Source organism: Ambystoma mexicanum, chromosome 13 (assembly GCF_040938575.1).
Source record: "Ambystoma mexicanum isolate Mex_15411 chromosome 13, UKY_AmexF1_1, whole genome shotgun sequence".
NCBI lineage: Eukaryota > Metazoa > Chordata > Amphibia > Caudata > Ambystomatidae > Ambystoma > Ambystoma mexicanum.
The window spans coordinates 772,463,619-772,607,797 of record NC_090938.1 but is presented as its reverse complement, the minus strand read 5'-3'; the positions used below and the strand labels follow the sequence as shown (position 1 = coordinate 772,607,797).

Here is a 144,179-nt window from a genome sequence, read left to right as displayed (position 1 = left end):
CTGATCTGACCCTTCTCCTTGAGTCACTTCCTAGCGACACCCCCACTGTCATGCTGGGGGACTTTAGCCCCCCAAGCCCTCTGCAGCCACCTGCCTTGAGCTTAAATCCCTTCTATCTGACCACTCCATCTACCCCCTCCACAACCAGCCTATACATTATTGTGGGAACTCTCTTGATCTTGTCTTTCTCTATAATTCACTCTCCTCCTCTGACCTCTCCATTGACCCCTCAGCCCCTAATCACTCCATTGTTCACTTTAATAGCTTGTTCCCTCAATCTTCTACTCCTCATCTCCCCTTTTCAATGACTAAATAGAAATGAAGATAGGACTATCTGCCCCTTACCTTGATGATGTGAGGACCTCTCCCCTGTCTCTTCCCCTATTCATGCCTCTTACATTGACCGTGCTTTCACTGACTTTCACTATGCACTTATGCCTCCATTTGACCAACATTATGCTTCTTACACATTCACACGTTCCATCCCTGTCCTCAGCCTTGGATCAACTCTGAAATTGAGACCCTCAAAACAAACATGCACCATGACCTACGACGCTGGTGCAAATTAGGGACCTCTTCACTAATCCTAGCCTACAAACATTCCCTTGCTGCCCTAACCTTTGCACTGGACTCTGCCAAATCCTCCTACTTCACAAAACTAATCTCCTCCCTTCACAATCACCCCTGCAAACTTGCATCTACCTCCAATCTTTTCTAACACCTCGCAAGCCAATATTCATCGCCTTCTCCCTTTCTGCTGATGACGTTGCTCACTAGCTTTCCTCTAAAATGTTTAATACTTTCCCAGCCCACCTCTCTCCCTTCCCAGCCCTCTGTATGTCCACCACCTCTCCAATAGCTCTTCTACGCTCGACTACTTCTCCCTTATTGAATTAGCACCAGTCCTTCGCAGTGCCAACCTATCTTGCTCTCTTATCGACCCCTTTGATCCCCAAATGGATATCAATTTCGTCTAACTCACTTGCCCTTATCTCTCCAAGCTCTTTATCCTCTCTCTCTCAGTTGGACTCTTCCCTGCCTCATTGAAATCTGCAACTATCTTAACCTTATTGAAGAAAACCCCTGCTGACCCAAACATCCCAGCTAACTATTGCCCAGTTTCTCTTCTTCCCCATTATTGAAAAGCCCTTGAGTGGGTGGCCTTCAACCGGATCATTAAGTACCTACAGGATAATGACCTTAGAGATCCATTTCAAAATGGCTTCCGCAGTAAACACTCCAACGAGACTGCACTCATTTATATCGCCAACCTTCTCTCTAATGCTTACCACTTCAAACTCTCTTTCATACTCATTCTTTTGGACCATTCTGCTGCTTTTAACACAGTCGAAAATTCTTCTCTCCTCATTCTGCAGGATCTTTGATTTTGCAAATCTGCTCTTGCCTGATTTCACTTCTACCTTGATGGTTGATCCTTTGAAATCTCTTGGATCTGGCAAACCTTGGACAGAACTCCTCTCCCTGTCGGTGTCCCCAAGATCAGTCCTTGGACCTCTGCTCTTCACCCTCTATACCTCTGCCCTAGGAAGGCTTATCTCATCCTTTTGCTTTCACTACACCTCTGCCCCAGAAAGGCTTATCTCATCCTTTTGCTTTCACTACACCATACCTCTGCTCTTTTCCCTCTATACCTCTGCCCCAGGAAGGCTTATCTCATCCTTTTGCTTTCACTACACCTTTGCCCCAGGAAGGCGTTTCTCATCCTTTTGCTTTCACTACACCTCTGCCCCAGGAAGGCTTATCTCATCCTTTTGCTTTCACTACACCTCTGCAACAGGAAGGCTTCTCTCATCCTTTTGCTTTCACTACACCTCTGCCCCAGGAAGGCTTATCTCATCCTTTTGCTTTCACTACACCTCTGCCCGAGGAAGGCTTATCACATCCTTTTGCTTTCACTACATCTCTGCCCCAGGAAGGTGTATCTCATCCTTTTGCTTTCACTACACCTCTGCCCCAGGAAGGCTTATCTCATCCTTTTGCTTTCACTACACCTCTGCCCCAGGAAGGCGTATCTCATCCTTTTGCTTTCACTACACCTCTGCCCAGGAAGGCTTATCTCATCCTTATGCTTTCACTACACCTCTGCCGCAGGAAGGCTTATCTCATCCTTTTGCTTTCACTACACCTCCGCCCCAGGAAGGCTTATCTCATCCTTTTGCTTTCACTACACCTCTGCACCAGGAAGGCCTATCTCATCCTTTTGCTTTCACTACACCTCCGCCCCAGGAAGGCTTATCTCATCCTTTTGCTTTCACTACACCTCTGCCCCAGGAAGGCTTATCTCACCCCTTTGCTTTCACTACACCTCTGCCCATAGGAAGGCTTATCTCATCATTTTGCTTTCACTACACCTCTGCCCCAGGAAGGCGTATCTCATCTTTTTGCTTTCACTACACCTCTGCCCCAGGAAGGCTGATCTCATCCTTTTGCTTTCTCTACACAGCTGTCCCCGGAAGGCGTATCTCATCCTTTTGCTTTCACTACACCTCTGCCCCAGGAAGGCTTATCTCATCCTTTTGCTTTCACTACACCTCTGCCCCAGGAAGGCTTATCTCATCATTTTGCTTTCACTACACCTCTGCCCAGGAAGGCTTATCTCATCCTTTTGCTTTCACTACACCTCTGCCCGAGGAAGGCTCATCTCATCCTTTTGCTTTCACTACACCTCTGCCCCAGGAAGGCGTATCTCATCCTTTTGCTTTCACCACACCTCTGCCCCAGGAAGGCTTATCTCATCATTTTGCTTTCACTACAACTCTGCCCCAGGAAGGCTTATCTCATCTTTTTGCTTTCACTACACCTCTGCCCCAGGAAGGCTGATCTCATCATTTTGCTTTCTCTACACCGCTGTCCCAGGAAGGCGTGTCTCATCTTTTTGCTTTCACTACACCTCTGCCCGAGGAAGGCTCATCTCATCCTTTTGCTTTCACTACACCTCTGCCCCAGGAAGGCGTATCTCATCCTTTTGCTTTCACCACACCTCTGCCCCAGGAAGGCTTATCTCATCATTTTGCTTTCACTACAACTCTGCCCCAGGAAGGCTTATCTCATCTTTTTGCTTTCACTACACCTCTGCCCCAGGAAGGCTGATCTCATCCTTTTGCTTTCTCTACACCGCTGTCCCAGGAAGGCGTGTCTCATCTTTTTGCTTTCACTACACCTCTGCCCCAGGAAGGCTTATCTCATCCTTTTGCTTTCACTACACCTCTGCCCCAGGAAGGCTGATCTCATCCTTTTGCTTTCTCTACACCGCTGTCCCAGGAAGGCGTGTCTCATCTTTTTGCTTTCACTACACCTCTGCCCCAGGAAGGCTTATCTCATCCTTTTGCTTTCACTACACCTCTGCCCCAGGAAGGCTTATCTCATCCTTTTGCTTTCACTACACCTCTGCCCCAGGATGGCGTATCTCATCCTTTTGCTTTCACTACACCTCTGCCCCAGGAAGGCTTGTCTCATCCTTTTGCTTTCACTACACCTCTGCCCCAGGAAGGCTTATCTCATCCTTTTGCTTTCACTACACCTTTGTGCTGATGACATTTAAATAATGTTCTCCGTTTTCTCCTTCACCCCAGACATCTCAGAACAAATTATAAACAGTCTCCCTGCAATTCGTCACTGGATGGCTCTCCTCTGCCTCATGCTGAACTCTTCAACAATGGAAGTCATCTTTCTCCCAGCTCCCAATGCCATACTTACCCTCCCCTCTCCTGTCCCCTTCCCACCTGACCTTCCTGCTCTCTCATACAAGGCTCACCATCTTGGGGTCCTCTTTAACAGAGACCTACGACTGCAACAATTCAACACTACCACTGCTTCTGCTGCTCATATTAACCTCCTCAAATCTTAGAAAATATTTCCTTTTCTTACTAACCACTGTACACAAACTCTAATCCCCACTCTTGTGCTCAGTAAACTAGACTACTGCTCAAGCCTATTCCTTGGCCTTCCTCTTTATTCCTTGCTCTCTAGACAAAGTCCTCAACTTTGCTACCCACACTCTCTAGAACCTACCCAGATCCTCCCCCACTTGTTACATTATGTTGATCTCTATGGCACACCAGTACCCCCCTGGGGTAGTCTGCGTGGCTCTGGAAGAATAAGGGGGATGGGGAGGTTAGTGAGGATAGGATGAGAGGATAGGTTCAGAGCCAGGAGGAAGCGGCGTCTGTGAGTGCTGTTTTCCATGTGGGAGTTGGTGCGGAGGTCCCATGCGTTGTAAACCATATGGGTAATAATCAGTGTATCGGGTGTGTGCTAGTGTTTGTGTTGTTGCTAGTGTGTTGTGTTGGGTGGGTTGCAGTTGATTGCTCTGGTTAATTAGTGTCCATAAGGGATCCAGGGTCGCGAGTGGGCGTTGCTGTAAGACTATGTGGTGTCTTGCATTGTTGACGATTTATGGACTATGTGAGGTGGTTCACTTTAGGTGTGCTTCCAGCATCTCAGAGATGGCGGGTGTGAACATACAATTGATTTGTGGTTTGCTTATGTGTATTGTGGCTAGCCCAAAGTCTGGAGTAGTGGTGTTGGTTATGCCAGAGGAGCAGGAAGGGGAAGTTGGTTAGTAATTCTTTCGGTTTGTTGGGCTTCTGGTGTGACTCTTTGGTTGCTGTCTGATGGTATCTACCCAGGTTCTTGGTTGTGGTTGATCAGCCCATCTCGCCTCCTCTCTAGTTGTTTATCTGTAATGTTCCTGCTGCTGGTGTCCCTTTGCGGCTGTTATTGTGTGTTGAATAACCAGGTTCCAAGTTGATTCCTGATGGTGATGTGGTCTTCTGTGGTTCTAGTTTCTTTGGGCATGTTGTTCCAGAGGTTAGCAATTAGACGTGAGAACGCCGTTCCTCCGAATTTACTTTTCTTTCGTAATGTTTTGCCTCTATTTGTAGGTCGTTGCTGGATCTTAGGTCCCTTCTTGGGACCTACCAGCAACATGCTGTTTGGCTCTCCATGCACATCTGCCCTCGTTTCAGATTCCTTCTCCTAGTCTACAAAGCTACCAAAGGTCTTGTTCCTCAGCACCTGTCTGAATGTATCTCAGTTCACTCACCATCTCATTCCCTCTAATCCTATGATGCAGCCAACCTCACCATCCCATACCCTCCTTGTGCCTCCTCTTGCTTCTGCTGTTTCTCCCTATTTGCCCCGCTCCATTGGGACCCACTGCCCACAACAATCAAAGCCCACCAAACTGTGGATCTCTTCGAAGCTTGGATTAAAATTCATTTACTTGCTAAAGAGGGAGTTTGCCCTGCCCTCTGCTCCATCCCCCCTTCCTGCCCCACCACTGCCTCTAGTGATGCATTTATGTACCGTGGCGGGCCACGGCAGGTTGTAACAACAGTGAGGGGGTGATATTAGACTCCAACGGCTGGATATTAGGTCTCTACTATTTTAATGTTTTTTAAAATCGAACTTCTATTACAATTTATGACTCTCACTTGCTTTTAAAGATCTTATTGTGATGTAACTGTGCTGGGGGTGTGAGTGCCTTTGGGGATTCTCCTTTGTTCGGGAAAGGCATTCATTCTGCAGACTGGTCTGCTTTCTATTTTCTTTACCACTCCTCCGACGCATCATCCCTGCCATGGCATTCATGTGTAGGGGAAGCCACCCGCTCAGCAGACGGGCGCAGGGGATGGGTGCAGCGGACGGGCACAGTGGGCATGCTTAAGGGAAGCCCGTCCGTGCCGCGGCAGTGCCGTGGGTTTGGCCTGTCTCAGAAAAGGGCAGGGGCAGCCCTCTATTAAGGGAAGAATCTCGTAATAGCCCACACGTGCTCTTCGATCGGGCTGCTCTGGTGACTTTGGCCCCTAAGGAGACGTGCTTCCCGACAGCGTTTCTAGGGTTCTCTCCCACAGCAACCGAGAGAGTAGAGACTGCTTTGAGATCAGATGAGCAAGTAAACCGTCCTAATGACAGTAACTTAGATAGTATTAGTAATAAACATCCTTCTGCTCTTAGGGGCTTTTCAATGAATGCAAGATCTGCAGTAGCACACAGGGGTGATATAGCTGCACTTTTACAGGGGTCGTCTCCCAATTTACTCTGTACAACAGAGACCTGCTTTACTCCATCAGCTGAGCCTGATATTGTGCAAGTGCTCCCTTTGCATTATGCTATTCTTCATCTTGACAGAGCCCCCCCCCCCCCCCCAGGAATAGGTGGGGGCTTGGCTTTCATTCATTTAGCATCTCTAACCTTTCCGATACTTGCTGTGAGCCATAATCTTCCCTGTGAACTGTTGTTGACTCGGAGTCCGTGGTCATCCAATATATCGATGTATCTACTGGTGGTTTACAGGCCCCCTCCCTATCGTTCGCCAATGGTGCTCTTGATTTCACACAACTGGTTGCTCATCTGGTCTTGACATACCCAGATTTGTCTATTATGGGAGATTTTAATGTTAGACCCAATAATCCCACTGACATATATGCAAAAAATGTGATTAGCACTGGCTGATTTAGGACTTTCTTTGTGTAATCATTTAACGATGCATCAAAAGGGAAATGTACTTAGTTTAATGTTTTCATCTGAGAAAGATCAGGTGGCAGTATTTACTTCATTGCCGGTTCTTTGGTCCGATCATGTTGCTCTTCCCTATACCCTTTTCTGTGCTACCCCTGCTGGCTGCACACCTAATATTTCCTGCCAACGGCGGCATTGGAGGAAGGTATCTCCTACCACTGTTGTTAAACATCTTGTGGGAAGCACTAGTGATTTTATTGCTAAAGAGAATCAGGATCCTTGTGATGCTCTGGTGAGTGCGATGATAGAGGTGGCAAATGCTCTTGCACCAGTCAAAGCTAGTAAATCTCGAGCTAAGCCTTCAGCTCCTTGGTTCAATGGTGAGCTGAAGACCATGAAGCAACTATGCCGCCAATTGGAACGCAAATGGAGACGAGAATATGACTTGGGCTCTGAGCTTATCTGTAAGCAGTCAGTGCTTCAGTATCAGGAAGCCGTCCAAGCCACTAAATCTTAACACTTTGCTGAGCGGATTATATCAGCTTCCTGCTCAGCACGAGAACTCTTCAAAGTAGCAAAAGAGCTCTCATCTGTAACCCCTTCTATTGATCCTCTGCGCTCACAAGCACAGTGTGATCTCATTCATTCTTTTTTTGATGTCATTCTATTGCGGGTAATGAGACAGATGAACGTGAAGATAGGTTTTGGAAGCAGCCGAGAAACAAAATAGTTATTCCTGAGATGGATCAGTTTGAGGTTGTTACAGATGATATGGGCAGGGCGGCCCTTCAGAGGTTGAAGTCGTCCTCACCGGCCGACTTGATTCCTCTCTGGGTGCTTCTAACCCTATCGGCCGAGGTCATCCCACGTTTTACTGCAGCTTTGCAGTCTTCTGTTTCTCTGGGCTTTGTTCCTGAGGCTTTGAAACATGCTCTTGTTTCCCCTCTATTGAAAAAGCCTCCGCTAGATCCAGCCTTGGCCTCTAATTGTCGGCCAATTTCACTGTTACCATGTGTCATGAAATGTATGGAGGCCTTCTTACATCCATTTCAATCTGGCTTCTGACCCATGAGGGCTGCCGAATCGTTAATGATTTCAGTCCTGGATGACTTGGCATGCCTCCAAGACCGCAGGGAGGTTGGAGTTTTGATTTGGCTGGACCTCTCCGCGGCCTTTGATACTATTGACCATGGTATTCTGCTGAAGGGCCTGGATAGGAATTTCCAGGGCACCACTTGCCTGGTTTACGTCTTTTCTTTCAAAGTGCACACAAACAGTGTCATTATTTCCTTTTCAATCCTCTCCAAGGTCTGTGAGCTGTGGTGTCCCCCAGGGGTCTTCCCTGTCCCAGCTGCTTTTTAATGTATATCTACGTCCCTTGGCAGACTTAATTCAGGACAACAAGGAAAGGTTCTAGGCCTACGTCGATGATACACTTTACGCTTACTCTTTCCACTTGATTCTCCAGAAAGAGATCCCCCGTCTTGATTGGGGAATTGCCTTAAGCAGTGGGTGACTGGATGGCAAAGAACTAGTTGAAGTTGAACGGTGCAAAGACTGAGATTATGATAACAGGTGCTGCTGAATCGCAGGCAGCCTGGACCATTGACGTTTGGCCAGACTCTCTTGGCCCTTGTCCGGCCACTATCAATTCTGTCAAAAGTCTTAGTATTAAAGTTCAGGGTTAAAACGGGTAGTGCAGTAGTTGGGGTGGGGTAAGAATCATAGTGAAACGTGGAGTTTCGGGGGGACCCCCCAAATAAAAAAATAAAAAATCTGTCTTTTTTTGTTATTTATTTTTTATTAACATTTTTTGTTATTTCCTATTTCGTTAATAACACATGGAACCAAAGCACTTGCACCCTAAGGCTATTTGTTACGTTTTGTAAGTCATCTGCTCTCTTATTTACATTTTGTTTCTGTTTCTTTTGTTTTGTCCCTCGTATATCTCCTATTCTTTTTGACACCTTCATAAATTGGCTCTTTACTTGTTCTCATCTTAATGCTACTGCACAGGCACCCTTCATGGGAATGCTTGCACCATCTGAAAATGTGTTGCTGTAAATCATTTCTGATCGAAATTGACATCCCGGTTTTTCGAATAAATAAAAAGAAAATACAAATGTGCTTCTATGATATAAATCACAGAGCCCTGCTTGAATCTCAGAGACACATTCACAGTTTCTATGCGCGGCATCCTGCAGGCTCACATAGACATCAGATTAACAGAAACTATTTCCCGACTCTGCAGGATAAGCGAGCAGGGCGCGCCTCCCTATGCTGCTCGGTTTGTAAACCAACAAAAGTAAACAGAAACAAGCCACAGTTTCCATTGACATCTGTGCAGCAAGCCCGCTCACTCAAGGGTCCCCATGCTCGGTTCCCTTCAAAGAAGAGTTGCCGAACATGCATGGGGAACCAGCGCCATGTTCACGATGTTTTTGTTGTTTCTTACCGTTAATGCACCCTCCCGTTGTTCATGAAACTGGTCACCAGAGAGCAGACACACCAAGGAGGTGGGCAGGAGAGTCCTGGGCACTCAGTGTTTGGGGTTGGAATTCAAGATGGCAGTTTAGGCATATACCAATGTCTAGACTTTAAGTTCCCCATTTGACTCGGGTAATTATTTAGCAACGCCCACTGACTAGGCTACAGCCATATACCCTGACAGGCACAGACCACTGTGGGGAGCCCAACAGAGGTTACCCCGGGAAATGAAAATCCAACTGCTCAGTAAAAGGCTGTGGGTGTTTGGAGAAGGAGGTTGTGGGAGGCAGTTGGAGCAAGTTGGCAAGCATTGAAGGAAATGGTACTGAGAATTTGGAAAAACATGAGATGGGAGAGAGGAGTAGGCCGGTGTAAAGACTGGAGGGGGGTTGTCTGTACTCCTGCTCCCTATATGGCAGAGTAGAGGCACAGAACACCCCAGCCAAGATTCTCTATTGTTGGTAGCAATGGACGAGCAATCAAGGCTTAGCTCTCAGCAGGTGATGAGGGCTGGTTCTTAAGTACAGTGTAGCCCCCAAGCACCCACCAAAGGAATGTCCACACACTATGTTAGTCAAAACACAGTTCTTTATATAAGTAATATTCAAGTTATGTACTCAATCACAATAACACACTTTGTGCTCCAGTTAATCTTCAATGGCAAATATATACAGTTTTCTATGTGGTACCACAATTATGCTTTGATTCCATTAAAATGCATTAACTGTACTCAGTTCAAATGTCAAAAAAATCAGTAGCTAAAGTGAACCAACCATAGACATAGGAGGAGCGCAGGTTGGTTAAAACAATAGGCAGAATACTGGCCCCGTTACCTAGACACAGTTCTGTGTGAAGATACCCCCACCTGGGCAACCTGTAAATAAGGATATAATACAAGCCCAGCCCATACATTGTTCACATGAGTCTTATTTCCTTCTATAATAGTTCTACCACCCCAATGTACCTGGAATAGCAGAGTTCAACGTCTAGTCATCGACGGATCCTTCTTGAGCGCCCCCTTTAAGACAGGAGCCACGGATCGTCGATAGTCCTCGAAGAAGGCGACCTTGGTGTTGAGGCTGCAGCTTCGGTCCTGGCAGTGCTCGTTGACGATCGGTCGGGGACGTCCTGCGAAGATGAGGTGTGCGGTGCACCTTGACGACGATAGTTAGTTGCCACAAAGAGTCTATGAAGAACTTTGGCCCAGCAAGTGCGTCAAGTCGTCATCGTCTCTGTAGTCTTTGGGTGGCGGGAAACCCACCAGCGGATGCTCCTCGGCGCGTCGGCGGCCTCGACTTTCTCCAGCGGGACAAAGCGGTCAAAGGTGCAGGCGAGAGCATCCTTGAATTCACAGTGTCTTAATCAATGGAGCGTTGCAGCTCCGGTTGTCGTCGGCATGGTGCTGAGCAGTCCCCGCTTCTGGGCAACTCGCTTTGACGGGCCTCCAGCGGTTATAGCAAACTTGCGAACCCTGGTCGACGATGGTGGACAGCTGTCCAGTGCTTCTCCTCATTCTCTTCGGCGGTCCCCGTCTCCGGTTGACAGTCTTTCGAAGGCTGGCTTCCAGGGTGCTTTGGTGAAGGTTAGCAGTACACAATGGTACCTCGTAGTTCGGGAAGAGGGCGCCTAACCAGGTCCTCTCTTGGATCAGTTCTTGAAGACACAGCAGCTTTCAGATTGTGATGAAGGTAACAGCAGTCAACCTTCTTCTTCCGGCTTGGCTTCGAGATTAAGCATTGTTAGGCAGAATTCTCTGTTAAGGCTAATTTCCCAAACCTAGTGAGTCCCCCAGCAGCTTTGCTGGATTTTTGGGGTTTATTTTTTTCTCCTGCCAAGAGTGAGACTCTTTTCCTCCCACTCTTAGACATGATTTGAGGTGTTCCTTTGACTTTGTATGTGTTTTATGGGCTATGGGGTCCTTTACCCCATAGGGCTTCATGTGTTTTTGGTATGTGGGTTACACAGCACCCTCTGTGCAGTAACCCAGGGGTGTCATAGTGACCGCCAAACATAGACTCCATACCCTGGGACTGACTACTGTCTCCCAGGGCATGTAAAGTCACCATTGGCTTTACTAGTCCCAAATTGTGAACAGAACCAGTACAAACCATCATATTGTGGATGTACTGGTCGGGGCAATTCGATTGCCCCGGGGTCTGCTGTTTGAGGGGGCACGTCTCCGTCCCCCCTGATCGAGTTTTGGCTGGTGGCAGTGGATACTACTTTTTATATTCAACCGCAAATATTTTCCTATGGGATTTTCCCATTGTTCGAGGCTACCACTTTTTAATATAGTCGCGAACATACCGCCGGTTATTAAATTAATATAAAATCACTGGTTGGTATTTTCTGCTGAAACTCGGTTCCAAAATGGCGTTTGTGTTCGCTTCTGTGACTCCAACCCAAGTCGAGCCCTTTGTTCCACTTTTTGGCGGGCTTCTCCACAGAAGCCTCCAAAAGTGGTGCCACTCTGTCTGGGTACCACAGGGAGTGTGGGAGGGGGTGTAGGCACCCTGGACTGAGTTGCCTTGGCAACTCAAGTCACACACTTGTGTGATTGGGCCAAGTGGTGAGCCGCCCGGCTCACCACTTAGCATGTTTGATTGACAGCTAGGCTGAATGAATGGGGGTTTGCTGCATAAAAGCAGGGCTTTGGGGACTTCAGAAGTCGCCACAGGACCTAAAGAATCCGAAGAGGGAGAAGCTGAGCTGACCTGCAACGACGACACCACCGGTGGAGCCCTGCTGAATCGTCTCACCACTTTTTCCCGACGACAGGGGAGATCTCCAGTCCGGAAAGTCTTCTTCCTTTGACTGGTGGGGATAACCAGTTTGGACGTCTTTTCACATTCCCAGATCATCTCGTGGCCGCCTTGCCTGTGCCAAGCACCCCGGCAACCGGGATACCACGGTTTTTCCACCACCGCGAATAAAAGGGTCATACCTTTTAACCTGAGAACTCTGCGTCTGGTTTCTTCCCTGGCAGTGCAACGAACTTCAACTTTCCTCCACGTCGAGACCATCTCTTCCTCTGGACGACGCCGTGACTTGCACCTGCTGCCAGGAACAACTGCCCCCGCTGGAGGATCCTCTCCACTTTGAAGGTACTGTGTCCGCCTGGCCTACCTCGCAACGGTCTGTGTGGGGTGACTCTTAAAGCTTCCACTTACCACTTGGGATGGCCCTAGGCTGGCTAACTGAACTTTTCTGAGCTGACTTAATTCTTTTCTGAACTCCCTGCAAGACTTTTCAAGACTTTTAAACGGTGTGATCTTGGGCGCATTGGTGCTCTGTTCTCTCAAAGAGGGAGCCTGGCCTCTGAACTTTTTGCTCACAAGTAGACTTGACTTTCCTGCCTTGCTGGGTGCTTCTAAAGTATTGTATTGTGTGCTTTTCCCAATTTCTGCCTTTTCCCTCCCTTTTTCTTAACTTATTGGAGTGCCATCTTTAGTTAAACGCTCACCTCTGTCTGGAAATAAGTGGTGTTAACTAAGACTTGTCTAATAAGGAATAAGGGATGTACATCTAGTAATAGTGACTGTGTGTTGAATTTACTACCTCTTTTTGTGCTAGTGTAAATTACAAGTGTGTCTTTAAATAAATAATTATATACTTTTACACCAAAGCTCTGGTCAGTGTTTGCTTGTACTACTGTGTCTCTGTACCTATTGTGTATACTCTGCATACTGCCTAACTCATCTTGAGAGAAGTCTGACTGCTCAGCCACAGCTACCAGGTAAATCTGGGTGGTACAGACTGCTACCAATTGGGTTTACTGCCAACCACCTGTAGTCCTAAATCTTTTGCAGTGGTCCCTAAGGGAACTGCACAGGTTTCTGCCTAACAAGCATCAATTTCGACTTCAGCTTCTGAACGAATTCAAGCAGTGAGAGGCCCCCAGATATACTGTTCTGTCTCTCATTCACTCTGCTGGGTCACACTCAGGCAACCAATCACTCAGAAGGGCATTCAGGCATTCAGGCAGCCAGGCAGCCAATCAGGCTCACAGTGCATTCAGGCCATTCTCCTCCCTCCAGACGCTCACAACAAGGAATGTGTATTGGGACAAGTACTCAGCCATTCAGCACTGCACACTGCATGCATACCCGTTTCAGGGAGGGCTGCCCCATTCATTGTAATACACACCAGAAACCAGACACCCATTACATGAAGTGCATATTGGTCACACACTCCATTCACCCAGGTCCCACCGCAAGGGTGTGCCCACAACATACTGTCACTGGGAAGGCTCCAGCCAGTCTGGCCTGTACTTCCCCCCACAATACCATACATGGAACTTCCACCCAACAGCCAGTCAGGGGGAAGGGACAGAGAAGGGCTTCCCAGGATTTTGGGAAAATAAGGTAACAGGCAATAGAAAGCAAGAGACCACAGGGGCCATCTTGTCCTTTATAAGGAATCAACTGATTCCAATGGCAGGGCCTGGGTATCCTAGAATGGAGGATACTCAGAGGTGGACAGTGGGATGTGGTTGAAGTTGTAGAACATTAGGTGGGTGGGTGGTGGCTGGAGGTGAAGGTTAGGAGGAAGCTCAAGGTTGAACAGAGGGATGTAGTTGGAGGTGGACAGTGGGATGTGGTTGAAGTTGTATAACATTAGGTGGGTGGGTGGGTGGTGGCTGGAGGTGAAGGTTAGGAGGAAGCTGACGGTGAACAGAGGGATGTAGTTGGAGGTGGACAGTGGGATGTGGTTGAAGTTGTATAACATTAGGTGGGTGGGTGTTTGAAGGTGAAGGTTAGCAGGAAGCTGAAGGTGAACAGAGGGATGTAGTTGGAGGTGGACAGTGGGATTTGGTTGAAGTTGTATAACATTAGGTGGGTGGGTGGTGTGTGAAGGTTATGAGGAAACTGAAGGTGAACAGACGGATGTAGTTAAAGGTGAACAGTGGGATGTGGTTGAAGTTGTATAACATTAGGTTGGTGGGTGGTGGCCGGGGGTGAAGGTTAGGAGGAAGCTGAAGGTGAACAGAGGGATGTAGTTGGAGGTGGACAGTGGGATGTGGTTGAAGTTGTATAACATTAGGTGGGTGGGTGGGTGGTGGCTGGAGGTGAAGGTTAGGAGGTAGCTGAAGGTAAACAGAGGGATGTAGTTGGAAGTGGACAGTGGGATGTGGCTGAAGTTGCATGACATTAGGTGGGTGGGTGGTGGCTGGAGGATAGGAGGTAGCTGAAGGTGAACAGAGTGTTTTAATTGGAGGGGTTCCATGTAATAATGTCGCCACAAAAATCTCGCCGACATTATTGCATGGAACATGCGGGGGACACCACTGCAACCACCAAAGTTTTTTTTTCTTCTTTTTACATTTTTTTTTAGGTTTGTGGGTGGTGTTTGAGGGTGAAGGTTAGGAGGATGCTGAAGGTGAACAGAGGGATGTAGTTGGGGTGGACAGTGGGATGTGGCTGAAGTTGTATAACATTAGGTGGGTGGGTGGTGGCTAGAGCTGAAGGTTAGGAGGAAGCTGAAGGTGAACAGAGAGATGGAGTTGGAAGTGGACAGTGGGATGTGGTTGAAGTTGTAGAACATTAGGTTTGAGGGTGGTGTTTGAGGGTGAGGGTTAGGAGGATGCTGATGGTGAACAGAGGGATGTAGTTGGAGGTGGACAGTGGGATGTGGTTGAAGTTGTATAACATTAGGTGGGTGGGTGGTGGCTGGAGGTGAAGGTTAGGAGGAAGCTGAAGGTGAACAGAGAGATGTAGTTGGAGGTGGACAGTGGGATGTGGTTGAAGTTGTATAACATTAGGTGGGTGGGTGGTGGCTGGAGGTGAAGGTTAGGAGGAAGCTGAAGGTGAACAGAGGGATGTAGTTGGAGGCGGACAGTGGGATGTGGTTGAAGTTGTAGAACATTAGGTTGGTGGGTGGTGGTTGGAGGTGAAGGTTAGGAGGATGCTGAAGGTTAACAGAGGGATGTAGTTGGAGGTGGACAGTAGGATGTGGTTGAAGTTGTAGAACATTGGGTGGCAGGGTAGTGGTTGGAGGTGAAGACCAGGAGGTGTTTAGAGGCAAACAACAGAAGGCGGAGGAAGCAGAACTGAAACACCAGGTCTGGGGCAGGTGTGAAGGGATGAAGCTCACAGTAGGAGAAGGGACCAGAACAGTAGTAAAGAGGAGGAACATGAGAATAAGGCATAGCATCAGATATGTGCCCCAAGCCACCATTCATTGACCACATGTGAGTAATGGAGGCCCCGAGAAGAGAAGCTGTAACTATACCCATTATCCCTGGCAGAGGCAGAGCAGCGATTACAGAAGGTGAACCAGAAAACAGAATTACCTACCGACTAGTGGTGCTGCAGGGGCAACCGGGGTGAGACGCTGGACAAGCAGGGTGTGCGATCCCCTAAAATCCAATTGTACGGACTTAAGGATTGGCCCCATGGTAGGTGAAGAAGAGAGCAGGAAACCGGTAAGCCGGAGCTTTGTTCATCAAGAGCCATTGAACTTTTAAATGTTTTGTTTTTCATAACTTGTGTTTGTTTGGTTCAACTCTGTTCCATTCAACCTCTGTGAGCTTTCTCGTTGGAAAATACCTTTGGCATCACTCATCACAAAGAATCAGTGCCAGGGATGACAAATAAAAGCACTCTCTCTGCCACATGAGTTGAGGTCTTAACATCCGTATTGCCACAGACAATCTCAGTGGGACCTTTAACATCATTACCATATCACACTATCTATGTTTAAAATGTAACCTCAGGATCAACACACAAGTCAATGTAGACAAAAGCACAACTGTCCTGAACCACATGCTGTGCAGAAGATGTCGTCTCCATGCTGATTCAGTGAGTGTGGATTACTGACACTTGACTGCTAATCTAGCATACTCGATTATTTGTCGCACTAAATCTTTGTGACAAGTTTAACATCATGATATCGGAAATTACATTTTACCCAAGGATGGGCAAGCCTTAAAGTGCTGGACTCGAATGCCACTTCCAACCGTGCAAAAAACAGTTTGATTTGACTCGAGTCATTCGAGTCGCCATAGAAATGGCTTGTTAGTGAAATTGAGCCAGTAAATATCCAGTGCGACCCCTACGCAGATTGAATCGGCTCTAACCAATTCCAGCCAATTGCTTACTATCATTCAAAATGGGTTAAAGCTTTTCTGAAATACGTACATATATCGATTCAAATTAGTTTAGTATTTTCCAACCACAGGAAAATATTGATTGAAACTATAATGAGTCGGCTCGACCTAGTAAGATTAACTTAAAGCAGAAAAAATACCTGTTATGAACAATATTCTGAAATTAAGCATTTCACCAAAAATTCCAACAACCTCCTAATGAGCCCCAAATATCTGTGCCAGATTTCTGGTTCCCTTCTATAAAATAAAGTAAACCGAAAGTAAACGAAAGTACAGTTTTTCATTAAAGAAAAGCCTGTAACTAGAAACATAAAGTGCAGCTTTTCAGATAGATGTGGATTTTAGGAATGGATTAGTTTAGATGAAGCAGACACATCCTAAGGTCTGTCCCTCTCCTCTCTCTGCAATAGAATTCCTGCCGGCAGGAAATGATGTCTCTATTGCATCATGTCCTTAGCCACCAGTACCCCAGAATTCAATACTACCAAAGAGTATTATTTGAGCCAAATAGAACCATCAAATACTCATATCTATAAGAGCTGCTGGAAATCCTGTTTAAAGTTTTGAACCATCTCGAGCTTCAGCTCCAAATGGTTTCAATCGTCTGAGCCAATGGAAACTCAGTTTATAGGCTAGTACCCGATTGAAGCCTGTTCACACACACCTAGTTTTACCATTTTGAAGCACCGTATTGGCAATGCTTTTGACATTAAAATCGTCACAGTGGGAACGTGATCATCACCACTATCACACATCATCATCACACATCTCTATAAAGACACTCACGTCATTATCACACACAATCTACATGGGGACTTTAACATCATTATTATCACACACCATCTCTGTGGGGATCGTACCATCATCATGTATGCACACACCATCACTGTGGAGATAGTACCATCATCATATATGCACACACCATCTCTGTGGGGATCGTACCATCCTCATACATGCACACACCATCTCTGTGGGGATCGTACCATCCTCATACGTGCACACACCATCTCTGTGGGGATCGTACCATCATCATATATGCACACACCATCTCTGTGGAGATAGTACCATCATACATGCACACACCATCTCTGTGGGGATCGTACCATCATCATATATGCACACACCATCTCTGTGGGGATCGTACCATCATCATATATGCACACACCATCTCTGTGGGGATCGTACCATCATCATATATGCACACACCATCTCTGTGGGGATCGTACCATCATCATACATGCACACACCATCTCTGTGGGGATAGTACCATCATCATACATGCACACACCATCTCTGTGGGGATCGTACCATCCTCATATATGCACACACCATCTCTGTGGGGATCGTACCACCATCATATATGCACACACCATCTCTGTGGGGATCATACCATCATCATATATGCGCACACCATCTCTGTGGATCGTACCATCATCATGTATGCACACACCATCTCTGTGGGGATCGTACCATCATCATGTATGCACACACCATCTCTGTGGGGATCGTACCATCATCATATATGCACACACCATCTCTGTGGGGATCATACCATCATCATATATGCGCACACCATCTCTGTGGATCATACCATCATCATATATGCACACACCAACTCTGTAGAGACGTTATCACACACAGACGCGGCTACTTGGCTTTCAGACAGACAGCAGGGAATACACACGCTGAGCTGACCGGCAATTTCAAACACCTGCATTAGAACGCTGACTTAGGTTTCCATGACAATGCATTTTCAACGTTGACTCGCTCTCACGCTTGCTATTCCATTGCAAGTCTCCTACTCGTCCGTGGGTAGGACCCATATTAGCTAGATCCTGCATCCTGTGTGCCCCGCCTCAGGGAGGCACTGCATGCTTGGCAAAGTTAATGGGCCCAGTGACTTCACCAGAGTGCTTCTGTACTGAGACATTACCTCCCCGGGGAGCTCACGCACAAACAAGCTTCTTCTCCCTCAATCATTAGGGGTCGCTGTACTTTGGTCCCGAGGAAGGTGGCACATGGGTTTTTCTGCCGCCGAAATGTAAAGCCCCCTTTGAAGCATATATGGCACATAGGAATGAGGCTCTACAGTTACTAAACACATAGCTTTAGCTCTACGTAGACCCCTGGTTCATGATTAGGTGGTCGAAGATCTAGCATTGGTCTCTTTTGAAGCTAGTCCGATAGTAAGGACTGTGATAATGATACGCCATTTGTAAATTCCCTGTCACTTGTGTCTACCCATATTTTCTTGTCCTTTCTAATATTTTCCCTGTTTTTCTTCAATTAAGCAATTACAACCATTCATGACCAAATGTTTATATTGTATGTTTTATTGGATGCATGTATTAATTTTCTTGCACTGATATGTCTGTAAATCATTGACTCATTGAAAAGATATGAAAGTGATTTTATTTCTGTAAAATAAAACAAATATCTTACCTGTGAACCACAGGGTTTCAAAAACAAAAAAAGGAATTCATTAATTGTTCATAAAATAATTGGCTTTGAGTGATTAAGCGACATTCTGGAGTCAGTTTGCCGCATGAACTGACCAGGTGGTACTCAGCAGAGTATTGTTATATACTCCCGCCTCCATCACATATGACAAAAATGCAATGAATTAATTTCTCTTAATTTATATTATTCCTGGCGGGGCATTTTCCTTTGTATATCATTGATAGTACCCTGGCCCCGGCCAGAGTTGGGGTTGCCCTGAAGCATTTATCCGGTTATCATTAATATCACACAGTATCTCGATGAGAGACTTTAACATCTATGTTCTCAGACACCCTCTCTGCGAGTACTTTAGCATCATTAATTGTCACACACCATCATACACACCATCTTCGTGGGGACATCAATAGTATCATTTTCAGGCACAATCTTTGTGGGGACTTTCCCGTCACCATAATCATGCGCCCACCCTATTGGGAAATTAACTTCACTGTCATAACACAGACTCAAAGTAAACGCTAACACCTTTATCATCACAAACTCAACGGGCGGCTTTTGAACTAGATGTGGATGTTAAGAGAGGACACCACTGGATGAAAGGTACGAGGCATAGAGGCCTGTCTCCATCCTCTCTCTGCAATGGAATGGCTCCAGCCAGGAAATAATGGCCTCGCTGCATCACTTCCTTACCCACCAGTATCCCAGAATTCCCTAATACAATAAAGTATTATTTGACCTGAGCTGAACCATCAAATACTCGCATCTAGAGGAGCAGCTCAGATTCCTGTTGAAAAGCTCTGAAGCATCTTGAGCTTCAGATCTGAATGCTTTGAATTGCTCGAGCTGAACTGGTCAGGAGAGAAGGCACTTTGCCATCCCTAATTTTACCATCTTTAAACACCATATTTGCAATGACTTTGACCCGACCACCATCACACGCATTTCATGGCATCTGATCGCCATTATCATCACACATCCTCTCTGTGGGGACTTTAACATCACAATTACAGCACATCTTTGTAACTACTCTTATATCCTTATTATCTCAACTTCACCAACTTCTCATGCAATGTGTGCAGGGACTTTAAAATCATCATAATCATGAACCATGTCTGTGGCATCCTTAATGTCATTATCATCACACACCATACCTTTAGGGAATGTACCCTCATTATTATCATACACTCTCTCAGTGACACACTTTATCATTACTGTTATCACACACCATCTCTGTGGGGACTTTAGCATCCTCATAATCACACACCATCGCTGTGAGGACTTTAGCATCCTCATAATCACACACCATCGCTCTGAGGACTTTAGCATCCTCATAATCACACACCCTCTCTGTGAGGACTTTAGCATCATTATAATCACACACCCTCTCTGTGGGGACTTTAGCATCATTATAATCACACACCCTCGCTGTGAGGACTCTAGCATCATTATGATCACACATCCTCTCTGTGGGGACTTTAGCATCATTATAATCACACACCCTCTCTGTGGGGACTTTAGCATCATTATAATCACACACCCTCTCTGTGAGGACTTTAGCATCATTATAATCACACACCCTCGCTGTGAGGACTCTAGCATCATTATAATCACACACCCTCTCTGTGAGGACTTTAGCATCATTATGATCACACACCCTCTCTGTGGGGACTTTAGCATCATTATAATCACACACCCTCTCTGTGGGACTTGAATAACATTATTATCACACACGGCCTTTGTGGGAACTTACCCTTTGAGATAAACATGCAGCATCCGTATTGGGAAATTCATTTCCCTATCAAACCACAGCCTCAAAGTAAACAGTAACATCTTTATCATGGCACCAATCCTGGATAGTGGGCATGGTTCTGTGGGCAAGATGGTGAATGTGAAACAATGAAACATCAATTCTAATCACTGCCTCCCCTCCCCCAGCTGCAGTGTGTGATTATGGGTCATTCATGTCAACCTTCTGTGCCCCAGTCCTCGTTTCTGACACATTTGGAGGCTTTTGTGTGCATATTTTATGGGCAATGGCATACCATTAGCATCCATGCGATGTGCACCCCATGGATGATGGAAGCTACTCATGTAGAGGAATACAATTGCATAATGTGCAAAGATTGCAGTGCATCCCAAGGATGATGGCAGCTACTCATGTAGAGGAATACAATTGCATAATGTGCAAAGATTGCAGTGCATCCCAAGGAGGATGGCAGCTACTCATATACAGGAATACAATTGCATAATGTGCAAAGATTGCTGTGCATCCCAAGGATGATGGCAGCTACTCATGTAGGGGAATACAATTGCATAATGTGCAAAGATTGATGTGCATCCCAAGGATGATGGCAGCTACTCATATACAGGAATACAATTGCATAATGTGCAAAGATTGCTGTGAAAGAAACATGTAACCATGTGCATATGAGTCAATTCAATTCCAAATCGGAATAATGAAATAAGTCCCCACACGAGATGGTACAGCACACACGATTAACAAAAAGCATTTTTGCAAAGATGAAGCTGGATCCTGTATTATGATTTTTTTTCCTGAACATATTTCTGCTATTAGCATTATATATATATATATATATATATATATATATATATATATATATATATATATATATATATATATCTCCCCGGCGTGCCCTCCATTCAGGGGGACATGGAAGAAGTCTGAGAAATGACACCATAGGGGACTAAGGCAATTCTATTAGTGTGAAGGATGGGCAAACATGGGGGAAGAGATTCTGATAATTCCCCGAAAAAAGATGCATAACATATAATGGAAAACTTGCTATGTACAGGTTATCCACCCTTCCCATGATGCAAGGACTTGCAAAACACTGAACTCTAAAGATTATTTGTGAATGGAATTCTGCAGTGCTACCCATTAATCGTTAGGCTGATAAAGTTTGCAGCCAAGTTATACCCTTCGCTGTACCCTAAGAGGCAAAACCAAAAATGCAGATTTATTCTGTAAGTATAAAACATGGTTATGATCGCTGGGTTCTACTGAGGCTGCCGACAGGGTTTGCATGCTCATTGATAACTGTGACTGAAGGTAATGACATCATGGGTGGTTTAGAAGTAGTAGTAGTTTGTCATTTGTATAGCGCCTTTATCCCATTAGTATGGCCTCAACACGCTTGTTACAGGGACCCTAACTCTCCTGTAACAGAATAAATCCACATTATAGTTTTGGCTCTTAGGTGGCGCTTTAAGCAGTGCCTCTAAACCGAACCAATTGTCATGGGAAGTGAAGATAGGAGAGAGGTGGGATGTAGGAGGGACACAAATCCTGTGGATGTTTGACTTTTTATCCACCTATTGAATGGCCAAGGTCATGCTAGTCCCTATAGCCTTTCCCTCCCAATATCTGCCCCGCTGGAACCAAAACACCCCCCCAGGATATTGTTATTTCTAATCAGTCCTCTGAAAGGTAAAGGTAAGGACTTAATTGCAGCTGTAAATCAGTCCTCCTGTAATACAAATGCCCTAACCAAGTGTGCCTTCAGCCACTTGATTTATAAGCAACATGTGCGTCCTAGCCTCTGTTCAATGCACTGAATTTCTGTTCAAACACCATTTGCAAAACCAACAGTTTTAGCTCCTGCATAGGCATTGTTACATAGGCATTTGCCTGGCACTGTGATAATAAACCCTGGCTTTGAGAGGCTTACCCGACACTCACCGGTCCTTTGGCGTCTTCTCCGTCAGCTCCTGCTGCCTTTTTCCTGCTTCACCGGTTGGCAAGTCAGCTTCTGCGAGCCCGGGCTCTCAGTGGCACCCCGGCAAGTCTGCTTCTTCTGCACGGATGCGGACGTCGTTCCTTCTTCTTCCATGCTTGCTCGCAGATGTATCTACTCGCTTCCCAATACGCTCGCTCCCACACCTTTGGTAGCCTAACGGCCCGACTTGCCTGGGGCTCCACAGGTTCTCTGGGCATCGGCTGGCATCCTGACTTTCTTGCAGACCCCACCACGGCTGCCTCCTCATGACACAGGTCCAATACTGGTCGCTCCCATGCAGGCCTCCCTGTTGCTCTCCCTGCTGTTCCACTGCTGTTGCACTGGTCTCCCTTTATACACCTGCAACCACTCAACAGGTTACAGGTGTGGACTTCCAATTCGATTTGCCTGACCATAATTAAAGGGACATGCATGACCCTCACAGTACTCTGCAGGCTTCTTCCTCGTCCCAGTACCAAAGTGCTGAAATAAAGTTTGAGTGTTCATTACTCTGTCGCCTCTTCCTCGTCTCAGTAAGGCCAAAGGTTAAATGTGGAGAAATGAGGGGAGCTGCTTTACAATAGCCTACAAAGGCCAGGGGAGGATTAGGTTGGTTCTCAGCAGGGAAAGGGTGATACCATGCCTGTGGGCACCCCATTCCCAATCCCCAAGGACCCTCCACCCAGGTGATCCTCCCTTGCTTCTCCACCCCCAGGGTCAGGGCCTTTCCCTGGCCACCTCAGAAAAAGATCTAGGGGGAGTAGGAGTGAGGATACCCTCAGGTTTCTCACAGTACACCCTGTAGTTTTGGGGAGACTTGGGAGGTAACACTTAGCATATAACAGAAACGGGTACATACCAGGCTGATCTTTGTGGTGACAGGTAGTCACAGGAACTGTAGGGGCAGGAGAGGGCTGAAAGCAAAGTGACACAGAGAGACAGAGATGGGAGGCAAATATACTGGGTAAGACGGATTGATCATAATAAAGGATGTACTGGAATATGATAAGGGGTCTCCATGAGATTAAGGAAAGCCCTTGGGATGGGTACCAGCAGATTACTCTTAACAATCATGCAGCAGCGTCATGGGTAAGACGTGCTGATGAGATGGGTGTACTCAGTACAAGGGTAAAGCTGGAGACCATATACTGAGAAAGGCAAGACTTGAACAAACCAGCCTAAGGCAACCAAAGTCTTCTCCTTATCTGATCTTAATGGAGACCAATGCAGGGGTCCCACTGTATACGGATACAGAGCTGAGACACAACAGTGGCCCAATTTGGAATCAAGACTGAAAAGCAGAGTGGCTAGAAATAACCAAGTACAGGATAGGCAGAGAAAAGAAGCAAAGAGCAGAACCTGTAGACAGAGGCTGTAGGCGGAAGCTATGCAAGCACTACTTAGAAGGCACACATGAATGCTGGCAGAGAGGAAATCTTGGACCAAGAACCAGAACAGGTATCAGGGACTTGGCCAAAGAAAGTTGCCACACAAATGTGGAAACTTAGCATACTAGCAATATCATGAAACATAAAGCTTTAGTCATAGGAAAGGTAGACGGTTGCTCTACTCATTCACAAGAGAACAAGAGAAAAAGCCGCTGCCAACTCTGCGAATACGTGGTTCATGAAACCCAGTGCACTAGTAACAGCCAAGATAAGACATTGCTGCAAACATGTGGTTCAGAAAACAAAGTACACTAAAAAGCAGGTAAACTATGGACAAGTGAGCTGCTTCCATATGTAATCAGGGGGCGCATTACATAAGTCGCTACTGCCAGGCGGAGGGGGCCCTCCCTATACCCGGTTCGCTCTCGTGCAGGAGGGGACTCGCTTCTTTTAGTAGTTGTGACATATCCTCTGGATTCCTGAGACCTCCTTCTGGAACCTCACAGGCGTTACAGATATTGAGGGTACTAATAGCTTTTCTTTTTATTGAAATACTGCACAGTGGCCATCAGTCAGTGAAATGTCAGTGGCATCTGGATGCTGTGGAGAATCCTGCGGATCCCTCACTAAACCCTGCCTAGAGTCTCCTCCCAGGTGGCCAGGAGAGGGCAGACGCTTCCTGATCCCAATCCTGGGGGTGGTGTACGGCGGGAGGACCACCGTGGTGGAGAACAGGCCCAGGGAAGTGGGGAGATTCCGCAGGGTGAGATGCAGTATTCTTCTTTAACGGGGAATATATGTTCTTCGGACTGAGAAACCGGAGGGTATTCTCCCAGTAAGACCTCGAGACTCTCCTATTCGTGTGGCCAGGACACGGCCATCGTTGTTGGATCCAGTTCCTGGGGTGGACCAGTGGGGAGGATCACCTGGGTAGGGGAACCCGGAGTTATGCTAGGGGGAAACCCAAGGTAAGATGCGGAAGAAGAGGGGGACGAACTACCTGTGGTTTTCTTTGGTTATTCCATTTCTACCTCCCTTCCATCCATAGAAGATCCCTTAGTCAAGTTCTATCGACCCTACTACAACTCTAATAAACCAAATAGAAGTCCAAACCCAGTGGCATCTCAAAACCGCATCTCTCAGAACCCCTGTTTCCCTGTTCCCTACCTGCAAACTCCCAGCCATGCTTTTCCACGCCCCTCTAGTCCGTATATTCCACACGTCCCATTTGCTCAGGTAAAATACTGCGATTCCCACGATTGTTCAGGTCACGATCCCAACTATCAGTTTACCCCGCAAAACCTACCAAGGTCGTCCCTTTGATTATAATTTTCCGAATTCTCACAAACCCTCCTGCTTATTTCACAAACCTTCCCTGTCCTGTAAGATATTCTGACACTTCAACCCTTTAACTTTCTAACACGAAAACTGTCTTGCCTCATGCAAGACAGCAGACTGATGCAACTGTTTATTTAACGTGTCCCAATAGGAGAGTCAGGCAATTAACTTGAATAACCCACACCTGACAACCCTTTCCTTTCCCCATAGGGATAATGGGTGGAGCAGGAGAAAGCAATACGAGCAAGGGGAGCATAGCGGACAACACAATGAGACGGCTAAACCAAGGCGGCAGTTCAGATGAAGGAGAAAGGCGGCGGGAAGAGAGATGGAGGCGAGGACAGAAAGAACCTTGCCCTTTTCGTCCAAGACACGCAGAACCTTCAGTGAGGAGCATCTAAGACCGCAGACAATAGCCTCAGTGTCATGCTGCAGATGTCAATGGTACACAGGGCCAGCCTATGCTGATAAAGCAGAGCAGAGGAAGCTCCCGCACCCCTGGTACCAGCCTTGACTCCACAGTGAAACAGAAAGCCAGGCGATTAAGCACACCCAATGAGTTGAGGGGAGAATCGAAAGAAGCCAGGAGGTGTTGAATGAGAATCGCAAAGTGGCAAGTTTTGAAACTAAAGTAATGAACTTGAAGTGAACTGTGAAGTACGAAGGGGGAATCAGCGACAGAGGGAAATCGACACCACACGTGGGTGTCAATTTAAGAGACTCTGGTTGAACCCCATATTGATAAACTACAGAAACCAGAGGGCCATAGGAAGGCTGCCAAAGGAATGCAAAGTGGTCATACCAGAGGGTTGAGCAAAAGCCCTGTTCGTTCGAAAGACTCTGATCCGTGAATGGGCAACGAAGTGAGGGAAGTGAATACCATGTAGTAAATAAGGAGAAGGGACGTGATTTCCGTTAATATTTGAAATTAAAAGGCACTGAGTCTGGACGAGGGAGATCCGGGGTGACGCTAAACTCAACACCGACAGTCAAGAGAGGTCCGAGCCCGAGTGAGGGAGATCCAGTGGTGAAGCCATCACTCAAGGGCTGGAAGTCAACAGAGATCTGAGTCCGAACTAGGAGATCCGAAGTTAAGATATGGTCCAAAGGTTCTATTGTGCAAAGGTCAGCACCAGAAGAGGGGGGACCTAAAGGTGAGACTGTCACCCTATCTGAGATATTGTGGAGAAATAATATTGAGAAAGGGGTCAGCCCAGAAGAGGGGGACCTAGGGTGGACTCATCACCCAACGAATATTGGGAACACATTTCATTTGTTAAAGGAACTTTTGTATAAATTGTTTGAACACCTCAGACCCGAAGGCAAGAGACTTTCTAAGGAAACGAGACTTGGCCATTGACATCTTGAGAACTACCATTGGAACTGTCTCGGGCTGGTGAAGCCTGAGAGCATACTGTGCTCCAAGCTCCAACCTTACCCTGTGCTTGAAACATGGGGAGGGGAGACCCAAGCCATTGCCTACTGACTTATAATTTACGAACACTTCTTTCTTTCTTGAAAACTATCCCACACCCCCTTTTGTAGTAGTTGTAAGGTTTGGTAATAGGTTTTTTTAGTACAGGCCTTTTTATTTGACTTGACATCACTAGGACTGCCTTATTTTCATTTGATGGTCGACTCCTGTCCCCATCTTAGATTTAGGCTTAGATTTTTTTCCAATCTGCATACTCTCTTTATTGTTCAATAAACACCCCTGAACTGTGATCACTTGTGTCTGTCTTACTTTTGGTCACCATGAGTTTCTCACATATGTTGTCAGCAGTGGGATATGGTCCAATTGATAATAGTTGGAGAACCCACTTTCATGAAGAAACCTGAAATATAAACCTTCATACCCCTCTGCAATCCTCAGACCAACCCTATCAAAATTCTTTTGCCCTCAAGGGTGAGAAACCAATGGAAGCATGACAACTCCCTTTCCACCCTTGGAATAGAAAATAGGAGTTACATTTTCCCCCTTAATATCTCAAGCAATATCCGCAAGACAGCAGACTGATAAAACGGTTTATTTAACATGTCCCAGTAGAAGAGTCAGGCAATTAACCAGAATCACCCACACCTAACAACTCTTTCCTTTCCCCACAGGGATAAAAGGTGGAGCAGGAGAAAGCAATACAAGCAAGGTGAAGAAAGGCGAGTTTAGAGGGGCTCTGTGTCCTGAATACATCCCACTTCATTATTGTGCACTGACCATAAGCAGTAAGGGACCTGGGATAACGATTCAGTGCGATCTAGAGACATACCTTCCTTTGGGTCTGAATCTTGGGACGGGACCCCCTGAAGCGCACCTAACACAGCCTTGGGGATACTGCCAGAGATGTCCAGGAATACTCTGCCTGGAGTGTAATAGATAGCATATTTCAGTTTGCAAAGGAGGTCTATGCCAGAAAAACCAACAGTTGCAGAAGGACTTCGCAAGAAAGCATGCTTGCCCGTGATAGGACCTAAGGTATTTGATACTGGTTCAGTAACATGTTGTGGGACTGGAGTGTTGGAAATACCCACTGCATTAATCATAGCAGATGGCAGAGGGACAACGGGAAAACAATCGGATCATTAGGCAGACTTACTATCCCGTATCTACCATACATGCAATGGTTTGCCCTTCAATAGTACACTTTACATAGGGACTTTCCTGATCTACAGGTATCAATGGATTCATGATGAGGGTTTCTCTTGTGCTGTCCAGGTTCTGAGCCTCATCTGGGGCTGCAGGCCGTACATTGCTCGGGGTAAATCATGGCACATCCAGGTTAGGGAATCGGGTGGATTTATGAGTAGGGGATGGAAAGTTCCTTTGGAACCTGTTAGGGCACTCATTTTTCCAGTGACCCTCCTGCTTACAATAATTACAGGCTCTGAGGCTCACAAATCCGCTACTCTGGGGATCCTGTCCAACACCTTGTCCTCTCCCTCTGATGCTTATTGTCCACACCCTCTGGGCAGCCCATTTCCATTGTTGGGGCCTGGAAAGGGATGGATCCCCTGCTCTACGCACTCCCAGGTAAACAAGCAGCAGGTGCATCACATCTCACTCACCCCTTACCATCCAATCCTACCATGAAAACACTGAGTCCACACCCTGCTCCCATGCATGTACAACTCACAGAAACTCAACCGCAGCCCTCATCACCACCCATATCACCTCCAAAAGACACATGCAACCTCATGCTCATCAATGCTCATTCTGTAGTACCAAATGCAGTAGACATTGCTGACCTCATCACCACCCAATTTAGATGCACTCTTTATCACAGAGACATGGTTCACCCCCACCTCCTCACACATCCTGGATATATACTACTCCCAACAGGCTACAGCATGCAACTCAACACTGCTACAACTGGTGACTAAAAGACTGGTGGTTCAAGACCAACCTGTAAAGTCAAGTTATAACATTTATTGGAATGCAAAATACTATCTTGACTTGTGAGGACATTGCAACCCATGTTTATGTGTGAGATTGTGCATTCATGCTGGCTGGCAGTACTGAAGACCCTGTTGACCTCTCCAGGACGGAGTTTACAAATATAAAGTACTCTCAGGGCGGGGGCAGGGACAGAACACTCAATTCCAGGACAGTCTGACAAAACCTGGACGTCTGGTCACCCTAGGTAAGAGTAATCTTGGGAGGCGGATGAGAGACTAGGGGAGGGACCTCACCTCAGTGGACAGGCTCAAGAGGGATTAGGTGAGAGAGGACTTGAGAGCCAGCGAAAGAGACTCCTACTCAGTGCACAGACTCAAAAGGGAGAAGGGGAGAGAGGAAAGAGACAATACATTGCACACTACAGACAGTGTGGCTCCTGAGAGAGAGTGGGTGGAGAGAAAGAGGGGGTGGAGAGAAAGACAGGGAGTGAGCGTGAGACAGAGGGACAGTCTCAGAAATAAACACAGAGCAGTAAAGAGACACAGACATAGAGAGAGACACAAAAGGAGCGAGACACATACGTAGACAGAGACACAGACATGGCGAGACAGGGACACACACAAGCACACACTCTCTCATAAAAAAACGGCACAAAGCACTGGGGGCAGTTTGGTAACTCTAGAATTTCTTGCCATTAGAAGCTCAAGGGTCATGGAAAGTGCCTTATTTCTCGTTTTATTCCATGGTACTGTGGAAACAGAAAAATTGATATGAGGCCGGGAAACCCAAAGGAAACACACCAACACAGGTTACAAAGGACATACAAAGCGCTTTATTCAAAGTTACAAAATTACCAAAAGTCAATTGACATACGGATAGCTATTCGGCCCTCAGAGTAACAGAACGAACCATCAACGGTAGTTGGCCGTGTTAGTGTGAGAGAGCGAACATCGGGATACTTGGGTTTTTATACCTTTTGTCCGGCATTGGCCAACCCTCTCGCAAGTTAACCATTCTTAGAACCAAACCTAGGGTTCGTAGCCAGGTCAATCCCATAATATATGCAATTTGATCAGTTCCGCTGATACAGTTGTTCATTTACACATGGGTCAGAGAGAGGACAAGGTCTTAGTTCGCGACCCTAACAAGTGGCCTGCGGACATATTATTTATTCACGTGTGCAGAGGTCACAACGGCCAGAATCCCACTCGAAATGTCATTTGGCCTCCATTTTGTTGTTCAGGGTGACTTCCACACTGCAAGAGTACCTAAAATGGCGGCTTAATCCAAGATGGCGATTTGCACAATACATTAAGGTCAGGACCTTGCCGCGGAACCTATGTACACAATGTTTTTTTAGACAGCTTGGCGTAGGCCAACATACATTTAAACAATGCGATTAGAGGTACAATATTATTTCGATTTCCACAGACCCTCCTTTTGGCCTATGCCAAGTGCTAAACATCATCTCTAATACTTTCGAAAACGACTCCAGGTATTATCATCCATAGCACCGCATCATTGTCTGTAATGTCAATAGCCATAAGGTCGTTCATAAAAACCTCTTGCAACATGAACTCTTTAGATGCTGTATCTGGGGTATATATTTTACGCCCTATTGCGCTCACTGCTTGAGCACAACACCCCCCCCATCATTCCACATATACTTGGGAGGCATTGAAAACAACAACAAAGAAATAACAGGATCCCTAAAATAACCAGAATGACGGAAAGCACTTTCCAACCCCAAGATCGCAAAGAATCCCAAAACCAAGTACTAAGGTTCCAGTCTCCTACAGGGATATGGACTTCAGAACTAAGAGTATGTAAGCTCTGAATTGCTTTAAAAATTGTTGGCGAGGAGTCTGGTACGAAAACACAACAAGCGGACCCCACTAATTTGCATACTCCACCTCGTTCTGCCAAGATGACATCTAATGCCATCCGATTTTGAAGTGCTACCAATCTTATCGCCTTTTGCTCTAAGGTCATATTGTAGAGTATGTCTGTGGTCCGGTTGATCGTTCTCTCCAATACCCTCGCTAATCCCCTAATATTTTCTGAGTTTGCTATTTGTCCCCAAAAGGGTACAACTGATTTGGCTATGTCCCCAAATACTTGCCCAGGGGTATCTCCATTGTTGTCTCGTCGTGGGCGAGCCTTAGATACCTCTAGGGTACTAGCTATAAATACCCCGGGTAACAATATTCCTAAATAACAAGTCCCCTGCCAATCCTTGGGCAACCAGGGAAATGCTAAACTACCACAGACAAAATAAACGGGTCCACCTACATACAGAGGCCTATTTTCCCCAGTCAAATTACAATATTTCTACAAGTTTCAAAATCTCCCATTGGCCTAGTGCCATTTCTCTGTACACAGAAGGGAACCGAGTCAGGACTATGATTCACAGAATAAGAAGGAGGCATGGCATCCTTATTGCCTATCGGAGCCATTTTAAAGGAAATCAGAGTTTGAAAAGGGAGAGATAGCTTGTCAGACGGCCTAATAGAAGCAACGTTAGGTTTACTTCTATTTGCGAAAAGCGAGCATCCCAGGGGAGTCAATTCACGTTTCTCGAAAGTGCTCTAAGAGAGGCATAGCAAGAAGTCGTTAAAGGTAGAGGATGTATATACCATCCCAGTCCCTTGTTCCCATGTTGCGGTAAGTGAGTACAAATCCAACAATTGCTCTTATTAAAAATGGCATGAGTAGCATTCATTACTATCATCAGAGTGTTATTATGATACTTTTGTCTATGTTGGAAGTCTCTAGGGGACAGAGTGTGAAGGTGTACAGAGGGAGTCAAAACAGTTGGTACGATCTTGGTCGGTAATAAAGGTTTCAAAGGATAGACTTCTTCGAAATACCAAAGTCCTACAGCAGCAGTTGCAAAAATAACAATAATCAAAATCAAAGCACAACAGTACGTTTTCGGGGCCCAGGCACATTGTTCATTGTTCAATTTGGTCACCCCCTTATCTAAAAGTCCAGTGCGGGGAGCAGCGGTGAAGGCGGCAGGCATCGTAGTTTCTCGATCGACGGCCCCAATGTTCGTTGCTGGCGACACTACGGTCGCGTGATTTCTTAGTGCTTCCCAACCCTAGCCAGCAGAATCCCTTTTTGTTCAACAAAACAATTTTCCGATCACTTCCCTTTCCAGTTGCACATCACTCGTGCCGTAGTTCTATTTCCGTGGTCGAAGGTTGTACCTGATGGTACCCAAATTTGTCTGATCCAAAAGCGAAGTATCGTCACTCCCTGAGGGAAGCGACGTGTCGGTGGCGACGGAAGTCGCGGAGCTCGAAACAGTGTTTTCCGGAAGTGATTGATCAAGAGAGTGCGGAGACGAAATGGACTGTTCCCCGAGCTCCTCAGGCTCAGAGAACTTCTCTGACGCACTCACAGCGCTGTTTGCTACTCCAAGATCAGAGACTGTAGCATCAGCGAGGGGTTCTGCTTCTTCTGTAGCGTGTGGCGTCGGGTGAGGAAGTTTCTTGACGTGCGTCGCATGAATCCAGTTCTTCTTTCCAGCCACCCGCACTGCTGTCCTGGTGACCAATAAAACCTGGTAGGGTCCACGCCAGTGAGGCGCAAGACAGGAAGACCTCTCGTAGGCCTTCACAAGGACCCAACTACCGGGCTGTATATCGTGTCCTGGGCCCGTGAACCGTACAGGTAAGGCAGCATTCACCTTGTGGTAAATGAAATACAGATTTTTAGTTAACTGGTTACAGTAATCTACAAGCAATACATTTTCCACCTCCCTCAGGGCTTTAGGTTTCGGGAGACCCCAAATATTAGCAGGTCTCCCCATTACCACTTCGAATGGAGAGAGCCCAGTTCTAGTCTGAGGTGTGGTACGCATAGCTAATAACACAATAGGCAAAGCATCTGGCCATTTTAGTTTGGTATCAGCACATGTTTTCGCAAGTTTAATCTTTAAAATACCGTTGTGTCTTTCCACCAACCCAGCACTTTGAGGATGTCTAGCTGAATGGAATCGTTTCTCAATACCTAGGGCTACACAAATTTGCAAAATTACTGCTGCGATAAAATAGGGACCATTATCCGACCAAATTATCCTCGGGAGCCCAAATCGAGGAAAGAATTCTTTTACCATAATCTTTGCAGTGGTCATGGCGGTAGCATCTTTGACGGGGAAAGCCTCGACCCATTTACTAAAAGCACAAATAATGACAAGAACATATTTCAAATTATTACATCGCTCCATTTCAATAAAATCGAAGTGAATGACCTCAAAAGGGACAGAGGGGGGCCCAAAACTTCCCCTTGGAGTCACTGTCCCTTTACCCACGTTGTGCTGTAGGCAAATCATGCAGTTCTGGACATGCCTCTTTGCAGTTTCCAGAATTTTGTCATTCACCCAAACCTGTTGTAACATCTTCGTAATCTGCTGGGCACACACATGCGTAGGACCGTGTGCCATCGTAACCATTGCCAATACATAAGAATCAGGAAGCAACCATTTCCCTTCGGATGTATCCACCCAACACCCTTCGTCATCCAACTTCCCCATTCCTTCAGCCCACTTTCTAGATTCTTCCATCGAGGCATCAGTCTGAATATCTCGCACAGACCCAATACCTTCATCCATTATGCAAACATCTCTCACTTCCCTCGAGGTATACATGTCCGTGCTAAGGTCTGTGGCCGTTTGTCTGGCTATCAAATCTGCAAAAGCATTCCCTCTGCCCACATCATCTATGACCTTGCGATGTGCTGCACATTTCATGATTGCTAATCGTTTAGGGAGTGAGAGCGCTGGAAGTAGTTGCACTATCAAAGGGCCATGCTGAATCTTGGTCCCATGTGAGGTCAGGAACCCTCTTTCCGACCAAAGTTTTCCGAAGTTGTGAGCCACCCCAAATGCGTACTGGCTATCGGTATATATATTTACTCTTCGCCCTTGGGAAAGTTCACAAGCACGGCTCAACGCTATAATCTCTGCGGCCTGCGCAGAGTTATGCGAAATTCTCTTAGTTTCAACAATTTTGCTCAATGTAGTAACTGCATAAGCAGCTGTAGATGTACCATTCGCAAGTTTGAAGCAGGAGCCATCACAAAACAGCTCCCCTTCTGCATTATCCAAAGGAGTATCTATGAGATCTATCCTGCCCTTTGTTTCTTGCTCGGTGATATACAGGCAGTCATGTGATCCTTCATCACCGCAAACAATGTTTTGCGGGAAAGGTAAAAGCTCAGCCGGATTAAGAACACAACACCTCTTAATTTGGATATGAGGGGAAAACAGAGTCAGTTCATACCTTGTTAACCGTGCAGAGGTGAGGTGTTGCGTTTGGGTTTTATTCAATTTTACAGACGCGGCAGCAGCAGCGACAGCGCGCAAACATCTTGGCAAAGCGCATGCGACAGGATCAAGGGCGGAGGAGTAGTAGCCGCACGGCCTATTCTTCCCTCCGTGTTCCTGTGTTAACACAGCCAAAGCACATCCATCACATTCATGCACAAACAACACAAAGGCCTTGTCGTAATTTGGAGTACCCAGAAACGGTGCCGAACATAGCGCGGTTTTGAGAAGCTCAAATGATCGTTGATGTTCCGATTCCCATGGCAGTGGCAGAGAAATGCCCTTCTTCGTCAAAGCCAACATCGGTTTTACCACTAGTGCGAAATTCGGGATCCACAACCTACAGTAGGACGCCATCCCTATCAGGGCTCTGACTTGCTTCTGCGTCTTTGGAACAGACATGCCAGAAATGTGTTTCATTCTTTCAGGTGTCAATCTTCTCCCCTCCTTTGACAGGAGGTAGCCTAAATAGGCAACCTCCTGACAACAATATTGAAATTTTTTAAGCGAAGCTTTGTGACCATTTTTAGCTAGGTGGACAAGCAACAATATAGTGCCTTCTTTACAGGCTCTCTCAGAGTCTGCAGCCAAAAGTAAATCGTCAACATGTTGAAGCAGCGTGCAAGTAGGTGGCAATTCAAGGGTGTCGAGCTGCTCTTTTAAAGCTCTACTATAAATACTAGGGCTTTCAGTATACCCTTGAGGTGCCCTTGTAAATGTAAATGAGCGTCCCCCCAAGGTGAACGCAAACAGATATCTGATTTCTTTATGTATAGGGATACTAAAGAAGGCGTTTTTCAGATCCACAACACTAAAGTGCGTAGCCGTAGCAGGGATCATTGTTAATATCGTCGTCACATCGGGCACAATTGGAAATTGTGGGGCGACCACTCGATTAATAGCACGAAGATCAATTATAAACCGGTATGGAATTGCATTGTCGCCTTTCTTATATACTGGTAAGATCGGACTGTTACACAAACTACCTGTAATCTCTTCGATCACCCCACGATGTACAAAATCGGAGACAATGCATTTCAAAGCACGTTCACCCTCAGCTGATATTTTATACTGTGGAATGCGTGGCAGCTTTACCCCATGTTTCAGGACTATTTTAACGGGCTCAATGTGTAATACTCCAACATCATTGTCGTCCACCGCCCACAAACATTCCGGAACAATGCTAAACTCGGGAGGTAAAGGTCGAATCAAAAACTGAGAATTAGAAGGTTGCTGTGGTGAAACCGTTAGCCGTATTCCATCCAAAGAACAATGAATTACTGCGTTCAATTTCTTTAACAAATTCAACCCTAGCAAATTCTCTCCACAGTTTGAAGTGAGGAGAAAAGGGCAATGGTCCGTGAAGGGACCCAAAGAAACAGACACCGGCGCAGAAACCGGACAGACGGTTGGTATACCAGAAAACCCTACGGAAACATTTGTTTGCCCTGACAGTGGGATGTTTGGAACCCTAGAATGATCAATGGAGCACTTCTGTGCTCCAGTGTCAATCAAAAACTGGTGTTTCCTATTCCCCACTAATAGTTCAACGTAGGGGCCTTTTTGATTAACGGGAATAGGCAAAGGTTCCAAACCCTGCTTCGGGCAATCCTAATAAAATAGAGCCTCGTCAGAAGGAAGCTCTTCAGAAAGGTAGGCAGCAGAAGGGTGATCAAATATGTTTCTCAAGTCCATACCCGAGGTCTGTTTTTCCCGTGAAAAAGGTTGCTGGGAATCTTGCAAAAGCTGACCTCTGTCAGGGCCCCCTGCTCCAGGGCGGCCCCAAGGTCGTCTACCCATACCCCCAAACGTACTGCTTGACCTCTGGCGGAGGACAGGGCACTGTGCTCGCCAGTGACCTTCCTGGCGGCAATAAGCACATTGATTAATATTTATAGAACTCAGAGGAGCATTTCTATTTGGGATATACTGACCTCTAGTCTGTGTCGTACCTCCTCTGGGGTTTCTAACAATTTGCTGCAACAATACCTTGGTTTTCAAATCACCCTTTCTCTTTTCGATTTTCTCCTTTTCATTATTAACACGGTTCTCATAGTACTGAGCCATGTGCAAAACCTCAGATTGAGATTTTGCCTGCCAAGCGCTCTCAGAGGACATAATTTGTGACTGGATGTCAGGTAACAATCCACGTACAAATTTGTCCACAAACAACCTCTTCCCCGACTCTGTACCTAAATCCTGTCCACTGAAGTCAGAAAATACCTGCTCGAATCTATTGAAAAATTCGGTGGCACCTTCAGTTTTCCCTTGAACACAGGCCGTAAGCTTGTCCCAAATAATCCTTTTTTCTGGAATTATAGTTTTTAGTTTAACGACAATCCTATCAGGTAAAGTGAGTATTACCTGGGGCGGTTTCTCACCAGCTGGTCTTTCTCCATCAATTCTAATCAGGTTTGCCCATGTATCTCCCAACCCCGGCACATCGTCTATTGTCCGAACCTGTTTCCATACATCTACGGGTAGAAGCACAGGAAATAACAAGTCAATGTCACTCAAGGTGAACACAGAGGACTGTAAAACGGACTCTATTTCTTTGTAAAACCCCGTCGGGTTTTTCCTAATATCGGGAACTGATTGTCTAATCGTGTTCACTTCCTGTCGCGAGAACGGGACATGAACGAACTGCGATACATAATGTGCAGGGATATCCACCGCGGGGGCACCAGTCGCCGCGTTGGCGGGGATCTCAACTTTTGGGACAAAGGTCGGAGGAACCTCTCTCATAGGCAACTGAGATATAGGTACCTCCGGCCGCTTACTAAGCAATAGAGCCAGGTCGAGCGCTAAGGCGGCTGTAGAAGTGTTGGGCGAGAAAGCCCTTTTACAAATCCCCAATAATTCTATGGGGCAACTAACCTTCTTCCTTACACACTCCTCTTGTAAGTGCTGTACCATCACCTGAATTACCTTTCTTTGCATCTCTACTGTGTACTGACTATACGTGTCATACACTTCGTCTGGCGGTATCGATGAATCTGAGATCCATCGAACCGCATCTTTGGTACAAATTCGTACTTCCTCTGTTCTTCGGCACGGAAGGAACCGTTTCTGTACATATATTCTATCGTCCTCATCATCCTCATCTCGTGATTTTTCAAAAGTTTCTCCTAAACTCAAACAATCTTTCAACATGTCCATATACTTTCTGCTCTGTGTCCCTCGAAAGTGCCAAAGCATTCAGATCTCTCACTCCTTGTGGAAGATCCGAATTGATTCCCCAAACCTTCGATAAAAACATTTTTCTCAGGAAAACTATTCAAATTAGATAATGTAGAAAAAACATTAGTTTGATCACCTTTCTCCATGCAATGCTTAGCCCATGCGAACAATTCCTGTTTCCTATCTGCAGAAACAGTACTACGAGTCACAATGTTTGACCCTGCACCTGGATCAACTTCAATCAATACGGAGCCACTCGGGAGCGAAGGTATAGGTAAACTTAACAAAGGTGCAGGTGCAGGGGGAAGGGGAGGTGCGATAGGCGGAGGAACGACAACCAGAGAACTAGGAACAATAGGCTGTGCAGGGGGAACAGGAATAGCAACGGGAACAACAGCAGGAACGGGCAGAGTGCCCAAGACAGGAGCATACGGAGGTGGCGCTGAGGCATCGGGCCTGCGTTCATTTAATAATTTTTCAATAAATTCCTCGGAAACATGAAAATCTTTAGAGGGGTACATTTTCTGGACCCCGAGTGAAAAGGCTCTATCCATATTCTTAACTAATTCTGACTGCTTCTCTTTATCATATAATAATGCTTTTTCAGCGTTTGTTTTATGGCGACGTGCATGTTTATCCCTACTTTTAAGCTGCTGCAATGCTTCCTTCTTCCAATTTTGTAACACATTGAAGGCTGCTGGCCTAGCCTTTTTCTTTAACAAGATTGATTCTAGATATTCAATACAGGGGATCTCAAAACTACCATTGATTGGCCACTGAAATTCGGAGGCATGTCTGGTCTGTCTGTGCCAAATGTCATTAAATACGATACTACCAATGCCATACTTACAGTACATAGTACACGCCAGCGACCCCTCCTGTGGTGCCGGACGGCTAAATTCCAAAGATTGTCGATCGCTGCGGAACAGAGCCCTAAAACAGCTAGACAATTTCCCAGGCATTTCTCAAAAAATTGGTGTTACCTGGTCCAATAATTGTGTCTGCAGATACAATACGCCAAATTCAAATTGTCAGGGTTAAATTAAGAGCCGGGTCATGACTGCACCTGACCAAACCTAAGGAGGACCGTACGGTTTACAAAGGACTTACCTAACAAATTTTACCTTGCGTTTGGTGGTTTCGGCAAATCTGCACGCCTCAAAATTGGACCCTCGTCAAGATGCCGTGTCAGACCACACGACTATCGTCCAAGGATCGGATCGTGCAGCGCTGCCGAGGTATCGCGTCTCGATCGGTCTGGCCCGCAGAATCACACCGTCCGATCCCGGTTCGATAGTCTGCGTCAACCTTCAATGATCCGGCATCAATCTTGAGGGTCCCTATTCGGGCGCCAACTGTGGAAACAGAAAAATTGATATGAGGCCGGGAAACCCAAAGGAAACACACCAACACAGGTTACAAAGGACATACAAAGCGCTTTATTCAAAGTTACAAAATTACCAAAAGTCAATTGACATACGGATAGCTATTCGGCCCTCAGAGTAACAGAACGAACCATCAACGGTAGTTGGCCGTGTTAGTGTGAGAGAGGGAACATCGGGATACTTGGGTTTTTATACCTTTTGTCCGGCATTGGCCAACCCTCTTGCAAGTTAACCATTCTTAGAACCAAACCTAGGGTTCGTAGCCAGGTCAATCCCATAATATATGCAATTTGATCAGTTCCGCTGATACAGTTGTTCATTTACACATGGGTCAGAGAGAGGACAAGGTCTTAGTTCGCGACCCTAACAAGTGGCCTGCGGACATATTATTTATTCACGTGTGCAGAGGTCACAACGGCCAGAATCCCACTCGAAATGTCATTTGGCCTCCATTTTGTTGTTCAGGGTGACTTCCACACTGCAAGAGTACCTAAAATGGCGGCTTAATCCAAGATGGCGATTTGCACAATACATTAAGGTCAGGACCTTGCCGCGGAACCTATGTACACGATGTTTTTTTAGACAGCTTGGCGTAGGCCAACATACATTTAAACAATGCGATTAGAGGTACAATATTATTTCGATTTCCACAGTACTATGATTCATTGTATACACTGCCCGGGATATACTCTAGTCCTGTAAACTTGCGAAAGTGCTACAGAGGCAGGTGTGAGGAAGGTGGTGATGAACCCAAGAGTGTAACCTGTGCGAGATCAAGTAAAAGTGAGCAATCTGTGAGTACCATCTCACCAGCAATAGTGAGAAAGGAGCAGAGATGAGCCAAGCCTTAATCAGCTTTATAATTCCTGAAGAAAATACTGCTTTTGACAAGAAAGAACCCAAAATCATGTCTGTATGTATGTAGTTTAGAGGAGTGCTGATCTGTAAGCACTAGAAATCCGATACACACCCACAAACCTCTCCTTCCTGCACCCATTTCCACAGAGAAATGGCAGGCAATGATAACGTGCACCATGTCTTCAGTTAAGGCGTCAGCTGAAATTATAACAGGTCTATCCGCCCAAGACAGAATTCAGCCCCTAACCGCCCCCACCCTTCTCTGGTGGTTTCACAAATCAAAAGATGGACAAAAAGGTGGTAGAAAAGAGAATTTCCCATGTAGAAATGAATTTGCAACTCAAATTTAACTATGCAACATTGAGATGGCACTGCAGTGACAATACTCACTGTATCATCAGGCTCAGAAAGGTGTCGGCCATTTTAGACATTGCTTCTTTTACCCCATTCAAAATATGCCCCTGTTGCTGCTTATAGCTTTCAATATTGTAAAAAATTGATGAAACCATGTGATTGCTTTCGTCCAATCAAAAGAATATTTATTTATTAGCTCTTTGTTTGAATTTCACATATTGCCATTAAACATCTAACATAGGAAAGCAGGGCAATGTTAATCATTTTTAATAATCGTATATACCAGGATAGAATAATAGTTAGAAGAGGCTGAATTTGTCATCTCCAGCTTCTTTCATACTGCTCTGCAGACTTGTCTCTCTCAATTATTGTGATCTTTTATTCATTTCCCCCAAAATATTCTCTATGAAATTGAAAATCTGGTATCCCTGAAGAGGGTAAATGTCTTGGAAAATCGATTTGATCAGGACAGCATGTTTTCTCTTTGATGGAGAACCTCCTCTCGCAGAATGGTAAGGCATGTTCTCCCGGGATGTGGCACCCACCTCCGTCGCCATGGACGCCAAGTTTCCTCATCATGGAGGCCTTGTTCTCTGTTGAGGAATATTAAAGACAAAATGCACCCATGTTAGGATCAGTGAAGCAGTGGAAAGAACACATCTTTATACTTTATTGCCTACTTTTAGAATATTTCCATTCTAGTTATGCACGTTAAGAAGAGCATTGCCTCAAAAATATAGATGCATGTTTCTTGTGAATGAGGATAGTCGGTGCTCTAATACTTTGCTTATGCCCACTATGGAATTGCATTCCAACCCATTCTAGGCAAAGTGTTGCAAATGCATTTCCTGCAACATCAGTACATCCAAGATTTTATAAGATACTTATACGATAATCACATCTCATTGGCCACCTGGATAACAGAGATGACGTCCCTAGCTTCTTTGGAACGATGAACATAAAGATATCCAAAGCAAGGACTGTATTATAAATCAACATGTGGAAAATGTTTGCAAGCTACTTCCCCTGACGATTCTGCATGATCATTTGCATGGTTTTATAACATAATATGGGAACTTCAGCTAACTGTCTATTGAGACATAGACATAAAAGATGTCTGCGAATATCATGTGACCTCTTCAGCCTATCTGGAATCGAGCTTGCCCGCTCTAGTGTAGCGGCTCAGACATTGAAATTATCACAGGAAACGTTCATTTCATGAGCGTCACAGAAGTGCGCACGGTGGAACGATGGAAAGAGAAAGAGGGAAGTGGATTGACATGAGGAACAGAGATTCAGATATCGTTACTTGTAGCACAGGATGCAATTAGCACATTCACATGAGAATGGGGTGTACACTCAGTGCTTACGCTACAAGGGTGAATTCTATAGTCTTTGGCATTTTTGAACTACAAACATGGCTATGACCAAATTAAGAAATCTTGAAAGTTGGAATGTATCAAAAAACATGTCAATGATGTACATAGATTTTATTTAAGGCACAGGAAGATGGTCAAGGGGACCAAAACATGTACCGATAGTGGCATGATATACTATGGACGCCATTAAGGAGCTTCTTTTTTAATTTAATTGAATGGGCTAAAATTAATGGATCATCAAATCAAAGATGATAAAATGAACAGCTGGATTAATAGGCAGGAACATTTGGCTAAGAGTGTTTATCCCCTATGCATAACTGTGTACCCCATATTTGATTCTTTTTCAGGGAAAGTGCACATAGGTGTGCCAGTCATTGCTGGGTTCTCATGGCATGCACATGTGCAGGCTTTACAGGTAAACTATTTCACCCCCACATGAAAGGTACAAAGGTCCAGATGTTGCTGTTAGGCCGATGATTTAGCCAACATTAAACCTCACAAAAACTCCTCTAAACAACCATAGACACTGGGGACAGACTACATTAAAAAGCAATACAACCCTTCGAGTGTTCTTAGTACCTGGGTATAAACACGAAAAGAGTGGTCTTGATTTGCTACAACATATATGGGATACATTACTCACCGTAATCATATTTCTGATGAGAGTAGCTGCTTAGATTCACATGCTATGCATAGGCCGACATCTAGTGGTAGCCCCAGAGTATTACATTTTTTGTTTTCGTAACTCGAAAAAGGGACATCGACGGGGCGCGACAGTTATACTATCCCTAGTGTGATGTCCACTATACCCATGGTCCTTCATGCGTCGATGTCCCTCAGATTCTTTTGTTTCTAACATGAGGTAGCATGAGGTGTAGCACGAGTACATATGTAATAAAGCAGATAAGAGTAGATAAGCCAGAAAACACCTATGCACCTTCAACTCCATGGGGGAGGAAGGGTGGGCGCATGTGAATCTAAGCAGATACAAGCATCAGAAATACTATTAAGGTGAGTAATGTATCCCTTCTGAGGCTTGTGGATCTGCTTAGATCACATGCTATGCATGGATTAGTGAGCAGTGTCTATAGAAGGTGGTGGGTTGTGAGAAGGTACAGCAGCAAATAGATGTGTTAGCACTGTGCACTAGGACCCCAACCGGCCCATAAAGCTGGGGGTTGCCCAATAGCACTTTAAGATGAGTAGCAGCACCCGTGAGATGGATGGGGATGCAGATTAATACCCTCGCATGGAATCAATAATGACAACTCAATAGTTTGGCAAAGTGAGTCCGTTTAATGACAAATACAAAAAACAGGGAGTTCCTGAACATCAGCAATCGCTCGATCTTTCTTCTCGCTTCACAACTTCAACGAACTTCATAAAAAACACATCTTATATACTGAAAACTCGTCATCACTGACGTGTAACGCTTAAAATGTTGCATGCAATTCTATTGGTTATAGGAAAGTAACTTTAATATAGGTACTATATCTGAATATCGTAATCAAGTGAGGGGATTGGATAAACAGTGTCAGGTGGGGCATCGGAGCCCTTCCTTCAAAATGGCTGCCGTAGACGTCACTAAAAGTACGTCTCATTGGTTCTACTAACTATAGGACCCTAGATTACTTGGTCCACTATGATTGGGTTGGCATCAACCCTACTCATACTTTCCCACCAGCCTAGCAGCATGCTCGTCCGCTCCCCCAGTCTCCTTCCAATTATTGCAACAATCAATCATCACTTCAGTGGTCATGTGTCAATTATTTCTTTGTATCTTGGCATCGAGACTGCTTCTTGGTCTGGAAAAGTGAAGGCACCTGGGCATGGCACAATTCCATGCATAGGTGTGAAAGTTTCATCCCTTTGCTGGCTCGGTCACGTGATTCCGACACTGTGAAAGTCGTCTTCATTTGTGTATTTGATTTAATTTTGCCAGCCATCTGCCTCCTGTGGCTTATCTTGACCTTTCAGAATAGGATACTCTGTTCTTCTCTTCATTAAATGTATCTACTATTGGCCTACTTCAGCTGGTACAACCTTGGCTTCTTGGCATGACTTGTCTTCGTCTGAGTTTCTGTCTGTCCGTAATTCTCAATTTTTCTGCTGCAAAGCTCTCCTCGTGAGACCTTAAGTAACCTTTGGTCAGTTCTGCTCTTGTGCGTAGTGGAAGTATACTTAAATACAGTTCTTTTCTTGAGGTCGATATCTATAGGTGGCTCTTGCTACACTCTATTTAACTATTAAGCTTTAGCAAGCCTCACGATTTTGTTAGCTTCTTGTGGTTCATTGCATACGTACACGTGTAAGCTGGCTGAATATCTACATCACGCTTATGGCATAAGCATCTAACATTTGACATTGTTATTTCGCTTTAAACTCAGGATGTCACTTATCCATGGTGTTTCGTCTCTTTTCATCATTCATAGGTCGTCATATCTTTTATATGTGAGTCAGTCCGGGTTCTTGTGATGTCACTATTCGTCTTCTTTTAACACTTTCTTGGCGTCTTCCGGTATTGCATTTTGACAATCGCCATTCTGTCTCACTTGTCGATATGGTTTTCTCAATGGGTACCTTACTGTCCAAGGTTTCTTAGGTGCAGGTACTTCAATAGGTGCTGTCAGTCTGATAGGTACTGGGCAGAGCCCCGTTGTTGCTCTCTGCTGGTTTATTTTCTCATCATACGTCACATATTTTGGCGTGAACATTCCTGGCACCTCAAAATGGGCGGTGGGGGTGCGAATCGTGTTTGGGACCTCCTCTACAGCACCGCTTGCCCCACCTGCGAATCTGCTTTAGAACGTGTGCCAATGCAGTAGTGCTGAGTAAAAGTATGTATAGAGCTCCATGTAGCTGCTTTGCAAATGGCGTCCAGGGGGATGTTTGCAATAAAGGCCAAGGTAGCTCCTGAACCCCTGATAGTAGAGCTGTATGCATTTCACTATCCAGTTGGAGATGCCATTTTTTGAAGCATGGTCACCTTCCCAGCCAGCTGCGATGGAGACAAATTTTTCGTAGCGGTTTTGTCTTGTTTACATAGTAAAGAACCGCCCTCCTTACATCTAGTGTATGGAGGTTTTTCACAGCTGAGCTTGAAGGGTTTTGAAAGAAAGCTAGTAGTTCGATAGACTGACTGACATGGAAATTAGAAATGAACTTCGGTGAAAACCTAGGGTGCGTTCTTAATACCAATTTGTCTTTGTGGATAACAAAGAAAGGGTTTTGCACTGACAAAGCTTGTAGTTCACTGACTCTCCTTATGGAGGTGATAGCCCCCAGAAAAGCCGTTTTATGTGTGAGGTGTTTAAGGCTGGACTTGTGCGTATGAGCTTTGCAAGTACAACATTTGGGTCCCACCATGGGGGCAGGTTTGAAATGGGAGGGTGGAGTCTTTTTACTCCCTCCATGAATGCCTTGATGACGGGGGATCTTCCACTCGGACACCTTACTCTGAGAAGTGGTGTACGTGGATAGAGCCGCTAGGTGAACCTTGATTGAGTTAAATACTAGCCCTGAGTCTAGTAAGTGGAGCATGTAATGAAGAATTTGTGATGCCGTACATTCGATCTGGTTTACCTTTTTCGACTGGCACCATATTACAAATCCTTTCCATTTGTTAAAATAACAGTGTCTGGTGTTTGGTTTTCGTGCCTCCTTGAGGATTTCCATACACCTTTGAGGTCGTTTTAAATGGCCAAACTCTATGACTTCAGGAGCCTAGCTGCCAAGTTCATGGATTGAGGATGTGGGTGTAACGTTGTCCCCCCGTGTTGGGTGAGCATGTTGGAGGGGCACAAGAGTTTGATTGGATCGCACATCGCCAGTTTGCGCAGATGCAGAAAAAACAAGGTTGTCTCGCCCACATAGGAGCAACCAGGATAAGCATCACTTGTTCCTGGTACATCTTGTTCACTATTCTGCTCAGTAGCAGTGGTGGGGGAAAAGTGTAGGCAAATTTCACTGACCAACTCATCCACAGGGCGTTTCCCTTGGATCTGGTTTGGGGAAACCTGGATGCGAAGTCTGGACATTGAGTGCTGAGGCTTGTGGCGAACAGGTCTAACTGAGGATAGCCCCAGAGGGAAAATATGTCGTCTGAAATGTTTTTGCTGAACTGCCACTTGTGCTCTTCGGGTAGAGGATCTCTGCTGAGTGAGTCTGCCAGAGAATGGAGTTCCCCTGGAGCGTGATGCAACACTAGGAACATGTTCCGCTTGAGTGCCCACTTCAAAGTTATTTGGGCTAGCCTGGACAGACTTGGAGAGTCTGTGCCTCCCTGCTTGTTTATGTAAAACATAGCAGTGGTGCTCTCTGTGAGGACTTGTACTGTTTGGCCTGATAGATGCACCTGAAAAGCTTGCAGGACTTTGAGCAATGCTAGTAGCTCTAAAAGATTTATGTGATTCTGGGCTGTGATATGGGTCCACAGGCCATGCGCTGTGTGGTGAAGGTAATGGGCTCCCCACCCGGTGAGTGATGCGCCTGTTGTGACAATCGCTTGCACTGCATGGTTGTGAAAAGGTTTCCCCTTCAACGGATTTTCCTTCGTCCACCAGCTTAGCGCTTGAACTCGGGTTAGCGAAACAACCACTAGATCGTCCCACTGACCGCTTGCCTGAGACGACTGTTTCGCTAACCGCATTGGGCACATGCGCAACCGGGCGTGCGGGACCAGGTAAATGCATGAAGCCATCATCCAGAACAAGCACATTGCTTTGCGTATGGTTATTTGGCAACCGGTTAGATACTGAGGTATTTGCAGCAGTATGTTCTGCACTCTTTCGTTTGATGGAAAGACTAGACCCTCTTCTGCCTTTATGACAGCTCCTAAGATTTGTTTTGCTTGGAACAAGACTTGAGGTTTTCTCGCTGATTGAGAATCCCAATTGGAACAGAAGATTGATTGTTCTCTGGGTATTTTGCTTGCAAATTTGGGGGAAATTCCCCTGTTATCAGCCGGTCGTCCAGATACGGGTAAGCTGGGATTGATTCTCTACGTAGGTGCGCTGCCACTACCGCTAGTACCTTGGTGAATACCCTTAGAGCGGAGGCTATGCCGGAGGGTAGCACCTTGAATTGGTAGTGTTGGTTCGCCATTTTGAAGCACATGAATCTTCTGTGCACTGGCAACATTGAAATATGAAAGTATGCATCTTTCATGTCCAAGGTTGCCATGTAGTCTCCCTGTTTTAGCAGTGGGATTACTTCTTGTAGCGTTGTCATGCAGAATTTTTGTGGCTTGACATAGGTGTTCGCAGGCCGCAGGTCTAGGACAGAGCACATTGTTAGGTCTTTCCTGGTTTGCCAGGACGATTTCTATGGCGTCCTTTAGTAGCAGTGCTTTGACTTCTTCCAACAGGATGCATTATTTTTCCTGTGTAGTTTGTCTTTGTCTTGGCGGGTGGTTGACTGGTGTTAGTATTAGCTCTATGCAATAGCCCCCCACCATGGTGGAAAGTACCCACTTGTCCGACGTGATCCCTATTAGGCAGAATCCTGTGCAGTGCCCTTAGGGACCACTACACACAATTAAGACCACAGGTGGCAATCCAAGTTTTACCTTTGGTACAAGCCTGTACTACTAAGTTATAGTGGTAGCAGTAGCAGAGCAGCCAGGCTTATCTCAAGAGTATATGAGCAGTAGCCGAGATTACACAAAGGGACCACAATTACTGTGACTCAAGAAAACACTGACTCAAGGTTTCAGGTAAAAAATATAAGTACATTTATTTTTAAACCATCAGTTATAAACACAACACTTCTTTTAAACAAAACCACACGTTAAATATACTACAACTAACCAATTCACTTTGTACAGTATGTCTCAAGGTAAGTACCCTGTGTTTGAATGAACCAGTGTTATGAACAAAACACCAGTTCAGGTTTCTTTCCTTTTATCAGAGAGATTCTTATCTCTACACATGGTTCTAAGAACCTCAGCAGTATAGAGTAAAATACCCTGGGCCTCATTACGACCCTGGCGCTAAATGTTTAACGGCGCCGTAAAAGGCTGCGGCGCCGTTAAACACTGAGCGCCTTACTACGAGGTCCCTTTGCGGGACCCGACCTTAACGGCTTGTCTACACCAGCCGTTAAAGTAGGGACCCGCAAAGGGACCTTGGTGCTAAGTACGGTACCGCAATTTACGGTACCGTACTTAGCGCCTTCCCCATTCCCATAAAGCCCTATGGGGCGAAAATGGGAATGGGGAAGGGCCATGGTTCAATGGGGAATTACCGCCCCGCCAACCTTGGAATGGGGTGTTAAATCCCCATTGAACCATGGCAGACCCGTTACAACACCGGCACCAACCATGGTGCTAATAACGCCATGGTTTAGCGCCGGTGTTGTAATGAGGGCCACTGTGTTTGAATGAACCGTTGTTATGAACAAAACACGATACCATTGATACGGTTGCGATCACTTTTGGACAGTTCGGTCTACTAAAATAAACGCGGATCCGTGACATGAAATGCTACCGGGGCAAAAACACACTTAGCACCTGAGATATCCCGAGGGAGTTGGAGGCAAAAATCACAGGCAATATTTAGGTTAGGCAGACAGCATTGAGAAACACTCAGAAACAGGAGTTCAAATGTCAAAGGGCCGGAGCCAGGGTCAAGTGACACCGTAGACCTGTTGCCGAAGATCACACCATTAGACAGTTCACGATTCAGCGTAGCCCAAAAGTACTTTGATATTGTCAATGTTCGGAAGTAAAAGTTATAAGGAGGGAAGTACAAGGGCAAGCCTTGAAGATGAAGAAAATGGGTTCACCCAGTTTCCTCGAGCAGAACACAGTACCTTATTCCAATGGTGCAGCTGGTGCCCTGGCGGTTGTTCCTGTTGGTTTCCCGCAGACCCACGATTCCTGGAGCTTCGTTGTGAAGGAGGACCTCTGAAGGGGGTCTGCACCACACAGGGATGAAGCCGGCAGCAACGACAACGAATAAAAGGTGCGCTCCTTAAAAACAGGAGAGGCTCGGCAGGTGGCTATCCGGACCACTACAGCAGTGTGCAGCGATTTTGACCACGACGGAGATCTCTGTCTGAAGAAGATGAGCTGGTTATCCCCACCAGGCTCAAGGGAAGAAGACTCCGGACTGGATCTTCTCTTAGTCGTTGAAGGGTAGATAGCTCAGGACTGCAGCAAGGCTTCACCGGGACAGGGTAGTTGCAGCAGCCGTCGTTCTCTCCGCTTCTCTTCGGTTCCTTGCAGTTCCAGAGGCGACTCTGACTTCTAGCCCAAGAGACCTGCCTTTTAAGCGCAAAACCCCGATTCACAAAGCCTGGCTGTCAATCACGCAGCAAGGGGGTTGTCCAACCGGGACAACCACCTCAGCCAATCATGGCAAAGTGCGACTTGGGTTTCCTAGGATACCCTGTGCAGGGGGTGACTACACCCCTTCCCCACATTCAGTCTACCTAGACACCCAGGCGCCAAAAGGAGGGCTTCCCTGCAGAAGCCCGCCAAAAGACGGTGAACAAAGAAGGCGAACCTAGTTTGCCACTCAAAGTAAAACACAAGAAGGACTTTAACAAAAAGAAATAGCGAATAAACCCAACCGGAGCCAAAAGAAAGATGATTAGGTCAAGCGGGTTTATGCTTAAGGCTGCTAAAATAGCCAAAAGCATTACCACGTTTATCTAATATAATCGCGGTAGAAAAGTTAGGGTAGATACCACTGCCACCAGCCACGTCTAAATGTTAAAAGAGCGAAACAATGCTCAGGGAGGTACAGACAGAAAAGGGGTACAGATTAGCCCTTTCCAGTACTCCATGTAAGATGGGGTGTACTGGGTAGGTGGTAAAAGTGACGATGTAAAGTAAATGGCTACTTTACCTTTCTCTGGGGGACAGTAGTCAGCCCCAGCGAAAATGTAGTCAGAGGGCAGTCTTAAAGACAACCCTGGGTTACTACACTGAAGGTGCTGTGTAACCCATACAAGAACAGGGGCACTTGGAGTGGTGTGCTCCAGTGCCCAGGATCACACAATGAGTAAAAACACATAGGCCAAAACACATGTAAGAGTGAAAAAAGGATGTACACTCTTACCAGGTGGAAAAAATAAACTCCAGAAATCCAGCAAAGCTGCTGGGGGACTCACTAGGTGAGGGAAATTAGCCCTATAAGGAGAATTCACCCTAACAATCCCCTCCCACACGTGGGCAAAAGGAGAAATACAACCTCCTATTGGAGAGGCATGGGAGGGAACCTGTAGCGGGTGGTCATTGCGTAGGAGGGGTGGAGCCCCCTCTAGAGGATGATCTGCCCCTACTTCTGGACCTTCTTTGGCCCCTTTGAAAGTACTGTTGGGAGGACTGCCCCTGTGGAGAAGCCCAGGACGAACGTTGCCCACCCTGGTTGTGATTGGAGGACCGCTGGGTGTTTTGTCCTCTAAACCGGCGTGTATTTGAACCTCCTCTCTGCAGGAAGGGCTTGTTATTGAGTTGTCCCAGGGATTTGAGGGTGTCGTACTCCTCTTTTGCACTTTTTAGTGCACCCTCGACCGCTTTCCCAAATAAAGCATTGCGCGTTATGGCATGTTTAAAAGGGTAGCCTGCGTCTCCAATTTGAAACCTGATTGACGTGGCATGATTGGCATGGCATTTGATAAGGGCAGCTTCTGCCATAATTCAGCCCGCATGGTCTGCTGCGTCTAAGTTGTTTTTAAGAATGCAGCTTGCTACTCGTCTCCCTTCAGCAATAGTCTGTAAGAGCTGGGTCTTTAGGGGCTCTGGAACAGAGTCTATTTGTTGTGTGACCTCATCCCACATGTGGCAATTATAGCTGGATAACAGCATAGTGGTGTTAGCTTTTCTGACTTGATAGGCAGCCGAGGAAGCTACTTTCCTGCCCAGGGTGTATGTAGATCTTCTTACTCTCCTTGTCAGGAGGGGCTTCGGCAGAGGCTAAAGGTGTTCGAGTTCTCTTCCTAGTGGTGGGGACTACTAGAGAGTCGGGCTTTAGCTGCCCCGTAATGTATAATGGGTCCGATGGGGCTGGTCTAAACATCTTTTCAATGCGTGGGTTGACCGCCCATGTCAGATTGGGGGTTAGTAGGGAAGGCTGAATACGCCTCTGGACAGATTGAAGCAGTGGGATGACCTGTGCTGCAGATCTCTTATCCCCGAGGATGTCTTCTACAAAGTCTTTATCGACTTGAGCTTCCTGGGTATATAAAGTGTGCTGCAGCCTTTAAGAGCAGGTCATTGTATTGCAGCTGGTTGGCCACTGAGGAATCAGCCACTGGTTCGTCAGTATGGTCTGGGATGATGTATACATCATCATCATCATCATCATCATAGTATTGGTCTAAGTCCCCTGTGTCCCCTTGGTCTTCTGGGTCTGAAAATTAGCCCGGGTCTTGTGAGCCTTGAGTGTCAAAATAATACGTGTCCTGTGCCGCGGCCTGATATGACGAAGTATTAGTATGTGTAGCGTCCAGGCAGGCTCTTTTGTTATCGGGCTGCTTGCTAGCTGCTTCACCTTGAGGGGGCCCTGATCAGGGTGTCGGTCAAAGAAATGTATAAAACTGCACATTCTCCTCATGACCCTATCAAATTGTTCCGGGGTCCAATGGGAGGAGCTTGGCAACACTGAGGGGGCAGGTGTAGGCAGAAGCTCTGGAGCAGGGGGCTGTTTGAGATGCATTGCCCCTGAAAGGGTGTCCTCAGGGGTAGAATAATCCCATCTCTTTGAACCTTGTTATTTCGAGTCACGTGGCGTTGAGTACTTTTTTGATGTTCTTTCTGGCATTCAGTAGGGTGTTATAGATGTGTTTTTTTTTATTAAGTTGCTCATTTTTTAGCTTTTTGCAGTGCCGTTGATGCGTCTTTCGACACACATGCCGCCAGAACCCGAGGACTGCATATTTGGACGCGGTGTCGGAAATGGACTTTGGCGTCTGTTTCGGGGGCCTGTCATGTGGTGATCGCGCCCGCAATGGCTCAGAGGACAGGGAATGTTCTGACCTTCCCTTCAACACTGTGTGTGGCTTATCGGTTGACGACGTGGTCAACTATGGGGGATGTGCTTGGTGTGGCGTGTAATGGAGGTGCTTGAGCCGCCGAGTGTCGTCGCCATATCAGAACCGCCGGCCGGCTTGTCTGTTGGAGTCTGGGGCTTGCACACGGGAAACCATTGGATCTCGAACGCCCTCGGCGTCACTTAGGACGCCGACAGCGCTAGAGGCTTCCTTGCTGTGCATGGAGGTCTCGGCCTGCATGGCGTGGGTCCAGCATTTAGTCTTTTGGTCCTTTAAAGTTTTTGGCCTAAACAGTTTGCAAGACTTGCACTGTTTTTATGGCGTGGTTCCTAGGGAGGCAAAGGTTACACGCTCAGTGTGAATCCTTCCAAGGAAACTTCCTGTTACAGGAAGGACAGAATTTAAAAGGAGTATTTTCCAAAGTGTAAAAAGATGGCAGCCTGGCTGAATACAAGGAAATATAGGGGAATTTTTATTCTCTAAAGTGAGATGGAATATGAACCTCCCCCAGCTCTCCCTACTGTACAGGGCCGAGGCCCGTTGGGGCCTAGATAGGCCGCAGACAAAGTTCGTCGAAACAGGAGTCGTTGTCGTCGATGGATGGTCTTGTCCTCGTAAGCAGTTGCCGGAGATCTTGGGGTGAACGATTGTCGAAAGGACAGAAAAAAAGTCTAACTTTAAACTTTTTCTAAGTAATGGCGACAGCCAAGAAGGAACTCTGCGATATGCATCCGAAAAGGATGGGGGAAAAAAACAATCTGAGGAACCTCGACATATGAAGGACCATGGGAACAGTGGACGTCACACTAGGCATAGTATTACTGGCACGCCCTGTCAACATCCCTTTGTGTTTCGAAAACAAACAATGTAATACTCTGCGGCAACCACTAGATGTCAGCCTATGCATCACATGTGATCTAAGCAGATCCACAAGCCTCAGAAATGTATATATATGACAAATATTACATGCCTGTAATAGTCTTTCTGATGCTTGTATCTGCTTCGATTCACATGATTTGCATAGACCGACATCTAGTGGTTAGTGCGGAGTATTGCATGACTTGTTTTCGAAGTTCGAAAAGGGACATTGACAGCATGAGGTGTGTATGTGAGAACAGGAAGGTAAAGAAAAGTGTAAGATGTCCATGTACCTTCAACTACTAAGAGGGTAGGAAGGGTGGGCGCATGTGAATCTAAGCAGATACAAGCATCAGAAAGACGATTACAGGTTTGTAATATTTGTCTTTTGAGGCTTATGGATCTGCTTAGAATCACATACGTTGCATAGACCGCTTACCCCACCTGAGAATCATTCTTTGTACGAGTATCCACACAGCAGTGTCGCGCAAAAGTGTGAACTTAACTCCAGGTTACTTGTTTGCAAATAGCCTCTAATAGCACATTTTCAATGAAAGCCAGAGTAATACCGGTACCTTGAGTTGAGCGTGCTCTGGGTGTAAACGGCAAAGTGTTATTAGGTGGGAATCATGGATGTGTTCTTAACAGCACTTTGTCTTTATGAATGGTTGCAAATGGATCTTGAACTGAAATAGCTTGCAGTTCACTGACTCTTCTTATTGAAGTGACGGCCATTATAAAATCAGTCTTATAGGTGAGATGCTTAAGACTAGCTTTATGCATAGGTTCAAAAGGGGGACCCAAAAGCTTAGTAAGGATTACATTTAAGCCCCACCCTAGGGCAGGGTTTGCGATTGAGGGGAGCTGGGAGCTATTTAGCTCCTGCTTGTGGCCTAGAAGAGCCTGGCTAGCTTCACTTCAACAGCTACCAGAAGCTACTTTTGACTCCACAGGCCAACTGATGCCAAACAAACACATGTGATGGACCACTCAGGCGAGGTAGTTTAGTTCAACAAAGTTCAGTCTTTATTGACTTAGAAGGAAAAAAAAATGATCAATCAATCAAGATTTCAATTTCTCTTAATAAAGTCAAGTTTTAAGTAGTTGTAGGTTTCCTTGGAGGGTAAGGTAGAAACCTGGGTTTAATCCTCATAAATCTAGCGGTATGGGGCTCCTGTCTCTTCGCATCCAATTCGATTCTGCAAGAAAGAGGAGAATTCACACTCAGTCCCTCTTCTATGTCTGCCTTAAATAGGGGCTGGATACCCCTGGACCAATCAGGGCCCTCCATCCATCTTAGGCTTGAGAAAAAAAAAATCACAAGCCCCACCCCCTTCCTTCTGTAATGCCGGTTGCCATGGTAATCCAGCCATGTGCCGTGAGGTGAAGCCTGGGGTTTCTGCCTTTAGAGCCCTCAACGCTAGGTAAGACACAAAAGCTCCTGATATCCCTACCATTTGTGTCCGGAGTACCCGCGTTCCGTATTGACAACGGCCGTTCGCGAGGCAGCTCATATGGTCTTTTCGCCCTTCCCCGAGACGCGGCCTCACTGCGGCTTCCCGGCCGAACCACACCTGTACATTCTTCGCCCCGCCGGGCAAAGAGCATCCGCTGGCCGCATTCACGTTTCTTCCATGGCCGGGCCGCAGCCACAACCACGTTGTTGCCAGCCTGAATAGCCCTCTCCTCCCCGCGTGGTCCAGTACTCCATGTCGGCATCTGTTCCCGATGAACGTTTAAAACGCCATCGTCAGAGCTCATGTTCAACATGGTACTATCAGTGCCTATGTCTGCATTCCACCACGTGGACTCCATGTTTCCTACGGCCCCCTCCTCAGTACTCACGGCCCCATCCTCAGTATTGGGTTCCATGCTTCCTACGCCCCCCTTCTCTGTACTCACGGCCCCATCCTCAGTATTGGGTTCCATGCTTCCTACGGTCTCCTCCTCAATACTCAGGCTGTCACACACACCTATGCCGATTTAACTCTGTGAGTTTGTGACGATCTATAAATAAGCATTTGGACATATCTATACATCATTTAAACCATAATGGGTCATAAAAAAATTGACAAAGTGAAATGTTTACGGCTTATGTGTAAGTTTGATTTGCAGAATGCTATGCGTTAGCTCCTGGTTCCTCAGTGGTAGCTCCTGGTCAATGCTGGATACCCATGAGCTGCTTTTAGCTATGGCTCATCAAATCCTCAATTTGATCCCTGTAGGGGCGGCGTTGAAATTGTGGGATGTAGTCTTTTGACCTCCTACATGACACCTTTAACCAAGGAAAACCTCCACCAAGATACCTTGCTGTGTGAGGTGGTGTATACTAAGAGTACGGCTAGATGGACTTTAAGAGAGTTAAACACTCACCCTGAATCCAATAAATACAGCAGGTAGTGTATTACATTAGAAGGTGACCAGTCAATGGGGTTGACATTACTTCTTTTGCACCATAACACAAAGTGTTACCATTTGTTGAAATTACAATGCCTTGTGTTCGGTTTACGTGCTTCCTTTAAGATGTCCATGCATCTTTGAGGTAAGTTTAAATGTCCAAGCTCTATGACCTCAGGAGCCAAGCAGCCAAGTACAGTGCTTGAGGCTGTGTATGGAGGTTTGTTCCCTGATGCTGGGACAATATGTTACTTTTACTTTACAACATTTGTTGAGCGCATTGTGGACCCTCGGGCATAAAGGCACTGACAGGTGGACAAACATGTAACATATAAGGTTGAGCAAGAGGGGCCGGTGGAAGACGAGATTATTCAAAAAGATGGGTTTTTAGCGCTTTCTTAAAGGTACGTAAGGTATCAGAAGTCTTTGCTCTTTTGGTAAATTGTTCCAGAGTTGAGGAGCCGATGAAAAGAAAGCCCCCTTCTCGGCTTTGACATTTCTACATCTGGGCTGAGTAAGAAAGTTTTGACCATTTGATCTGAGACCCCTACGCAACGGTTTGTCGATGATGGAATTCTGCAAATAGGCAGGCATGTTGCCTAACCTGCACTTGAAGGTTATTAAGTAGCCTGAAAGCTACATGCGCTTCAACTGGAAGCCAGTGAAGTGAACATCTGGCACTCGTTACATGGTCTCTTCTGAAGAGACCCAAAACTGCTCTAACCGCTCTGTTCTGTATTATTTGGAGCCTATGCAATTGGTGTTTATTGATTCCCGCTAGCAGACTACCACAGTAGTCTATCTTGGCACCAATTATGGCTCTGGCGATGATCTCTGTGCTTTCTTGGGTGATGATTGGTTTGAGATGATGTAAGAGTTTAATGTAGTATGTAGAGGAAGCTGTTATACTCGAGACTTGAGATTCCATGGTTAATGATTGGTCCAGCGTAACTCCCAAGATGTTGAGTTTCGGTACAGGGGCAATAATGTCGGTTCCGAGTCTGAACAAGCCGTAATTACTATCTAGTTTTTTTATTGCTGCTGAGCTCTCCACTATCATGAGCTCTGTTTTGCTTTTGTTAAGTGCTAAGTTATTATTGAGCATCCCATTCTCAATGATACTAAAGATTCTATTCAGTTCTTGTTCATCCTGCGTGTGGGTACCGGAAAGTGGAACAACACATTGTGTGTCGTCAGCATAATTACAAAACATTATGCCCTCCGATTCCAGTTCAGAAAAAAACAGTGTCACAAACATGTTATAGATGCAAGGAGACATACTGGCACCCTGAGGACTCCGAAATGTACTGGTATTGGCGAGGCTTCTGCTATATTAGAGCAAACTCTGCTAACTCTGTTTTCCAAAAAGAGACAATCCAAGAGACAGCCAGGGGAGAAAAGTTGGCAACATCTGTTAGTCTATGCTTCAAAATAGAATGATCGACTAAATGGAACGCAGCCGATTGATCCAACGAGACTAACAGGGATAGCAAGCCTTTGTCCAGTCTCTTGAGCAAGTTGGATTTTATTTCAAGAAGTGAGGTTTGAGTCCCAAAACCAGTTCTGAAGCCTGATTGGTGTTCATTCAAAATGGGATACAGATTTAAGTGGTCTGATATTTGCCCGTAAGCCACTTTGTCTAAAATCTTTAAAAGAAAGGGTGTATTCAAAATAGGGCGATAGTTCAAGGGATTGTTCCTGTCTAGTCCTATTTTCTTTAGAATGGGTGTAACCATAGTTTGTTTCACAATATCGGGAACCATCCCTTTGTCCAGTGATTCGTTAACAAATTTGTGAATTGATTTTGTGAGGATAGAGGCACATGTTTTTATGATCACAGAGGCACAAGCGTTGCCTTTACAGTGAGACGGTTTCAATTTCTCAATGACTTCTTGTAGTGCCTCCTCTGTTATAGGGTGGAAATGAAATTGGGGAATGGTCGGTTGACATTTACAAGGGTTCAGAGATTCACTTGGGGGATTTACTGGGAAATTCTTCTTTCTTTCCCGCATACCGGATATAATTCCCAAGAGTTTGTTGTGCATGCCTTCCTGAATTTTCTGGCACCAGGGAGCATCCCGAATTTCTAATTGGTCAGCTGGTGATGGGACAGACTCTTGGTCTTTTAAGATTTTAAAGATTTCCTTAGTATTTGAGACTACTTTATCTATTCTTTGATTGTAATAGTTTTGTTTTGCCAATAGGATTGCTGATTTGTATGTTTTTGCTAAATTTTAAATGCTGATAACAAGCTTGATGACGGCGCAGATTTCCAAAGGTAAAAAGCCTTAAGAGCTGTGGCCTTAAGCTTCCTGAGGTCAGTCGAGAACCAAGGTTGGCTTTTTTGTTCTAGATGCTTCTGTTTCTTACATTTTAGAGGGGCTAGAATTTCAGAGTTGTAGTCCATATTAGAAGCAAGATTTAATGACATGGTCAATAAAGTCAAATGTAGAGAGAAGTTAGTGTCGAGATCTAATAAAGGCGAAATGCTGTCCGCTGTGAGATGTTTACGGTTGCGTGACAACACGTGTACGTTGGACACATTTTTGAGTTTCGTAGGAAATTGAACTGTAATGGAGAAATAAATAAGTGAATGGTCAGACCAGGGGCATGGAATGATGTTTAAATCATGACACAAGATGTTGGTAGTCGAGATCCAATCAAGTGTGTGCCCTAGAATGTGGGTAGGTTTAGTCACTTGTTGCTCAAAACCTAGTTCTGAAAGAGTCATATGAACCTGTGAGGCGTATGGATCTTCAGGATCGCCTAGCCAGTGATTGCAATCACCCATTATTATAAATTGCGATAGTGGTTTGAGCCTTGCAAGCACCTGGTTGGTAAGAGCCTCTATCCAACTTCCTTTAGTGATGGGGGACGATATAGGAGAATAATATTAACTGTGGCCTCAGGGGGGGCGTGCCTAAATGGCCGTGTGAAAGGACGTGCCCTAGAGGAGCTCCCGCAGATCAGACATCGATCCTGCATAAAAACGTGGCATTCAGGAGATAATGCATGCTGGCAGCGCACCCATGGATATGGGAATGATTTGTGCACATTTCGGGCACCTGAGGGGTCCGATTGATGGCGGAGAAAGGAAGATATATCCATCGAAGTGCAGCGAGGTGCCTGAGACCTGAGGGCAGGCAAGATGGCAGACCAAGGACAAAGGGCCATAAACTGACCACGGGGCCGCGTCCGAAATTGCAAGCTAGTGCGGCCGAGTTCAAGCCCGCTGCGACTTTAGGGGACTTGTGCTGCCCAGCCTGCAAGCAGATCCAGGGACCCAACTGGGGAGTCCTGCCGGATTGAGGAGCGAGAACCCGTGCCCGCGACGAATGCAGGATAGGCAGAAGGACTTTGTCGACACTGGTCGCCGGATACAGTGCAGGACCAGAGGGGGTCGCTCCTGGTAGTGCTGTTGCCAAAGCGCACGGAGCAGCGGGAGGACTGGCGCTGTGCACTCGGGACATCGGGGCTGGAGCCCGTGCACCCGGTTAAACGGAGGCCCCTGCAAGGTCGTGGGCCTGGAAGGGGCCGAGCAGGGCCAGAGACGCTGGCCCTAAGTGACCCGGACCACCGGGGGAGGAGGGTGCCAGAGCGCAGCCCAGCCTGCAAGCAGATCGAAGGACCCAACAGGGGAGCCCTGCCAGATCGAGGAGCGAGTGTCCGAGTCCGCGACGTGTGCAGGTGAGACAGGAGGACTTTGCCGACACTGATAGTTGGACTCAGCACAGGGCCGGGGTGGGGGGGTTGTTCCTGGTGGCGCTGCTGCCACAACGCATGGGGCAGCGGGACGGCCGGCGCTGTGCGATATGGACACTGGGGCTGGAGCTTGGGCACCCGGCAAGCGGAGGTCCCTGCAGGGCTGCGAGCCCGGACGGGCTCTAACAGCACTGGAGAAGCTGGCCTTCGGTGACCCGGACTGCTGGGGAGGGGGTGCCGAAGCCCTTCCTGCGTGGCGAAACAGAGACCTGTGCCGGCTAGACCCAGCGGGCGCTCGGGCTGACCGAGCTGCGACCTGCTCCACCGAGTAACTGAGCCAGGGTACATGAATCAGTATAATCCCCAGGCACTGGGGGACACATTATAAAATCGGAGTGCCTTGGCGGTGGTGCCCTGTGGAGCTTCTGTGAAACACTTATCAAGCACACAGGAGCGGACTCCCAGCCCTGGAACGTGGGTGTGGAGACTGGCCTCCAGTCTAGTCTGGCACCCGTGACAATTGAGTGGTTGCCAATGCAACGCACAGGCTGGGGAGGAGGAACCTGAGAGCCTGGGCCAAATGACACACGAGGAATGCACTAGGGCCGGGAACATTCATCAGAGGCCAGAGTCCCCACGCGAATGTCCACGACAGAAAGAGAGACTAGGTGACAGTCCTGGCAGGGTCCCCGTGTTGTGAAACACTGTTGCCCATAGAAAGGGGCAGACGTGCCCAGTTTGATCCAGGGCATACGCCGCACATGAGAGAGCACGCAGGAGACGGCCTATACTGGCACGGGGCACGGTGGATGCGCTAACGACACCACTGCTGGTCGGGGAGCTATAAGATCCTGCTGATGCCCGGATCAGACGGGTGTGAAACCAGTGGATACGCCTGACCACCGGTGACAGCGGGAGCTACAGCGTACGCCTGTACAAGTGAATGGGGCCAGGACGGATACATGGGAGGACACAGCCCACTCCAGGAGTGTAACTGGCAGTCGGCACATACCCCTGACGCGGCTGAATTGGGCCCAAACACAGGGAACCATCCAACACGGGGTAGGCCTGCAGAGGAGGGGCTGTCGCGTAGGCCCACGTCAAGTTGGGACTGGCCATGAACAAACTCAAAGTGGCACTGGACCTTAAGGTTGGAGCTGTCCAGGAAGAGGTGAACCTCCTCAGACAAGATGTTAGGACATTGGCGGACCGCACCAGAGACCTGGAAAAAGAGATGGCCCCGAACACAGCAGATTGTGCCGCCCACAAATCGGAACTTCACGCCCTGGTGCAGCGAGTGGGCAACCTAGAAAGCAGGGCAGAAGAAGCAGAAGGACTTGCCCGACGGAATAACATCCGCATTATAGGTCTGCCGGAGGGAACTGAAGGGCCCAACCCAACGGAATACGTCAAAACTATGTTATTGCAGGAAATAACCGGAGGGGTGCTCACCCGGGGGTTTGCTGTTGAGAGAGCGCACAGGGCCCTGATGAGGAAGCCGCCGCCGGGGAACCCTCCGAGGCCACTGATCGCAAAGATCCTGAATTACCGGGATCGAGAAAGGATACTTGAATTGTTCCAGAAGGGTGGAACAATTGAAAAGGGGGCAGCGAAGATAACTGCATACCCAGACTACACCCTGCAAGTGCAGCGCAACAGGATGAACTTTGGAGCGGTGAAAAGAAGACTGCCAGAAACAGGCCACAAGTATATGCTGCGTTACCCAGCCAAACTGAAGGTGTTCCACAAGAACAGAACCTTGTTTTTTGATACTCCGGAAGACGCCATGGGGTGGCTGGACATGCAGAGCTGCCCCCAGGAATCGGGCATACAGACAGGAGTTGGAGAGGATAAGTAATCCGAGGCGATGCCACCCAGGGTGACATCGTGCAAGACACTGGGACTGGAATATAGACAGGGAATGGGCTGCTCAGGATGTACATGCATGCAGGATCCGCTTGAACTGAATAATGTCACGCACGTAGGACCTGGGAGCCAACCCTTGTACCCCCAGAGCATTAAGCTTAGTTAGGTCACTGGTAGTCCGGTGACACCCTGCCGGGTTCCTGTCCTCAGGTATTCCGAGGAGGGACCAAACGCGGGTGGGCCTGAGATCCAGGGATGGCGATGGGCATTTGTTGGGGCTGGGCGGGGAGGGGGGAGGGTAAGGGTTGTGTGCAGTGGGTCGTAGTTGGGGAAGGGAGGGAAGGGGAGGTTGTTGGGGTTGGGAGGGAAAAGAGCCAGACTCAGTGTGATCAGAAGAGAAATGGGAACTAAGAAGAGAGGCAGGACACCATGTTAATGGCGTCGGGTAGTCTCAGGATGGTGACCTGGAACGTGCGGGGCCTCAATAGTTACCTAAAACGAATTAAAGTAATGATGTATCTGAGGAGGATGAGGATCGACATAGCTCTATTACAAGAAACCCACCTCACCAAAGAGAAACTGGAGGTGGTCAAAAGAAAATGGAAGGGAAATGTCACAGGAGCCACATACTCAGCGTATGCAAGAGGGGTCATCATATGGGTGGCACCATGTGTGCCGTTTTGGCTGCTCTGGTCGATAATAGATCCAGAAGGTCGAATGGTGGTAGTGGAGGGGCTCCTGGAGAATCGAGAAGTGAACATTATAAACCTACATGCCCCTAACCATGACACCGCGGCTTACTTTAGGTCTTTATACAGTAAAATCAACCCCCTGCTGGGAAGAGCGATTCTGTGGGGAGGCGATTTCAATTGCACCCTGAACCCCAAGATGGACAGGTCAGATAGTAAGCTGGAAAAACCAACCCCGGCAGCCAAAGTGCTGTGGGCACTGCTGACAGACTTTAAACTGGAGGATGTGTGGAGACGGTTGCACCCAACGGATAGGCAGTACTCACACTACGCAGCGCCACATGACCTGCACACTAGGTTGGACTATGTGTTCGCTGCCACTGAAATAGCGGGAAAAATGGTGGGAGCAGAGTATAAGGCCAGGGTGCTCTCGGACCACTTCACTTTGGTCTTGGAGTGGCGATACCATCCCCCTAGGGCGCTTATTCCGACGTGGAGGCTTAAAGCAGAGGCCCTACAGGATTCAGGAGTCCGAGAGGACCTAAGAGAGGCCAATACGGAATACTTCGACATTAACACTGTTAGCGTGCAATCAGTGGGAACAGTATGGGAGGCATTCAAAGTGGTGGTATGAGGGGTAGCTATATCAAAATCCAGGGGGCTCCAAGGGGGTATAGAACGGGAGTTGCAGGAAACGGAAAGGGAGCTACAGTACTTGATGCGCAAGGAGGGGAACACTCGGGAAGACGGTGCAAAGATTGGGGAGCTGCAAGGTGGTAGCGGCGAGCTCTGGGACAGGCTGTGTAAGTTGAATTATAAAATATATGTAGAACGGTAACATGCGGGGGGAGACAAGCCAGGCAGGTTGCTGGCCTAGTTATATAAAAATGAGACACCCCGATCAGTGATTAAAGAAATCAGGGGAGAGGGGGGACAGATCTGCGATAACCAGGAAAGTGCGAATGAGGAGTTCCTCAGGTATTATAAACACCTGTATGAGGACACAGGGGAAGGCATGGGTCAAGAAATTCAGGAAACATTAGAAGACATAGGCCTGCCCACTTTAGATGACCTGGAACGAGCAGACCTAGAGGCCCCAATCACCGCAGACAAACTGGATGCAGTGATCCAACACCTGCCTACGTGTAAAGCGCCTGGGTCAGATGGGTTACCCAGCGAATTCTATAAAGCGTACAGGCAGGAGTTGCTCCAGCCGCTGCTGGCCATGTTCAACGAGGCCTATGAACGGGGGGAGTTGCCACAGACCCTGCGAGAAGCGGTGATCATTCTGCTCCTGAAACCGGGCAAGCCGGACGCAGACTGCGGGTCGTACAGACCCTTATCTATGCTCAACCAGGATAGCAAAATACTCACAGCGGTGCTTGCCAATAGGCTCAAGCGAGTAATTGGCAGACTGATACACCCTGACCAAACAGGCTACGTCCCCGGTAGAAACATCACAGACAATCATAGGAGGCTACACCACATTATTGACCAAACAGAGAAAGACCCGGGTGAAATGGCCATTGTGTCATTGGACGCGGTCAAGGCCTTCGACTCAGTGAGGTGGCCATGGTTGATAGCGACCCTGAAAGGGTTTGGGATGGGACCGTGGTACATGAGATGGGTCAAGATGTTCTACAGCTCCCCGATCACTAGGGTCAAAACAGGCGCCATAATCTCAGATAAGTGGCAACTCAGCAGGGGGACCAGACAGGGATGCCCTTGGTCGCCCATGTTATATATTCTTGCACTGCAGCCGTTGGCAGCATGCCTTAGGCAACAATATGGGGGGGTGGGGATTCATACTGTGGGAGGTACACATTTGATTTCACTGTATGCCGATGACATGCTCCTCTTCCTGCGCTTCCCGGAAGAGAACCTGCAATACGTCCTGGAGGTGATGGAACGTTACGCCACCCTCTCGGGCATATCGGTAAACCCAGGAAAGTCCAGCGTGTTCCCCTTAGGGAGATACAAGGGCATTCCGCCAGATAAGCTGCCTATTCTGCAGATACCCTGGCAGACCGAGATGTTCCGATACCTAGGCATAAATATATACCACAGGATAGAGGCGTAGCATAAATACAACACTGAGAAAGTGATTGAAGGTATCAAAAACAGCATGGTATTCTGGTCCAGGCTGCCCCTAGCCATGTTGGGGAGGGCAGCCTTGCTCAAGATGGTTGTTCTTCCCAGACTGCTACACTTTTTTGTGAATGTCCCGTACTTGATTCCTAAACGCTTTTTTGTCAGACTCAATAGCCTGTGCAGGGGCTTCATATGGCACAACTCTAGGAACAGGGTGGCCTTCTGGAAACTTCAAAATTCGTGTGACAAGGGGGGTATAAACCTGCCAAATTTTGAATCATATTATCTGGCGGGACAGCTATTATATGTAGCTAGATGGTTGTCCGAAGATGACTCGGCGGAGGCCAGGCTTTTGCTGGGTGACTCTGCCCCGTACTTTCTGAAAGAGACAGTGTGGTTGCCTAAGGCGAAAGTGTCGGGAAAGGGGAGGCTGCTGGTGCTGGGCTGGGAGGTCTGGCGTAGAGCATGGCGAACTGTGGGTGACCTGGACCCGCTCTCTCAGCAGGTCCTGCTGGTGGTGTTATGTGGGGGAGACCCCCAACTGATTAAAGGGGTCCGCAGATACTGGGAACCGGTGGGCCTGGCCAACCTTGGTGACATATGGCAGGAGGGGGAGGCATTGGGATTCCAGAGATTAATGGAGGAGACCGGGGTGCACAAAGGCCAACATATTACTTATGCCAGAATCATGAAACGGGTAAGGGAAAGGTGGCCCCAAACAGCACTCGCAGAACAACCTGATGCCACCATAGAAATGATGTACGATGTCTCAGAGGGCGGGCACAAAATATCACGGATATATGAGTTATTGAGCACTAAGGCGGGGATGGAGCTGCTTCAGCTGAGGCATGACTGGGAGGAGGAGGTGGAAGAACCCATGACGGACGGACAATGGGATAGAGCCCAAAAGGTACCATAAGAAGGTGTCCCGAAATGCGAGACTTCAGCAGATCCAGCTATACGTCATCCATAGGGTGTATTTGACCCCTGGCAGAATAGCCAGGTTTGGGGGTTTGGTTGCACAGAAATGCCCCTGGTGCGGGGAGGAGGAGGATGGGCTGCTACACATGTTCTGGGCCTGTCCGGAAGTGAACAGATTCTGGATAGAACTGAAAACAAGATTGGCTAGCAGAGGAGTGGTGCTTGATGTTGGATCTGCTTGGGCATGCATGCTAGGGAGCTTTCCCAGGCCACGTAACCTAAAGCATATTTGCAAGATGAAGGACTTAGCTTATATTTTGGCCAACCGTAGAATTGCGATGTGCTGGAAGGCGGCCCGCCGGCCTAGCTTGGAGATGTGGTGGGTAGACCTCCTGAAATGGGCAGAGGCAGAAACTGCGGCCTGGCATGAAGCTGTAATCAGAGGTGGGGAGGAGGAGGTGGGACCCCTGATAGCCTGGAGGCAAATGTTGACCTCAATGGTCAACTCCCACCAGGCCGATCACAAAGTAGATGACTGGGAGGAGATGATAACAGAGACACATGGAGAGGCTCAAGTGCATGACACGGGTGAAATGGCTCAAGTTAACGGGGGGGGGGAACAGTAAAGTGCATTTTATATTGAAACACTTTATTATTGTTTACGTATGTCCTAATTGGTTGTAATGTTTGGAGCGTTTCTTTAAAAAATTAAAATTGTTAAAAAAGAAAAAAAAAAAAAAAAAAAACTGTGGCCTCTGCGTTCATACCGATCTTGATATATAACAAATCGATTTCTTTGTTAATCTCTAATGGAACCTCCGATATAGAAAGGGACTCTTAAGATGAAGGCTACCCACCCCCACTCTGCCTTCCTGTCTATCTTTACGTTTCATGACGTATCCCTTGGGTATTTTCAGGTTTAAACTAGAGCCCGCAGCATCAGAGCTCCAGGTTTCCGAAACCGCACAGATATCGATATTATTATCTTCAATATGGTTACAAACCTCAGCAGCGTGTTTCACCAAGGATTGTGTATTAAGCAGCACGCATAGTAAAAGTGAGATCGGGCTGATGGGGCGAGTAGGGGAACGGGTCGTGTTAATGGTAGAGCTTGTGCTAATAGTTACAATTGTTTGTTCGGCGGTGGTCTGGTGAGTTAGATGCTCCTCTATATTGGAGAGTTGAGTCTTTGTTGGATAATTAATTGTGTCGCTACAGTCTGGCTGTACCTCTGCAGTAGTCGCACCCTCCAATAATGGAGTCATGAACATGATGTGTGTAAAGAGTGGAATTGCGTAAGACTGGTGACTGTGGCAAATGCTGTACAGGACTCACCTTTGATGGTGGTACTATAGTGGCGGAACGAGCCAATGACTTGGTTCGTTCAGCTTGTATGAGCACCAAGACTTCCGTCAATCCCATGTTAGAAAAAGCTGCTTGTCTGCGTCTGCCAGCGTCCTGACTGCGGACTGCTGCAGACTGCCCCTTACGTCCGCGCCGGCACGTTCTGCACCAGGTTTCTAGTTAATTAGGAATTCAGAACCTACAATCCTGCTGGGGATTGTAGTTCCAAGCTGGCCTAGAGTGCGTGCAGGGGATCTGAGCTCCTCTGTTTCTAATCGCACTTTTCGTTCGTCAAGAGGTAGTAAGCTGGCTCCTAGTAGCCAAACAAATAACTGCAATGACAAGGACTTTAACTTTGTAGCTGCACTAGAAGAAATATTATTAACAACACGAGCAACATAAAATAAGCAAGTTAAAAAAAACGTAGTTCTAAAATAAACGAGTACAATAAAATAATGATTGCAAGGGCTCAGCAGTTTGGCTGGTGGGCAAAGGGACATTTTGAGCAGGTGTGAGAACCATGTTTGACGTGCCCACATTAGAGCCATTAGGATCATTGTGAGATGTTCCTGGTGCATCTTGTGGATTATTTTGTTGAGAAGAGGTGTTAGGGGTTTAGGGGGGGAGGAGTAAAGCGTACTCACATTTCCCTGACCAACTGATCCACAGTGCATTCCCCTTGGACTCCGTCTGGGGAAACCTGAATGCGTAATCGTGTCATTTTACATTCTTTTGTGTTGTGAAGAGATCTATGTCTGGATGCCCCCAGTCTTTGAAGATATTGTGTAGAATGTCTGAGTGTTACTCCCATTCGTGTTCTGTGGGAAGCTGCATGTTTCTGCTTAACACGTCTGCTAGACAGTTGCGTTCCCCTGGAACATGTTGTGATAGGAGGAAGATGCTCTTGAGCGATCAATTCCAAATCTTCTAAGCTAGTTTGGACAGACCTGGAGAGTGTGTTCCGCCCTGTTTGTTTAGGTAAAACATGGCTGTTGTGCTGTCTGTGAGGACTAAAATGGTCTTCCCTGACAGTTGTCGTTGAAATACTTGTAGGTCTTTGAATACCGCTAGCAATTCTAGAAGGTGATATGCTGTATTGACATCAATTGTGTGCACACACCATGCACCGTCTGATGGAGATGATGTGCTCCCCATCCAGAAACTGATGTGTCTGTTGTTAGAGTGGCTTCCACTGCAGGGTTGATAAAAGGTTTAGTCATTTTTCTATGGACCACCACTGAAGTACCTGGACTACAGCTTGCAAAACGACCACTAGATCTTCCCAGTTACCGTTTGCTTGAAACCAATGGTTCGCCAGCCACTCTTGTACTGGACGTATACGCAACCTTGCATGTGGCACTAGAAAGATACAGGAAGCCATTTCGAGACGGAGCATTGCCTATCAAACAGTTATCTGACGGCCGGCTGTATAATGAGGAACTTAAAGCAGCATGTTTTGTACCCTCTCGTTGAAGGGGACGACTAAGGCATCTTCTGTTCGAATTATTGCACCCAGGAATTGTTTTACTTGGCTGGGGATGAGACTGGACTTCTTGTCGTTGATTGAAAACCCCAACTGAAACAGAAGGTTGATTGTGTCTCGAGTGTGCTGCTGAAATATTTGTGGTGTGTCTCCTGTTATGAGCTCGTTGTCTAGATAAGGGTACACTGGGATGTATTGCCTGCCTAAGTGGGTTGCCACCACTGCCAGTACTTTTGTGTATACCTGAGGTGCTGAGGCAATGCCGAAGGGTAGCACTTTGAACTGGTAGTGAGTGGACCCTACCTTGAACCGGAGGTACTGTCTGTGCGCTGGCAACATTGAAATATGAAAGTGTGCATCTTTCATGTCTAATGTCGCCATGTAGTCCCTCTTTTAGGAGAAGGATTGCCTCCTGCAGGGTTGTTATCCTGAATGTATGTGGTTTGCCGGGCGCAGGTCTAACACAGGGCGCGATTCCCTCCCATGCATGGGTGAATTGTGAAATGCGATCTCCTACTGGGGAAACATGGGAGGGAACTTGAATGTATGTGCCATTGCTTAGAAGGGGCTAAAGAGCCTCTAGAGGCTGCACTTCTATCCCAACCTACCCCCCCCCCCATCTACAATCCCTTTGAAAGGAGGGCTGAAAGGGCAGGGTGTGTGCCTGAGAGGAGTACCACTGGGAGGATGTAGATTTCTGCCCAAAATGTGATTGCGATGTTCTTGGATGCGGAATCTAATTGCTCTTGAATAATATCCCATTGGGCTCTATTGTAGCTGGCAATTAACGTTATGTTGTTGGCTATTCTAGTTTGGTATCCCCCCCCCCCCCGAGGTTGCGACTTTTTAACCTGAAGCATAGAGCTATATCCGGGGGAGCTTCCGCTGTTGACAACTGGGTACCAGCTCTCCTCCATGTTGTAGGGACAACCCGGGAGTCTAGTTTCAAATGCCCCATAAGAGTCAGTAGGTGCAGGTTTAAAGCTTTTTTCAATTCTAGGATTGATGGCTCTAGTCAGAGGGTGAGTCATTAAAGATGGTAAACCTGATTTCTTTTATTGATAAGGGATATATTGCCCCACAGCCCCTTTTCATTTTTGCAAATCATCTACCAAGTCTGTATCTTCTTCAGACTCGTGCAAGGTCTGCGGCTTTTTCAGCAGATCATTGAACACGATTTGGTCATGTATGGGGGAGTTTGCAAAGGGTTCATCTGGGACATCGGGTGATTGCAGTAAGTAATCATCTGGGTCATCGTACATTGTGCCTTGATCCTCAATGAAAACATCATCATCATCATCATCATCATCTGCACCCTCATCAATATTAATGACTCTCTCTACCCGGGGTGTCTTTACTGGGGGCTTTCCCGCTCTCATGGAAACAGACTTTTGTGACTTTTAAAATCTTTTGTTCCGTTATTGAACCATTAAAGAATATGCTCACATTACATTATTACACATCAAAACATTCCATACAAGTTCATACATCAAGATGGAATGACATTCAATATTTTCAAATTCTAAAAACAGTCATTTACAAAAATATACAATTAATGTAATCTAATGGCACTATGTTTTAAGTGGGGGGGGGGGGGAGTGATTCTGGTGACATATCATAAACTTCAGATCTTGCAGCCTCCCTCCCAGGCGGCTAATATTAGTCATCTGTAACTAAGACAACAGCTCATAACTTAACCTTGTGATGTCCACGGCATCGTTCCCCATTTCATTATACACCAGCAGATCAACTCTATAACCTAGCATGACTTCAAGGAGAAACAGCGTTCAATTCATTTAAATTCTAAAAACAATCAATACAATCTGATGATTCTATGTTTTTAGGGAAGGGAGATTGTAGTAGCAGATCATAGAATTTTAGAAGTCGCAGCCTCCAAAGCAAAGAAGTTGGAATCATCTGTAACTAAAAGCACTGCTCATATTTGAAACCTGGCAGCGAGGCTGGGAGGGAATGGTAGCCTTACTGCGCATAGCCCCAGAGAGGGTGTCTATGGGGTTAGAAAACTTTTTAGGGCCAAGGGAGTCGACTTTGCTTTAAGTAGTGAAGCACTGACGTGTTTCTTAATTATGGCTTGTATTTACAGCCTTTTCTTTGGAGATTCCGAAATGCCTATCGCCGCCTGTTCTTCAGCGCACGAAAGGAGGGCCTTTTCATATGCGGTGTCAGAATCGACCTTCGTTATCGGTTTTTGGGAACTGCCATGAGGCAAAAGCATGCGCGATGGCCTAAAGGACAGTGAGGAACATGAGGCTGTATCCCCGGTCACTTCATGGGCCTTGACGCTCAACGATGTCGTCGAAAGTCAGCTGGGGGGTATGCCCTTAGTGTGTTTGCGTGTGCCTTGGGCGCTGGGTGTCTTCTGCAGCACAGGACCGCCGGCCTGCTTATCCGAGTCAGGGGCCCACACTTGGGGTTCCGACGGACCCCGTTCGCCCTTGGCCTCACTCATGACCCCGACACTGCCCTCGCTGGAGTATTCTGTTACGTCTATGGAGGCTTCGGCCTAAATGGCGTGAGTGGCTCAGCGTTTCGCCCACCGATCCTTTAGGGTTTTAGACCGGAAAAGCTGACAGGATTTACAATGCTTTTCAGTGTGATCCCTTGGGAGACAGTGATTGCACACTCAGTGCGTGTCCTTCCACGGGAAATTAAAAGGGCAGAAGGCCAAAAATAGAAGAAAGGGAATGATGGAATAAACATTCTCTGAAAGAGATCAGTATAAAGAACCTTCCCCCTCTCTCCCTACTGTAATGGGCCGATGCCTGATGCGGCCCGTAAAGGCTGTGTCTGCTCATCGATCATCACTCGTCATCGATGTGGGTGTTTGTCTGGAGCCATCGAGTGGTTAAGCAGTCGTGCGGCGAGGCGAACAACATAGGAAAGGAAGAAAGTCTACAAGTACAACTTTAGTTAATCAAAGGCATCAGCCTGGAAGAGAACTCTGCATTTGCGACGACTTCGATGGTGGAAAAAAACAATCTGAGGGACCTCGACGCGTGAAGGACCATGGGTGCAGTACACGTCATACTAGGGATAGTATTACTAAACATGCCCTGTCGACGTCCGTTTTCGAGTTTCGAAAACAAATCTTGTAATACTCCGCAACTTCCACTAGATGTCGGACTATGCAGAGCATGTGATCTAAGCAGATCCACAAGCTCCAGAAACATACATACTGCGATGAGTCACTAGGTGTTGTCACTTCGCCCCAAGGGGGACGACCTTTCCCATGAGGCTAGGGATGTGCAGCCGCTACCCAATATAATCCCCTGGGGGCTTAATGCGGGAGGGTCTCATAGGGAGGGACTCCCCTCCTGGGGATATGGAAGGCCAGCTGGGTGATAGTCGGCATAACACCCCTACCCAAACCTTCCCAGGACCTCTACCATCTTCCCTCAGCCCCCTCTGACTAGCACCTCCAGGTGTTATTGTAATATTATAACCACTACACCTACTGAGACGAAGAAGGTTTGTAGCAACATGAAGATTACGCCTGACCCAAGTACTGGCTGAAGAAGATGTGCGAAAGCATCAAGAGTGAGTCATGGACAATAACAAAGGACTTTAAAAGGACCTCAAATATACCAACGGGTATCACAACTGAGAAGGGACTTACATGGTGGGCAAACCAGCCCCGGAGCAGCAGCAGGGGAGGAAGCTGTGGAGCTGAGAGCAGATAAGTGGCAAACACCAGGAAGCCGCGGACGCCAGCGGAAAGCAGAACGTAGGAGGAGGTGGCCCATGCAGCTCGCTAACTGTACCGACATTGCAAGGAGCCACAAGACGCAAAGCCGCCGAGAACGGAGAGAAGAGGCAGACTGTTACGGAAGGGGAAACGAAGACCAGCTCCAGTCCTGAGAAGAGCCACCGCCATATGACAAAGCCGTAGAAGGTAACGGGTGATATGGGCTGGCCGGAAGAGATGTGGGGAATGAAAGGGGGTCTTTGAGAAGTACAGGAATCACTGAGGCCCAGTGAGGGGCCAAGAAGGGTCTGAGACCCTACAGCAAATGAAGAGTGCATCCGAGGAGGACTTCTTCATCCAAGTTGCATACCGAAGACCAATGACATACATAAAAGGGTGTGGGACCCTACAGTATATGAAGAGTGCATCCAAGGAGGAATTCCTCGTCCGAGTGGCATAACCAAGAACACCAACATACAGAAAAGGGTGTGGGACTCTACAGTACATGAAGAGTACATCAGAAGTGTGCATCCTCGTCCCCGTGGTGTCTAGGGGACCATTGAGGCACAAAGAAGGGTCTAGGACCCCATGCATTGTGAAGCAAATACGGAAGGAGAACCAGGGGAAGGGGGTCGTTCCCCCTGGTCTAGAAGTTACCAGAGAAGGGTCTGTAACTCTCTAGAAAATAAAGTACAAAATTGGCAAGATTCAAGAGCCATACAGTTGTTGTATCAGAAACCAGGGGAACCGAGTCATTCCCCCTGGTTTAGAATTGATGAACCTTCTGAACAGTAAATAGCGGCAAGGAGAAGGGAGTCATTCTCCTGGTAGTTGAATTACTGAGAGTATGCCAAAAAGGATGCCAGGAGAAGGGAGTCATTCCTCCGGGCTCACAGAGTGAATATTAACATTCAAGCCAGTCAGGGGAAGGGAGTCATTCTCCTTGTCCACCAGAGTGTGACACTTTGCCTGTGGAAAAACTAAACAGCCAGGGGAAGAGAGTCATTCCTCCTGGCCCAGCCCTTTGGTTTAATAGACTTGCTTTCCAAGGAAGTTTTGATACCATATTTTCAAAGAAACCATGATATCCTCTTTTCTTCACAAGAACCTGAAACATTCACCAGGGGAAGGGAGTCGTTCTCCTGGTGTGAGCACTTTACTACATTTATTAGAACTCTTTGGATGTAGTGTAAGGGATATAGACAGATTCTTGACACAGGACGGTGAACTTTCAGGTGACGGACATTCTGACTTTCCTTTAGTTTTAGGTTGAGGCTGGGAAACCCCCGCAGAGATAGCGATAGATAGGTTTTTGCAAACCTCAATATATGTTTATAGCCCACAATATGTCACCTCCTGGCCAGTCTCCTTATTAAGACACCCTTACCTTAAAGTCCTGTGCCCCCCACCCAACATCACCCCACCTATCTCAGACAGCCAGGCAAAGCTTTTCTATCTTGGTAGCCCTGGAGATGGGAGGAGGGGGTGGGTAGAACTGAGAAGTTTGAACTAGTCCAAGCAAATGATGATACTAGAAATGAGCCAGGAAGTCAAGGGCCCAACATCCTGCACTCACAGCAGAGTCCTGCAAACAGGGAACTACTTCCCCCATTCAGACTCTCCTAAATAGCCTAAGGCTGAACAATGGATTATGATGAAATTCCCACCAACAGCACAGAATGGATGGTCTGAAGTGGAGGCTGACACTGAAGAACAGAAGCCGCCCGAGGACCCCTTCTCTCCCTCCTAATCCTACAGTTCTGTGCAGCTTTAAACCGCACCTGCTCCTCCTTTTATCCAGCTTCACTCAGACCCCATAGTAATCTAGATCATACCTGGGACACAAACTAAACCTGGACAGAGAGCCTTGTGCCTTTTTCTGAATCTCCTAATGAGATATGCTGCACTTTAACAAAAGCCTATAGGATGGCATTCTCCCAGTTGCCACCGGAGGCACTTTAACAAATGAGGTGAGTTTTCTGAAGTCGCCATCCTACTACGTGCAGGAACGAGTCACCAAAGACTGGGCTGACCTGGCTGTTACCTAATGTGCCTCCCAGAGGTTTAATGAGGAGGGATCCTGCCAGCTTGCTGCCCACCCAGAGGCACGGTAATACAACATCAGGGGTTACATTGTGGGATGTAGGCCAGTTGAACTACAAGTACCAAAAAGCCTTGCAATGGGCGCCCACAGCCCGGGGACTGAAGCGACAGCCATGTCATTGAGAAAAGCATGGGTTCCGTGAACCTGTGGTGTTCGGGAGGGATGGAGAACAGTTTATGTACCTTACCTAAAAGAGAGTGAGCCAGGGAAGGCATGGATACTCTGTGCTCCAGCACTCACCCAGGGAAGGCATGGATACTCTGTGCTCCAGCACTCACCCAGGGAAGGCATGGATACTCTGTGCCCCTGCACCCACCCAGGGAAGGCATGGATACCCTGTGCTCCAGCACTCACCCAGGGAAGGCATGGATACCCTGTGCTCCAGCACTCACCCAGGGAAGGCATGGATACTCTGTGCCCCAGCCCTCACCCAGGGAAGGCATGGATACTCTGTGGCCCAGCCCTCACCCAGGGAAGGCATGGATACTCTGTGCTCCAGCACTCACCCAGGGAAGGCATGGATACACTGTGCACCTGTACTCACCCAAGGAAGGCATGGATACCCTGTGCTCCAGCACTCACCCAGGGAAGGCATGGATACACTGTGCACCTGTACTCACCCAAGGAAGGCATGGATACCCTGTGCTCCAGCACTCACCCAGGGAAGGCATGGATACCCTGTGCTCCAGCACTCACCCAGGGAAGGCATGGATACTCTGTGCCCCAGCCCTCACCCAGGGAAGGCATGGATACTCTGTGGCTCAGCCCTCACCCAGGGAAGGCATGGATACTCTGTGCTCCAGCACTCACCCAGGGAAGGCATGGATACACTGTGCACCTGTACTCACCCAAGGAAGGCATGGATACCCTGTGCTCCAGCACTCACCCAGGGAAGGCATGGATACCCTGTGCTCCAGCACTCACCCAGGGAAGGCATGGATACCCTGTGCTCCAGCACTCACCCAGGGAAGGCATGGATACCCTGTGCTCCAGCACTCACCCAGGGAAGGCATGGATACTCTTTGCTCCAGCACTCACCCAGGGAAGGCATGGATACTCTGTGCCCCTGCACTCACCCAGGGAAGGCATGGATACTCTGTGCCCCTGCCCTCACCCAGGGAAGGCATGGATACTCTGTGCCCCAGCCCTCACCCAGGGAAGGCATGGATACTCTGTACCCCAGCCCTCACCCAGGGAAGGCATGGATACTCTGTGCCCCAGCCCTCACCCAGGGAAAGCATGGATACTCTGTGCTCCAGCACTCACCCAGTGAAGGCATGCATACTCCGTGCTCCAGCACTCACCCAGGGAAGGTGCTCCAGCACTCACCCAGGGAAGGCATGGATACTCTGTGCTCCAGCACTCCCAGTGCTGCCTCATCCTCGGTAGAGTGGAGGAACCATTCACCATGCAGACAGGGATTCCAAGATGGCACCAGAAACACCTTGAAAACCTCGCCAGCCATTATTTAACAACAATAAAAACTACCAGATAATAATACAAAAGCTTGGCCATAATATAACGAAGAAGTCTAATGAGGGATTAACCAATCAGATTTGAGATTTCAAACATGAGGAACAAACTAGCAGGAACACCACTGGATGCCAAGCCCCAGTCAAGGGAATGTTAAAGGGACTGGGAAAGTTCAGCGAAGGAGAGAATGTCAGACGAAGCAGACATGCTTACTTGCAATCCCTCGACACAAAGCGACCCCCCTGGAGCATGGAGATCCCTTGGGGAGCAAGGAACCAGGAAAAGAATACTGCCTAAAGGAAGGCAGTGATAATCTGGAGGAAACTCAGAGAAGCCAGGCTGGAAGCTTCCCAGGAAGCCCTGGGCAGAGAGGCTGGCCTGGATGCTGGAAAAAACATCTTCCAAACCTCCAGGGAATTGACAGGCTGAGGATGTCTGTGATGCTGGAAATGCATCGGAGGGACAGGGCCTCTGTATCCTTGTCCTTTACTGCTTTTTATCGTGTGTTCTGTCGTGTTTTCTGTGCAGGAGTTCATGTGGGACTCCTGGCGGTGCAGCTCTCTCTCTTTTGGTTCGGTGAACAGACCCATGGGATACCGTTATGGCACCCATGGGTAGGGGTGCAACCCTGTGCCCCTAGTGTATGTTTATGGGCACCTGTGTGTGACCCACAGAGCAGGGTATGCGCTGGTGGCAGCTCCGTGCTGAAATGACTGGTGCCCTGCACGTCCTCCATTTTGGGATGCCCAGGCCCTGTCATTGGAATCGGTAGATTCCTGATGGAGACAAAATGGCCTTCATGGCCTCTTACCTTCCATCGCCTGTTACCTTGATCTTCCCGAAGTCCCAGGAAGCCCTGCCTCTGTCCCTTCCCCCTGACTGGCTGTGGGGTGGAAGTTCCATATATGGTATTGTGGGGAAGTGCCGACCAGACTGGCTGGAGCCTTCTCAACAACCGTATGTTGTGGGTATGCCTGTGGGTGGGACCTGGGTGAATGGAGTGTGTGACAAATATGCATTCTATGTTGTGGCTGTCTGGTATCTGGTGTTTGACACAATGGTTTAGACAGCCCTGCCCGAAACCAGTATGAATGCAGCTTGGAGTGTTGAATGGCTCGGTACTTGTCCCAATACGCATAACTTGTTGTGAGTGTCTGGAGAGAAGTGAATGGCCTGAATGCACCGTGTGCCTGATTGTCTGCTTGCCTGCCTGAATGCCCGTAGTCGTGATTGGATGCTCGAGTGTGACCCAGCGGAATGAATGGGAGATCAACAGTATATCTGGGGACCTCTCACTGCTAGGAATCGTGTTCAGAAGCTGAAGTCCACTACGACGAGTAACTGGAGTAACTGAAACTTAACCTTGAGCCCCGCTGGATGAGAAGAATTGCTGTTGCTCTCCTTCGCAATCTGAAAGCTGCTGTGCCTCAAGGACTGACCCAGAGAGGACCTGGTAAGGTGCCCTCTTCCCGAGCTACGAGGGACCATCGTGCACAGCTGACCTTTGCGTAAGCTCCCTGGTAGACAGACCTTCGACAGGCTGCCGACCCGATTCGGGGATTGCTGTGGAACTCCAAGGAGAAGCGCCCGACTGTTGTCCACCACTGTCGACGACCGCCGTTGCTGACTGGAGCAGCTGTGCTCCCGGTGCCTAAGAACTTCTTTGATCCAAGGACGCTCTCGTCCGCATCGTCGCCGCTGTATCCTGCCGGAGAAGGCATGACCGTCGACACGCCGAGGAGCATCCACCGGTGGGTTTCCCGCCACCCAAAGACCACAGAGATGCCGACGACTCAACGCCCTTGCTGGGCCACAGTTCTTCAACTCTTTGCGCTCCAGAACTATCGACTTTGAGGTGCCCCTCACGCCTCTTCCTTACAGGACGTTTACGCTTCCCCGTCAACGGGCACCGTTAGGAACGACGCGGCCACTTCACCGTCATAGCTTGACCTGTTCTCCGTCGGACGTTCGACGACCCGTGACCCCTGCCTGAAAGGGAGGACACTCAAGAAGGGCCGTCGATCCCCGACACGGAACGCTACAATGCCAAGGTACTTCGGGGTTGCAGAACTATTTGAAAGTCTAGTGTGAACAATATATGGACTAGGCTTGTATCATTCTTCTACAGGTTGCCGAGGTGGGGGGGGGGGATCTCCACACAGACCTGTGTTTAACGGTAGTTATCAGTATTCTGCCTATTGCTCAACCAGCTTGATTTCCTTCCTCTCTCTACTGCTGGTTTCCTCTTTATTTTGATCTGTGTGTCATTCTGACCGTATGCACTTTAATGAGATCTAATAACGTTAGTGGTACCACTTTAGAATTGTACATATTTACCAGTGTTGATTTTCGGAGTACAAAGTGAGTTATCATGATCGTGTATATGACCTTGAATATTAATAATATAAAGACTGTGTTTTTACTGATACAGTGTGTGGACATTCCTTTGAGGGTGCTTGGGGACTACACTGTACTTAAGAACCAGCTCGCATCACCTCCTGAGAAGTTAGGCTTTGATTGCTCGACTACTTCTACCAATACTAGAGAATCTTGGCAGGGCTCTCTGTGTCTCTCCTCTACCAAACAGAGATCGGAAGTACAGACCCCGCCCCCCCCCCACCGGTCTTTACAGCTGGTGGCAGCGGTGGGATGCTTATGGTTTTAAGACTCAGTGTATAACTGTCCCACTTACGAAGGAAATCTGCACTTTGTTAATTTAAGGTTTAGTCGTGTACAAGATAACTGCATTACAAGCAATGGAATCTATTGCGAATGGTAAATTGACTCGGATGAGCTTAAAGGCTCTCCAGAGTGCTTGTGAAACCAGGGAATTAGACTTTGTGGATAAGTCTAGGGCTGAGTTGATAGCTGCCCTGGTGGACTACCAGATCGATTGTGAAACTCTTGAAGGGGGAATGCAACCAATGAGGACTCTACCCCGGGGGTTGTCGCCGAATCTGAATCTGGGAATGCCACCATTCCTGCTGCCTCTGTTCCAAACCCCAGCAGTTCTTTAGAGCTTGAGTTATTAAGGATGAAGTTGGCCTTTGAATATCGCAAGTTGGAAATAGATGCTTAGCTTAAGAAAGAGGAGTTGGCACAGCAAGTGGAACTCAAGAATAGGGATCTGGAACTCAAAGACAATGACACTGAATGTCAGCGAATCCAGTTGGAGAAAGCTCGAGTGGAGACTTCAGCGAAACCAGTTGAGAGTGTCAGGTCCCCAGCAACCAAGTTTATGAAAGATTTGGTTGGTGTGTATGCGGAGGGTTCTGATATCCTCCAATGGATTGAAGAGTTTGAGATGGCTTGTGCAATTCATGATGTTGATAAGAGAGATTGGGCTAAGTGTTTGTTAAGCAGAGTGCCTCAAACTGGATATGACTGTATTCTGAAACTGAGTGTGGAAGAAAGGGGTCAGTATGAGTGCATGAAGTCTGCTTTAATTGCCAAGTTTGGCAAGACGCCTACCCAATATCTTAAACGGCTCAGGGATTTTAAGAAACGAGAGAATGTGTCTTGGGTTGACTGGGTGAGTGCTGCGCACATGAACATGATGGGATGGATTGATGGTTACAAAGTGAAAACGTTTGTTGAACTGCCTCACCTCTTGTTTTTTGAGCATTTTTCAGAAGCTTGTTCACCAGAGCTGCGTCAGTATGTTGCTGACCAGAACATTTTGGACCCCTTTAAGCTGGCTAGGTTGGCTGACAAGTGGGTGTTAGGGAGAATTCTCTGTTTAGGCTGAATTTCCCTACCTAGTGAGTCCCCCAGCAGCTTTGCTGGATTTCTGGGGTTTATTTTTTTTCTCCTGCCAAGAGTGAGACTCTTTTACCCTCACTCTTGGGCATGTTGAACTGTGTGATCTTGGACAAACCTTGTGTTGAATGGGCTATGGGGTCTTTTACTCCATAGGGCCTCATGTGTTTTTGTGATATGGGTTACACAGCACCCTCTGTGCAGTAACCCAGGGGTGTCCTAGGGACTCCCCAACATAGACTCCATACCCTGGGACTGACTACTGTCTCCCAGGGCATGTAAAGTCACCAAAGACTTTATTAGTCTTGAATCCTGAACAGAACCAGTACAAACCATCATATTGTGGACGTACTGGCTGGGGCAATTCGATTGCCCCAGGGTCTGTTAGTCGAGGGGGCACGTCTCCGTCCCCCCTGATCGAGTTTTGGCTGGTGGCAGTGGAAACTACTTTTTATATTCGACCGCGAATATTTTCCTATGGGATTTCCCATTGTTTTAGGCTAACACATTTAATTATTTATTTACGATAGCCTTAAACATACCGCCGGTTTATATATTTATTATTATAACTCCGGTCGGGTTATTTTGCCAAAACTTGATTCTAAAATGGCGTTGGTATTCACCTCTGTAATCCTGACCCAAAGTGGAGCCCTTTGTTCCACTTTTGGCGGGCTTCTCCACAGAAGCCCTCCAAAGTGGTGCCACTCTGTCTGGGGTACTTAGGAGGGGTGGAGGGGGATTTAGGCACCCTGGACTGAGTTACCTTGGTAACTCAAGTCGCACTCCGTCCTGATTGGCCCAAGTGGTGAGCCGCCCGGCTCCCCACTTAGCATGTTTGAGTGACAGCTAGGCTGGGTGAATGGGGGTTTGCTGCATAAAAGCAGGGCTTTGGGGACTGGAACTTTAGAAGTCGCCACAGGACCAAGAATCCGACGAGGGAAGAGCTGAGCCGACCTGCTTCGACGACACCAACCGGTGGAGCCCTGCTGAACCGTCTCACCACTTTTTCCGACGACCGAGGAGAACTCTTAACGGAGTGGCTCCTTCCCTTGACTGGTGGGGACAACCAGTTTTCGCCTTCTTTCCCTTCTTCGAGGTATCTCGTGGCCGCCTTGCCAGTGCCAAGCACCCCAGCAACCGGAATACCACACTTTTACCCCCTAACCGCGAAAGTCGGTGCAAACCCTTTTACCGGAGGACTCCGCGGCTGGTCTCTTCCCGGGCAGTGCTACGACCGTCCTCTTCTGCTCCTCAGCGAGATTTTCTTCTCCCCTGACCGACGTCGAGCCCTGCTGTCACTGCCTGGAACAACTGCCACCGCTGGAGGATCCTTTCCATTTAAGGTACTGTGTTCCGCCTGGCTTCCCTTGCCACCGACTGTACGGGGTAGATTTAGTCCCCGGCTTTCGACCCTGGGAGTGCCTGGGACACTTTGGCTAAACTTTCTGAGCCACTCTAAACTCTTTCTGACTCTTTGCAAGACTTTGAATCTCTAATAACAGTGTGATCTTGGGCACATTTTCGCTCCGGCTACTCTAAGAGTGGGCCCTGCCTAGTGACTTTTGCTCACCTGTGACTTTGTTCTTCTTTAAGCCTATTGCAAGTGTTCTGGACCTTAGAGTGGTGTGTTTAACCTATTTCTGCTTTTTCTCCCCCTTTCTTGGAAACTACTAGAGTGTCATCTAACGTTAAGCACTCACCTCTGTTTTAATTAAGTGGTGTTAACCTAGAGTTGTCTAGATAGGAGAAAGGATCGAATCTACTTTCATTATAACTGTGTTTGAAGTGTTTTACTATATTTTGCTAGAGTGTTTTCAACTTATGTGTGTTTAATAAATAAATAACTATATACTTTTGAAACCAAGCTCTGGTCAGTGGTTGCTTGTGCTATTGTGTTTTGGTACCTATTGTGTATACTTTGCATACTGCCTAACTCTTCTTGAGGGAAGTCTGACTGCTCAGCCACAGCTACCAGGTAAATCTGGGTGGTGCAGACTGCTACCAAGTGGGTTTACTGCTATACCTGTAGTCTTAAATCTTTTGCAGTGTTCCCCAAGGGAACTGCACAGGTTTCTGCCTAACACTGGTGTACAGCGGTGGGATTTGTATTGAGTATACATTTTAGTGTGCTTAGAACACCTTAGTGCAACTAACCACAAAGCTTAGCACTATAAAAAAAAGTGAACCTCTAACATGTCAGTTATAGAAAGCTACAGTCAGGAGTCCTTGGCAGCCAAAACTGCGGATTGTTTAAGAGTGCTCTGTAAACATAAGGATCTCATGACTAAGGGCAAGAAAATGGAACTAATTGAAAGATTGTTAGCTAACCAAAGTCTGGGTGATGGTTCAGAGGAACCTACCACTCCAGAAACTGTAGATGACAGTATTGAAGTTAACATGGATCAAAATGTTGATGATTCTGAGGAAGAGTCAGAAGAGGAGGGTGAGGCTGTTGTAACTGTCCCCCCTAGGCCTCTGCCTGCTCTACCTGCTGTACCTACTGGGCCCTTACCAGGCCCCACATTTAGTCCACAGTACTTTGAACTGGAGAAAATGAAACTAGAATTAGAGTATAAGAAACTGAATGCTCAAACTGACAAAGAACTAAGGCTAAGGGAAATGGAGCTCAAGTATGAGCTAGAATTGAAGAAATTGTCTGTTGAGAATGCTTCTCTCTCTGGCTCCTCTAGAAGTTCCAGTCCTAAAAGACCCCGGATGCCTAAAGAATTGGTTGGTATGTATGAGCCTAAGTTGGATGTGTTGGATTGGTTGTCTCTGTTTGAATATAATCATGGGCTCCAGAACATCACAGGAAATGACTTACTCACCTGGTTGTTCTCTAGGCTTCCCCCTGTTGCAACTGATGTGGTAATGGAGATGGGGGAGGAGGATAGGAAGGATTATGAATGTGTGAAACTAGCTTTGATAGCTAGATTTGGGAAGACCCCTTCCCAGTACCTTAAGAGGTTTAGGACCCTCAAAAAGAATGATGGTACCCCTTGGGCTACCTGGGTGAGTGAATGTTTGAAAAACTTAGAGGGATGGATTAAGGGTTACAAGGTGAACACTTATGAGGGAATGAGAAATCTCTTTATGTTGGAGTCTATTTATGATGCCTGCTCTCCTGAGCTCAGACAGCACTTGGCTGATTCCAAGGAATTAGATTCCCGGAAACTAGCTAGGGCTGCTGACTTGTGGGTTGCCAACAGGGCTACTCACAAGGATTCTGGGGTCACTCAGAAAAAGGATGAGGGAAAGCAGCCACCCAAAGTGAATCCAGAGAATTCTAATACCTCCCAGACCAAAGAGGGCCACAAACAACAAAATAACCAGGGTAAGCCCCAGGGTAAACCACAACAGGCTAGTGTACCTTCTGGCCACAAGCCAGAAGGAGGTCAGAACAAGCCACCCTTCCAGAGAGCATTTGGACAATGCTATGTCTGTCAGGGTACTGACCATATCAAGGGAGATCCCAAGTGCAAGGGTAAACCTGCAGGGATCAGCACAGTCTCCTTAGCCTTCACTCCTGAGGATGAAGTACAGATGGCTAGTGCTCACTTTGAACTCTTTGCTGAAGAACCCTTGGGTCTTCAAGCAACTGTAAACTTAGAGCCTATGGGTCTGGTTAGTCCCCAGAATAGGGTTGTGTATAACTCCCTACCTGTTAACTCTAAAGTGTACTATGTGGACAGTGTTCTTGTCAATGGACAGGATACTCCTGCCAGGAGAGACACTGGGGCCAGCAGAACAGTAGTGGATGAAAGCTTCTTTCAACCTGAGGATGTGGCCAAAGCACCCAAAGGTCCCACTAAGATGTCTGGAGGCCCTGTCCAAATGGTTCCTATTCTACCAGCCCTCATTCAGTGTAACAACATGACAGTGAGGATCCCTGTCAGTGTTCAGACTGAGGTACCTGGGAAGGTCCTGTTGGGGAATGACCTAAGAACTCTAGGAGTAGTGTCACATACCCCCAGGCCTCCCAGTATGGAGAAGCAGAACTTAACCAAATTGGCTAGAAAGGCTACCTTGAAGGACCCTTCTAAGCCTGTGGGACCCTCTACTGAGAACCCCACTACAAGCCCTGGGTTTAGTAAGTTGACCTCTGACCCAGGCACATTTCAGGATAGTATGTTAGGGAAATGGGAGCCCCAACCAAGCTCCATCATTGTTCCCCTAGTTTCAGAGTCTCTGACTCCCCCTGCTTCTGAGGAAGAGGAGGATAGACCTACTGGGCCCCTATCTGAACCTGAGAGAACTGGTAATTCTCAGTGCTGGTGGAAAACCAGAAAAGAAAAGTCTAAGGCCAAAAACCTTCAGACTGTTGGACCTTCTACTGAAGACCCCAACTCAACTCCTAATATTAGGGGGGAAACTCCTAAAATAGGTAAGGGTAGATCTAAGAGGAAGGGGAAGCCGGTACATTGCCTAACCCCAACCCCTCCAACCAAGAGGCCTAAGACCCAACCTGCTCCCACAAGAGAGGTGGTGAGGAACCTTGGAGGCCCCTCTAGATCTAAGGGAATCCTTTATAAGGACCCCTTGAAAAAGCCTAACATAGGTTCAGAAGTTGTACCAACTTCTGAGGGACTGGTCAACCAGATCCCCTATAACAAAAAGACTGATGTTCCTCAAAGGGTTTGTAGGTCCTTTAGCTTGCAAAAGAAAACCTTTGAGTTCTCTCTTAAACATAGGTCAAGGTGTCACCATCAAAATGCTGATGGACTCTCTAGGATGTATATCATCGACTAGAGGTATGAGGTTCATCCAGGAGTGGATTAAATCCTCCTGTCCCTTAGTCTGGGGGGGGCGAGTGTTAGGGAGAATTCTCTGTTTAGGCTGAATTTCCCTACCTAGTGAGTCCCCCAGCAGCTTTGCTGGATTTCTGGGGTTTATTTTTTTTCTCCTGCCAAGAGTGAGACTCTTTTACCCTCACTCTTGGGCATGTTGAACTGTGTGATCTTGGACAAACCTTGTGTTGAATGGGCTATGGGGTCTTTTACTCCATAGGGCCTCATGTGTTTTTGTGATATGGGTTACACAGCACCCTCTGTGCAGTAACCCAGGGGTGTCCTAGGGACTCCCCAACATAGACTCCATACCCTGGGACTGACTACTGTCTCCCAGGGCATGTAAAGTCACCAAAGACTTTATTAGTCTTGAATCCTGAACAGAACCAGTACAAACCATCATATTGTGGACGTACTGGCTGGGGCAATTCGATTGCCCCAGGGTCTGTTAGTCGAGGGGGCACGTCTCCGTCCCCCCTGATCGAGTTTTGGCTGGTGGCAGTGGAAACTACTTTTTATATTCGACCGCGAATATTTTCCTATGGGATTTCCCATTGTTTTAGGCTAACACATTTAATTATTTATTTACGATAGCCTTAAACATACCGCCGGTTTATATATTTATTATTATAACTCCGGTCGGGTTATTTTGCCAAAACTTGATTCTAAAATGGCGTTGGTATTCACCTCTGTAATCCTGACCCAAAGTGGAGCCCTTTGTTCCACTTTTGGCGGGCTTCTCCACAGAAGCCCTCCAAAGTGGTGCCACTCTGTCTGGGGTACTTAGGAGGGGTGGAGGGGGATTTAGGCACCCTGGACTGAGTTACCTTGGTAACTCAAGTCGCACTCCGTCCTGATTGGCCCAAGTGGTGAGCCGCCCGGCTCCCCACTTAGCATGTTTGAGTGACAGCTAGGCTGGGTGAATGGGGGTTTGCTGCATAAAAGCAGGGCTTTGGGGACTGGAACTTTAGAAGTCGCCACAGGACCAAGAATCCGACGAGGGAAGAGCTGAGCCGACCTGCTTCGACGACACCAACCGGTGGAGCCCTGCTGAACCGTCTCACCACTTTTTCCGACGACCGAGGAGAACTCTTAACGGAGTGGCTCCTTCCCTTGACTGGTGGGGACAACCAGTTTTCGCCTTCTTTCCCTTCTTCGAGGTATCTCGTGGCCGCCTTGCCCGTGCCAAGCACCCCAGCAACCGGAATACCACACTTTTACCCCCTAACCGCGAAAGTCGGTGCAAACCCTTTTACCGGAGGACTCCGCGGCTGGTCTCTTCCCGGGCAGTGCTACGACCGTCCTCTTCTGCTCCTCAGCGAGATTTTCTTCTCCCCTGACCGACGTCGAGCCCTGCTGTCACTGCCTGGAACAACTGCCACCGCTGGAGGATCCTTTCCATTTAAGGTACTGTGTTCCGCCTGGCTTCCCTTGCCACCGACTGTACGGGGTAGATTTAGTCCCCGGCTTTCGACCCTGGGAGTGCCTGGGACACTTTGGCTAAACTTTCTGAGCCACTCTAAACTCTTTCTGACTCTTTGCAAGACTTTGAATCTCTAATAACAGTGTGATCTTGGGCACATTTTCGCTCCGGCTACTCTAAGAGTGGGCCCTGCCTAGTGACTTTTGCTCACCTGTGACTTTGTTCTTCTTTAAGCCTATTGCAAGTGTTCTGGACCTTAGAGTGGTGTGTTTAACCTATTTCTGCTTTTTCTCCCCCTTTCTTGGAAACTACTAGAGTGTCATCTAACGTTAAGCACTCACCTCTGTTTTAATTAAGTGGTGTTAACCTAGAGTTGTCTAGATAGGAGAAAGGATCGAATCTACTTTCATTATAACTGTGTTTGAAGTGTTTTACTATATTTTGCTAGAGTGTTTTCAACTTATGTGTGTTTAATAAATAAATAACTATATACTTTTGAAACCAAGCTCTGGTCAGTGGTTGCTTGTGCTATTGTGTTTTGGTACCTATTGTGTATACTTTGCATACTGCCTAACTCTTCTTGAGGGAAGTCTGACTGCTCAGCCACAGCTACCAGGTAAATCTGGGTGGTGCAGACTGCTACCAAGTGGGTTTACTGCTATACCTGTAGTCTTAAATCTTTTGCAGTGTTCCCCAAGGGAACTGCACAGGTTTCTGCCTAACAGTGGGTCTCCCACCGGGTGTCCCATAAGGACTCCAGTGGGAAGGACAAGGACAAAGAAAAGGGGGCCTCTCAGAAAGCGGAGGAGTCCCAAAAGCAGTCACAGTCGGGAAAACCAAAACCTTCCTCTCTGAAGACCCAAAAACCTAGTGGGGATAGGTCTGTTGTGGGTGGGAGTAAGAGTAGTGGTCCGCCTGCTGCAAAGCAGGGTCCCAGATGCTCCAGTACCGTACCCCGCACTCCTGGCACTTGTTGGGATTGTGGGGCTCTGGACCACCGAAGGGGTGACCCCAAGTGTAAGGGTAAGGCACTTGGAGTCCAGGCTGCCAGCCTGACCTATCCCTACTCCGCACCTGAGGTGGAGGCCACTGTCCTCCCCTCCTCTACTGGAATCACCTTCCGTGCTCCCGTAGAGATTTCCTTAGTGTCCCTTGGGGCCTGGAAAAAGTACGCAGAAGTACTGGTGACTATCCCACAAAACACTCATAGGTTTTTGAGAAGTGTCCTCTTGAATGTCTAGCCTTCTAATGGTTTGAGAGACACTGGGGCAAGCATGACAGTGGTGGGCAGGACCCTGCTCAAGCCAGAGGACTATATAAGTGCTCCTCTGAGAACCACCAGGTTAGCTGGTGGGCCTCCCAAATTATTGCTTGTAGCCTTAGTCAACATTACGATTGGAGACAAGACAGCAAAGCTTCCGGTCCTGGTTCAGTACAACGTGCCTGCAAACATTTTGTTGGGAAACGATTTGGTCGAATTAGGGATGATCACGGATGGTTTACCCATGGCTGCTGTGGCGGTCACCCGATCGCAGGTCACACAGGGTCCGGCTGCGAGCCCGGCACCCTCGCCGATGGGGAAACCCAAGGTACGAAGGAAATGGAAAAGTAAGGAGGCCGCCTCTGTGGAGGAGCCTGTGCTCTTCCCACTGTTTCGACAGCCCCCATTGGGATCCATGCTCCGGACGGGCTGGGTCCAGTGGTGAATCCCGTCTCAACTCCTGTGGGAGAAGAGCCAGAAGACTTTCCTGTGGGAGAGGCTCGTAACCCGGAGGATCATCCTGACCTTCAATGCTTGTTAGCTGAAGGGGGACCCTCCTGGGCGGACTTCTGTAAGGGACATAGAGAGTGCCACTCTCTCGAGGGTCTGTGGACACAGGCCCTGTGCCAGGAACAAGGAGAAGTGCCTAGGAAATTTCAGATTTACTGGGAGGGTGAGCTCCTTGTTAGTGAGTCCACTAAGCCTGAACCTGGCGCCCTCAAGAGGTTGGTGGTACCCCAGGTTTACACGCCCTTCCTGCTGCAGTTGGCGCATGAGATGCCTTTGGCTGGTCATCTTGGGACCAAGAAGACTAAGCAGAGGCTCTCTGCCCATTTCTACTGGCCACGGATGGGAGTAGAAGTGGAGTCCCACTGCAGGACCTGCCCAACTTGTCAGTTGTCTGGCAAGACTGGAGGCAGAGTCATCGCCCCACTGCAACCATTGCCAGGGGTTGGCACACCGTTTGAGAGGGTTGGCATCAACATCATTGGTCCCCTTGACCCTCCCACATCGGGTGGACATCGGTTCATCCTGGTCTTGGTCGATCATGCCACCAGGTACCCTGAGGCTATACCCCTTCGGACGGTTACGGCCAAGGTGGTTGCCAAGGCTCTCCTGGGCATTTTTACCCATGTTGGATTCCCTAAGGAGGTTGTCTCTGATAGAGGATCAAACTTCACGTCGAGGTACATGAAACCATGTGGAAATAATGCAGAGTAACTTACAAGTTCTCCACTTCTTACCACCCCAGACCAACGGTCTAGTTGAGAGATTTAACAAAACTCTCAAGAGCATGTTAGGCGCTTTGGAAGAGCCCCTCAGGAAGAAGTGAGATCTTCTCCTGCCATGCCTGCTGTTTGCTCACAGAGAGGTACCTCAAGAGGGTGTTGGTTTCAACCCTTTGAGTTACTCTTTGGACATCCCGTGAGGGGGGCCCTTGCCTAGATCCAAGAAGGTTGGGAGGCCACTCCTCCAGGTCCCGCCAAGCAAGAGGGGGACTATGTGTTAGGCCTCTGATGGAGGATGACACAGATGATGGATCAGGCAACAGCGAATCTTAAGGCCAGCCAGGAATTTAATAAATACTGGCATGACCTTAAAGCATCGCAAGTGGATTGAACTCCGGGACAGGAGGTCCTCGTGATGGAGCCTACCAAGCCTCGGGCTTTGGCAGATAAATGGACTGGATCCTTCAGGATCATCTCCAAAATGGGCGAAGTCAATTATCTGGTTGACATGGGAGCCTCGAGGGTCGCCCCTCAGGTATTTCACGTCAACAGGCTCAAGCCTTTCCACAGGCGAGCAAGTCTCATGTCTCTTGCTAGCTTCAGGGCAAGAAGAGGATGAGAGTGAGCCCCTTCCTGATTTGCTACATAGCAACCCTCAGGGTTGCTCCGTGGAGGGAGTACATCTCTCTCCCGATCTGACAGCAGAGCAGCAGAGGGCCTGCAGGGCTTTGCTGCGGCAGTTCGCCTCTCTGTTTTCACTGACACCAGGCCTTACACCGTGGTGTAGGCATGAGATTGACACTGGTGACAGTGTGCCTGTCAAAAGCAGGTGCTACCATATGTCGGATACCGTCAAGAACCACATCCAGGTTGAGGTAGCCAAGATGTTGGATCTGGGTGTTATTGAACCCTCAACCAGTCCCTGGTCCAGTCCCGTGGTCCTTGTCCCCAAGGCAAGTTCCCAGGCAGGTACCAAGGATTGGAGGTTATGTGTGGACTACCGAGGAGTCAATGCCGTCACCAAAACTGACGCGTACCCATTGCCCCAGGCTGATGAGCTTGTGGACACGATAGGTGCTGCCAAATTTGTGAGCACCTTCGACCTCACCTCAGGCTATTGGCAAATAGCTCTGATGGACCATGCCAAGGAAAAGATGGTGTTCTCAACACCAGAGGGACTCTACCAGTTTAGAGTCATGCGTTTCGGGTTGAAGAACGCCCTTGCCACTTTCCAGAGATTAGTCAACCATGCGCTTAGTGGGCTGGAAGCCGTTTGTGTGGCTTACTTAGATGACATTGCCGTCTACAGTTCCACTTGGGAAGAGCATTTGACGCATCTGGATAAAGTGTTCCAGGCGTTAAAAAGGGCTAACCTCACTATCAAGGCCACCAAGTGCCAGATAGCTCAGGGGAAAGTCACGTATCTTTATCATGTGGTAGGAGGGGGTCAAATCCAACCTCTCCCCAGTAAAATACAGGACGTACATGACTGGGAGACTCCCACTACTCAAACCCAGGTGAGAGCCTTTTTGGGCCTCACTGGGTATTATCGCAATTTCATGGCATACTATGGAACGATAGCTGCACCCCTGACAGATCTGACTTCGCCCAAACAACCGAGGAAGGTTAATTGTACCGAAGACGGTCAGAGGGCCTTTGATGGCTTGAAAGAAAGTCTGTGTAGGGCACCCGTGTTGTGTGCGCCTGATTACAGCAAGCCCTTTGTGGTTCAAACTGACGCCTGCGACACCAGAATTGGAGCTGTCTTGTCCCAGTTAGATGACAAAGGAAGAGAACATCCGATCATATTCATCAGTAGACAACTTAAGGGTAGGGAACTTAGGTGGGCTACTGTTGAAAAGGAATGTTTTAGTATAGTTTGGAGCCTTAGGTGCTTTAGACTCTACCTTACCGGGTCTACCTTCAAGGTCCAAACCGATCATAAGCCCCTTAAGTGGCTTATGCAGATGAAGGCTGAGAACCCGAAACTGCTCAGGTGGTCCATTAGTCTGCAAGGGCTAGACTTTACCATTGAGCACAGACCAGGGAAGCGTCACGATAATGCAGATGGCCTTTCAAGAAGGTATGTTGACCGTCTGGATGAGGGTGCCTATCCCGTGGGAGATTAGGCACCCTAACCTCAGTCTGGGGGGGGCACTGTGATGCTGGAAATGCATCGGAGGGGCAGGGCCTCCGTATCCTTGTCCTTTACTGCTTTTTATCGTGTGTTCTGTCGTGTTTTCCGTGCAGGAGTTCATGTGGGACTCAAGGCGTTGCAGCTCTCTCTTTTGGTTTGGTGAACAGACCCATGGGATAACCTTATGTCACCCATGGGTAGGGGTGCAACCCTGTGCCCCTAGTGTATGTTTTTGGGCACCTGTGTGTGACCCACAGAGCAGGGTATGGGCTGGTAGCAGCTCCGTGCTGAAATGACTGGTGCCCTGAGTATCCTCCATTTTGGGATGCCCAGGCCCTGTCATTGGAATCGGTAGATTCCTGATGGAGACAAAATGGCCCCCATGGCCTCTTGCCTTCCATCGCCTGTTACCTTGATCTTCCCGAAGTCTCGGGAAGCCCTGCCTCTGTCCCTTCCCCCTGACTGGCTGTGGGGTGGAAGTTCCATATATGGTAGTGTGGGGAAGTGCCGACCAGACTGGCTGGAGCCTTCTCAACGACCGTATGTTGTGGGTACACCAGTGGGTGGGACCTGGGTGAATGGAGTGTGTGACGAATATGCATTCTATGTTGTGGCTGTCTGGTATCTGGTGTTTGACACAATGGTTGAGACAGCCCTGCCCGAAATCGGTATGAATGCAGCTTGGAGTGTTGCATGGATCGGTACTTGTCCCAATACGCATAACTTGTTGTGAGTGTCTGGAGAGAAGTGAATGGCCTGAATGTGTTACGCTCACCTGGTATCCACGGTGACGCCACCCAGCCAGTTGGTCGTTGGTGCCCTTCTCAATGATTCCCTGGTGTGATTCTCGGTGTCGATGGGACTCTGCCTGGAAATGAAGACTATATTAGGACTGGACGATCAAGGTAAGTTTTCCCCCACCTCCCTTCTGATTTCAGCCCCTCCGTGGGTTCTCTTCTCACCTGGTTGTTGGAATTGGTGGGCTCTCCGTCCTGCTCTCTGGGCAGGGGCGCGTTGTCTTTTGTGGGCACGTGCGGTCCAGTTACTTCACTGAATGCGGGCCTAGTAATGTCTTTCAGGTAGGTCTTATTGCGATTGATGGCATTGTTATTCTTGCATGCCTTTTTTCTGTTTCAAAATGTCTCTTTTTATCTCCCTTAGGTGCGCGGAGTGTCCGCTTGGTGAACTGGGTAGGCTGGTTCTCGCCGGTAAACGATGGTGCACAAAAGCGCTATGATGCGGTAAGGATGGCGCTTTGCGCAGCACAGTGATGTCTTGTCCTCACTAACCTGTGCTTTTCTCTTTTTCGTAGGACGCGGTGTGTTCCCAGCGCGGATGGAGTTCCGGAGCTATGCCGGTCGAAAAGCAACCAGGTAAGTCTCTAAGCGCTTCGTGGTTGTTATGCCTCTACTACCTCCTTTAATTATGTCTTTCTCCCTTTCTCAGGTCCATCGATCCGAGCCGCAAACTCTTCCAAAAGAGCTGCCCAGGAGCTGCGAGCAGTGAAGGATGGAGATTGCAGGTAAGATTCTGCTGCTAACAATGTTCTTTGTTTTTTCTGCAGGTCCGGAATTCGTCAGTCTCGTGAGAAAGCTTGACACGGTGAGCGTCACGTTGCTAGTAGCAAAGTAACGTGAAGCGTGTTGTCTTGTTCGGGTGTAGTTTAAATAGCCACTGCAAAGTAGTCCAGGTAAAGTAGTCCCTAGGCCACCACACCCAAAACACTAGACCGTATAGCTTGGTTCTAGGAATCAAGCTATGTGGATGCCTCCATGTTGGCTGAAAGCCTAAAAAATAAAGTAGTTTGTCAAGCAGATGTCTTTCCTTGTTTATGAGCCTGGCGCCAAAGGTGCCAGGACGGGCCCCAAGAGGGCCTGAGAAGTGGATGCCAGGCCTTATTAGCGATCCGAGTTCTGATCCCACCTGGCCAAGGGGCTTGCCAATGGGGAATCAGGGCTGAGAGTCGTGACAGCACCCCCCCCGCAAGGCCCCTCCCATGGTGTGTCTCCTGTCTGGTCCAGGTTTACTTCGGAAGTTCTGATGAAACTTCTTGATCAGACGTGGTGCATGGATGTTCTCACTGGGTTCCCAGGATCTATCTTGAGGCCCAAATCCCTTCCAGTCGACGAGATAATATAACTTGGCTCTAGAGTATTTAGAGTCCAGGATGCCCTTGACTACGAATTCTGGTTCTCCATCAATTAGTATATGTTGAGGTGGTGTCTTGATTTGTGTACCGGGTTGCATTGGTTTTAGGAGGGACACATGGAATACCGGATGGATTTGTAGATTAGGTGGTAATTCCAATTTGACAGCTGCCGGGTTGATAATTGCCTTGATGATATAGGGTCCCAAATATCGAGGATGGAAGGTCCGGGTCCCTTTGATGGGTACATATTTGGCGGCTAACCAAACCTGGTCTCCGACTTGATAGTCTGGGGCCTCTTTCCGATGCTGGTCGGGGAAGTACCTTTGTTTTTCTTTAGCATGAATAAGATGTCCCTTTGCCTTTCTGAACGCCTGAGTGATGGTTGTGTGAAGAGTCTTTACTGCAGGCATTTCCAGGCTAGCAGGAAGGTCGAGTTCTGAGATACGTGGATGTCTGCCATACAGGGTGTAAAAAGGTGTTTGTCCCGTGCTAGAATGTACGGAATTGTTATATGCGTACTCGGCTATCCAAAGTAAGTCCTTCCAATCTCTCAATTCATGGTGCAACATGCACCGTAAATACTGTTCGAGGGTCTGGTTGGTCCTCTCGGTTTGGCTGTCCGTTTGGGGGGTGGTGACTGGTAGATAGCCGGACATCAATCTGTGCCATTGCACAACTTTTCTCCAAAAATTGGATACAATCTGGCTGCCTCGATCGGAGACCAGAACTGATGGGAAACCATGTAGCTTGACAATGTTTTCCAGAAATACTTTTGCTAGGGTGGATGTGTCCAGGAGGCCCTTGAGAGGAATAAAATGTGCCATCTTAGAGAACAAATCCATGACTACAAGAATGGTGTTAAAGCCTTGACTCGGTGGCAGATCAGTGATAAAGTAAAGGGAAAGAGTGTGCCATGGAGCGGGAGGGATGTCCAGTGGTTGTAGGAGACCCAATGGTTTCTGAGATTTATTTTGTGCACAGACGCCGCAGGACTGAACATACTGGACAATGTCCTTAGGCCAGGCAGGCCACCAAAAGTTCTTTTTCACCTTGATGAAGGTTTTAGCGATTCCAGGGTGTCCTTCGATCAGAGAGTCATGATAACCTGAAATGATATGCTGTTGTAACTCCTTCTTGGGTACATATAACCGGTCCCTAAAAAAGGGTAACTGATCCTTGATGCAATATTGTTCTCCTTGAGTTTGCCATGAGAGGAAAGCATCCGGGTTTATTGACTGTCGAATTTCGTTTCGTAATTCGGCTTGTGATAAGGTTGTTGTGGGTACCCAAGAGTTTAATCTTCTGGTATGATGGGTACCGGGTCTGGAGTTGTACACACCGTTTCATCGATGCTCATTCGAGATAAGGCGTCAGCTTTCCCATTCTTGACCCCTGGTCGAAAGGTGATCACATAGTCATATTTGGCGAAGAAGAGGGCCCACCGTAACTGGCGTGAAGACTGGGCTTTGACTGTATTCAGATATTGCAGGTTCCGGTGGTCTGTGATCACTGTAATGGTGTGTCTAGCTCCCAGAAGATAGTTTCGCCACACCTTGAAAGCGGACTTGATGGCTAGGAGTTATTTGTCCGTGATAGTGCAATTAATTTCCGGGGGTGAAAACTTTTTTAACCAGAAGGCCACAGGATGCAGCTGGCCAGTTTCTGGGTCCCTCTGTGAAAGGACCGCTCCCATTGCCATACTGGAAGCATCAGTTTCTACGACATAAGGGAGGTCTGGACGAGAGTGCCGCAGGATCGGAGTAGAGATGAACCTTTGTTTCAGTTCCTGAAAGGCTCTTTCAGCTTCCTCGGTCCAAGCAAACTTTTTATTGCTTTTTTGTAGCAGTACTGTGATCGGGTGCACAACCTGGGAGAAGTCTGGGATAAATCGGCGGTAAATGTTTGCAAAGCCTAGCATGCTCTGCATCCCCTTCAGAGATGTTGGTGATGGCCATTGTCATGACCCCCAAGACTCCAGTCAGTAGCATTGGCGGCATCTGGTCTAAGAACATGGCGACATGGCACAGAAAACTGGCTTTTGCCACTGCTTTAGGCAATGCCCCTTCCAAAATGGCCCCCGGGTTGGGACCGATCAATGTAATCCAACATGGCCCCTAGAGGGCCAACTGTGGAAACATCCATGGTGACCTAGTGGTGCTGGGTGGGCTCAGGGCTATATAAACCCCGCCCTGAGCCACACCCAGCGCTTAGCGTTCTCCCCGGCTCTGCAGAAGCGTGACGCTGCCTGTCACGGTACGACTCTGCTCTCATCCCGCGGCTCCAGTCATCTGGGTTCCTCGATCCCAGCAACGCAGAAGAAGCAGCAGGTTACTCGCCGGGTCCGTTCACATCACTGCAAACAGCTGATCTCTCGTCGGCATCGCAGAGGGGAACAGCTGTCACTCGTCAGTAACGCAGAAGGCAGGCACCAGTTGATCTCTCCCTCGTCACCTCGCCCACGTTGCAGCTCCATTCTTCTGCCTGCAATATAAAGCATACGGGGAAGGGTAGGAGGCAGTCATTAACCACCACGCCCCTCCCCATCCAGTGAACTTACCTTGGTCCGCTCCTACTCCCAAAGGGCTCTTCACTACTGCAGGGCTCAGGCGGTCCACCGACCTGCAAGACAGAAGAAGTATGATACTTAGTTAACTGACAGACATTTGAAGGCTCCCCAGAACCTAGTTGAGCCACAAGGTATATTGAACACTTGCATTGTAAGACTTAATCAGCGCAGAACTGTGCATTGCAGCAAAGGATATATAGAAGGCGGTTGGGTGCGCCGCAGCAGGCCTGGGCCACCTGGACCCAGTGAAGGAACTGGGCAGAACTGCAACACCGCCTAGAACCCAGTGAAGAAACTGGACAGGACATTAAAGACTCAACCATCCAAGGATGCAGCAGCTCAGAGGAACCTGGAACCTCATTCCTCAATCCGGATTACTCCCCCACATTCCGTCCATTGGGTGACTAAACCTACAGTGGGCAGAGTGAGGAGGAGTGTTTTGGGCAACTGCGAGAACCACAGACCGGACCAGAACCCGTCGACAGACCGGACCAGGCACTCCTGCTGGGCCCCAGAGGTAGGCGTTACAGAACGCTAAGCCCACGTTACCGCCTTGCCCAAGTGCCATGGCATCAGAGATCGACTAACTAGCTGCCCTGCTGGGCGAGTTGAGGGCCGAAGTGCACGCTGCACGCTCGGAAACCAACGCCATGAGGAAGGAGCTGGTTGTGAACAGGGAATGAACAGAGGAGTTGGCAAAACGCCTTACCAGGACTCAGGCTGGACAAACCCCACTGCCTGGCGCACGGGGGTTCACAGGGGACCCTCAAAAGTACAGGGTGTTTATGACCCAGTGTAGGCTCCATTTCTTGTGTCGTCCAGGAGCATTCCCAACAGACCAAACTAAGGTAGCCTTCATCTTGTCCTACCTAGGGGGACATGCTGCTAGCTGGTCAGTGCCCTTAGTTGACCGGGATGACCCTGTCCTACACAATTTCGTTAATTTCCAACAGGAGATGGACAAGCCGTTTTCTCGCCGTACCCGGGGTCATGCCTTGGATGGGGACTTGTTGGCGTACATCACAACATTTAATCGGCTGGTAGCTGAGACCCGTTGGCCGGAAGAGAAACAAACCACCCTGTTCTATCGGGGTCTGCAAAGCGAACTAAAAGACGTTCTAGCTCAAGTTATGAATCCACCGGATCGCTGTACGGACTACATAGATCTGGTGATACAGTTAGATCATCGTCTGCAAGAAAGGAAGTCTGACCGATCCCGTTTTGTGAATCGCCCCTTGTACCTTCGTCCCCAGGACACACCTCCAACTACCGAAAGCACGCCAGAACCAATGCAATTGGGGAGTATAAGAGGCCCACTAACCAAGGAGGAAAGAGAACGACGCAGGAAACAACAGTTATGTTTGTACTGCGGTAAAGCGGGACATTTCTTGAAGGACTGCCCGAATAAGACACCCCGAAAATCACTGGGAGTCATGGAAACCGAGACAGAGCCGCCAGAGTTACCGGGAAACTACATGGCTCGACAAGAGTAGAGACCGGCTTGTCGGGAAAAGAGACGCCAGCGGTCTCGCATCTTACAACACCAGTTATCCTACTATGCCCCCAGCAGCCACAATGGATGCATGCTCTGGAAGCTTACATGGACTGTGGAGCAGTAGGCAATTACATGGACATCACAGTGGCCCTACGGATAGGTGTGTCTATACAGAAACGGGACAGAGTCGATAACATCCTGTCAGTGGATGGAACTCTGTTGTCGTCAGGGCCTGTGACCCAACGTACTGGAAAGGTTGTATTGCTATGCCATGATGGCCATCGGGAACAGATTACCTTCGATCTCATCAACGCTCCCCAGTTCCAATTGATCTTGGGAATGCCCTGGTTGATGTGCCATAATCCGGTCATAGATTGGCATACTCATTCCCTGACATTTTCAACCGCGTGTACTCGTACCTGTTATCCTGCTTCAACCACAGTCCACGAGAACCCTGCACCTGTAACAAAGTCACCAGGAACCGTGCTAGGAATCATAGGGCAGCTACCTCCAGAGTATGACGATTTTCACAAGGATCAGGCTAACTCCTTGAAACCCCACAGGCCCTACGACTGCCAAATTGATCTAATTCCTGGAGCACAACCTCCATGTAGTCGTATCTACGCCCTTACGGAAAAAGAGAACCAACATCTACGTGAATATCTAGATCAATACCTGGCCAACGGATTCATTCATCCGTCCAAGTCTCCTGTTTCCTCAGCTCTCTTCTTCGTCCCCAAGAAAGAGGGAGACCTCAGAACTTGTATAGACTATAGAGTGCTTAACAAAATTACCATAAAGAATCGGTATCCCTTGCTCCTGATTCCTGTACTCTTAGATCAAGTAAAGGGAGCAAGGATCTATACGAAACTGGACCTCCGGGGGGCCTACCACCTGGTTCGCGTGAAGGCCAGGGACGAATGGAAGACGGCCTTTCCCACCAAATTTGGGTTGTTCGAGTATAACGTTATGTCCTTCGGACTATGCAACGCGCCAGCTGCATTCCAATACTTTATGACAGATGTGTTAAGGGAATTATTGGTTGTCTGCGCGATGGTGTACATAGATGATATCTTGATCTACTCTAAATCTGTCCAAGAACACGTGCACCACGTAAGAGCAGTCTTGGAAAAACTATGTCAGCACCGCTTATTTGCAAAACTTGAGAAATGTGATTTTCATGTCACCACTGTGGAGTTTCTCAGATACATTCTTAGCCCTCAGGGTATCCAGATGGATAATCGCAAGGTGAAAGCAATATTACAATGGCTTTCTCCCACCTCAATCAAGACGGTCCAGAGTTTCCTAGGCTTCGCGAATTTCTATAGAAGGTTCATCGCTGATTTCTCAGAGATCGTCCATCCCATAACATCATTACTCCGTAAGAACCACACATTTCAATGGACTGCCGAGCCCGAGAGGGCTTTCCAGCAACTGAAAAAACGGTTCACATACAGCACCTATTCTCAAACACCTGAATCCAGACCTTCCATTCTTGGTGGAAACAGATGCTTCCAACGTGACTATGGGGGCAGTGCTATCCCAGAGGGACCCAAAAACCAATCAATTACATCCGGTAGCCTTTTGGTCTCGAAAGTTCAACCCAGGAGAACTTAATTACGCGGTGACCGACAAAGAACTTCTCGCCATAAAGGCCGCGTTCAAGGAATGGAGGCACCATCTCTTAGGAGCGCGACATCCGGTAGCAGTACTTACCGACCACCGCAACTTGCAATTTCTGCGGACGGCCGGAGCCCAAACACCCCGACATTTGCGATGGGCCCAGTTCTTTTCAGAGTATAACTTCACTGTCAGCTATCGCCCCGGGGTAAGAAACGGAAAAGCTGATGCGTTGTCACGAATCGGCTGGAGTACAGAAAAGGACGATGCATATGCAAGCCCTCCTCCACAGCTCATCATTCTGGAAGAAAAGCTGTTAGGAATCACCGGTACTCCTCTGCCTACACTGGAGACCCTACACGAACAGATCAAGGAAGCCATGACCCCAGCACAAGTGCATACATGGATTTCACAAGGTTCGCAACAAACTCAAGTTAACGAACTCCCATATTACCGAAATCGGCTTTTCTTGCCACACCTGGCAATGCAGGAACAGGTCATGAACACCTACCATGATGCACTTACAGCAGGACACCCTGGTATAGCCAAGACCATGGCAAAAATCCAACGGTATTTCTGGTGGCCTACATGGCGGAAAGATATAGCACAGCATGTGAAATCTTGTGACATCTGTGCCAGAAGCAAAACACCAAGGACCAAGCCACAGGGATTACTCCGTCCTTTGTCAATTCCACCGATCACGTAGCATACAATCTCATTGGACTTCATCACTGAACTACCCCCCTGTGGCGGTTTTAATACCATACTGGTCGTCGATCTCCTAACCAAGATGGCACACTTCATCGCTTTGAAAGGCATACCCAGTGCAGGAACTTTAGCTCAAACCTTTCTCACCAACATTGTTAGACTACATGGCTTCCCTTCGGTAGTTATATCGGATCGAGGGAGCCAGTTTGTGTCCAAATTCTGGAGGGCATGTTGGGCTAAGGCTCAGATCGAGGTCCGCCTGTCTACCAGTCACCATCCACAGACCGATGGGCAGACCGAGAGGACAAATCAATCGCTCGAGCAGTACCTTCGGTGCATGCTTACACAGACATAATTGAATTGGGTGGAACTACTCTGGGCAGCGGAATACGCATACAATAACACAATTCATAGTTCCACTGGCATTTCGCCTTTCTTCTTGCTGCATGGGCGAGATCCACCAACATCAGCCTTAGACCCACCAGCACCTTTGGACATGCCAGCAGTGAGAACCCTACACACCAACATTAAGGAAACATTGAAAAAGGCCACCCAAGCCCTGCAGGTAGCAAAAGCCAACCACAAGCGTTTCACAGACAGGAAAAGAACCCCAGAACCTTAGTACCAGATTGGCGACAAAGTCTGGTTATCCACAAAGCATATTCAGCTGAAAGGACCCAAGAAATTTCACCCCAGATACATTGGGCCATACCTGATAAAGAACATAGTCAACCCTGTGGCCATGGAACTTGAACTCCCACCGGTACTTCGCATGCACCCGGTGTTCCATGTCTTTTTATTGAAGCCTGTACATCCTGGCACTCGTGACACCCTTAAAAGGCCTCCCCCCGTGATAGTACAGGGAGAAGCCGAATACGAAGTCAGAAATATCATGGACTCCAAGATAGTGCAGAAAAAACTCTATTATTTGGTGGACTGGAAAGGGTATGGAGTTTTAGATCGGACCTGGGAACCAGCTGAACACATGCATGCTCCACGTCTCTTGGCTCGATACCACCGTGAACACCCAGAACGTCCAGGTCCATTGGCTCTCCTTGGGGGGGCCTTAGGGGGGGGAGTGCTGTCATGACCCCCAAGACTCCAGTCAGTAGCATTGGCGGCATCTGGTCTAAGAACATGGCGACATGGCGCAGAAAACTGGCTTTTGCCACTGCTTTAGGAAATGCCCCTTCCAAAATGGCCCCTGGGTTGGGACCGATCAATGTAATCCAACATGGCCCCTAGAGGGCCTACTGCGGAAACATCCATGGTGACCTAGTGGTGCTGGGTGGGCTCAGGGCTATATAAACCCCACCCTGAGCCACACCCAGCGCTTAGCGTTCTCCCCGGCTCTACAGAAGCGTGACGCTGCCTGTCACGGTCTGACTCCGCTCTCATCCCGCGGCTCCAGTCATCTGGGTTCCTCGATCCCAGCAACGCAGAAGAAGCAGCAGGTTACTCAGCGGGTCCGTTCGCATCACTGCAAACAGCTGATCTCTCATTGGCATTGCAGAGGGGAACAGCTGTCACTCGTCAGTAACGCAGAAGGCAGGCACCAGCTGATCTCTCCCTCGTCGCCTCGCCCACGTTGCAGCTCATTTCTTCTACTCATCAGCAACGCAGAGGGCAGGCACCAGCTGATCTCTCCCTCGTCGGCTCGCCCACGCTGCAGCTCCATTCTTCTGCCTGCAATATAAAGCATACGGGGAAGGGTAGGAGGCAGTCATTAACCACCACGCCCCTCCCCATCCAGTGAACTTACCTTGGTCCGCTCCTACTCCCAAAGGGATCTTCACTACTGCAGGGCTCAGGCGGTCCACCGACCTGCAAGAGAGAAGAAGTATGATACTTAGTTAAGTGACAGACATTTGAAGGCTCCCCAGAACCTAGTTGAGCCACATGGTATATTGAACACTTGCATTGTAAGACTTAATCAGTGCAGAACTGTGCATTGCAGCAAAGGATATATACAAGGCAGTTGGGTGCGCCGCAGCAGGCCTGGCCCACCTGGACCCAGTGAAGGAAATGGGCAGAACTGCAACACCACCTAGAACCCAGTGAAGAAACTGGGCAGGACATTAAAGACTCATAACCATCCAAGGATCCTGCAGCTCCGAGCAACCTGGAACCTCATTCCTCAATCCGGATCACTCCCCCACATTCCGTCCATTGGGTGACTAAACCTGCAGTGGGCAGAGTGAGGAGGAGTGTTTTGGGCAACTGCGAGAACCACAGACCGGACCAGAACCCATCGACAGACCGGACCAGGCACTCCTGTGGGCCCCAGAGGCAAGCGATACAGCCATTTTAGAATAGCGTCAACCTTATGTACGTCCATTCTGATGCCTTTTGGCAAAGGATGAAACCAAGAAATTCTACTTCGGTGACGTGAAAAAAACATTTCTCCAGCTTTGCATACAAACGATGTTGGCGGAGCTTGGTGAGGACTGAACGAATGTGCCTGATATGATCTTGTTTTGAGGCTGAGTAGACCAAGATGTCATATGTACACTGAGGCGCAAACGTCAATCAGTTCTCTCAAGACATCATTCATGAAATATTGAAACGCTGCGGGAGCGTTGCATAAGCCAAAGGCATGACTTGATATTCCAACAAGCCATATTTGGTACAGAAAGCGGTTTCCCACTCATCTCCGCTTCTGACTCGGACCAGATGGTATGCTCCCCGAAGGTCTAATTTGGTATAGATCTGGGCATTTTGACTTGGTGTAGCATTTCTGGGATAAGAGGCAAGGAGAAGCGGTTCTTCGCGGTGATCTGGTTTATTGCGCGGTAATCAATACAGGTCCTCAGGTCCCCTTCCTTTTTCAGTACGAAGAACAAAGGACTGGCTGCTGGGACTTAGATGGGCAGATATTGCAAGGTACTGGTAAAATAGGATTTCAGGTGAAGGTTTTCTGGTTCGGTGAGAGCGTAGATCCTGCCGCAAGGGATTTGTGCCCCAGGAATAAAGTCAATTTGACAATCATAAGGCCTATGCAGCGGCAATGTGTTATCCTGGTCTTTTTGGAATACGTCCTGAAAGTCATGATATTCATCTGGCAAATAATTAGTTACTCCTAGGGTAGAAGCTACAGTATTGGAAGTCTTGGAGATACAGGAGTTGGGTTCCGGTTCGGAGAGTAGCATGCCAGGGAGCAGTTGCTGGAGAAGGTTAATTTCCGTGCCCGCCAGTCAATCAAAGGGTTGTGAGCAACCAACCATGGCATCCCTAGTATCAACCGGAACTGAGGTGCCTTAATAAGATCGAATGAAATACACTTCCGATGTCCATCCTGGCACAGCAAGGTTACTGCAGCTGTGCACTGGGTTACTGGTCCAGAGGCGATTTCTGTCCCATCCACGGTAGTCACCTTGTCCCTAGTAGACTTAGAACACAACGGGAGCCCCATCTCTGCTGCCAACTCTTGATCTATATAGTTTCCAACTGCTCCGCTGTCGATGTATGCTTCTACGGCATGCATCTTTGACGATTGTTGGTGGTTTATTAAGATTACGGGTATCGCAAAGTGTGAGGTCAGTGGCTCTTTCTCATCACTCGACAAACTGACCTCTATGGTTGCCGAGCTTGGTAGTTTTCCGATTCCTTAACTTCATCCTTTTCTGTGGCCCCGACTGTCCTCCTTGGGGGTTTTACTGGGCAGTCTTTCAGAAAATGTCCTGGTTTTCCACAATACTGTTTTGTTAATGGCGGTCGTATCCCTCCGATCTGCATTGGTTCCACGGCGTTGTCTGGCACCCGCGGTGCGTTGTCTCTAGGCCCAACATAAACTACTCGAGAGTCTGCTTTGGACCTTTCTGCTTTTCGGTCCTGCAACCGATGGTCTAGCTGCACGACCAGATTTATGAATTCGGTACAGTCTCTGGGGGGGGGGGGAGGGGGAATCAACTACCTGGGCCAAGACGTCCTTTAATTCGCCTCGTAAGCCTCGCTGGAATAACGTGGTTCTTTTGTTTTCTGCCCACCTGGCTTCAGCAACCAGTCTATTTAAAGTAGCAATGTATGTTAACAAGTCTTGGTTCCCCTGCTGGCCGGAGGGATAGGAGTTTGTTATCCACTGCTTGTTCCTGGGTGTTGCGAGCAAACAGTTTTTCCATTTCTCTCTGGAACCCCCCATAATCCTGCAACAATGGATCATTATGGGTCACCAATGGCACCAACCAATCCGCTGCACTTCCACTCAAGTATGATAGGATGAAAGCTACCCGAGCTTGGTCATTTGGAAATGCAGGAAGGGATAAAAGGTGCACACTCTCAGTCCTGAAATATTAGGGATTAAAGGTTATTAGACCAAGGGTTTAAAGGTCTTTTGGGTGCGGGGGAGGAAAAGCAGCCCTAGCACAGGGCTGCATAAATATATAGAAGAGAGAAAAGAGGATCCAAACTGGAACCCTCCCGTCCCCTGCACACCTATAAATTGTGTCAAAAAGACGCCTAAACATTAGTTAAAAAAACTTTTTTGTATTTCAAAATCAAAATATTCAATTAGAAAGCAGATTTAGTCATTAATAATTAAGCAATCAATGGTGTGAATATAAGAACATGCGTAATTTATTCCAAACGCAAATAACAGGGAAAGTTTCATTCATTGTGGACGGCTGACGCGTTTCGAGAAGTAAATTCTCTTCTTCATGAGCCAAAGATCATACAAATGAACTGAAATAAAAAAATGTTGAAAAAGTATGTATAAGAGCAGGGTATTGTAGTTCAAGAGGCATACTACATACTGTGGTACTTTTGCACAATTGCACAATTACATGTGAGCATTGGGCTGGATGTCCCAGATTGTATACCCTCAAGAAAGGACAGAATTCAATTTAGTGCTTATACAGACACTCATTTGATTAGTATCCAAAGCCACAAGCAACCCAGACTCCAGTGGCTCCAATGTATAACAACAGAGTAATCATCAATGCAACGGAGAAAGTATACAGCCCGGTGTCTAAATACAACTACAAAATCCAGATCAGGCAAGCGCTCACCTTATGTGTAAGGACCCTGTGTCCTATTGTGTTAGATGGTGCCTATGGGCAAGTATTCTTCAATCAATCATGAAGAAATCAACAAATCAAAAAATGCAACGGGGGTCCCAGATGCTGAAAACAACAATACGGGCAATGAGAGGTGTGCATGGATGCACGGTACTGAAATTAGGTTAACAAAAGCTGCATTGCTTAATTAAGTGTTGGAAAAGGTAAGGACTCACCCTGGCGGGGTGATTTTTCGGACAGGTCCAACGGATTCCGAAGAACCCAGTCCTGGGAATATAAAGATGGCACGATCCAGTGCAGGATGCAGCACGCTCTAAGCGTCTGTAAGAAAAGCCCAGAGGAGCTTTAGATTAATCATGGCGAGTTTTGAAGTAAACCGCAACACTAGCCAGGCATAGTGTGGGAAGTGAGGCAACTTACTATTGAAGCCGCGGTGCGCGGTCGTGAACAGCGTTCATCAGTCTTTGCGAGGCAGATCGCGGCAAAGCGTCTTCATTCCAGGTCGAAGGTACTCGAGCGTTTGTTAGAGACCGTTGCTAGGCAGGGTACGCTCCAAGTGGAACGAAGGACCCTCCTGCATGGGTTAGACTGTACAAATGAGTGCAGTTGTGTAGAAACAGAAGTCGGACTAGTGAAAGTGTACACAGGCTGGAACAAGCTACAAATGCCCCTCATTTGGAAATGCCCCAGGGCGACAAAGGAAATGAAGGCGACACTGATTTATGAATGCTGCATACTTCCGTGGGTCACCCGAAAACCTTTCTGGTGGTGCCAGGGGAACTGTTCCAGGCAGCGTGATCTGTACTGGTGTGGGGGATAAGATGGTGAGATAGGATCAGTGGATTTCCTCCAGGCAGAGGAGTCTGACCTGCCTGTGATTGCAAGAACTGTCTGCCGATTTCGACGGTGCGCTCCTTGGTCACTATTAGGTCTCTTCGGAGTGCATTAGTCTCTTGTCGAGCTGAAAGAACCTCAGCACGAAAGTCCCCCAACAATTGGGCTAATTGGTCGATTTCCGATGTTTCCATGGCACCCAGGTGGATTATTTATGTGAGGCTTCGCGTTCTGTTATGCTCACCTGGTATCCACGGGGACGCCACCCAGCCAGTTGGTCGTTGGTGCCCTTCTCAATGATTCCCTGGTGTGGGTCTCGGTGTCGATGGGACTCTGCCTGGAAATGAAGACTATATTAGGACTGGACGACCAAGGTAAGTTTTCCCCCACCTCCCTTGTGATTTCAGCCCCTCCGGGTTCTCTTCTCACCTGGTTGTCGGAATTGGTGGGCTCTCTGTCCTGCTCTCTGTGCAGGGGCGCGTTGTCTTTTGTGGGCGCGTGCGGTACAGTTACATCACTGACTGCGGGCCTAGTAATGTCTTTCAGGTAGGTCTTATTGCGATTGATGGCGTTGTTATTCTTGCATGCCTTTTCTCTGTTCTAAAATGTCTCTTTTTATCTCCCCTAGGTGCGCGGAGTGTCCGCTTGGTGAAATGGGTAGGCTGGTTCTCACCGGTAAACAATGGCGCACAATATCACTATGATGCGGTAAGGATGGCGCTTTGCGCGGCACAGCGATGTCTTGTCCTCACTGACCTGTGCTTTTCTCTTTTTCGTAGGTCGCGGTGTGTTCCAAGCGCGGATGGAGTTCCGGAGCTATGCCGGTCGAAAAGCAACCAGCCAGGTAAGTCTAAGCGCTTTGTGGATGTAATGTCTGTACTACCTCCTTTAATGATGTCTTTCTCCCTTTGTGAGGTCCTTCGATCCAAGCCGCGAACTCTTCCAACGGAGCTGCCCAGGTGCCGCGAGCAGTGAAGGATGCAGATTGCAGGTAAGATTCTGCTGCTAACGATGTTCTTTGTTTTTTTCTGCAGGTCCGGAATTCGTCAGGCTCGTGAGAAAGCTGGACACAGTGAGCGTCACGTTGCTATTAGCAAAGTAACGCGACACGTGTTGTCTTGTTCGGGTGTGGTTTAAATAGCCACTGTAAAGTAGTCCAGGTAAAGTAGCCCCTAGGCCACCACACCCAAAACACTAGACCGCATAGCTTGGTTCTAGGAATCAAGCTATGTGGATGCCTCCATGTTGGCTGAAAGCCTAAATAAATGAGTTCCTCAAGCAGATGTCTTTCCTTACTGATGAGCCTGGCGCCAAAGGTGCCAGGACGGGCCCCAAGAGGGCCTGAGAAGTGGATGCCAGGTTCTGATCCCACCTGGCCAATGGGCTTGCCAGTGGTGATCAGGGCTGAGGGTCGCGACAGAATGCACTGTGTGCCTGATTGGCTGCCTGCCTGCCTGAATGCCCGTAGTCGTGATTGGATGCTTGAGTGTGACCCAGCGGAATGAATGGGAGATCAACAGTATATCTGGGGACCTCTCACTGCTAGGAATCGTGTTCAGAAGCTGAAGTCCACTACGACGAGTAACTGAAGCTTAACCTTGAGCCCTGCTGGACGAGAAGAATTGATGTTGCTCTCCTTCGCAATCTGAAAGCTGCTGTGCCTCAAGGACTGACCCGGAGAGGACCTGGTAAGGCGCCCTCTTCCCAAGCTACGAGGGACCATCGTGCACAGCTGATCTTTGCCTAAGCTCCCTGGTAGACAGACCTTCGACAGGCTGCCGACCCGATACAGGGATTGCTGCAGAATTCCAAGGAGAAGCACCCGGACTGCTGTCCACCACTGTCGACGACCGCCGTCGCCGACTGGAGCCGCCGTGCTCCCGTTGCCTAAGAACTTCATTGATCCAAGGACGCTCTCGTCTGCATCTTCACCGCTGTATCCTGCCAGAGAAGGCCCGACTGTCGACACGCCAAGGAGCATCCACCGGTGGTTTCCCGCCAGCCAAAGACCACAGACACGCCGAAGACTCAACGTCCTTGCTGGGCCACAGTTCTTCAACTCTTTGCGGTCCAGAACCATCGACCTCGATGTGCCCCGCACGCCTCTTCCTTGCAGGACGTTTATGCTTCCCCGTCAACGAGCACCGCTAGGAACGACTCGGCCACTTCACTGTCGTAGCTCGACCTGTTCTTCGTCGGACGTTCGACGACCCATGACTCCTGCCTGAAAGGGAGGACACTCAAGAAGGGCCGTCAATTCCCTGACGTGGAACGCTACAACGCAAGGTACTTTGGGGTTGCAGAACTATTGGAAAGTCTAGTGTGAACAATATATGGACTGGGCTTGTATCTTTCTTCTACAGGTTGCCCAGGTGGGGGGGGATCTCCACACAAAACTGTGTTCAACGGTAGTTACCAGTATTCTGCCTATTGCTCAACCAGCTTGATTTCCTTCCTCTATCTAAAGCTGGTTTCCTCTTTATTTTGATCTGTGTGTCATTCTGAGCGTATGCACTTTAATGAGATCTAATAATGTTAGTGGTACCACTTTAGAATTGTACATATTTACCAGTGTTGATTTTCAGAGTACAAAGTGAGTTATAGTGATCGTGTATATGACCTTGAATATTCATTATATAAAGACTGTGTTTTTACCGATACAGTGTGTGGACATTCCTTTGTGGGTGCTTGGGGACTACACTGTACTTAAGAACCAGCTTGCATCACCTCCTGAGAAGCTAGGCCTTGATTGCTCGACTACGTCTAGCAATACTAGAGAATCTTGGCAGGGGTCTCTGTGTCTCTCCTCTACCAAATAGAGAGCGGAAGTACAGACCCACCCTCCGGTCTTTACACTGTCCACCAACGCTCCTCGGGTAAAAGGGAGAAATACCTGAGCCATGGCAGGAGGGCGACAACATTGGCTGCCTCGCAAGTTCCATACATTGGGGGGGAGGAGGGATGGCACCCATTACTGCTGCTATGAATGCAGAAAGAAAACTCAAGGTCTGGGAGAGACCCATTGGGAATCCTGACAAACCCAAGGTCTGGGAGAGACCCTTTGTGAATCCTGACAAACCCAAAGACTGGGAGGGACGTACTGTAAATCCTGATTAATGCAAGGGCTGGGAGAAGTCTACAAGAGGCTGTTGCAAGGCAGAGGAACGGCCTGAAGGAGAGAGAACCATGAAGCTTGAAACCTGGAAGAGATATTGAGACAAAAGGTGAAAACAGAGAGACCGAAAGGATTGACCAGAGTGATTAACTACTACAAGAACATTCTCAGAGGAGAACTTCTAGATAACAGAGTTGGACTTTGAAGACCAGGTTTGTGAAGCCTTTACATTGGGCCAAAACCTTGGAACATTTGTGCTGCTAGTTTAGGGGAACCAGGGGGTTAAAAGACTTTTGAAGATTAGGTGCTGGAACATTTTGTTTGCCAACTATTTTGAGACTTTACATAGGAGGTTAGAGCGTCTCAAGTAGAGACAAAAACTTGTAAGAATAAGTTAAGAACTTTATGATTTGAACCAGAATCAACTAAACAGTTGAACACCTGGACGAAAACCCCCACTTTGTGTAGGTACACCCTGTCTGCCATTTGCTTTAGGACAATCCCCATTTGTAGGTCATCCCCTATACCTATAGGTGTTTAAATACAAAAATGAACCATCAAATGTCCACTAATAACCAGCAAGTGGCGTGTGTCCTTGCTCGGCCTTACCACACAAAACACACTGCACGCTGGACTCCACTGTTATCCATATATAGCTCCTCCTGATTTAAAGGCTTAGGGGAGTTCAGCACAATGTCTGGAACTGGTTCTTTCTGGCTCAACCCCGCTGCCAGTAGCTCTGCTCTAATAGGGCCATTTCTCTTGGCTGATGGGGTTCAGTCACTGGCTGCTGGGGTCTTGCCCATGATCACAGAGACTGTATGATGCTGAACCTTGCACCATAACATGATCACGGAGACTGTATAATGATGGACCTTGCACCATAACATGATCACGGAGACTGTATGATGCTGAACCTTGCACCATAACATGATCACAGAGACTGTATAATGCTGGAGCTTGCTCCATAACATGATCACAGAGACTGTATGATGCTAGACCTTGCACCATAACATGATCACGGAGACTGTATGATGCTGGACCTTGCACCATAACATGATCACAGAGACTGTATGAGGCTGGACCTTGCACCATAACATGATCACAGAGACTGTATAATGCTGGACCTTGCTCCATATCATGATCACAGAGACTGTATGATGCTGGACCTTGCACCATAACATGATCACGGAGACTGTATGATGCTGGACCTTGCACCATAACATGATCACAGAGACTATATGATGCTGGACCATGCACCATAACATGATCACAGAGACTGTATGATGCTGGACCATGCACCATAACATGATCACTGAGACTGTATGATGCTGGACCTTGCACCATAACATGAACATGATCACAGAGACTGTATGATGCTGGACCTTGCACCATAACATGATCACAGAGACTGTATGATGCTGGACCTTGCTCCATATCATGATCACAGAGACTGTATGATGATGGACCTTGCACCATAACATGAACATGATCACAGAGACTGTATGATGCTGGACCTTGCACGATAACATGAACATCATCACGGAGAATGTATGATGCTGGACAGATCTACCCATTTTTAAAAGACTCACCTTTCATCCTAGCAGTCTCAATAATGCTGTAGAAGCTAGTTGGGGTTGCCAGAATATCATGAAGGTTTGGGAGCGAAATCCTATGCTACAGGTGTTTGGAGGAGGATGAACTCGGTCTGGAGATGGGGTATTGCCAAGCATCACATAGAACATGGGTTATGCCATGGACCCCACCCAGTAATGAAGATGACAAGGAGGGTGAGGAAGGGATTGGAATAAAGATGTGAAGAGCAGGAGCAGTCAAGCATCAAACAGTGAAAAAGAGCTGCCTCTGGGAACTAGGAGCTATTACACAGCTTCCCACTAATCCAACTTCCACGTGAGATACACACTATTTGTCCACTATATATGAGCTATTCTGCTTAAAGTGACTTCTAGCTGTTTACTAATACATCTCTACCCAAATTTCCAACACACATAATAAATGTCACCGAGATAGGGTTGTGTGGTACAAGTTCCTTTAACGTTGATTTTCTGAAATTCAAAACGTTTTTTTTGGCGCAATTAAACCATAACGTCCCTTTAATGTTTTCTTCACTGAATAAATCACGCACAGTGTTAATTGATTGATTAATTATTTGTATAGCGCCTATACACAATGTTTTTCAAAGCGCCTCAAAGAGGGAGGGAACATGGGGGAGTACAATTACATTCTTACAGGTCCTTGAAACAATTCACAATGTGAAATAACCATCATAATCAGCCAGGCGACATTTCAGATAGTGCAAGTGCAAGGAACAATTAAGAAGGAGAAGGGAAAGAATGAGACAAGACAAGCAGTAACATTACTATGCCTGACGACAATCGATGTAGTGCATGAGTATAACGAGAGGAGGGGGAGGGGGGTATGAGACAAGACAAGCAGTAACATTACTATGCCTGACGACAATCGATGTAGTGCATGAGTATAACGAGAGGAGGGGGAGGAGGGTATGAGACAAGACAAGCAGTAACATTACTATGCCTGACTACAATTGATGTAGTGCATGAGCATAACGAGAGGAGGGGGAGGGGGGTATGAGACAAGACAGGCAGTAACATTACTATGCCTGACGACAATTGATGTAGTGCATGAGTATAACGAGAGGAGGGGGAGGGGGTATGAGACAAGACAGGCAGTAACATTGCTATGCCTGACGACAAATGATGTAGTGCATGAGTATAATGAGAGGAGGGGGTGGGGGGTATGAGACAAGACAAGCAGTAACATTACTATGCCTGACGACAGTTGATGTAGTGCATCAGTATAACGAGAGGAGGGGGAGAGGGGTATGAGACAAGACAAGCAGTAACATTACTATGCCTGACGACAATCGATGTAGTGCACGAGTATAACGAGAGGAGGGGGAGAGGGGTATGAGACAAGACAAGCAGTAACATTACTATGCCTGACGACAATCGATGTAGTGCATGAGTATAACGAGAGGAGGGGGAGGGGGTATGAGACAAGACAAGCAGTAACATTGCTATGCCTGACGACAATTGATGTAGTGCATGAGAATAACGAGAGGAGGGGAAGGATAAGAATGAGACAAGACAAGCAGTAACATTACTATGCCTGACGACAATTGATGTAGTGCATGAGTATAACGAGAGGAGGTGGAGGGGGTATGAGACAAGACAAGCAGTAACATTACTATGGCTGACGACAATTGATGTAGTGCATGAGTATAACGAGGGGAGGGGGAGGGGGTATGAGACAAGACAAGCAGTAACATTACTATGCCTGACGACAATTGATGTAGTGCATGAGTATAACGAGAGGAGGGGGAGGGAGTATGAGACAAGACAAGCAGTAACATTACTATGCCTGACTACAATTGATGTAGTGCATGAGTATAACGAGAGGAGGGGAAGGATAAGAATGAGACAAGACAAGCAGTAACATTGCTATGCCTGACGACAATTGATGTAGTGCACGAGTATAACGAGAGGAGGGGGAGGGGGGTATGAGACAAGACAAGCAGTAACATTACTATGCCTGACGACAATCGATGTAGTGCACGAGTATAACGAGAGGAGGGGGAGAGGGGTATGAGACAAGACAAGCAGTAACATTACTATGCCTGACGACAATTGATGTAGTGCACGAGTATAACGAGAGGAGGGGGAGAGGGGTATGAGACAAGACAAGCAGTAACATTACTATGCCTGACGACAATCGATGTAGTGCATGAGCATAACGAGAGGAGGGGGAGGGGGGTATGAGACAAGACAAGCAGTAACATTACTATGCCTGACGACAATTGATGTAGTGCATGAGTATAACGAGAGGAGGGGGGTATGAGACAAGACAGGCAGTAACATTACTATGCCTGGCAACAATTGATGTAGTGCATGAGCATAACGAGAGGAGGGGGGGGTATGAGACAAGACAGGCATTAACATTACTATGCCTGACGACAAATGATGTAGTGCATGAGTATAATGAGAGGAGGGGGTGGGGGGTATGAGACAAGACAAGCAGTAACATTACTATGCCTGACGACAATTGATGTAGTGCATCAGTATAACGAGAGGAGGGGGAGAGGGGTATGAGACAAGACAAGCAGTAACATTACTATGCCTGACGACAATTGATGTAGTGCACGAGTATAACGAGAGGAGGGGGAGAGGGGTATGAGACAAGACAAGCAGTAACATTACTATGCCTGACGCCAATCGATGTAGTGCATGAGCATAACGAGAGGAGGGGGAGGGGGGTATGAGACAAGACAAGCAGTAACATTACTATGCCTGACGACAATTGATGTAGTGCATGAGTATAACGAGAGGAGGGGGGTATGAGACAAGACAGGCAGTAACATTACTATGCCTGGCAACAATTGATGTAGTGCATCAGTATAACGAGAGGAGGGGGGAGGGTATGAGACAAGACAAGCAGTAACATTACTATGCCTGACGACAATCAATGTAATGCATGAGTATAATGAGAGGAGGGGGGGTGAGGGGGGTATGAAGCGATGAGAAATATAGAGGAACAAAACAAGCAACTATCATAGTAGGTCAAAGGATGATTCTGAATAGTGCTGGGGGGGTGGGAGGAGAAGACAAGCTGGGAAGGGGGAGGCAGACAAGCTGATATCAAAGGTCACGGGACAGATGATAAGAGTAAGTGCTAATGGACATAAAAGGGAGGGGGGAGGGGAGGGCAAGGTGGATGTGAAAGACAGGCGGCTACGACTACTATACACATTTATTAATGTGACAAACTGGAGAAGATATAAGGAGTAAGTGAAGCAAGTAAGATAAGGCGGTAAGAGGAGCAGAGAAACATTATCCAAGTTTTGTGCTAATTTTTAGAGAATGGGAAATGGTCGGGGGTAAGTGCAAGTAGTTAGTAAAACTCTCTCAGAAAATATAATAATGATTTGTTGCCATGAGTCAAAAGTGAGACATAATTACAATGCAAGCATAGAAAGGAACATATCAGTGCACACATGCATGTGTATGTAGTTAGTGCAGCTGGGTAACGGGATAAAATAAAACTAATAAAGAACTGAAGACCACGTGGTTTGAAAAGATGTCACAAAGAAAGAGAACAGCAAAAAGAAAACCATAAAACAGTTTTTAATAAATACCAACATTACTTAAGACCTACCAATGGTTGTAAATAAACCCTTCCTAAATGTGCCACTAGGGGCCAGTGTTGGCTAGGGAATGGAAGACTAGCAGCTACCGAGAAAGCAATAGTAGCGAGAAAGAGACCTACCAATGGTTGTAAATAAACCCTTCCTAAATGCGCCACTAGGGGCCAGTGTTGGCTAGGGAATGGGAGACTTGCAGTTACCGAGAAAGCAATAGTAGCGAGAAAGAGACCTACCAATGGATGTAAATAACCCCTTCCTAAATGTACCACTAGGGGCCAGTGTTGGCCAGGGAATGGGAGACTAGCAGTTACCGAGAAAGATGGTGATTCAGAACCAAGTAAAGTGGCTTTCCTGCCATAGAGATGAGCCGTAAAATATAAGTGAAACTCTAAAGCACAGGAAATATCACTGAAGAAATGACTCCAGACCAAGCGCCTATAGCAGGACATTATATAATAACTATTGCACATAAAACTGATATTGAAAAGCCCTTCTTGTGCGGAAGCGGGTCACGGATGAGAAAAGCTGCTACAGTTTTGCAATATAAATGTGAGAGCCGCATATATGGGGGTGTAGATAGGCTGGGGGGGGGGGAGTAGTGGGGGGTGGTCTAAAACAATTAACAGGAGACCCCACTGTGCCTCCCAGCCCCCTCTACTTCAGTGTAGAAGCCAAATTACATCTCCAAAACCCCAGACACCGCTCAAACGAGGCTCCCGCCGAAACTCTTAACCCCGCCCCCTCGCACAACAAATAAATATATATATCACCTGGATCAAGATAACAGTGCCACCCCTCCCTTTCAGATGGACAGTAACCCCAGCCCCCAAAACAGAAAACAGGTCCCGCCCCCCTCCCTCATTTCTCTCTTCACTAAAAAGAGGCAAAAGTACCCCCCACTTCTTAAACATCCCAGGACAGCGGCCAAAAGAAGTAATTCCCCCCCCCCCCTTTGCAAGAACTTCAGTCCTGTCTACGCCCCCCCGCAGAAGTAAACTGACAGCTGAGCCCCCCTACAACGGACACTGCAAGAGCGAGCAGTGCCCCCCCCAATAAAGACTAGCCACTGCCCCCACAGCTCCCCCTTATATACCGCTGGCCAGGGCTCCCAATCCCCCCACAGACAAAGCCCCCCCCCAGTGCCCCACCCTCACAGACACAGTGCCCCTCGCACTTGCAGCCCCCACCAGTGCCCCCCTCCAGACACAGCCCCCCCTTCGCTGACCTCTCAGACACAGCCCCCCCCCCCTTACCTGCAGCTCCCCCCCCCCCCCCAGGGCCCCCCCCCCTCTTACCTGCTGCCGGGCTCCGCTGCTCTCAGACCCCTCCTGCCCTCGGGAGGATCCGCAGCCCCCCATCGATGCTCCATATATTGAAGAAGGGCCGCAGGGTGCGGGGGAAGGAGGCCCCAGGGAAGGTGAAGAGCAGAGCCCGGTCCTGAGCATCGTAGACCGAGAGCCTGCCCGCCTCATAGTCCAGGAAGAGGCCCAGGACCCCGGGGGGAGCGCGGGGGGTCAGGGGGGTGGGAGGGGAGGTGCGAGCCCAGTATTCATCATCCTGGAGCCGCACTGTCCAGAATCCTCGCGCAGGTGATAGTGTGAGCGTCTCCTTCCTGGGCACAGACTCATCACACACCCCCAGGGTCCAGCGCGTGCTGCCCCCCACCTCCACCTCCCAGTAATGCCCCCCGGAGCTCAGCCCCTCCCTCCCCAGGAGACAGGGGTGTATAGTGAATCTCTGGGGGGTGTCGGGCAGGTCCTGGGCTCGGGCTCCCCGTCTCACGCTTCTCCCGTCCGCGGACACGATGAGCCAAGGATGAGCGGTGCCAGAATCCAGAGTCACCTCACCTGCAAGAGAGAAGCCCGGCTCAGAAACCAGCCAATCACAGGGCGCCAACAGCCTGTCAATCACACCCACAGCGAGAGCTCAGCCAATCACAGCCTCCTGTCGCCAGGCACCTGCAGACCCCACCCACATCCCAGGCGAATGCGGCTGTTCCTCCACTCTTCAATGAAACCCCAAGTGACCCCCAAATTCACGAGATAACGGGGAGAGCCCCTCACCCCCACCCACAATTCCCCATTCTCCACCTCCATCTCAGGTCCCAGGGGGGTCTTCGGGTCTGCAAGGGGGGCGATGAAAAACGAAGAAACGAGAAGAACGCAAGAAGGGAGGAAAGAGCGAGAAAGGCAAAGAGAGACACAGACAACGCCCAAGAGGAGGGAGAGGGACACAGAAGAGAGGCAGGCAGAGAGGAGAGAGTGAGAAGAGAGGGAGAGATGAGACAGCAGAGAAGAGAAGCTGAGAGGAGAGTGGGAGGGAGAGGGACACAGAAGAGAGGCAGGCAGAGAGGAGAGAGTGAGAAGAGAGGGAGAGATGAGACAGCAGAGAAGAGAAGCTGAGAGGAGAGAGGGAGGGCGAGGGACACAGAAGAGAGGCAGGCAGAGAGGAGAGAGTGAGAAGAGAGGGAGAGATGAGACAGCAGAGAAGAGAAGCTGAGAGGAGAGTGGGAGGGACACAGAAGAGAGGCAGGCAGAGAGGAGAGAGTGAGAAGAGAGGGGGAGACGAGATAGCAGAGAAGAGAAGCTGAGAGGAGAGTGGGAGGGAGAGGGACACAGAAGAGAGGCAGGCAGAGAGGAGACAGTGAGAAGAGAGGGAGAGATGAGACAGCAGAGAAGAGAAGCTGAGAGTAGAGTGGGAGGGAGAGGGACACAGAAGAGAGACAGGCAGAGAGGAGAGAGCAGCGGCGCCTGCAGAAATTTTTCATAGGGGTGGCCTGATGAGGCCACAGGAAATCTTGGGGTGGCACACAGGGTGCCAAACAGGGGCGGATCCAGCCTCAACATTTTGGCGGGGCTGGATGGCAGTTTTGAAAACTGTTAGTGAGCCCGGACATTAAACCTATTGGGCTACTGAACCACCCTCGTCCTAACATACGCTTTGCAAGCCCAGTAGGCTGAGTAGATATCACGCCTTCCTTTGGCCCATTAGATCCATCTTTCACCCCAACTCACCAGAGGCGTAGCCGTTATTCTGTAACAAGTGGGGCATGGAGCTAATGTAGTAGGGCCCACATTAAGAAGAGCCTGCAGAAGGAAGGGCACTTGTTCTGCCCCCAGCCAAATACATAGGAGTGACAGAGTAGTGAGGGAGGGCGAATCAATAAAAGGAGGTTTGTCCCCTTGAGAAAAGGTTTTAAATAATGTGTTAACATATAGTGCATTTTACAGTACACTTTGTGATAAATTAGGTAAAAACCACCCAGTTTACAATCGATTTTGTAGGGTAAGACATGAAAAGTATGTTAGATTCCAAGCCACCAACAATGCACCGGAGCATTTTCAAACACATTTTCATAATGCCTTTGTCCGCTATATGCCAGTACTCTGCAAGTGTAAAAAAGCATTTTCATATTGATTGTGCTCACACATGTCCTTTCTGGTGCACCTATATATGCCAATATTTCCATATATGACAATAATCATGTTTGCTTTGGCAATAATGCCAGTAACGATACTATAACAAAGCATGTTTATGCTAGCTCTCCCAATACGCGCCAGAATCCCCATGTAAGAACATACTCCTGTTGGCTTTGCCTTAATGCCAGTGAAAAAAGAGCCATGCCACATTAAGAAAATATATCCTTGCTGGCTACAAAAATCCCCCACTCCACATATAATAACACTCATCATGTTGTATTTGCTCCCTAACGGCAATAAAAAATGTCATGCCACAGTAAAAAAACATATAGCCTTGCAGGCAGCACGAATGCCCCCACCCCAATGTTAGAATACGTATGTTGCCTTTGGCCTTAACACCAGTAATACACTGCAATGCCACAGAAAGAAAACATGCTCTTGCTGGCAAGCCGGTAAAATAGCTCACCGGGCTGAGCGCATGCTTTTGTAATCCGAGTGTGATTCGCAGGTTCAAATCCAGGCAAGGCCAACTCTGTCTTTCATACTTCAATGTGATCTCTGTGATCTCTACCCTCCTATATGGACCTCATACTATTATGTTGCTTTTGCAACTTGTTACCTCTCTTACTCTGTACTGTACTGTTTTCCCTGCTCACCAAGTTGTACCACCGCCGTGATACGTATGGGTTTGCGCAATGTCAATAAATGCATTAAATAAATAAAGCTCATTAAATGAGTGCAAACTTCGGCTGGGTGATACATTTGATGTAAATATGTTCTCTGAAAATCGCTTTGGTGAAAGCGCTATATAAATAGCATATCATCACACAAATCCCCCCATATAAGAACATTTATGTTGCACACATCATGTTATATTCCCCCCTGTAACAATATGTATGTTGCCTTTGACCTTAAACACCAGTAAAATAATAAAGACCCAAGTCAAGATAAGGAAGCATGCGCTCCCAATGTAAGAACACTCATGTTGCCTTTGACCTTAATGCGAGTACAACATTCCATGCCACAGTAAGACCCTGCCAGGCCAGCCCCACTGTAGTATTCTCCCCCACCCATCCCCACTCCAACCCCACCATCACATACAAACACTCAAGTAGGCTTTCCATTGCCCAAAAATGGCAGTAAAACATGCCATGCACTTAGAGTGTGAGTCTCCCGACTAGACCCATCTGCAAAAGGTGCACCTGCAGCTTTTGTCATTTATGGCACTATTTATTTAGTGGCTATTACTTCAACTCACTGCTTAGGGAAATTGGGGGGCACTTCTTTCCTCTGAGCCTCATCTGAAATGACTTCTACTCTGGGTTTGTTCGTAAGTAAATGCCCTTTCATATATCACTGAAGCGTATTCTCCCTACTTTCAGTCTGTAAAACTGCCCTGATGGGCTGCCTCATATGTTGTACCTAGGGAGGGCCATCTATTTACACAGGGTTGCTCCTTTTCGCTCTGTTGGCACACTGTTAGTAGCTTTTGTTCCAGGGAAATGGAGCTGGAAACATGCAACTACTATCAAAGGCAGATGGGCAAAGCAAATGATTGTGTTGGTCTAAGGACACCAGAAAGTTCTACTACTTAATGTGATCCAATTTCATTACTCGGGTGGCATTGCAGCTTTATGGGCAGAAAGGAGGTGTGTATCAGTGCCCAAAATCTGCAGGACCACAATGTAAGCATGTGTCCCTTAACATTCATTAAGCATTACACATTTCATGTTGTAGACTTTGTTGGACTTCATTTTAGCTCAGAAAGCATTGCTCATTAAGGATCTGGTCTTCAGCAAATGTGTTGCAGCATTTCCAGTGTGTGTGTTTAATGGTGCTTGCTATAGCCTCATATATCTACAACTGGGGCGAGGAAGGTGCTATAGTGTCCACAGGGGATTCGCGTTACTCCAAATCCTACTCTTTCTTGTCACTCTCAATCCTCCTGCTACCCTGCCAAGTAATGCTGCCAGCCTGTGCACATGCTTAGGAGCTTTCTAGCCAAAGAGAGCATTCTGGGAGTGGGAGGAGTGCTATTTGGAGTCCGCATTTGAATTAAACTAAAGTATTATTTGAAAGCTATTTGCTTACATAAGGTGACTCGAGAGGTGAAAGTGCCGCAAGTTGTAAGGACTATGTCAAGGAAGGGAAGGACTTGGTGTATTGAAGCATATTGGCAAGTAATATGGACACTGTCATCCTCTGAAGCATTAGAGAGGGGTGCTCTTTTCTATTTTAATGCAGCATTCTGAAGTGCACACAAGAATGAGGGGAGTCACATCTGTTAGTGGGAAAGTTGATAGTTATTTAATTTAAATGTTTCTAGAAGTCCTATATAGAGGGACCAAATCTAGCTGTGCACAACAGGCCTAGGAGCTCATTTGTTCTGGGTGGTGACAGAACGGTCGGGATTGCGTAAGGAGGTGTAAGTATAAAGAAATTGCGTGTGTGAGGAGAGCAGAATTGTGTAGGGAGATCAGGGCAGTGCAGTGCTGGCCTCGGTCAAGGGTGGGGTGAAGGTGGGCAGCAATCATGTGTCTTGTGTGGAGAGTAGGGCAGTGAAATGCCTCCCACCTGTCGAATGGGCAGGTAGAAGGGCAAAGGTATTTGGGGGTAGAAAGTAAAGGTCACCGAACATGGGCCTCTAGTCCAGGGGACGGCTGTGACAGGAGGGGCCCTGTTTTTGGATAGGCAGCAATGATGGCAGCACTGCTCTTTGCCGATTGGCAAATGACAACGTGGCAGGGTTCGCATACGACATGGTCTGGCCTCGTAGGCCAGATACAATTTAAAGAGCTGCTCTTTCAATTGGCAGGCACCGCAGCAACACGTTTTTGACACAGGGTGTACTCTTGACGATGGGTACACGGAGAATGGCCTCACTGAAAGAGACACCGATTATCCTGCTAAGGTGGCCAGCATGCATCTCGCAGCCAGCAGGTACTCTCTTCTTCCAGGGGCGTCTCACCTCCACAATTGTTCTATTTAATAATAATGGGCTTGTTACATTTTAACGCCTCCTCCCTCCCCCACAATCAGTTTTGTGAGGAGAAAATAAAGCGGTGTGGAGAGCGCCGGCTTGAGGTCAAGCGAGCAGGCCTGTGCATGGCAAATAGGCAGCTGCAGAAGGGGGGGGGGACTTTAGCCCTCCCACGCCCATGCCTGGCACCACCCCTGGTGCCACATACCTCAACTCTGAAGTGCTTGCCTGGGACAACCACTCGATCCCTCAGCGCCGCAGCCCAGGTCTCCTTTTCAGTGCCTGGAAGTGAACAAAGCCTGCAAGTGCAAGCCAAAACAGAAATGCGTGCACTCAGGCTGTGTTTATTGTGCGATCAATGGGGGTAGGGCCACCATCATACGTGGCTTGATCCAGTCCATTGCGGGTGGTGAGCTGCGGCAACAAACAAAAAAATGTGTTCACACTGAACTGCACATGTGATTATTGTCCATGCACAGTTCAGAGGGGAAGAAAAAAAAGTGTATTTTTTTGCTTTTTCATGGGGTGGCCGATGGGGGGGCCAGCATTTTTATAAGGGTGGCCATGGCCCCCCCTGGCAACCCCTTGGAGGCGCCCCTGGGAGAGAGTGGGAAGAGAGGGAGAGACGAGACAGCAGAGAAGAGAAGCTGAGAGGAGAGTGGGAGGGAGAGGGGCACAGAAGAGAGGCAGGCAGAGAGGAGAGAGTGAGAAGAGAGGGAGAGATGAGACAGCAGAGAAGAGAAGCTGAGAGGAGAGTGGGAGGGAGAGGGACACAGAAGAGAGGCAGGCAGAGAGGAGACAGTGAGAAGAGAGGGAGAGAGGAGACAGCAGAGAGCTCAGCCAATCACAGCCTCCTGTCACCAGCCACCTGCAGACCCCGCCCACAGCCCAGGGGGAATGCGGCTGTTCCTCGATTCTTCAATGAAACCCCAAGTGACCCCCACATTCCAGAGAGAACCGGGAGAGCCCCCCCTCCCCACAATTCCCCATTCTCCACCTCCATCTCAGGTCCCAGGGGGGTCTTCGGATCTGCAAGGGGGGGGGGGGGCGATGAAAAACGAAGAAACGAGAAGAACGCAAGAAGGGAGGAAAGAGCGAGAAAGGCAAAGAGAGAGACAGACAACGCCCAAGAGGAGGGAGAGGGACACAGAAGAGAGACAGGCAGAGAGGAGAGAGTGAGAAGAGAGGGAGAGATGAGACAGCAGAGAAGAGAAGCTGAGAGGAGGGTGGGAGGGAGAGGGACACAGAAGAGAGGCAGGCAGAGAGGAGAGAGAGTCGGGTACAAGAGATCTGCAGAGAAGAGAGGGAGAGACGAGACAGCAGAGAAGAGAAGCAAGAGAGGAGAGTGGGGAGGAGAGGGAGAGATGAGACAGCAGAGAAGAGAAGCTGAGAGGAGAGTGGGAGGGAGAGGGACACAGAAGAGAGGCAGGCAGAGAGGAGAGAGTGAGAAGAGAGGGAGAGAGGAGACAGCAGAGAAGAGAAGCAAGAGAGGAGAGTGGGAGGGAGAGGGACACAGAAGAGAGATAAGCAGAGAAGAGACAGTGAGAAGAGAGGGGGAGACGAGACAGCAGAGAAGAGAAGCTGAGAGGAGAGTGGGAGGGAGAGGGACACAGAAGAGAGGTAAGCAGAGAAGAGACAGTGAGAAGAGAGGGGGAGACGAGACAGCAGAGAAGAGAAGCTGAGAGGAGAGTGGGAGGGAGAGGGACACAGAAGAGAGGCAGACAGAGAGGAGAGAGAAGCGGGTACAAGAGAGCTGCAGAGAAGAGCGGGAGAGACGAGACAGCAGAGAAGAGAAGCTGAGAGGAGGGTGGGAGGGAGAGGGACACAGAAGAGAGGCCAGAAGAGAGGCAGGCAGAGAGGAGAGAGAGGCGGGTACAAGAGATCTGCAGAGAAGAGAGGGAGAGATGAGACAGCAGAGAAGAGAGGAGAGTGGGAGGGAGAGGGACACAAGAGAGACAGGCAGTGCCGAGAGGGAGGCGGTTACACGAGATCTACAGAGAAGAGAGGGAGAGACGAGACAGCAGAGAAGAGAAGCAGAGAGGAGACACTGACCGAACGGAGAGACAGACAGTAGAGAGAGACTCAGAAAGGTAGACTGAACAACATGCAGAGAGGAGATCGAATGTGAATGTCGGATAGAAATAAAGAAATATTGCAGATTAAAGACAGAAAAGAGAGAGCAATAACGACAGAGTGAGAGACACGAGAGGGAACCGCCGAAGATGCAGAGAGAGCGGAACATGGAGGAAAGGATGAGTGGGAGAGAGACACGTGAAGAGGGAGAGAGCAACATGGACATGATGAGAAGCAGAGAGAGGAAGAGAGGAGAGACGGTGAACGGGAGACAGAGGTGGTGGAACAGAGAGAGACACTTACAATCCCTCTCATATTATTCAGACCCCCCCCCCCACACCCTCCAGGCAGCCTCGTGATACAACAGAGTGAACTCCTGGGAAATCCCCCATCCCCCCAACCCCCTTCTCTTCCGACATCTTTACACACCTCACTCCCGGCCAGAGAGTGCCCTGCAGCTCTGCCCAGCAAAGGAAGTGAAGGGGTGAAGAGACAGCACAGGGACAGCGAAGAAAGAGACATGTAGTGACGGGAGATCAGAGACAGCGTGAGGTAGAGACTGGGAGAAAAAGACAGAGAGTGGGACAGGGAGAGATGAAAGAAAGAGAGATCAGAAGGGAGGGGAGAGACCAAGCAGAGATGCGCGAGAGAGAGAAGCAATAGGAAGGAGAGAGAGACAGACTAACACAGAGAAACAACATGAATGAGAAACAGACTAACAGAGAAACAACAGGAGAGACAGACTGACAGCGGGAAACAACAGGAAAGAGAGAAAGACTAACAGGGAAGAGAGACAGACTAACAGGGAAACAACAGGACAGAGAGACAGAGAAACAGGAAAGATAGAGACCGACTAACACAGAGAAGCAGGCAAGAGAAAGACAGACTAACACAGACAAACAGGAAAGATATAGACTAGAGGAGAGAGAGTGAGGGCGATAAGCAGAGTGGATATGAGATATGATAGGTTATTTATAACACGCCTAATACCCAGAGGTTTCTAAGCGCGGACCCGGGGATCGAAGCCGTGTTGCTCCGTGTCGTCTTGCTTCCAAGGCGAGCACGCTACCGCTGAGCTATCCTCCCGAGACTGGGAGGGGAAGACGAGGCACTGTAGAGCGAAGTGAAAAGGGACATAGAAAGAAGAGGAGACACGCAAGACAGACAGACAAAATAACACGCACAGGAGAAAAGGGAGAAAGAAAGACATGTAGTGACGGGAAAACAAGAGAGAAGTAGGGCGAGAAACTAACAGAGGAAGCCAGAGAAATACAGGCAAAGAGAAAGAGGCGACAAGAAGAGAGCGACAGAGGGAGACCGGGTGAGTGACAGAGGAGCATGGATAGAAACTTAAACAGGAAGACACAAATGGAAAGACAGAGACAGGCATACAGGAGAGAGAGAGAGAGAGAAACTGAGACAGAGGACAGAATACAGGCCTGCAAAGGGGAGAGATGCTAGGAAAAGACAGAGGAAGAAAAGAGAACATGGACACAAGAGAAGCAGAGACAGAAGAGATGGAGAGAAGGTGTGTGGGAGAGGAAGATAGAGGGGCAGAGAGTGGGGAGTATCAAAGGGAGATAGAGAGGGATAAAAGGAAAAGGCAGAAAAAAAGACACAGAGAGGAAATAGAGGAGCGATCAATAGGCAGACAGCAAGGGAGATAGAAATACCAGCAGAGGGGGAGAGGCAGGGAGGAGAGAGGGAAGGAGATAGAAAACCTTCGAGGGAGAGAAATAAAGAACTAAAGGCAGGGGTGTCCATGAATGGGCCCCGCGCCTTGCACCCAACCCTCCCATCCCCACACACAGGCGCTTCTCTCGAGTTTTTTATGCAAATGCTGGACATTGCTTGAGATTCCAAATGTGAGGGATTGGATGAAAATATGAAATAAACCCAGAGGGGCAGAGAGAGAAACACATCAAGAAAGAAAGATTAGCAGGCAGAGAAACACAGCAAGAGAGGAAGTCAGACAGAGAGAAACACAGCAAGAAAGACAGGGAGAGATGCAAAGAGGGAAACTCAGCAAGAAAGAAAGGGAGAGCGATGCAAAGAGGGAAACACAGCAAAAAATAACTATTAGCAGGCAGAGATACACAGCAAGAAAGAAAGACAGGTAGAGAGAAACATAGCAAGAAAGAAAGACAAGCAGAGAGAAACAGAAATAATGAAGGCAAGGTGGGCAGAGAGAAACACAGCAAGAAAGAAAGACAGGCAGAGAGAAGCACAACACGAAAGAGAGACAGACAGAGAGAATCGGCAATAATGAGGGAAAGAAGGGCATAGAGAAACACAGCGATAATGAAAGACGGACAGAAAAACACAGCAAGAAAGAGACTGGCAGAGAGAAGAGAGAAACACAGCAAGAAAGAAAGATTTGCAGTTAGAGAAACACAGCAAGAAAACAAGACAGGCAGAGAGAAAGACGGGCAAGAAAGAACTATCAGCAGGCAGAGAAACACAGTAAGAGAGAAAGACAGCCAGAGAGAAACACAGCAAGCAAGAGAGACAGGCAGATTGAAACAGCAATAATCAAGTAAAGGCAGGCAGAGAGAAACACTGTGATAATGAAAGACAGGCAGAGAGAAACACAGCAAGAAAGAAAGACCGGCAGAGAGAAGCACAACACGAAAGAGAGACAGGCAGAGAGAATCGGCAATAATGAATAAAGGCAGGCAGAGAGAAACACAGCGATAATGAAAGAGGCAGAAACCCATCAAGAAAGAAAGTCAGTGAGAAACACAGCAAGAAAGAAACACAGGCAGGAACAGAAAAACAGCAAAAGGAAAGGTAGGCAGGAATAAAGAGAGCAACCGGCAAGGAGGAGCTATGGAGACAAGAAGGGTGAGAGAAAGAGACAGGCAGATCGAGATGGAAAGGGTTGAGACAGGAGGAAAGGGATAGAAAGAAAACATAGCAAGAAAGAAAAGAAGAGACAAAGAGAGGGAGAGAAAACTAGACAGAGAGAAAGACAAGCAGAGCGAGGAGAGGAAGAAACGGAGCACAATACACAGGTGGGAACGAGAGAAACAGCAGGAGACAGTACAAAGAAACAGATGAGTGGGGAGAGTGAGAGGGAAAAGTGAAGAGAACGAGTGAGTGGAAGAGAGAGAAAGCAGCAGGCAACGAGGACAGAGAGGAAGAAGCAGGCAGAGTGTAGAGAGAGGAAGATAGGAAAGAGAGAGAGAGATGGGGCAACACGAGCAAGAGGCAGAGAGGAGACACAGAGGCAGAGTGGAGAGAGAGGCAGCTATGAGAGAGGTAGTAACAGGGTGACCAAAAGCAAAATGCAGAGAGCAGAGATGGGGAGACAGAGCAGAGAGACAGGGAAGAGGCAGAGAAGAGACAGAGACACAGGGAGAAAGAAGCAGACAGAATCGAAAGAGAGGCGGGTAGGATAAACAAAGTAATAGGAGGAACAAGAGGAAGAGGAACAAGTGGGACCGGGAGCATCAAGCAGCGATGAGCGACAGAGTGACAGGGAGAAACAAGCAGAGATGAGAGACAGGGGAGAAACAAGTAGAGATGAGCGACAGAGAGACCCGGAGAAACAAGCAGAGATGAGAGACAGGGAGAAACAAGCCAAGATGGGAGACAGAGACTGGGAGAAACAGGCAGAGATGAGAGACAGGGAGAAACAAGTAGAAATCCGAGACAGAGAGTCCGGGAGAAACAATCGGAGAAGAAAGACAGTGAGACCGGGAGAAACAAGCAGAGATGAGAGACAAAGAGACAGGGAGCAACAAGCAGAGATGACAGACTAGAGAGACTGGGAGAAACAAACAGAAATGAGAGACAGGGAGATCCTTGACAGTCTGTCTGCAGTGTTTATCGCTACGTGGGAGGACCTAAATACTGCCTTCAGCCGCAGAGCAGCCGCAGAGTTGCTGCAGAGTTTGTGCAGTCTTTGGCAAAAGAGACCGGGAGAAACAAGCAGAGATGAGAAACAGGGAGAAACAAGCCGAGATGGGAGACAGAGACCGGGAGAAAAAGGCAGAGATGAGAGACAGGGAGAAACAAGTAGAGATCCGAGACAGAGAGTCCGGGAGAAACAATCGGAGAAGAAAGACAGTGAGATCGGGAGAAACAAGCAGAGATGAGACAGGGAGAAACAAGTAGAGATGAGAGACAGAGAGAACAGGAGCAACAAGCAGAGATGACAGACTAGAGAGACTGGGAGAAACAAACAGAAATGAGAGACAGGGATATCCTTGACAGTCTGTCTGCAGTGTTTATCGCTACGTGGGAGGACCTAAATACTGCCTTCAGCCGCAGAGTTGCTGCAGAGTTTGTGCAGTCTTTGGCAACTCTACTATGTTGGTTTCCAGATCCTTGACAGTCTGTCTGCAGTGTTTATCGCTAGGTGGGAGGAGAGGAACTTAATACTGCCTTTGGCCGCAGAGCAGCCGCAGAGTTGCTGCAGAGTTGGTGCAGTCTTTGGCAACTCTACTATGTTGGTTTCCAGATCCTTGACAGTCTGTCTGCAGTGTTTATCGCTAGGTGGGAGGACCTTAATACTGCCTTTGGCCGCGGAGCGGCTGCAGAGTTGGTGCAGTCTTTGGCAGTCTATGGCTGCGGAGGCGAGCAAGTGGCATATTGAAGAGGATGGCCATTGCCTGCATAGCTCGCGTATGCGGAGAGAAGAAACTGGACTGCAAGACCAGCAAAGAGAAATTAAGTGTGCATCGCAAGTGTGTCGGCTGTTGGGCTGTTGGGCTGTTCGGCTGGTGGTGTCGTGCGGGCCCTACTTGTTAAGAACTATTGTTGGTGTGAGTAGTCCACCTTTTGAATACAAAACCCTGAGGTTCTCGTGCTAGCTACACTCGGCATGGTAGTAGTGGAATGAGGTTACTTGTGCGGCTTGACTCGAGCCTAGTTCATCATCAGGAAGAACCAAATCCCTCCGCTCAGGACAGAACCGGGAGCGGACTTTCTTGCTGCGGTAAGCACGAGGCGGGCGAGTCTTGCTAGGGCAGCGGCACGAGGCAGGCGAGTCTTGCTAGGGCAGCGGCACGAGGCGGGCGAGTCTTGCTAGGGCAGCGGCACGAGTCGGGCGAGTCTTGCTAGGGCAGCGGCACGAGGTGGGCGAGTCTTGCTAGGGCAGCGGCACGAGGTGGGCGAGTCTTGCTAGGGCAGCAGCACGAGGCGGGCGAGTCTTGCTAGGGCAGCGGCACGAGGCGGGCGAGTCTTGCTAGGGCAGCGGCACGAGGCGGGCGAGTCTTGCTAGGGCAGCGGCTCTGCCCTTGCCGGAGTCGAATGAAGAGGAGGGTGCAGTGCTGCAATGTGCGCAGGATTGCTCACTTGCAGAAACAATTATGGGGGATACGGTTGATCCCCCCCCCCAATCACTGTTTGTGGAGGAGGTGTCAACAGGGCTTCCTAAAGATAAATCTGACAGGGGGCCAACACTGGAAGACTCATGTAAACCTATGACCACTACTAATTGTGATTACCTCTTCGACACTCCCAGTATCTTCTTGTCAGAGGAGTACCCCACTGAATTTAATACCAATGTACCATCAGCAGAGTTAAACCAGCTAGCAGGAGGGTCGGACATTTGAACTATGTTGGGAATCTTTAATAGATTGATCCTGCTTGAACTACGCAAGCAGACGGCATTACTAACTAAAGTAACAAGTGAGGTGGTGGCGCTGCCATCTAGAATGGGAGAAGCACTGCAGATTTTGGCAAAAACGATTGAACCAGTAAAGATGCCCATAAAGAAGGGGGATGGGTGAATGCAAAGACGCCTAATGGGCAGGTGGGGACAGCGGAAACCGGGGAATTTATTATAATTCCCGAAACACAGGGAGGGGAAGGGGTCCCAACTGCTCCACCGATTGGACGGAGCTCAGGGGTAGAGAACAAGGAGATGGGGGAGGAAGGAAACCAGAAGATGGGGGAGGAAGGAAACCAGAAGATGGGGGAGGAAGGAAACCAGAAGATGGGGGAGGAAGGAAACCAGAAGATGGGGAAGGAAGGAAACCAGAAGCAGGTTGATGCAGATGATAACTATCAAATAAAAATATCAAAAAAACAGGGGAAAAATTAGCTAAATAGAAAAATAAAACTGAGCTAAATAAAAAATCGTCAAGGAAATTTTTGACGGACTCAGATTTCAAACACATTATACAAGAAGCTGCCAATGGGGAGGTGGCGCTGGAAAGACCATGTGAAAGGTCATCCAAGGCTAAGACTGCCCCTGGTCTACCTCCTCCTAACAAGAAAACCATGGATCAAGCCTCGCGGAGCGTATACTCGGAGGGGGATTATGCGCTCTTCGACGTAATGAAAAAGAAAAGAGGCGACGTCTTCGAGATTTTCAAAAATTCGACCTTAACCTCCAATGGTCCTGAGATAACTGACCCCACCAACGATTGGGGGCCAACAGGTGGCAAAGGTCCCCTGATGGCCTCAGACTCGAAGGTCATGGTGATACAATCTATTCCTAATACGCGCGACCCATATGGCCCACATAAGAGTGAAGAGAGAATTACAGTTAATACAGGTCTTGGTCACAAGGAGTGGAAAGACTCGAAGACCAAGGCCTATATTAATTTTACCACGGGGTCTGATCAAGTAACCAGTCAAGAACCAAGTGGAGCTATATTGACTCCAACTGAAGTAATGCAAGTGCTCAAAGGTCACGATAAGGCTGGGTCACAGATTAAGGAAGATGCTCTGCGGCGTATGGTTCTCAAGGTGCTTGCAGAAAGTCTTAATCCATCAGAGGAGATGTCTGACTCTGTGGCTAAGGGCCCGGCAAACCTACCTATAGACAGCAACGAAAGCAAAAATTAAGGCCAAGAGGACATTCGGCACAAGTTTACTGGTTTACATGAGTTTGTGATTGTAGTTGGTGGGGGCCGTGCGCAGAAGACTTCAACGAATTACGAGTTAGATCTGAGAAAGCCCATAAACCCGGATTTACCTGGTCTCATTCTCAGATCTTTATTCAATGACGGTGGCAATATTTCTTTGAACCGACCGTACATATTGTCTTTATTTGCTTCAATCCCTGAACTGAGCCAAATCACCTCAGCGGATATATACCTGGTAGATTGTATCCACAAATTCAGATATGACTATGTACGTTTGGTTATACCAAATTCCCTATTAGTGAGGGCACTACTTTTGAAAGACGCAGAAGTGCTACAATGCAGAGGCTTTGATATCCTTGTACATAACCCTAAGATTCCTTCTGGTCAATTAAATAAACAAGGGCAAGGAAGGGTGAATGGGGTAGCTATGAAGCGAACAATGAGAGATTGAACCCCAACCAGGTACCCAACTCCGAAAAACAAGATTGGAGGTGGTTAGTTCTGTCTCTGCGTGAATCTATTGACACGCTGAAACAGTTGGGCAAACCTCTTTAGCTCACTGAATTGTTTGAAGTTGTTAAGCTGGAACTCGCATGGGTGCTACAATTTACTGAACAATGGGAAGCTGATGATGGAAATGGCTCTGTTTGACCTTGTTCTAATTCAAGAACCTTGGGCCTGAGCGAAACTGTGTTGGGAAGGGTGGGCTCATTATAGCGTCCAAACACTCTAGCCTGGTGGTTAAAACGGGGGAATGGGGTTTATCACATTTCTTTTTGGCTGTGTCTTTCCAGGTGGGGGGCCTGCCTCTACTAATAGTGAATGTGTACTGGAACCCTAGTGAACAGATGGATCAACAACTGGAGAATGAGTTAATTAACTTAGGGGTTACAATCGAAGCATGGATTCACGAGAATCCAGGGGGGCAACTTGTTATTGCAGGTGATATGAATGCCGACTGCTCGGTTGAGCGTGTAATAGGTGATGCGATATATTCCAATACGGGTACCCAGATCAGAGTGGGTGGGAACGCCAATCTGAGAGGGAGGTTATAGATCCACTTTGGAGAGTTATGGGGGCTCAATTTATTGCACAATGACCACTTCACTTGGAAAGCGAGGGGATGTGAATCGATAATAGATTATATCTTTCTCACTGGAGAGTTGGGTATACGTCTGGTGAAATGTGAAGTTACGGAGTCCGTTTGTAGCGATCACTGCATGCTTACTCTTGAAATAGCAGTGAATTTTCAGCACACGGTGGCCAATGTTTACAATGAAGGGGCGATGTCAAATACCAAGGGTAACAGAATTAAATGGACCTATAAAAAGACTGTAAAATTCTCCTCGACCATGGTTAGAGATTACGATTTGCTATCCCTATATCAGCGTGCTGGCAGCTATTCAGCGATACATTTTACACAATATATAACATCAAATATACAGAAGCTGGAGGCTAATTCATTCAAAAGGCCAAGGGGTAATAGAGTCCAAAACCACTACACAGATACTGAGGTGCATGACCGTAAAATCCATCTAAGGAAAGAATTAGGACACTTACACAAATCAGGGCTATCTGAAACCAATATGCTGATTATGAAAAAAGAATCAAGCAAAGCTATACAAACTGGATGATCAACCACAGAGAGCGTAGAGCTCAACTGGATGGTGAAGCTATGTTGCAATCTCTGAGGGGGGTCAACTCCTCTAATTTTTGGAATTTGATCAATGGTTTAGAACGGCCACAGAAAGATATAAGTCTCAATCCTATTACTGAAGATGTTTGGTTCTGCCACTTCTCTAGTCTCTACAAAAACGGGGAACAGAAGGAGGGGATTGGGGTAGATGATAGAATAAAGTGGTCTTTGGAACACTCTGGTATTGTGGGTCTAATTAAAAGATCTAAAAACCCGGGAGCACCAGGTCCTAACAACTTATCTAATAAAATGCTAAAGCTAAATCCGTTGTTATGGGGCAGAATACTGTACTTTCTTTTTGATAACATCTTTTGTACCAAACATATTCCCCAATCTTGGAGGGTTTCCATTGTCTTCACCGTTTTTAAACATGGGTCTCATCTGTGTTCCTTGAGTTATAGGCCAATTGCAATAGCTGACCCTGAGTCTAAACTGTTTGCTTCTTTGGTGTTGTTAGACATTCAGAAATGGACTCTGACCAACCAAATTTTGGATCCAAAACAAATTGGTTTTAGGAAGAACATTGGTACGGATTTCTGGGGATTAATTTTAAGATGTCTATCAGACAAATCAATGAAAATGGGAGCATGGACCGAAGTATGGCCTTTGATCTTGTTGATAGACATACTTTATGGCAACGGCTGAGAGATCTTGATATGCCAAGGCACCTACTTAACATTGTGATTGCCCTCTATTCTGCTACAAGGTTAAATGTTCGATTAAACTCTGAAGGGCGACTTTCACCCGAATTTATAATTACCAACGTTCTACGCCAAGGGTGCATGTTAGCCCCAATGATATTTAACCTGTACGTTAGTGGTGCATGGCTAACAAAGGTCTAGTCTCTCCCAAACTTAGCAATACTAGCTTCTCATGGATGGCCGACGCAGGCAATTTTTTTTATTGATGGATAACACAAAGGTGGGTCTCCAATGTTTAATTAAGGAGTTTGAAATGTTTATATCTAATCTATCACTAAAAATTAACCCGGCAAAGACAATTATTGTTCGTTTTGGTAAACCCAATAAGCGGCAAAGTGCTTTTACCTGGTTTTGTGAAGGCAAATCGATCAAATCTCAACCTGCTTTCAAATATTTGGGCTATGGCTTCTCAGGGTTTGGTTCAACTACTTTAATTAAAAACCAATTAAAGTTAAAAGCGGAAGTTGCGATAAGACAAATGCGTTTCTTAGAAATGAAATTTAGTAGATTTTCCATGGCACCCTTGAGGAAATTTTACATCATGAAGGTTGGGCCGAGGCTCGTTTATGGTTTAGGATTGTTTGCATTTGAGTTCATGGATTATTTGAAGATTCTGGAGGAGAAAATCTGGAGGAATGTGTTTTTATTTTACCAAAATGCATACCGATTGAACTTATGGTACGAATTTGGTTTGCAATCTCTTAAAACTTTGGTAATTTGGAAAATAATGCATCTGTGGGGAAAATGTAAAATATGAAGAGAGGGGGATCTATATGTGTGTGCGGCAAATGAAACTGCTATCCATTTCATAAACATCTTGTATAACGAGACGATTAAATGCCTGAGAAATCTGGGAATGTCTGTCGCAACAATGCTTAACAAACCAGTTAATATAAAAGTAAGCCTTATGCGTTTTGATTGGCAGAATACTGTGAATAGAATTTCATAGACGAAATTGTATAATCAGGCTTGTTCGATATGGAAACTGGCACCAGCAATGGAAGGATACCTGAAGAAGTATCCGTGTAAGAAGCTATGTAACAACTTTATGCTTTTTAGGTTTAATGTGATACAGACCAAACAAATGAAGAGTATTAGAAGTAAATGTTTCGAAGGCTGGCAATGGTGTAGATATTGTAAAGTTGAGGGGGTGGTGGAAACACTTAAACACATTCTACTTATTTGTCCAGCCCTTCTGAGTCAAAGGATTGCTTATTTTGCACAATTTGTAAGATCAACTGAATCAGTTAAAAGGGAATTTATTTGGCATAGAATGCTGCACGAGAACTCAATTATTCTAATTATAAGTGTAATGTCTTTTCTGAGAAATGTTTGTGATTTGTGCTAACTATAAATTTATTTTGGATGACATATTGAGATTTAAGTGTAAGATTGAATGGGAGGTTCTTACTAAAACCTTGTTCTTAAAGTATTTAGCGCCATGCGCAGTATAGAATGGATAATTTATTTTAGCTGTTTGTGATTTTTAAGTGAAAAAAATTGTTGAGTTATTGTTTCTTTGATGCTCTGAAATCATTTGATGTATTGACATTGTCTGTATTTTGTAAAGGTTTATAATAAACCAAAACAAATAAATAAATCTTTTTTAAAAAAATAATACATTTCTCGAAATACCTGTGCCTGCGATGCACCATCACTCTATCCTGTCCCCGCACTCGAGACCGCCAGAGGGAGACCAGGACGTGACAGGTAGGACTTGCCTGCAAAGTATATGTCATGATGCCCGCTCCCGGGGAGCAGGTTCAAGCCCTGCGTCCCCGAAAGCGGACATCCAGTCCCCAAGGAAGGACCCAGCAACCCCATATAGGGGCCCTTCGGACAGTGTCTATGGCACCAGGCTCATAAAAGACATCAGTCCTGGCGCCATAGGCACCAGGCTCATTATGGGAGTGCTTGGGTGCACTTACCTGATGCAGACCATGCTGCAGGATCCCGGCCTCCTTGAGGCCTGAAAGGAACTACTTTACCTGTGGGACTAATTTACCATCCGGGCGTGGTCGGGGAAGGATACATACCTGATTGGAGGAAGGATACATACCTGGAACTTCTTCCAAGGCTATTTAAACCCCACCCGAACAGTCACACGTGCTTCGCGTTGTTCTGCATCTAGCAGCTGGACGCTCACCGTGTCTGCTCCTGCATCCTGACTTCTGCCACGCCTGCCAGCATCCTGGATCACCTGCAAAGGAAGAGAAGAAGAGAACAGAAGAAGGAAAAGTCCTTACCTGCTAAATCCGCATCCCGGAGACATCTCACCGACAATCCTGAAAAGGAAGACTTTTATTTAAAAGCTCATCGCGTCGATCGCTGCAGCGCCGCATTCCCCTCACCTTTACAGGGCGCCTCCATGTTCAGCAGCGATCATCCGGATTCGCAGTCACGCCCCAGCGCCTAGGGAGAAAAAGACCAGAACAAAAGGTGAGAGAGAGAAGGGAATAAGGAAAGCTAAATCTCCATGTTAAGACTTACCTGTTGATTTATTCCCTCTTCATTTCGGGTCCGCGCCGCATCCTGGCATTTCCGGACCCCGGCCCCTAAGGGGAAAAAGAGACATCAGCGTTAATGAGCGAATGAAAAGACATTACCCAAAAAACGCTCATTAAAGACTTACCTGATTTCTACAAGGATTTCACCTCTCATCTCGGGTCGGTGCCTGTTCCCCGGCATTCCGTACCCCGGCCCCTATGGGGAAAAAGACACTAGCATTAGTACATTAATGCATGGACACAAGGGGAACCTCTTATCAAAAAAAAAACTTACCTGGAAGCCAAGCAAGTTTGGTTCTCACCAATCCGAAAATCCAGTGAAGTAACTGGATACCAACGCACCCCTGCATCAGAAGCAGGATGGAGAGCTCGTCCTTCCAGACCCTAAGGTGAGACGCTACGAGGAATCACAGAAGGGTTTCGAGGAGGGTGAGAGGGGAAAGTGGGAGGCCGATTGCATTACCCCGCAGACAGTTAATCCCCTATTTTCGCCTACAGAAGGATACTTCTGCGAGCCAGACAAGCCAGATTTGGGGGGCCCGGTCCAGTCCGTCTTCCGAACCCTGTGCATCACCTTAGAAGAGGTCACAGCAGCGCGAACCAGGCCAGCGCCTCCGTGGGAGTCAGGTGAGCGTTACCGTATACATCATGCACAGGAGCTCCCAACCTGCCCCACACCCTTAAAGTCAAGAGCTGCGCTGAAACGCTCTCGACACACAGGACCTTAGGGCCCGGGGGCTTAGCAGGAGATTTGAATTGGGAGGGGACGACAGCTACTGACAACACAGCACCCCCAGAGGAATTTATAACAGAGGGGCCAAATGGTAACACAAACAGTCCTCAGGCGCAATCACCCAGAACGTACAAGGCCACGCCCCCTCACCTAGATCTACCTGACGAGCGCGGAATATCAGATGCCGAAGACGGTGGGGAGATGGACAAAGAGGGAAGCTCTAGTTTAAGCCTAAAGGCCTATGACTCTAAACAAAACCAAAATTGTCAGGAGATATCTGTAGGCGCACTCGGTAACAAGGTGCAGTTAAGTGGGAACCAAATTATACAAGTGAGAAAAACAACATTTACAACTCAAGCAGATATACACATAACGCAGGATGGCGGAGACCTGATAACTCCTAACGATATCCAACCCGATATCCTGCCGATAGCGACTGAAACGGACACCTCGCTAATGGCAGATAAAGAGGCTAACTTATCTGCTTCAACAAATGACAGTCTGAACGAGACTGCCGAAGTACCCCTCGAAGGAAACCAGTGCGAGGCAGACTCCATAAAGAACACCAAAAAAACAAGGTATACTCTAAAGAATGAGAACTTCACAAAACAGGGTCACATCCTCTCTGCCACCCGACAGAAAACCGAGAAGTCTGGGGAAAAAAGGGTTGAGACAAGCTGTGAAGACCTTCTCACAGGAGAAAAAAGGACAACATAGAAATGACAAAAAAGTGCAAAAACCTTTGAATCCACCTCGCACATACAGGAAAATAAACTCTCTAAGACTCCCCTCAATCAACTCGTTGGTGAATTACTTTAGCAAACAAGGGACAAGAGAACAAATCTCCCTAAATGAACTTTCAGATGCAGAGATTTCAGAAAGCATGGAAGAGAAAATAGAACAGAAGCAGAATTGCGACCCCACAGGGGTTAGGGAAAAAACATCAACGCCAATACGTTGGCACTTTGGAAAGCACCCGATGAGGACTCCGGATTCGCTACCAATGGTCTTTACCGCTATAAAGGAGTCACAACAATGCACTTCAATGACAAGAAAAGCACAAGAAAAAGAGAGGAAAGTGACAAAACCAACGTCACAAACTAAGACAAATAATAAGGAGCTGAACATGTTAATAGTAGAACTCCCAATGCCAAGAGCAGAACATGAAGAAACAAAGGAACTTGACGCGCAACGAACGATTGAAAAATCACAGCCCCTTGAAAAAATAGGACAAGAGATCGTAAATCACCCACAAATCTAGAATAAAGACAAAACAGGTGACAATGTGCGGCCTTCAACGAACAAGTCCAATTCAGCTTCAACACAAACATCAAATAATGAGATTACAACCCCACCCCGAAATAGACGTTTGAGTGAAATTCCCTAATACGTTGGGAAAGAAACCCCAAATAAGAAAATAGATCTGTTTTCAATCATGTGAATAGTAACAATAGCATTGGCCCCATTCAGCAAGCTGTATGAAGCACTTAGTGGCACTTTAAAAGACCACACTACAATTACGGCCCTGATGAATACCAAACTAACCTCTCTGGAAGGGTACATAAAGGTGATGGAAGCAAAAAAGCCCACTTCTAGAGATCAAGGTCAAAATACATCAACACGAAAAGAAAACAATCATGAGGCAGACCTGACAAAGATAAACACAAATACAAACACCACTCAAACCACGGAAGTAGAAAAAACACAAACAGAACCTCCAAAAATTGTGAAAGACACTCAAAAGAGTGACCTAAGAATAACCTTTCGAATCAACCAGATAAATTAGAGCCAGGTGAGCGGACGACATCAGCTTTGAGTCACGCAAAACAAGAGGACCCACTTTTGGGTCAACAAAAGAAAATAACTTTGGAGGATACGGAAACACTGCGAGTTAGAAAGACAAACGGATGCATTATGAAAGAAAAAAATCAAAAGTTGCTAAAAATGACATCAAACGATCATGTTCCAGCTAAGGCAGGCCAAGTTAAGATAAAGATAATTCAAGCCAAAGATATGGTATCTTTTAACAGAAATAAAATGTAAGGCCCGATAACATCAATACATCAAATCAGAAGGAGAGGCCGGAAAATAATCTCAGTCTGTCTACAAACAGAGAATCGATTTGACACGAACAACGAAGGCGCTGGTGATCAGCGGAAAACAAATAATGGAAACAGAAAAGTTGAAGTTCAAAAGATGCCATCAACTGTTGACAAAGAAAACAAAAATACGAAGTCAGCTATCTGTAAAGACTGGTAGGGGGTGGTCTGTACTTCTGACCTCTATATGGTAGAGGAGAGGCACAGAGGACCCCAGCCAAGATTCTCTATTACTGATAGGTGGCCGAGCAATCAAGGCCTAGCTTCTCAGGAGGTGATGCAGGCTGGTGCTTAAGTACAGTGTAGTCCCAAATCCCCCACAAAGAAATGTCCACACACTGTATTACTGAAAACACAGTCTTTATATAATTAATATTCAAGGTTATGTACACTTATCACAATAACGCACTTTGTGCTCAGGAAAATCAACAATGGTAAATATCTACAATTCTAAAGTGGTGCTACTAATATTAGATCTCATTAAAGTGCATTAACTATAAGGTAGACATGTCACACAGATGAATAAGAAGGAAATCAGCAATAGAGAGAGGAGGGAAAGCAGATGGTTGGAACAATAGGCAGAATACTGGCCCCTACCACTAGGCACAGTTCTGTGTGGAGATCCCCCTACCTGGGCAACCTGCAAAATAAAGATATATAACACAAGCCCAGTCCATATATTGTTCAATAGTCTTATTCTCTCCTATAATGTCTTTACCCCAAATGTACCTGGTGGAGTCGAGTTCGTCGAAGAGGCGTCGACAGATCCTTCTTGAGTACCCTCCCTTAAAAGCAGGAGTCACGGGTCGTCGAACGTCCGACAGTGAACAGGGTAGAACGGCGTCGATGAGGCGGCAGCTTCGATCCGAGCGGTGCTCGTCGACGACGGAGCATTGCCGTTCTGCAAGGAAGAGGCGTGCGGGGCACCTCGGTGACACTAGTTCTGGGCCGCGAAGAGTTGGAAGAACTGTGGCCCGGCAAGGGCGTTGAGTCGTTCGAGTCTTTGTGGTCTTTGGGTTGCGGCATAACCCACCGGCGGATTCTCCTCGGCGCGTTGGTCGTCCTCGACTTTCTCCGGTAGGACAAAGCGGTCGACGGTGTGGACGAGGGAGTCCTTCGATTCAAATGTTCTTAGGCAAAGGAGCGGGCAGCTCCAGTCGTCGGCGGCACGGCGTCAAGCGGTTCCCTCGTCTTGGACGACACGGCTTCGACGGACCTCCAGCGGTTACACAAACCTACAAACCCTGGTCAACGGCAATGGACTTCGGCAGCGGCGATGTCCAGGTGCTTCACTTCGATCTCCTCGGCGGTCCCCTTCTCCGGTCGGCAGCCTTTCAAGGCTCTGGCGTCCAGGGAGCTTCGGCGATAGTGTAGCTATGCTCAATGATCCCTCGGAGCACGGGAAGAGGGCGCCTTACCAGGTCCTCTCTCGGGTCAGTTCTCGACGAACACGGCAGCCATCGGATCGGGTAGAAGCAAATGCAACAGCAAGTCTTCTTCCAGCTGGGCGTCGAGGGTCAGCAGTTCCAGTTACTCTTCAAGTGGAGACTCAGCTTCTGAACAATTTCCAGTGGTGAGAGGTCCCCAGATATACTATTCTGTCTCTCATCCACACTGCTGGGTCACACTCAGCAGCCAATCACACAGAAGGGCATTCATGCAGTCAGTCAGCCAATCAGGCATACAGTGCATTCAGGTCATCCACCTCCCTCGCAGACACTCACAACAAGGAATGTGGATTGGGACAAGTACCCAGCCATTCAACACTACACACTGCATTCAGGCCAGTTTCGGGCAGGGCTGCGTCAGTCTTTGTCTCTCATGCCAGAAACCAGACAACCACAACAAGAAGTGCATATTGGTCACACACTCCATTCACCCAGGTCCCACCCACAGGGGGTACCCACAACATACAGTCACTGGGAAGGCTCCAGCTAGTCTGGCCGGGCCTTCACAACAACACCATATATGGAATTTCCACCCCACAGCCAGTCAGGGGGAAGGGACAGAGTCAGGACTTCCCAGGACTTTGGGAAAACAAGGTAACAGGCAATAGAAAGCAAGAGGCCACAGGGGCCATCTTGTTTCCTATCAGGAATCAACTGATTCCAATGGCAGGGCTTGGGTGTCCCAAAATGGAGGACACCCAGAGCACCTGTCAAATTCAGCATGGAGCTGCCACCAGCCCATACCCTGCTCTGTGGGCCACCCACAGGTGCCCAAAAACATACATTAGGGGCACAGGGTTGTACCCCCAACCATGGGTGCCATAAGGGTATCCCATGGGTCTATACACCAAACCAAAAGAGAGCTGCACCGCCAGGAGTACCACATGGACTCCTGCGCGGAAAACACACACAGAACACACGATAAAAGGACAAGGATTCAGAGGCCCTGTCCCTCTGATGCATTTCCAGCATCACAGTCGCCCCCCCCCAGACTGAGGTGGAGGGTGCCTAATCTCCCACGGGATAGACACCCTCATCCAGACGGTCAACATACCTTCTGGAAAGGCCATCTGCATTATCGTGACTCTTCCCTGGTCTGTGCTCTATGGTGAAGTCTAGCCCTTGCAAGCTAATGGACCACCTGAGCAGTTTCAGGTTCTCACCCTTCATCTGCATAAGCCACTTCAGGGGCTTATGATCTGTTTGGACCTTGAAGGTAGACCCCGTAAGGTAGGGCCTAAAACGCCTAAGGGTCCAAACTATACTAAAACATTCCTTTTCAACAGTAGCCCACCTAACCTCTCTACCCTTGAGTTGTCTACTGATGAATATGATAGGATGTTCTCTCCCTTTGTCATCTAACTGGGACAAGACAGCTCCAATTCCGGTGTCGCAGGCATACGTCTGGACGATAAAGGGTCGGCTGTAGTCAGGCGCACACAACACAGGTGCCCTACACAGACTTTCTTTCAAGCCATCAAAGGCCCTCTGACAGTCTTCAGTCCAATTAACCTTCCTAGGGTGTTTGGGTGAAGTCAGAGCTGTCAGGGCTGCAGCTATGGTTCCATAGTCCGCCATGAAATTGCGATAATACCCTGTGAGACCCAAAAAGGCTCTCACCTGGGTTTGAGTAGTGGGAGTCTCCCAATCCTGTACATCCTGTACCTTACTGGGGAGAGGTTGGATTTGACCCCCTCCTACCTCATGACCAAGATAGGTAACTTTCCCCTGAGCTATCTGGCACTTGGTGGCCTTGATAGTGAGGTTAGCCCTTTTCAACGCCTGCAACGCCTTATCCAGGTGTGTCAAATGCTCTTCCCAGGTGGAACTGTAGACGGCAATGTCTAGGTAGGCCACGCAGAAGACCTCCAGCCCACTGAGCGCATGATTGATCAACCTCTGGAAGGTGGCAGGGGCATTCTTCAACCCAAAAGGCATGACCCTAAACCAGTAGAGTCCCTCTGGTGTTGAGAACGCCGTCTTTTCCTTGGCCTGGTCCATCAGAGCTATTTGCCAATAGCCTGAGGTAAGGTCAAAGGTGCTCACAAATTTGGCAGCACCTATGGTGTCCACGAGCTCATCAGCCCAGAACAAAGGGTGCGCGTCAGTTTTGGTGACGGCATTGACTCCTCTGTAGTCCACACAGAACCTCCAATCCTTGGTACCGGCTTGGGAACTTGCCTTGGGGACAAGGACCACGGGACTGGACCAGGGAGTGGTTGATGGTTCAATAACACCCAGATCCAACATCTTGGCAACCTCAGCTTGGATGTGGTTCTTAACAGTATCTGACATATGGTAGCACCTGCTTTTGACAGGTACACTGTCACCAGTGTCAATCTCGTGCCTACACCACGGTGTAAGGCCTGGCGTCGGTGAAAACAGAGAGGCATACTGTTGGAGCAAAGCCCTGCAGGCCCTCTGCTGCTCTGTCGTCAAATCTGGAGAGAGATGCACTCCCTCCACTGAGCCATCCTGAGGGTTGCTATGCAGCAAATCAGGAAGGGGCACACTCTCATCCTCTTCTTGCTCTGAAGCTAGCAAGAGACATGAGACTTCTGCTCGCTTGTGGAAAGGCTTGAGTCTGTTGACATGGAATACCTGAGGGGCTACCAGGTCAACCAGATAATTGACTTCGCCCATCTTGGAGATTATCCTGAAGGGTCCAGTCCACTTGTCTGCCAAAGCTCTAGGCTTGGTAGGCTCCATCACAAGGATTTCCTGTCCTGGAGTCCAATCCACTTGCAAGGCTTTAAGGTCATGCCAGTACTTATTCAATTCCTGGCTGGCTTTGAGATTCGCTGTTGCCTGACCCATCATCTGTGTCATCCTCCGTCTGAGGCCTAACACATAGTCCCCCACTTGCTTGGCGGGACCTGGAGGGGTGGTTTCCAAACCTTCTCTGATCAAGGCAAGGGGCCCCCTCACGGGATGTCCAAAGAGTAACTCAAAGGGGCTGAAACCAACACCCTCTTGAGGTACCTCTCTGTAAACGAGCAGCAGGCATGGCAGGAGGAGATCCCATTTCCTCCTTAGGGGCTCTTCCAAAGCACCTAGCATGCCCTTGAGAGTTTTATTAAATCTCTCAACCAGACCATTGGTCTGGGGGTGGTAAGAGGTGGAGAACTTGTAGGTTACTCCGCACTCTTTCCACATGGTTTTCATGTAACTAGACATGAAGTTGGATCCTCTGTCAGAGACAACCTCCTTAGGGAATCCAACACGGGTGAAAATGCCCAGGAGAGCCCTGGCAACCACCTTGACAGTTACAGTCCAAAGGGGTATAGCCTCAGGGTACCTGGTGACATGATCTACCAAGACCAGGATGAACCGATGTCCACCTGAAGTGGGAGGGTCAAGGGGACCGACAATGTCGATGCCCACCCTCTCAAATGGTGTGCCAACCACTGGTAATGGCTGCAGTGGGGCAATGACACTGCCTCCAGTCTTGCCAGACAACTGACAAGTTGGGCAGGTCCTGCAGTGGGACTCCACTTCTACTCCCATCCGAGGCCAGTAGAAATGGGCAGAGAGCCTCTGCTTAGTCTTCTTGGTACCAAGATGACCAGCTAAGGGCAGCTCATGCGCCAACTGCAGTAGGAAGGGCCTGTAAACCTGGAATACCACCAACCTCTTAAGGGCACCAGGTTCAGGCCTAGTGGGCTCACTAACAAGGAGCTCATCCTCCAAATAAATCTTGAATGTCCTAGGCACTTCTCCTTGTGCCTGGGACAGGGCCTGTTTCCTCAGACCCTCGAGGGAGTGGCACTCTCTCTGTTCTTTACAGAAGTCTGCCCGGGAGGGTCCCCCTTCAGCTAACAAGCATTGAAGGTCGGGATGATCCTCCGGGTGAGAACATCTCCCACAGGAGAGTCTTCTGGCTCTTCTCTCACAGGAGTTGAGTTTGGGTTTGCCACTGGACCCAGACCGTCCGGAGCATGGATCCCAAAGGGTGCTGTAGGAACAGCAGGAAGAGAAGGAGCTCCCTCCACAGAGGTGGCCTTCTTGGTCTTCCTTCTTCTTGCCTTAGGCCTCGCCTTTGGCTTGGGTACCTGACTCACACCCAGACCCTGTGTCACCTGTGACCTAGTGACTGCAGCAGCAGTCATGGGAAGACCATCCGAGATCAACCCCAACTCTACTAGATCATTACCTAACAGTATGTTAGCAGGGACATTGTCCTGAACCAGGACAGGAAGCTTTGCTGTCTTGTCTCCAATTATGAGTGTGACTAAGGCTACAGGCAATAATTTGGGGGGCCCACCAGCTAACCTGGTGGTTCTCAGAGGAGCACCTACATAGTCCTCTGGCTTGAGCAGGGTCCTGTCCACCACTGTCATGCTTGCCCCAGTGTCTCTCAAACCAGTAGAAGGCTGGCCATTCAAGAGGACACTTCTCAAAAACCTACGGGTGTTCTGTGGAATAGTCGCCAGTACTTCTGCGTACTGGTCCCAGGCCCCAAGGGACACTAAGGAAATCTCTACAGGAGCACCAAATGTGATTCCAGTAGAGGAGGGGAAGACAGTGGCCTCCACCTTGGGTACGGAGTAGGGGTAAGTCAGGCTGGCAGCCTGGACTCCAAGTGCCTTACCTTTACACTTGGGGTCACCCCTCCTGTGATCCAGAGCCTCACAATTCCAACATGTGCCGGGCGTGCGAGGTACGGTACTGGAACCACGAGGACCCTGCTTTGCAGCAGGCGGACCACTTCTCTTATTCCCACCCACAGATGACTTATCCCCACTAGATCTTTGGGTCTTAGGAGAGGACGGTTTAGGTTTACTCGACTGTGACTGCTTTTGGGACTCCTCACCTTTCTGAGAGGCCCCCTTTTCTTTGTCCTTGTCCTTCCCACTGGAGTCCTTAGGGGACACCCAGTGGGAGACCCACTTGTCAGCCAACCTAGCCAGCTTAAAGGGATCCAAAATGTTCTGGTCAGCAACATACTGACGCAGCTCTGGTGAACAGGCTTCAGAAAAATGCTCAAAAAACAATAGGTGGGACAATTCATCAAAGGTTTTCACCTTGTAACCATCAATCCACCCCATCATGTTCATGTGCGCAGCACTCACCCAGTCAACCCAAGACACATTCTCTCTTTTCTTAAAATCCCTGAACCTTTTAAGGTATTGGGTAGGTGTCTTGCCAAACTTGGCAATCAAAGCAGACTTCATACACTCATACTGACCCCTTTCTTCCACACTCAGCTTCAGAATACAGTCATATCCAGTTTGAGGCACTCTGCTTAACAAACACTTAGCCCAATCTCTTTTATCAACATCATGAATTGCACAAGCCATTTCAAACGCTTCAATCCATTGGAGGATATCAGAACCCTCCATAAAGACACCAACCAAATCTTTCATAAACTTGGTGGCTGGGGACCTGCCACTCTCAACTGGTTTAGCTGAAGTCTCCACTCTAGCTTTCTCTAGCTGGATTCTTTGGTGCTCCTGGTCCCTATCTTTGAGTATTACTTGCTGTGCCAACTCCTCTTTCTTCAACTCAGCTTCTGTTGCCAACTTTTTGTATTGAAAGGCTAACTGTTCCTGTTGTTGCTCCAATCTTAGAAGTTCAATCTTCAGGGCTTCCCCCTGGAGAGCAGTGCTGGGGTTTGGAACAGAGGCATCAGGAATGGTGGCATTCCCAGAAACAGATTCAGCAGAAACCCCAGAGGCAGAATCCTCATTGGTTGCATTCCCCCCTTCATCAAGAGTTTCACCATCAGTCTGGTAGTCCACCAGGGCAGCTATCAGCTCAGCCCTAGACTTATCCACAAAGTCTAACTCCCTGGCTTCACAAGCACTCTGGAGAGCCTCTAAGCTCATCCTAGTCAATTTACCATTTGCAATGGACTCCATTGCTTGTAATGCAGTTATTTGGTACACAACTAAACCTTAATTTAATAAAGTGTAGATATTTTGTAATTGGTACGGTTATACACTGATTCTTAAAACCATAAGCATCCCACCGCTGCCACCAATGTAAAGACTGGTAGGGGGTGGTCTGTACTTCTGCTCTCTATATGGTAGAGGAGAGGCACAGAGGACCCCAGCTGTTGCATAGTGAATACGCCAATGTACGCATGCGCGGGCGGGATCGAGGCTCGCGCATGCGCAATTAATAATAAAGACGGTCCGCTGGCAGTTGCGCCGGGGACCCGAGCAAGTCACACGTCTCTGGCGTGGCTCATTGTGCGAGTGTGTGAGCGCACGTGTGAATGACGGCTGGGGCCCCTGGCACTACCCTGCAAACACAACATTGGCGACGAGGACGACTCCGGAGCATTTCTCCACTCCGACGGCGTTGGAGGGAAAATCGTCGCTCCGTGTCGGCACGGATCCATGCGCACGGCCGGCCGTCATTTGGTTCCACACGCAGATCACAGTGGTTGCGGCCCGCGAGGGTGCTCGTGCGCCAGCTGCATTTCATCTATCATTTGGTGACCAAGTTTTGGAACTTACACAGCCTGTGCGCCCACAGGACTGTGGCATTGAAGTAAAGTGAACCAGTCGAGGAGGCGTGTCGGAGAAGGATATTGTGTCGCAAATAGGCCCGCCTGGTCAGACCACCTCGACACCCACGAAGGACTACGTTTCCCCTGTGAGTACCACTCATCACAATGGGTGAGGAGGGGGAACAAGAGGTAGCCATGGCCCCGGTCCCACGCAGGATGCACAGTACTTTGGCTCCCATATCCAAATTCGACACCACAGGCCCTCCATCCAAATTAGGACCGAAATGGCTCCTGTGGGTCAAATAATTAGAAATGTTCTTCAGGGCCTCGGGGGAAACAGAGGATGAGGCGAAGAGAGCCATCATGGTATACTCAGCAGGGATGGAGGTCCACAGGATATATGACTCGCTCACTATCCCAGTAGTCACATATGACGCAGTAAAACAAGCGCTCAGAGACCATTTCCTTCCCATGGCAAACGTAGACTTTGACAGGTTTGTCATGAGCGCCGAAAAACAACTGGAAGAAGAGTCGTTAGACCAGTTTTGTGCGAGGCTGCGGCACCTAGCGAGCTCCTGCCAGTGGGCAAATGAAGAAGAAATGTTTATTTTTTTAAATTTTTTTATTTGTTTAGCTGTTACAAACAACTTTTCAAATATTGAACAATTGTTTCAGAATCAATAAAATAATACATTTACACACAATTATTTTTCTAAAATGCATCTCACTTCTCAGCTTTTCTTAGATGTTTTATACATTTATACAGAAGAAACATCTGGGACGGTTGTCTCTAAAAAATGTACAATAGCTACCTTCACAGCCAATCTAGGACTTGTAAAGAGAGATTTCCAAAGTGTTCCCTCATCCGGCTCAGAAAAGAAGACAAGTACATTTTGAAACAGTTTCATGCGCAGAGAATACAGGCCAGGGCACGCCACAACTAAGTGTTGAAGAGTTTCATTCTGTTGTACATTTAGGCAATAACGACAAAAATTCTCATGCGGGGCAATTTGTTTTCGCCTCTGTAAAACATCACGGGTGTGCCACAAATTAAATCTGACTCTCATATATTGTCGTCGTATATGCGGAGACATTTATTGAAGTATTCCGCCAGGACCTTGTATTTTTTCAAACCAAAGACTGCGCTATCAAAGTCCTTGTAGGTCTAACAAGCTGCACAGTTTTTAATCCAGTCATATTCAAAGATCTTTTTCTTTGCTAAATCTGGATTAGTAAGTAGGATTTCAATAGTTACAGCAGCCAGGGCCATTTCGGTAAACAAAAGCGTGCGCCACTTAAGAGGAAATCCCGAGGTGTTGACAAGTAGGTACTGTGCTACTATGCCCAATACATTTGACACATTAAGATTTAGCAAACATTTCCTCAGGAAAGCTGACATTTTCCAAAGTATTCGGGAATAGGGTGATAATACCCCCAACTCAAAGCGTATCATAGGTAGAGCAGTACAGTTAGGCAATTGCAGTACCTTCCTCCAGTATTTACCCTCTAATTTGTCCCAGTACAGCTGATTTTGCGGGCTTCCTGACTCAGCACCATACAACAATATTGGTACAGCCTTCATTTGGTAAAAAGACAAATGCATGTTTGAAGCTAAATTTACCATATTTTGCAACAAGAATTCTTGTCTGGGAGATCAGAGTCTGTAGTTTGTTATTTATTTCCCAATTTTCAATTTTCGGTGTAACAGAATTGGAAATAATAACACCCAGATATTTATAATGATCAACAACCAAAAGTTCCTTTCCCTGTATTGTCCAAGCATATTTCTTAGTCTTTCGTTTACCTGTATTATGGCAAACTAATACTTGAGATTTTGATGCATTTATTTCCAGATGGTTAGAGATCGTGTACTGATTTAATCTATTTAGCATAAGCTGGAGGCCATATGGTGTTAATGACAATAGTACCAGATCATCAGCATATAATAAATAGCTGACTTTACTGGTACCCACTTTCGGAGGGTCACAACAGATGGAGCTGAAAATTGCGCCCATGTCATAGATGAAAAAATTGAATAAGCTTGCAGCCAATGGGCACCCTTGCTTTAGGCCTCTCAAGGTATCAATAGAGGCAGATAGTAAGCCTTCAAGCGTTAGGCATACCTGCATTGTGGTATTAGAATGCAATAGCATCAACATATTCATTAAGGAGTTAGGGCAGTTATATCTATTTAATTTTTTGTAGAGCAATGCCCGGTCAATAGAGTCAAACGCCGCCAGAAAATCTATGAACGCTAAGTACACTGACTGGCCTCTGACAGCATAATGCATTTTGATTAAATTTAGGCACATTATATTTGGGATAGTAACCAAACCTGAGACAAAGCCAGATTGGAAGCTGTCTCTTACTTGTGCCGACATGGTCCACGCATTGAATCTTTTCAATAGCAGTCTACCAAAGATTTTACCTGGTACATCAAGAAGGGAGATTGGCCGATAGC

The 144,179-nt window shown here is 47.8% G+C and overlaps 1 long non-coding RNA gene across 1 annotated transcript; it reads right to left on the bottom strand.

Moving 5' to 3' along the window:
• Positions 1-39,657: 39,657 nt before the first annotated feature.
• On the bottom strand, positions 39,658-113,017 carry LOC138521934 (uncharacterized). Its single transcript, XR_011283180.1, has 2 exons — positions 112,080-113,017; positions 39,658-40,091 (listed from the first exon to the last, which is right to left on the bottom strand). It is a non-coding gene; the product is annotated as an uncharacterized lncRNA (long non-coding RNA).
• Positions 113,018-144,179: the final 31,162 nt, after the last annotated feature.